This window comes from Puccinia triticina, chromosome 7A (assembly GCF_026914185.1).
Source record: "Puccinia triticina chromosome 7A, complete sequence".
Taxonomy (NCBI): domain Eukaryota; kingdom Fungi; phylum Basidiomycota; class Pucciniomycetes; order Pucciniales; family Pucciniaceae; genus Puccinia; species Puccinia triticina.
Window position 1 is genome coordinate 1153773 of NC_070564.1, and position 142164 is coordinate 1295936.

At 47.7% G+C, this 142164-nt stretch overlaps 17 protein-coding genes across 17 annotated transcripts; 7 read left to right on the forward strand and 10 right to left on the reverse strand.

Annotated features, from left to right (window-relative positions):
- Positions 1–4621: 4621 nt before the first annotated feature.
- On the forward strand, positions 4622–5639 carry PtA15_7A142 (uncharacterized protein; the record flags this gene model as incomplete). The annotated part of the gene is made up of 2 exons (XM_053170718.1): positions 4622–4810; positions 5199–5639. 2 exons carry the CDS (start codon positions 4622–4624, stop codon positions 5637–5639), a joined length of 630 nt encoding a protein of 209 aa, XP_053021971.1.
- Positions 5640–5801: 162 nt separating this feature from the next.
- On the forward strand, positions 5802–7214 carry PtA15_7A143 (uncharacterized protein; the record flags this gene model as incomplete). Its single annotated transcript, XM_053170719.1, has 3 exons — positions 5802–6464; positions 6547–6723; positions 6789–7214. The coding sequence occupies 3 exons, from the start codon at positions 5802–5804 to the stop codon at positions 7212–7214; spliced, it is 1266 nt and encodes a 421-aa protein (XP_053021972.1).
- A 2162-nt stretch (positions 7215–9376) lies between these two features.
- Positions 9377–11045, forward strand: PtA15_7A144 (uncharacterized protein; the record flags this gene model as incomplete). Its single annotated transcript, XM_053170720.1, has 3 exons — positions 9377–9701; positions 9920–10221; positions 10986–11045. 3 exons carry the CDS (start codon positions 9377–9379, stop codon positions 11043–11045), a joined length of 687 nt encoding a protein of 228 aa, XP_053021973.1.
- Positions 11046–15509: 4464 nt separating this feature from the next.
- On the forward strand, positions 15510–16377 carry PtA15_7A145 (uncharacterized protein; the record flags this gene model as incomplete). Its single annotated transcript, XM_053170721.1, has 4 exons — positions 15510–15671; positions 15752–15865; positions 15982–16188; positions 16279–16377. The coding sequence occupies 4 exons, from the start codon at positions 15510–15512 to the stop codon at positions 16375–16377; spliced, it is 582 nt and encodes a 193-aa protein (XP_053021974.1).
- Positions 16378–17363: 986 nt separating this feature from the next.
- Positions 17364–17750, reverse strand: PtA15_7A146 (uncharacterized protein; the record flags this gene model as incomplete). The annotated part of the gene is made up of 2 exons (XM_053170722.1): positions 17364–17641; positions 17723–17750. The coding sequence occupies 2 exons, from the start codon at positions 17748–17750 to the stop codon at positions 17364–17366; spliced, it is 306 nt and encodes a 101-aa protein (XP_053021975.1).
- A 1012-nt stretch (positions 17751–18762) lies between these two features.
- Positions 18763–20596, reverse strand: PtA15_7A147 (uncharacterized protein; the record flags this gene model as incomplete). Its single annotated transcript, XM_053170723.1, has 2 exons — positions 18763–19181; positions 19300–20596. 2 exons carry the CDS (start codon positions 20594–20596, stop codon positions 18763–18765), a joined length of 1716 nt encoding a protein of 571 aa, XP_053021976.1.
- Positions 20597–21741: 1145 nt separating this feature from the next.
- On the forward strand, positions 21742–23675 carry PtA15_7A148 (uncharacterized protein; the record flags this gene model as incomplete). The annotated part of the gene is made up of 5 exons (XM_053170724.1): positions 21742–21996; positions 22079–22109; positions 22190–22655; positions 22752–22934; positions 23042–23675. 5 exons carry the CDS (start codon positions 21742–21744, stop codon positions 23673–23675), a joined length of 1569 nt encoding a protein of 522 aa, XP_053021977.1.
- Positions 23676–24082: 407 nt separating this feature from the next.
- Positions 24083–26675, reverse strand: PtA15_7A149 (uncharacterized protein; the record flags this gene model as incomplete). The annotated part of the gene is made up of 6 exons (XM_053170725.1): positions 24083–24845; positions 24927–25358; positions 25433–25530; positions 25611–26018; positions 26093–26293; positions 26355–26675. 6 exons carry the CDS (start codon positions 26673–26675, stop codon positions 24083–24085), a joined length of 2223 nt encoding a protein of 740 aa, XP_053021978.1.
- Positions 26676–26918: 243 nt separating this feature from the next.
- Positions 26919–27880, reverse strand: PtA15_7A150 (uncharacterized protein; the record flags this gene model as incomplete). The annotated part of the gene is made up of 3 exons (XM_053170727.1): positions 26919–27627; positions 27711–27756; positions 27841–27880. The coding sequence occupies 3 exons, from the start codon at positions 27878–27880 to the stop codon at positions 26919–26921; spliced, it is 795 nt and encodes a 264-aa protein (XP_053021979.1).
- Positions 27881–29207: 1327 nt separating this feature from the next.
- PtA15_7A151 (uncharacterized protein) lies at positions 29208–30045 on the reverse strand (the record flags this gene model as incomplete). Its single annotated transcript, XM_053170728.1, has 3 exons — positions 29208–29790; positions 29871–29916; positions 30000–30045. The coding sequence occupies 3 exons, from the start codon at positions 30043–30045 to the stop codon at positions 29208–29210; spliced, it is 675 nt and encodes a 224-aa protein (XP_053021980.1).
- Positions 30046–33022: 2977 nt separating this feature from the next.
- PtA15_7A152 (uncharacterized protein) lies at positions 33023–34447 on the reverse strand (the record flags this gene model as incomplete). Its single annotated transcript, XM_053170729.1, has 2 exons — positions 33023–33365; positions 33483–34447. The coding sequence occupies 2 exons, from the start codon at positions 34445–34447 to the stop codon at positions 33023–33025; spliced, it is 1308 nt and encodes a 435-aa protein (XP_053021981.1).
- Positions 34448–40190: 5743 nt separating this feature from the next.
- PtA15_7A153 (uncharacterized protein) lies at positions 40191–40418 on the reverse strand (the record flags this gene model as incomplete). The annotated part of the gene is made up of 1 exon (XM_053170730.1): positions 40191–40418. One exon carries the CDS (start codon positions 40416–40418, stop codon positions 40191–40193), a length of 228 nt encoding a protein of 75 aa, XP_053021982.1.
- A 7618-nt stretch (positions 40419–48036) lies between these two features.
- PtA15_7A154 (uncharacterized protein) lies at positions 48037–48312 on the reverse strand (the record flags this gene model as incomplete). Its single annotated transcript, XM_053170731.1, has 1 exon — positions 48037–48312. One exon carries the CDS (start codon positions 48310–48312, stop codon positions 48037–48039), a length of 276 nt encoding a protein of 91 aa, XP_053021983.1.
- Positions 48313–62354: 14042 nt separating this feature from the next.
- Positions 62355–66461, forward strand: PtA15_7A155 (uncharacterized protein; the record flags this gene model as incomplete). Its single annotated transcript, XM_053170732.1, has 12 exons — positions 62355–62613; positions 62696–63387; positions 63471–63560; positions 63681–64107; positions 64198–64501; positions 64608–64868; positions 64946–64994; positions 65105–65163; positions 65237–65340; positions 65416–65603; positions 65689–65740; positions 65848–66461. The coding sequence occupies 12 exons, from the start codon at positions 62355–62357 to the stop codon at positions 66459–66461; spliced, it is 3099 nt and encodes a 1032-aa protein (XP_053021984.1).
- A 1353-nt stretch (positions 66462–67814) lies between these two features.
- PtA15_7A156 (uncharacterized protein) lies at positions 67815–68381 on the forward strand (the record flags this gene model as incomplete). Its single annotated transcript, XM_053170733.1, has 2 exons — positions 67815–67898; positions 67971–68381. The coding sequence occupies 2 exons, from the start codon at positions 67815–67817 to the stop codon at positions 68379–68381; spliced, it is 495 nt and encodes a 164-aa protein (XP_053021985.1).
- A 6161-nt stretch (positions 68382–74542) lies between these two features.
- On the reverse strand, positions 74543–75313 carry PtA15_7A157 (uncharacterized protein; the record flags this gene model as incomplete). Its single annotated transcript, XM_053170734.1, has 1 exon — positions 74543–75313. One exon carries the CDS (start codon positions 75311–75313, stop codon positions 74543–74545), a length of 771 nt encoding a protein of 256 aa, XP_053021986.1.
- Positions 75314–107599: 32286 nt separating this feature from the next.
- Positions 107600–108085, reverse strand: PtA15_7A158 (uncharacterized protein; the record flags this gene model as incomplete). Its single annotated transcript, XM_053170735.1, has 3 exons — positions 107600–107608; positions 107817–107900; positions 107987–108085. 3 exons carry the CDS (start codon positions 108083–108085, stop codon positions 107600–107602), a joined length of 192 nt encoding a protein of 63 aa, XP_053021987.1.
- Between the last annotated feature and the right edge of the window lie 34079 nt (positions 108086–142164).

Genomic DNA, 142164 nt, shown 5'->3' on the forward strand with positions numbered 1-142164 from the left:
AAAAAAAACAAAGACTCTCACCCAAAGAAGATGTATTTGTGTTGAATCCAACTGTAGAAAGAAAGGTAGTATTTGAAAAGGTAAGAAGAAAGGAAAGGTGAGAATAATCTGCAATGTGATACAAGTTCTTTGCAACGTGGAAGTGAACACGGTTGAGACTGGGATTCTGCAGAGTAGAAAAATAATGAGGGAGCTTGATAGCACAGAGAAAGGGTGATATGTAGCAGCAATGGAGTAGTATTCTGGTGATGAGGCTGATGTGAGAGGCAATGTGAGACTTGGGCACACACTTTGTCTTTTATGGTGTTGCAAGCCCGTCTGGGCACTCACCAAAGTTTGGCCGAAAAAAGGCCAAGCGCGCGTGGCCAACGCTAAAGCCCGCTTGGCCAATCCTCAAGCCCACCTGGCACACTCCCAACCCCCGCTTGGCACATTGCAAAGTGGGCGGGGTTTGGCACAAAGCCCCGCTGGGCCGATTTCAAGCAAGGGTGCCACGCACGCCAAACGGAGTGCCGGCCATCAAGGAGAGAAGTTTCCCTCCTCAATGGTCGGTCTACAAACCGGTCATCAAGAAGGGAAGACTCCCTTCTTGATGATCAATAAAAGTATCTCCCACCGCGAAGGGAGTCTTTCCTCCCCGATGACCAGCCTACAGACCAACCATCGAGAAGGCAAAGCTCCCTTGTTGATGTCAAGAAGGGAGAACATTTCCCCTCCTTGAGGGCACATCATTCTTGCCTTTCGAGGCAGAGACAAGGGCCGACGTCTGATGACCGGCGTGTTGCATGCCAGGTCACAGATCCCATTGGCCCAGAGCTTGATGTCGGCCAAGCGGGACTTGGCTGTGTGCCAAGCTCTGCCCCCCGCGCAACCTGCCCGATCAAGCCCGCTGGGCACATACCCAACCCCCGGAGGCACTCGGCCAAGCGGGAGTTGGGTAAGTGCCCAGACGCGCTTGCAACACCATATAGAAGAGCTTGTACCTGTGCCTATGGTGGTGTTCTGCCGAGGCAAGTTCTTTCTTCCTTCACTACAGGGCAGAGCAGGAAACAGTGGTCGCCCCAGCAGCACACCAGTTATACAGGCGCCATGGAGTGTACCACAATAACCCACAGTTACCATGGCACTGACACAAACTTGTCACACATACATCATGGCTTGGCGGTGACGCGGCCGGTGTGGTATGCTTTATGGTTGCCCATCTAGCCCATTTCAAAATTTCCTTTTTTCTCATATGTACATTCTCAAATCAACCCATATGGCGGCACCACTGGATTCTACGGCCAAAACTACACAGGACACCATGGACAACACACCTTACACCCCTCTGGATCAGAAGATACAACCCCTTCAAGACACCATCAGCCAGTTTCACACACACAAACACCATACTCATGTCATGTAATCCGTTACATGAACCACACTTACCCAGGACATGTAATTTGTTACATGGACCACCCTGACAGCTTGTCTAAACCTTTACATATACTTTACCTCATCAGCTGCACTCATTTCATTGTGCTATGCACATGTCATGCAGTGTCATGCAGTGTTATGCACACTTGATGCAGTGTTATGCACACTTGATGCAGGCTTATGCAGTCTTATGCAGGTGCATGCAGACTAGTGTAATAGGGGCTGCAGTCTGACAGTTGACAGATGGCATCATGCAGGTGGCAAGATAGCAAAAACCCCTCATGCAGCTTGCAGATGACATCATTTAACAGGCCGGGCCAGCTAAAACATCTCACCTCATATCTCTCACTAGCTAAATTCCCTCATATGACATCATGACCTCATGTGACCTGTCAACCACCAGCCAAAATACCTCATTGTAGTCTTCAGGGCAGCTAAAACCCCTCATTCTCTTGTTTCCCTGGAGCTAAAATCCCTCACTCTTTTCTATTTAAGGAGGCTTTCCTCCCCCCAGTTGTAATTTCTCTCAGCAAACTACTTGCACTCAGCTTACCCCATAACAGTACAACACTTGCTCACTCTACAGTATTAGCCCCCACTATATTGTGGTTTTACCCTTATTACATAACAACTACATACAAATTACAACCTCATTACAGCACTTACTCATCAGCTACATCACCATAACACTTAAAGCCACCTGCTCAAAGTAGACTATCTTTTGATACACCTCCACTATCACTACATTAAACCTTCCAATCGTAGATTGGGGGGGCTTGTTTTAGTGTCTAGTGACCCAGGAAAGGCAGAGGTAACCTCATTCATCCCTTTCCGCACTCAGCAAAAGGTTCTCAGGAACACTTTTGAGCTTTACACCGGTCAAGGAGGCGTCAACAGGGCACAAGACGGCGCAGTACTCATTTCACTCATCTGCCTGCGTCACATCTCCCCCGCCACTGCCGCCAAAGGCTCCGGCAGAGCCTGGGGTAAGGAAGGCAGCAACAAGCGGAACCTGCCCGCAACAGCCCCTCTAGCCCGTCCTGACTCCTCAACATTAACAGATTGGAAATAATTCTCATTAAAAACTGGACCAATGATTTCCCAGGCTCTCTCCTCTCTTCCTCTCAGCCAAACTGCCTCAGAAGCTTCCTCAGTGTCAGCCACTGAGACACTTGTCCATGTGTTTACAATGGTAGTTACAAGACATGTAACCCAATGGCTAAAAGCTGCCTTAAGATTGATCTTGATCTTGGGTAAGATCCTTTGTTCAATTCCACCTGTTGTCTTATATTATTACTTTTGTTGTAATCATTACTTTATATGTAATAAACTATATGATTTCACACTTATTATGTATTTTCCATAGAGAGAGAGATAAACTTATCTCTATATGTATTTACCTTGATTGAGACTAATAATTTACTAATGGAGTATATCTCTCTATGGATTTACCATAAATAGAGAGATTACATAATTATTCATGGGGACCGGCTAAATGCACACCAATTATTTACTACGTGCAGGCCAATAGTTTGGTGTGCCAGTGAGGCCACACCAACTTATTGGCGTAGCTTTGAGGCCACACCATTAGATTGGTGTCGCCTAATAAACACACCAAAGGTTTTTTGTGTACCACTTGAGCACCGTCTCTGATCTGCCATGATTGACTGGATTGCTGTTTGGCAGACTGATTGGATCAAGATCAATGGAAGCGGATGGACTATTCAGAGCTGATTGAGTTTCCTGTTCTTGTCTAGAAGGTGTACTTTGAGCCGAAGGAGGCTTGGCAGAAGGCGGCAATACAACTGCTGCGGAGGGTGGGGCTGCCTGTGGAGCTGAGAGGGCTGGGAATAAAATCAATAACTGTTGCATTTGAGTCCATATCTCCGGAGGGACTGTCACACCAGCTCCTGATGGGCTCAGATGGCCAGCGTTGGACGGCGTTTGCAACATTTGGGTTGATGGGATGGTGTTGTGAATGTGTGCTGTGCTGGGAGGCCTTTGGTCAATGGTTGTGGCGGTGACGTGGTTATTGGTTGATATGGATGGAGCAGGTTGCTTCCGCGGACTTGGTTGAAATCTGCTGATGAAAAGGGCGTGCAGGACCTGAGCACACCATCAAGATTGGTGTGCCCTGCTGCGCACTGGGCATCATGGGGCAAATCTGGTGTGGACACCATGGCCCCCACTCTTTCCTGGCGTGAACCCGTGTTCACGCCCAGGACTAGGTGTGTGTTGGTTTGTACGCCAGTTTTTTTGGCACCCCACGCCTTTTTGGTGTGCACATAGTAAATAATTGGTGTGCATTTAGCCGGTCCCTTATTCATGTAACTCCTCTTCTGAATTCTGTGGACCTCTTCTACTCCTGGAGTTAAGGATCCCTCTTGGGCCTTTACTCAAAGTAGGATCAGGTCCCTGTAATATAAAAGGGGGGGTTCTTTCCTCAGGAGGGATCTTTCCCCCCAGATTATTACACATACAAACCTGACTACCTTACTTTGAATTATAAATGAGTGGGGTTTTTATTATAATCTACTGCCCTTTTCACAGCTTCTTTACTCTTTGTGTATTTTCCCTAGGTACAGGTGGGTGTTATAACACCTGTATCCTACAAGACAAGTGCTCATTCCCTGTGTAAGCCACGGCGCTAGGCTTGAGTTATTTCCGTGTCCCCTTATTACATAAGGGTGCTAGCCCCTCCGCTTCATAGCGTCAAGGTGTGGTTTCTTCCCACTGGCCCAAAAAGCTATAGTGCGGCCCTTCCTCCACGAGCCGCTACATAAGCCGCAGCCATGTGAATCCAAAAAATCCATACACTCCGTGTCACATAAGAGACCGGCGCTGACACTCAGCTTCAACTTTGCAAGCACTCCACTTCTTGCCTAACTGTCCCCCGGTCCTTGGGGACCAGGATTTTCGCGACCACCCGCCCACCCTACATAAGAGTTTAAGAAAGAAAAGGCCAGACATACACGCTCAGGTGTGGGGTCTAGCGCCTTTGCCCTCACACCCTTGGGTGTATGACGGCTCCGGGAGGCTCCGCACCGCTGTCCTCTCCTCTCTCAAGAGCTTCTCGCAGATGGTCTTCCCTCACGGGAAACTCTGCGCTCAGTAGCTCGAAGAGAGAGAGACTCAGAGGTTAGGGGAAAAGAAAACTCCCCTGACCCACACACGAGAGACGGACTACTCAGGTGATTGCGCCTGCATGCGGCAAGGCAAGCCCTGTGCGGCATGCGCGCCGCAACCCCCTCAGGCGGCTAAGTCTGAATGGACAGGCGTCAATGTGGGTCTCGGGGGCGGTATGTGCGGTGGAGCCAAGAGACGCCGTTCACCAAGCAGTCGACTGGATTATCTGAATTATCCGGTCCGATCCCGGCTGAACCTCTCGGAGTCTGTCGGTGGAATGTGTCGGGGGATGGGCCGGGCCATGGCGATAGAAGCTCGAGACAATAGGTGCATATGTACATACATATTGGCTTTAATCTTGATGTCCAAAATGATTTTTATCAGGTGGATCATTTTTCGGATTTTTTTCTTCAAGTATTGTCTTTCCCGAAAATCTTGGACTTTGCACTCGACATTCCATCCATCCATCACATACTGTTTTTTTTTTCCTCGGTTTTTACTTGGGAGTTTTTTCCAGAGTGTCGTGAGAAATCAAATTGTGCATCTCTTTTTTTCATTTCACAGCATGTCACCCAACCTTAGCGTGTGACTTTAGCTCTGAGCATGCCGGAGCCCGTTATTGGAACCTTATTTTTTGACCTCCGTCCTGCCCACAGCCGGGCCCTGCCCGGCCCCAGCTGCTTCCCTACCGCAACGCCATTGCCTCCCGGTCCCCCCATCATACACTCCATGCCTACGATATTCAACCGCCTCCCTCAACTGGCCATTGCCCAATCTCTCCAAACCCAGCCGACCTCAGATCCATGCAAGGTTGTTGGCATCTGATCCCTCAACTGGTCGTCATCCAATCCCTCTCAACTGGTCATCATCTGATCCCTCTTGACTGCTTGCCATCTGATCCCTCTCAACTGCTCGCCATCCAATCCCGCTCAACTGCTTGCCATCCGATCCATCTCAACTGCTCGCCATCCGATCCCTGCTCCTATTTGCTTCAGCCTTTTGTTAATGCACACCATCAACAATCAACAGATCTTTCGGATCTGTTTGAACAGACAGAATCTTGGACTCACAAACTCATGCCTTCAACAAACAAGTGAGCAATTTTAATTTCTGTCTTTTATATTTAAAGAGACCTGATCCAAGGAATTTCGGACCCAGAAGCAGTTATCCATCTTCGACTCGAATCGGTCTTTATTTATCATCCAATTAGCATTCTTCATTTGTCCTCTTTCGATCGCATTATAATCCACAACAACTCAATGGCTTCCATGGAATTATATGACCCGAGCTTACCACCGTACTTCTCTCCAATGATCAACCTGGCAGCGAATGGCTCTCCTTCCCCGGTTCCTCAAAACCCGCCCATGTTCACTTCCGAAGGCTTCAGAGTGTTAGGCCTTGGTCCGCCGGTGTTATTCGAGTGTGCTGTCAATTTTACTATCTATTGTAGCGAGAAAACCAAACGCAATGCGACAAACTGGGTAGCAGTCCGACCCAAATCCGAGCTTTCTGTTACTTTCAACACTCGCAATAACGTCAGTCTATCTGGCTTCCAAAAAATGATTGCTGATAAATGCAATGAGCAATACAACTGTCTTGGTCAAATCATCCACGAGGGTACTATCGGCTCACCGTCTACGATCACGTGGAATGTCTATATCCTTAGCAACAAGAAGTTTCCAAAAAAGAATTCCCATCACCTGTTTGATGAACTTTCCTTCAACCAATGGATCACTGAGATAAACACCTCCAAACAAACAAAAGGCGGGGTTGTCATATTGATGGACAATCCTCGGAATGCGGCCGTCCACGCTCGCAAAGAAGATTTGGTTGCAAAAACGATCAAGCGGATGGAAGCTCGACAGCTTGGTCCAGTCGGTCCTTCAAGAAGATCCCAAAGGGCCTTAGGCGATAGCGATGTGGTGAGTAACTTCTTTCTCTTGCCTCATTTGATGCAGGGTGACATGGTGGCTAAACACAAATTCAACTCTTACATTTTCTCAGGGAGAGTCCAGCGATGTCGAATTCAAAGACTTGGACATCTACACCAATCAGATCTACGCAAAGTACAGCATGAACGTTGAATACGACCGATTCCATCCCGCCTATCCTGATCCCACCAACGCAGACCGTTATATCCCACTTACTTCTGGCAACATCGACATCTGGGCCAAAGCTATGGTCAGTTATATCTGTTTTTCAGCCTTCATCATCTCGATGTTGATGGTTTTGATCATACTTGACAGTGTTCTCGCGTTGCTGGAGTCAGTCTGACTTCACCCCCAAGCTCGCTCAAGTACGAGACCCGCAAGGGCAAAGCCAAGTCAAAGTTATCCAAAGAAACCTCTGCCGGTGCCAGCAACAACTCCTTTGTTGAATTTGCGAACTGGTTCGCAAACCATCAAGCCCGCAATGTCCGCGCCTCTCCTCCTTCCTCAGTCCATGGTGCTACTCCCGATCAACTTGTCAATTACTTGGTCTTTGTCAGCATTGCTCCTCACAAGCGCGAGGAGTTATTGACCACACTTCTTGAACACGATATCGACAATTATCAAATGTTCAAGTCCCTCTCAGTTGAAGAGTTGAGATCAATTGGTTTCAATGTGGGTGTTATATCCAAACTTCGCAGCAATGTTAACAAATTCCGAAACCATCTCGCTCAAAATCCCTGATTGGTCCAGCCTGTTGTGTTCATGTCTCCTCGTCTGCTGATTGATATCTTGCTTATCTCTTATTTATCTGAGTCTATCCATGTGTCTCTTCTCCTTGTATTGTCGTGCTGCCTGTTAGTCTCTGTCCTGCTGCCTGTTATTCTCCCTGGTCTGATGTTGCTTGCCTCCTTTCCCTTTCATTCTCGGCTGTGCTGAATCCAGCAGCTTGCTGCATTTATCAAGTCCCTTTTTTCCTCACATGCTTTGTGTCCTAAAATCAAAGTGTTTGCCTGCACTTATACACACCAACTGTTTGGACTCTCTAAGCGAGTCGCGAGTCGCAAGCCCAGCTGGCCATAGCCCTGATTTTGAGAAACAAGTCCGAACTAAAGTCTGCTTGAGTCGGACAATCTCTAAGCAAGTGAGACGAATCTCTCGGCTTCTCAGACAAGCCCAACTCAAATCTGACTTAGTTGGAAAGTCTCTGAGCGAGTTAGACATCCTCAGCTTCTCAGACAAGCCCAATTTTTGTGCATCTCGCATTTCAAGTTCAAGGATCATATCATTTGAGTGCAAGACACAGAGAGACAACATTGATTTTATTGTGGTTCATGCACGAACATATTTGATTCAGTAGGAGAGACACAGACAGGGCACACAGTGATAAGAAAACAAGCCAACTTAGCAAAGGGATTTGATCATGGCTTAAAAACAAGGTGAGGTTCAACAATCATGGAATAAAAACAAGGCAAGGTTTGCCAAGATAATATAAATAAATTTTTTTGTGGTTTGTTAATGGATATGCGATACAATTTTTTTGTGGTTTGAGTATAGATAGGCAATAGAATAAGAAACAGAGGCAGGGCACTCAGTTATCAATTTTGTTGGTGATTGGGCAGTGATAGCCGGAATGACGGTAGAGCTCTCGGCACAAGGCCGCAGAAACTACTTGATTTGTTGTTTGACAAATTACCCAAGTCGGATCGATCGCATTGACAAGTGCTTGAGTTTGACGGAGGTTACTCTTTACTTGGGAGAAGCAGACTTCTATTGGATTTAATTCCGGGCAGTACGGGGGGAGATAAACTAATTTGACGCCTGCGTCGCGGCAGAGTCTGGCAACCCTTGGTCGTCGATGGATTGTGCCATTGTCCATGACCAAGATGGACTTAACAGCAGGGTAACGGTTCATGCGAGGTAACTAGCAGAAAATTATGCTGTTAATTAACTCCAAGTAAGAGGAATCAAAGGAACAGACATACCACCTTCCACTTCAAAAAATGCTCGAAGTCACAAGCCTTAAACGTGTGTTCTGCAACACTCATTGCCACAACTCCGTCATAGCTAATTGCTGGAATCAAGCTGTAGCGTGGCGGATTCGAATCAAGCTGGTAACGTGAAGCCTGATAGCCTCGGGCGGACCTGGAAAAGCTTCGTAGCAAGTCGCGCGAACATATTGCTGACTCATCTGAAATCAGACCAAACGTATCAGATTAAAACTGATACATAAAAACCTTATTATTGAGCTGCACTGACCGGTGAAGACAAGAAACTCAGCCGGAATGTTCTTCATTTTGGCAATCCATCGAAATTTAGCCGCATAGTTCTTGCAGATGTTGACGGTATTCGGCCTTTTTAAGGTGATACAGAGTTTATTGACGAGATTTTGATGGACGGTATTGATCCCAAGGAGTGCACTGCCTTGATCGTACAAGCGTTCTCGGATCTCGTCAAGGAAGAGGCCCGGTTCGTTGCGAACAAGCTCCACCATGAACTGGCAATCCTCGGCTGTCAATGAAGATACTCGGCCGCGCGATCCATACTGTTCAGGATCGTGTACCACTCGCTGTGTTTCACGGTAAAGCTGGGTCCATCGACTGAAAGACTGCCTTGAGACAGTCACGCCAAGAGCATTGCGGATGAAGGATTGGTACTTAACGTAGTGTAATGGAGTGGGGTGATGTCCAAGGAGCCGGGCCTTGAATTGCGGCCCGCGGGGCCCGGACCAATCCTGGGGAGGAGTTAGGTTTGGGCCCACGGCGCGGGGCTGCGGGTACCGGTGCAATCCTGGACCGGAACTCAGTAGTAGTCCGGTTTAGCGATCTCCCTAACCGAACTGAGGCGCCAAAACCCAAAGGAGTCCGGTACAATCGAAGCAGCGAAATCAGAGTAAAAATTTCGCCATGATTAACAGACTGGACGAACTAACAGTAGGCATTTTAGGCCCTGGACCGACAGCGGACCCAATCTTGATAAATCAAGCAAATCAAGGACCAACGCGCCAAGCAGATGGTGAAGAGTTCCTATCCGAACACAAGGAGGAATCCGAGCAGGAGGTGGAAGAGCAGATGACCACAGCGGCCGGGCAGCAAGGACAAGCGAATTCGTCCAAGTCGAAGGCGAAGAAACAGCAACCAAAGAAGGTAGCGGTGAGGAAATCGACTCGGGCGACATCAAAGGCACCAACGGAGCCAACGGTGATTGAAGAGGAGATAGGAGGAGAGCGAAGTAAGGAGATACCAGGTTCGGGCCAACAATCCGGGAAAAAAAGGACGGCGATAGAGATAGCCGACTCGATGAAGGAAGCGCTGGGAGCAAGATGGATAGGGGAGGGAGAGGGAAAAGAAGCGAAGGGGAAAAGGAAAGGGACTTGTAAGTACCGTGACTAGGAAGTGGAAGGGAAGAGGAACACTGAGATCACAACGCCTTTGATGTAAATCACTTAGCGGATGATCCAGTGCGGCCGACCACCGAACCTGATAACTCCCGGAAGAGGCCGGCAGATATAATGAGGGTACTGGAGAAGGCGTGGGAAGCAGATGAAGCGGGAGATAAGGCGAAGGCAACGATGTTCTTCGAAATAGTCGCAGCGTTGGGCAAAGCACAAGGAAACGAGGAGGCTAACCCGTCTCAACACCCACTTCAGCAGAACCAGCCCGCCACTACGCCAGGATCCCAAACGGCCCCCAGGAGTGAAATTCGTGAAGGTGGTGAGAATCGGCCGATCTTCTTGATCCCCATCTCAAAGGTACCAGTCAATGAGATGTCGAGGTTTACAGAGATAGCAAGCTCTGGAAGAAACGATAGCCGACCAGAAAACGTCATGCCGGGGGGGGTGACATTCAACGAGGAAGCGAGGGCAACCACCGACGACATAGGCTTCACTAGATTCTTCGAAGATAACCTCAGGGAGCTGAGAGGTCCTCTGCCGCTCACCATCTTCAACGAGGAGTGGCAAAGCCAGGCAATCGCATACCAGGCTGAGAAGCGCCCGCGCCACAGCGAGAACTCATCGGACAAAGATTGGTATACTGGTTTCCCTTACCCGAGCGAATTCTCCCAGACCTACGCACAGTGGTCGATAAACTACCAAGGTTTCCACCGAGCACTCATCAAGGTTTGCAACTATACTCGCTTCGCTAGTTGGCTCATGGTCCACAAAGCCAATTGCGACCGGATCATCTTATCCAACCGTTTCATTGTGGGGTTGAGGTACGATATCCAAGTCCGATACAACGTTTTCTCACGCAGAGTGACCATGGAAGACGGTTCCCTCTCAGTAGCAAATATCGGAGAGTTTAGAGAAACGATCGCGCAGAAGGCCTACCTCACTGCAAGGAAGTTCAATGAACTCGAGTACACGGATAACCCGTACTCCGTAACAGGAGAACGTTGGAACTGGGATCCAGCCACGGGGCTCCAGAAAAGCTCAGGGGCCGAGAACGGAGGAAGAGGCGGCGGTAGCGGAGGAGGGGGAGGAGGTGGTGGAGGTGGAGGACGCGGTAGAGGAAGCGGTCACAACTCAGCCGGACGGCAACAATCGGTAAGCCCCCCGTCTTCCAAAACGCCTAACCAACAACCACCAACCGGACCATCAAACCCGACGAGACCGAGTGGATCGAGGGGCCCAAGGACCAACGGATACCGGGGCACCAAACATGATGGAAGGGAGGACCAAAGGGATGGGGGATATGGGAGAAAGTAGGGGCCTTTGTTTGATGTTAACTATGGTTACACCTTTGAAAGGAGTAATGAAAGAAATGAGTGTCTAATTGCTGTACGGTTCTCGTCAGCCGTATTGTATCCAGTGCCCCCCGTGAGTCCTCCAATTATCAATTGGAGACACGGAGGTCAAGCAGACGGAGTGAAGCTGAGTGGCCAACAGGCGCAAGGTGCGAGATGAACATAGGTGAATGGAGGAGAGCCCTACAGGAGAACAACCTGATGGAAGAATTTGGTGATGTGATTCATGGTCTTATCCACGGATTCGACCAGGGCATTCCAAGACACACGGTAGGGGAGAATACCAACTTCTACACCCCAGAGAATCACAGCTCGGCCCTCCAGGCAAAGACCAAGATCGAGGAATCAATTAGGAAGGAGATAGCCGCGAGGCGGATGTTCGGCCCGTTCACAAGAAAACAAGTGAACAAGGTTTTCCCATTCTTTAGGACAAGCCCGCTAGGAGCGGTGATCAACGGTGACGGATCATTGAGGCCAATCAATGATTTGTCGTACCCACATTCAAAAGCAGGAATCCCATTGGTAAATTCCTTCGTGGACTCACAGGAATTCCAGACAACTTGGGACGACTACAACGTAGTCGCAGAATTCTTCCGGCAAACAAAGGAACCAGTCCTCCTGGCACTCTTCGATTGGGAAAAAGCGTACCGGCAGATTCCAACGGCCCCAGACCAGTGGCCATTCCTGATGGTACGCGATTTCAACGATAATATAATCCTAGATACGCGAATCGCCTTCGGAGGCGTAGCGGGATGCGGCTCCTTTGGGAGGCCGGCGGATACCCGGAAACGAATCATGATAGAGGAGTTCGATGTCTTGACAATCTTTCGGTGGGTCGACGATAACCTATTTGTGAAACGGTTGACCTCCGAGCTGGAAATGGAAGAAGTTGTGAAAAGATCCGACCAGCTAGGGGTGAAGACAAACGCCGAAAAGTTCTCACCTTTCAAGGAGGAACAAAAGTATTTAGGTTTCATATGGAACGGTATCAGGAAGACGGTGCGCCTCCCGGAAAAGAAGCGGGAGAAGAGAATCACACAGATTAACGCCTTCCTAGTACCAAAAGCGACGTTCAAATACGATGTAGTTGAAATTCTAGTAGGAAGACTGAACCACATAACCTATTGCCTCCCGCAATTAAAGTGCTACCTCAATAGCATTTATCACTGGCTAAGCAAATGGATCGATAGACACGCGGCAAGAGCGGTCCCTAAAGAGGTAGAACAAGACTTAAAAGAGTGGAGGGAGACGCTCAAGACCTTTGACGCGACTAGAATTATTGCAAGACCAGAGCCGACAGATATTGGGTGGATGGGCGACGCGTCGACAAGCTTTGGAATCGGGGTGACCATTGGCCGACGATGGGCCCAATTCTGCCTGAAATCCGTGGACCAACTCAATTCCGGACTAGACACCGGAAAGGAAGAGGAGAGGATTTCTAGACTGGAGACGGTAGCGTACGGCTAGGCCTGCTGATGCTGCTGGATTTAGGGGCGGAAGAAGGGAAATCTTTCATCGTGTGGACAGATAACACAACGACCGAGAACGCTATCCTCAAGAGAAGGTCAAAGGACACGTTTGTGAACAAGGAGTGGAAAGCAATCCAACACCTGCTGATCGAACACCAGGTCGATCTAGTGGCAAAAAGGGTTCGCTCGGAGGACAACCGCGCTGACGCGCTGTCCAGAGGAAGAAGGGAGGGGAGAAGGGAAGAAGATCAGATGATGGTAAGCATACCACAAGACCTGAGGAGCCTGATATACCAGGTGGTAGAGTAGTGATGCAATGAATAGGCTCAAAAAGAGCGGAGCACCGGGATAACTAGGGTTGGACACACCCCAAGGCAAGCCAGGCTCCGGAACCCCGGAGTGTAGGGGCGGGCTCGACCTTGATTGCTAAGTGGGGCATAAGCCTGGGGCTGCTATGCCTTTTTCCCCCAAGAGGGCGCGCTCTCCGTGAGAAGCGCGCCGCGAAAAACGCCTGATGTCTGGGAGACAGCACACAAGGCAAAAAGGGGGGAAGAGAGAGCACCTCTCCAACCCATACCCGGCCAACTTGAGGAAAAGGAATTCCTGGGTTGACCTAGACAAGAACTGTGATTACTTCCCAACTGACTCCGAGTGAGTCTAACCATTGCAATGACCTAAGGTTAGACTCACCAATACCGCAAATCCCTAAGGCGGATTGGATTGGTACTTAACGTAGTGTAATGGAGTGGGGTGATGTCCAAGGAGCCGGGCCTTGAATTGCGGCCCGCGGGGCCCGGACCGATCCTGGGGAGGAGTTAGGTTTGGGCCCACGGCGCGGGGCTGCGGGTACCGGTGCAATCCTGGACCAGAACTCAGTAGTAGTCCGGTTTAGCGATCTCCCTAACCGAACTGAGGCGCCAAAACCCAAAGGAGTCCGGTACAATCGAAGCAGCGAAATCAGAGTAAAAATTTCGCCCCACCCACCCACCCAGTTTGGGGTCCCACCCGCCCGGCGGGCTCGACCTTGATTGCTAAGTGGGGCATAAGCCTGGGGCTGCTATGCCTTTTTCCCCCAAGAGGGCGCGCTCTCCGTGAGAAGCGCGCCGCAAAAAACGCCTGATGTCTGGGAGACAGCACACAAGGCAAAAAGGGGGGAAGAGAGAGCACCTCTCCAACCCATACCCGGCCAACTTGAGGAAAAGGAATTCCTGGGTTGACCTAGACAAGAACTGTGATTACTTCCCAACTGACTCCGAGTGAGTCTAACCATTGCAATGACCTAAGGTTAGACTCACCAATACCGCAAATCCCTAAGGCGGATTGGATTGCGAGTGCTTTTGAAGGGACATTCGGACCGTCGCAACCTTTATTGAAGCATCGTATTTTTGGAAAACCATGATGGGGACTGGGGATCAAATTGGATAAAGGTGGCAAGGGCTGGGGGGATGGGGGACACCGGCAAGGGGCAGGGGGCATGGGGAGGACTGGCTGGGTCCAGGAATCGGAGCGGTGCAGTGATGGTGGGAGAGGGACATACCGTGTGACCCTCTGGTAGTGTGGGAAACTACATCGGCTGGGATAGTCCGCGGGCAGAAACACCCGGTCAGGACAAAACCCCAGCCCCTGAGGCAACTTAAATGCATAAATGAGAGAGCAAGATGACCAAGATTTATGGTAAAGACAATATGTGATATGTATTTCAATCCGGAGGTCGGTATTCGATACAGATGCCACATTGGGTTTTGCAATTTGGATATTCGGATACAAATTGCGAAACCCGATGTCCAAAACAAAAGAAAAAGTGCAAAACTAGTGGCGCGATTCGTGGCCGCCCAGGGCTTCCGTAGATTTCTGACTTGAAACCTAATCCTACTCTTGAAAAGGGTATTTAGCGCCCAGCGAGGGTGAGAATTCCTCAACACCGCCCTCCTGGGGGGCTTGCCGGGGTCCTCTAGTTGTGATTCCTGTCAATTTTGACCGTGCACCATGGGTGCACTACAAGTTTTCGGATGGCGTCCGAAAATACTCTGCTGGTTGTTGGAAATACACAGTACTTAAGACTGTCAGCTGTTCAGAGACTGCCTCTGAGGCTGCACAGCCGGTCGGTGTCATTTTTTGATCTGAGAGAGACTGCCAAGGACTACCACCCGTCAGCACTCAGCAGTCGTCAATCGCTTGTTGAGAGTTCGGCAGCAGTCTCGAGGCCGTGTCCGATCACTCAAGTGTCCACAGGAGAAAATGGCCCATGTTCGTGCTTCAGGTTCGCGTTATGTAGATGAGTCGCCGCTCCGAGCTGGGCAGTTGTACCAAGTCTTGGTGCTTCACAAGCTAGGCAAGATGTCGTCCTGAGCTACTAGACAACCTGAAGATAAATACTTTCCTCTACAACTGATGAGAAAGGCCAAGACGTGATCAACAAGTGGTCCAGCGGATAACCACTCTACATGGCAGATCCAAGAGAGCAAAATGCACACTTGTTTAATGCACAGATGTGCGATACCCTCCAGTCCAACAGGAAATTACATTTTGTACACACATTACTTACATACGTATTCAAACAAAAAAGGTTGTACATACACACGCGTCAAGGGCGGTGCATACGGATGCGGCTGCCCACTATGACTGCACGGTACCGGGCAATTGTGTGTGCAAGATTACAAGGCGGGCTTTATTACGCTCCCCTGCTCGCCCCTGTTTAAACACCGCCGCATCTCCCCACGATTGATTACCAGTGCCCCCAAAGTCCACATCCATCCCATTATTCCCCAGCTCATTCCAGAAAAAAGAACCCCGAAAAATCCACTTCGCCAGCGCCCCTATCACGATGCTTTCCTACTCCAACACCTTGCGATTCACCACTTTGCTCGTCTGCAGCTTGTTGGTTTTCACTCCTGCTACCATCGGCCAAGACTTCAAGGGTCTACCCCCATGTGCCGGCAACTGCCTCGCAACAGCTCTCGCTTCGAGCGGCAAAACGTGTACTCCGGTTCGTGACTGTGAAGTCCTCACTGATTACGTTCAATCGATGGACCTGACTTTGCTCCTCTCTATTTCTTTGTTCTTTAGACCGACTTTGCCTGTCTTTGCAAGAACCAGGACTTCATTTCCACTAGTGATTCTTGCTATTCTACCTCGTGTACGGTCAACGACTTGAAAGATGCTAAAGCTTGGGGAGTCAAAGTAAGCTTCGGGGATTCACTCCTCTCTCACCATCATTCTTCTCTTTTTCTTTTTTTCTTTTTCGATTTCACTAACTGTTCCGATTGTCTCTTGTTGAATTTTGTTTCCTGCTCCAGACTTGTGCCGCAGCAGGTGTCCAGCTCGCGGCCAATGGTGTCAACGCTGCCGCAAACGGTATCACCAACGCGGCGAATAGTGCCACTAACGCTTTGACAGGTAACTCCACGGCTGCTGCTGGCCATAGCACCCCCGGCAACCCGAACAACTCCACTGGACCAGGCACTGCAACTGGCAACACTGCCCCTGTTAACACCAACAACCCGGTGAGTTTTTTCACTGTGGTTCTTCTTCCTTACAAATTACTCAAACTAACGGTGCTAACTGCTAATTTATTTTCCCCGGTCACTCAACAGCCAGCAGCTCGTCCAAACTCGGCTGTCGCTCTCTCTGCCGAGATGGTCAAATTTTTCGCCATTGGCTCCGCCATCTTTTCCTCGCTCTTGATGATCTGATCTGCCAACACCCATGCAGAAGAAGGACAGTTACTTGGACATCACGATTTCCCCAACGTGGTACCTTCTCATGGACTGATTAACTCCCTTCCATCAAAACGCTCGTTGCTCTCTTGTTCACGCATAAACTGTCTGTCGTCCTCACCAGAGTTGTGTTGAAGTAACAATCTCCAGGATCTTGTTCCGTCATCTCAATTTCCTGAGGATGATTTATTTTTATCATCGTTTTTCGTTTTGGTAATTTAAAAAACACGAATGGTCGATCTGGGTTACCAACAATTAAATTTACGCTCTGGAGAGAAAAGTGAATGAAATTCATCCGGCGCCTTAGCCTCCCCGCCCGACAGTGCTACACCTGAGCTGGACTACTGTCGACAGCCCGTTTGGTTTTCAAACATGTTGATTGGAACAGGAGAACACCTACGTTCCCCGCTCCGTGGCCCTCAACAGAACATAAGAATGATGATCGATCGGTTGTGATCACAAGTACCAGATCAGCAGCTGAGGAGACTTGTCATCTCCCGCATTTGGTGCGTTTGACGGAGAGGCTGCACACACTTCGTATCGTGGTGGCAGTTGTGAGCACGTTGCGGGTTTCGGCTCAAGTCTTGTGTTGCAATTTTATCCAGACAAATCAAATTAACCAGCCTCCTCAGCTGCTTATTTCGGCCGCATTCTCCGTCTTCTCAAAGGAGCTCTGGAAACCCCCAGTGGATGGTTTCAGGAAACATGAGCCGGCACATAGTGAAATTTGTCGGCGGTGGGCGCGACATTTCTATACTTTTACGAAAAAAGAAAATAGTCAATTATAAATAGATAGATTGGAGAATTGAAATCAGTCAACAGTCTAGTTCGGTCACAGGCAACACTCGCTTTTTAGTATATTTCATCAGAAGAGTTTCCAGAGCAATTATCGGTGAGGCCTGGTTGGTTTACCGATATTTCTTGTCCTTTTGGATGACTTGGATATACAGATGGTCTTGCGCTTATTCATAAATTTTCTTGGCTGCTTGACGATTCTCTTTCCTTGTGTGTTTTTTCGAAGTTTTGTTTTGAATTCTATCAGAGATTTCGACTCCTCTTTGAATTTTTAACTTCTGTTTATTGCTTAAGGCTTTCGGTTTTCTAGTCGTTCGGCTGTCCTTGAGGTCGGCTTTCAGATTTTTGGTTGCGGGCGCAGGAGTTGGATTTCTTATATCTTCGTGGGACGCGAGAGGCTCATGTGGAACGACATCCTGCATCGGTTGGGCTCGTCTTTCCAGACCTGGAAGAAAGTCATTTCCGGAAGTAACAAACATAACACTCAGCTTGGCTCTCCATTTAATGAGCTGCCGATTGGACTTACGAGTGAGTTTTCTCTTTTGAACAGCCATGTCCCAAGGATGATATACGACCGGGCCTGGTTGGATCGCTGTTTCAAAGAAGTTCGGCTGCTGGTGTTCAAGAATCAAAGCTGCTGTTCAAAGAAGTTCAGCTGGGCGTTGAAAGTGGAATTTGCATAGATTCTCAAGCATGCATAGTCAAAAAACAACCCCCCGAAATCTCTCCACATAAACTCCCCCGAACACACCCTTTGAGTACAACTGAGCATAAAAAATCGAAATCTCTGGGCAAGCCAATCGCCCCCGGAATCCTTGAAATTGAATTGATCTCAAAGAATGTCCTTCATCGCATGAAAATAATCTGACGAACAACCTATCCCTCTCATCAAACTGAGCAGACTCCTTCGGAGGCACCCACCCAAGCAATAGTGACGCAACCGGGTACCCATCCAACACAAGCTCAAGGTTGGAGTGGCAGCTGGCTTGGTGCATCCCAAGGCGGCTGTCGTCGTCGGTGCAGCCAAGCCTCTCAGACTTCCGGTCAAGAAACCATCATGGACATCCAATTCAAACTGGAATTTTACTTCCTCCCATGAATTTGATGAAGACAGCAACATAGACTGTAGACACATCCAAACAGCAAAACTCATGCTGCCACTCATGAGCTCACAAAGCATGAAAGAGCAGTATGTACCGGTTTTTCAGAGGGCCTGTTGTTTGATTTTCCTTTTTTTCCTGTCTTGCTTCCCTGTGAATCAAGTCAGGCACCTCATTGTAATGTCTGGGGAGTTGTATTTGTAAAATCTACAATTACAACTGAAATACCCTGTAGTTATGTGATTTTATTTGGCAAATGTTCGATATCCTAATGAAAACCTATTTACGCGTGTGGATATGATAATGGACTGCGGCAGGTGGATTCAATTACACAATCCTAATCTCGTGTAAGGAGTCGAGTAGTTTTATGAGGAAAGCTTTAGATGATGTCCTTCCGGATTGATGGAAGATTTTGTTACTTGTTCAGGCAGCGAAGTATCTTGGATTTTTATGGTAGAAAAGCCAATTATACTGAAGATGGGCGGGAGGCAGAAGTGGATTTTGAAAGCGGTTCTGCAAAAACGGTAAACTCATGGACCCCGGGCCTGCCAGGGCGTTTGTTGTGCATATTAGTGATATTCTGGACCTTGACAACGACATATCGACAGTTGAAGTCGTTGAGCACGGGAGCAGAGACGAAGCCGACGCGGGTGTTGTTCGATTGGTCGAGGAAGGGCTTGTAGGGGCCGTTGGCTTTGAGACTGCCCTCAACGATGAATTGGGCCGCCGCCTCGCTCCCCGAAGTGAGGAAAGTCGTCAGCTCGATGTGACGCAACTTGTGAACCGCCCCAAGGTCAACCGCATAGATGAATGGCACAGAGGTCGGCTGGAAAAAGGATCGCGGTCTCGTGTTTACTCCACTGTTAGCTAAAGTTTCAGGATGGTCTACATAGCAGACGAGGTCGGAAAGGTCAGTTTGTGAAGATCCAGCACGCATAGAATATGAGTTTGGGCTACGAAATCGAGGAAAACTCGAAGAAGAAGAAGAAAAACAGAACAGTACCTTTAGCAGCGCCAGTGGAGGCGACCGGTTTTCCGACTGAAACGATTCGTCCGTTTTGGACTCCATAGGCGCGAGCGTTGTCACCAGTGTCTCGGTAGAGCACTTCTGGATAGAAGGCACAAGTAGCCGCTCCTTTGTGTACACTAATAATCAGGAGGACCTGCCGTAGGGGGGTCCCTTCGGGGTCGATATCTGGGATCCTCCATTTGTTTGCACGCATGACGAAGGAGGAGCCGATCTTGACAATCTCGCCCGATTGGGCGGAGAACCCTCCAAGATTACCGATGATCTGATTCTCGCTCCAGGGTCCGGCGATATTCGAGGCGGAGATGTACTTGCCTGTGGATGGATACCATCCGGCGGCGATAGAGGTGAAGAGATAGTACATGCCTTCGTGGTGGATCATCGCCGGTGCCTCGCGCGCCTGGCCCTTCAAGACGGTGGCGACCAATTCCTTGACCTGGTGCCAGTCTGGGGTAAGGCGGTAGATGTTCATGTCCCGGTTGGTGTTGGTCGAGGAGATGACATACCCCGATTGGTCGACATCGACAAAGAACGCAAGATCACGGGAGTCATGGCCGAGCGGCCTGGAAGAACCCCCGAATTTCCACGAGCCTTGACCAGGTCGACCATAGCCGACAGCAGCTTCTCCTTTTCCATAGCCGCCGGCCTCTTCCCAATGTGCCCACATTACTACCTCCGTGGTGGTTGGGTTTTGGACAAACGACAGGGATTCTAACTTGCAAGTGCCCTTCGGACTTCCTGTGCAAACTTCCTTCCTCGTCAAAACTACTCGATGCTCTTCGAACGTATAGCCATCCAGCGAGCTAAATTCTTTGATTGCAGACATTCCCTCCTTGTCAGATACCAGGTGATACTCGTAGTAGGTATCATCTAGGTGGATTTTCGAACGTATATCGAGTTTTTCAGACTTGATGTTGTCGTATGAACTGAAGCCTTCCAAGGTTTCGGAGGGCAACGGATTTCGAGTAACGACGTTGGAGCCCTCGGCAGGGTCGACACCCAGACTGAAGACTTGATAGGAGTGTGGACCTTCAGGCACATCGTAATCGTCATAACTTCGGAAAGGTCCGGAGGCAAGTGCTTGAAACCCGGAGTCGGATGATTTGCGGTAGACACGAAACTTCTCTGCCTTCGAGTCTGATGTCCAAATCAGCTTGACGTTTCTGACTGAGTCGTCGGCAAGCTTGAAGTCTTGAGCAAGTAATTGAATTTTCGCCAAGACGGTGAGAAACAGCGATAGGAAGGCGATCAGGCCCCAGAAAAATTTCGACATCTATGGTTCAAGATAGCAGAGTAAGGGGTTAAGACGAATGTGGCTCGGTGAGGGGGTGATAGCGATGGGTGAAGTCGAATGAGTGTCTGGAAGAAGACTTTTATACAAAGGGGGGGATTATTATGATTGTCAGAAAACGGCAAGCCTTGAAGGAGTTTGAACTGTTTTGGGTTGTGTGGCAAGACCAAGACTCATGGAGAGCTATGGCAAATATGCAAAAGGCACGACACCAATAAAAGAAGCACCTTGATTGGGAATCTCTCAATAGACGGCGCAGGCTGGCACAAGCCTAGCCTAACTAGCCCTCTTGAGCGGAGGCTGCGTCCCGAAGGAATCTCCATAGTGGTCGCGGTTGTATGCACCAGGGAGGGGCTTGCGAGCTTCCCCGTGAAACCGTTGTGGGATGGTGGCGTGTACCGAATATACAGAAACTCGGCGGGCGTTTTTAGCAACAACCTGACTAGCAACAAGCTTGGCGCAAGCAGCTAAAGGAAGCGGGCCGGACTCTGTATGAAGAAGTGCTCAGAGCTTTCGAGACCGCCATGGGGGTGGAGGGATCAGGCCCTGTACGAGCCTATGGACCCGCAACCGTTGCTCGGTGGGTCCTTTATCTGCTGATTCGATCAGCCGGGGGCCGGCTCCATTGGGCCCGGTTCTGGAGTGTTTCCATGATAGCATACAACGAAGTGCGTGTCCACCTGCACAGGGGGGCGAATGTTTCCAGCGTCCGCACGGGTCCCCCAACATTGACGTCTGATAACAGCCGGTTGTGCAACCGGCACCGGATCCATCCGAAAGAAAAAAAATTTCGCTGCGCCCGGTGAGGCTTGGCAGATGGTGAAAGGAGTTACCAGCAGGGAGAAATTGGGAAGTTTACGAGCAGCGGATCGGGGTTGGTGCAGCCCTTTTTACTCTATGCCGCGTCTTTTTTTCCTTTCTTTTGGAATCGAGATGCATGTGGGGGTGGATTGTGATTGGTCTTTGTGAAGAGCGAATGGAAATGTTGAGCAAGCAAAGAAACGGACAACTTCACGAGAGGAAAGCATCGCCTTGAGAAGAGGAGGTGACCGGCAGGAGTACTATTTCTCCTTGTGGAGCCAACGAATGGTCAACAGGAAGATAACCAAACCAACACACAAGCTTCCATGTCCTCTTCCCATCGCCATCAACCAATCCCGACGACTAGCCATGGCACCCATCCCAGGAGGCCGACCACCGCACCAGGCTCAACATCCCTGAGGCCGGAGCTCGAGCGGAGGACGCCGTCGAATACAGAGGAGAATTGTGACCCATTCGAGTATCTGGGCTGTTCCAACTGCACCGATGACTTCTCTAGCCATCGGGCCTCGCAAACCTCCTACAAGCCAAGCTCGTTCTGGCTAATGGAATGTGGTCATCTGGTGGGCAGTGTGATTTATCCAACCCTCAAATCAACGCCATCCAATCCTGATGACCACTATTTCCCTCTGCCGTTTACCACAGGCTTGCGCGCCCTGCCTAGGCTACCCGGATGGTATGCTGGCTCATGGACACACTCTGTCATCATTGTTGGATTAGATTTGTGATGTTGACCATTCAAACACTTTTGAGCAGTCCAAGAACTCGACCCAACCCAACACTATCGTTGCCCGATTCCATCGTGTCGTGGGTTTCGCTCAGCAGTGTATGAGCTCAATCGACAGAAGCCAATCCCTCCGGCAATCAAGGAATTCTTCGAGAATCCCAACTCGATGACCGAACGATTGGGCTCAGTCCTATCCTTCCAAAACCGTCAGATGAAGATGAGGATCGCAAACTTGAATAAGCTCGTCCACGTCCAGCGGCAAGCGCTGCGCCAACATCAGGCTAACTCGAACCAGGAGGTGCCCATCCTCAAGCAGCAGGTCTATGACCTCAAACACCAGCTACGTGCCCTCAAACACCAGCTCCAACAGCAGCATGCTCCTAGGCCGGCCCTTCAGCTTCCAATTCATCTGGATCAATTTGGTCAGCCTTCTAAACCCGTCAAGCGTCGAACTACGCTTGATCAAAACCAAGGCCGCCAAGCTCAAGGAATCATGTATGATATCCCCGCTCTCGACCCACAAAATGAAATGCCCGAATGGTGTATGGTCAGAAGGGCTGACGTTGATACCTTACCTGCTTTGAACGACAGCCCTCGAGCATCGAGAGCTAGTTCGTTCCACCACCAACATTTTGACGAGCCTCGCAATCTGCCGCACGACCCACGGATCAGTCGCCCACATACTGCAACAAGCTTCAATTCGAACCCGACTGTCCAGGTACCCAGGACTATCAGTCGTGGAGCCAACCAAGACCTCCCACTGGCTAATATGAGGTAAGTTGATTGGTTTCGAAGAACTTGCTTCCTTTTTTCTTCCTCTTCTACTTCGAGCAGAAGGATCGATTAAACCAAGATGTTAAAAGTCATCTCTCCTAAAATAGCCACGAAGACCTGGGATTTGACCCTGACCGTCGACAAAGAACCGAGAACGATGCGCAAGAAAGGAGTTTCTTTGCGGGCGATGACCGACAGGTATACAACCACCAACTGGGGGCGATCCCGGAGGATGAAGACCAAGCAGCATTCGTCGAAGATCTGCGTGTTGCAGGGGGGCCGAGCCGACGGGCGCCGATGAAGGAAAGGATGGGGGGAGTGGGGAGATCGGCGAGTGGGATGCGGGCAGAGCAGCCCGTCCGGATGCCGCCCGACCCGCGCAGAGCGTATGGCGCCCGAGTCAGGCCGATGCCGATGCCCACGCCCTCCCGGGCAGCCCCGGTGTCGGGCCGACGGCAGGAGACCTTCGCCCAGCCGGCTCGTCCGCCCAACCAAGCCATGAACATCCCCGCGAGACGCGACTCTCGAGTCGCAAACAATTCGCCTCTCGAAGGCTTCGTCTATCACCACGACCATCCGCGACCCAAGAACGCCATCGTCACTCGCCCCGATCCTCGCCCACCCCGCCCTAACCCTATGCCCTTCCCTCAAAGGCCCCCGCCCGAACTCATCGAGCGTGCAACTCCGTCCAAACGCCCTAATCCTTTCCTCTCCCGTGGCCCCGTCCGTCCTCGATTTTAGGACCCTGGAGGTCATCCGTGGACATCTCCGTCCACGCATACTTAGTCAATCAAAAACAAAAAAAAAACCCTCTAGGGTACATATATAGCATCGTTCATGCTTTGCTTTCTTCATGAAACCTCTGTTCTGTAATGTATCAAATTGTTCGACACAATTCTGCCAAGAAGACAAGTGCGTGACAAGAAAGGGGGTTAGGTGGATGACTGTAGCAAGGCAGTCAAGCGAGTTGAGAACCAGTTCAGATTCTGTATATTATTAGTCTGGGTTGGGGTCTTGTACCTAATCTATTGCAGTGCTGTTCTTGCTTCTCTCTCTTTTTCTCTCTTCACCCATCCTGTCTTGTCTCATATTTTTCTCCTCCTATCCATTTCTCCCCGAGAGACGCAAGAGAATAGATGAAGCGGGGATTAGTAATAGATGGTTTGCATGGCGGAAGAGGGGGTGAAGGCGGCAGAGGAAGCCTGAGGGGAGAGGGTGATTTCCTCAAGGGAGAGGGTGTCGATGTATCGGAGGATCTGTTCGAGCTGGACCAAGCTGATCTTGAACTCGACACAGAGCTCGTCGAGGTGATGGTTGCCGTTGAGCATGAGGGGCAAGTCTTTAGGGACCTGTACGGCGACGGAGAGGTGGTGGTGGAGGAGGGAGGAGCTGTTCTGTCGGACTGGATGGGACTGCTGCTGCTGATGGGGATGATGAGGGTCGAAGACGAGACTTGGTTTGCGGGCCGAGAGGGTTTTCTTGCGCGGGGCTTTCTTCGCCTCGTCTGGATGGTGAGGGCCGGGATGGCTGGAGTCGAAGTATTGCTGCTCGTGGGACAGAGTGCCGGGCGGGGAGAGGAGCGGGTGGGGGTGGTTGAGCCGCTTGAGGACGGCCAGCCAGGCCGGCTGGCGGGTGTTCGAAGAGCTGAGGCGATAGGAGGGGTGCCGGTGGCGTCCTCCGCGAGTAAACGAATGGGAACGAGTCAATGGGGCTAAGCGGAGCTCGGGAGCCTGGTGCTGTTCATCATCTTGATCTGCCGTGCTCTTGGCCGCTTGTTGCGGATGACTAAGGTCGGGATGAAGCGCCCAGATCGGATAGCAATTAACCCTTTTGAGAAAGCCTTTGATGGTCCCAAAACTGATGAACCGTCTGACATCGATATTCAACTCATGCACTTGATTTTGTTCCATCCTACGTGGTGGACAGTGCATTCCCAGAAATCATAGAATTAGCAAAAAATCGTTTCGAGTTCTCATGGGTTAAGGTACTTACCAATCGTGAACAGTAATTCCCGATTTGAATTCGTTGTAAAGGTTGAGGAGGTTTGAGATTGAATGAGATGAAGAATGATGAGGATGATGGTGATGATCACGATTGAACAGGAATAATTCATCGACATCGTCATTGTGATCGACTGAATAACGTGAGCTATGAAACTGATTATCGGACCGATCTGCGCGCTCGGCGTGACCATTATCTGGGCGGCCCCCGTCGGTCCAATTACTCTCTTTGGGTGGTTCCGGTGGGGGTGGGTCGGATGGACTGGCGGCCGGGTCAGTAAGTATGTAGTCCTTCAGCTCTTCTTGAAGCTTGATCGACTCGAAATCGTTCGAATCCCCTAAGAGATCGAACATCGTGCCTCCGATCAACTTGTATGAATTCGAAAACCTGAATGGATCGGTGATCATACAACACCCAAAAAACCTTGATCACGAAAAAAGAGTGATGAGTACACCCATCTTACCATGTGGAAGAACAAGTAAACGAAGATTGCCCACACTAGATGTTGGATACACTCTCGTGTCAGATGGATATCAACATCTGCTAACCTCGAAATCTTCCGAACGGTTGCGGTGCCATCGATAAAAGGAACCAACTGCAAGCCAAAAAAAAAAAAAGATAATGATCAGATAATGTGGTTTGATGATGAAATATAAAAGATGTAAGAGCACGAACTTTGAACATGGTTAGATCCCAGGTGACTTCAGATCTCAATTTGAGGAACGAGACCAAGCTGATGGGCACGTTCCAGTCTTCGACTTTCGGAGGATTCCCGTAGAACGGGAACAGCTTCAAGTTCAGCAAGAACAATGCCGATGTAGAGGAGACCACTGGATCTGGATGAGGATGTTGCTCGTGCGAAGGCTGCAGTCGACGGTCTGCTTGTCGGCGTTTTCTCGAGGGAGACGAGGATGCGGATGAGGGTGAGGGCGATGTGCCTGAAACTGGGGCTGGTGTGGGATATTGATGGTTCAGTGAAATAGAAACCTCGGAAAACGAATTCAGCTCTTCAAATAATTCTTCCAAGATCGACTTGATCTCGAACCTCGAATTACTGGGCGCGGACAGCAGTGAGTTTTTCTCCTACAGAAGTCAATAAACGAACGTGGGTTAATCGAAAGAAAGGGATATGGAGATTGGGCTTGACTAAGACTAACCTCAAGCGATCTCAAGACTCTGCCGGTCTTTCTGACGATGGGCTCGTACCCTAGCAGTTCGGAATCCTTGTCGAAGACGAAGCACAGATTGAACATGAAGAAGTTGCGCTCGTATTTCTCTTCGTCTTCGATCAGCGTTGGGAAGCCGAGGATCTTGACGGATCCGGAGGAGACGGTGACCAGATGGCCACACAGATGTTTCTGTTGACAGAGCGATGGGTTAGCGGCTTTCTGCCTGGAGGAGGTCCTGGGGGAGACAGACCTTGGGGAGGATGAAGTCGATGACATGGGTGAATTCGAAGAGGTACTTGGGGTGGTCGTGCTGGCCTGGAGGGCAGTCGGCTGGCCCGTGCTGGAGGGTCTGCGGGTGGGGATCGAGGGTGATGCTGAGGGTGGGCTCGCGGAGGTCGCTGGTGCTGCCGGATGGGTTGGTGGGTGCGGTTGAGGCGACCCTGATGGAGTTCTCGGGCACCTGGTAGGTGATCTCGCAGCCCTTGTCTTCGTCCCACCGCCCGAAGAACACCGCCTTGAGCCGGGGAAGATAGTCCTGGGCTTGCTTGAACGGCTCCAGCCGGCCGGCCATCCCAAACAGCTTCCGAGATCGTTCCGGGCCACTTTGTCCACTCCCACACCCGACCCCCAAAGAGAAAACAGTGTCCAGCCCCGTGAAGCGAGCACACCAGTTCTCTGTGTGACTGCTCAAGATGTTAATGCAAGCATTCTGAGGTACAATATAACGTATATAAAACTTGCATGATACAATCAATGAGGTACAGAATCAACTAAAACAAAGATATCTAAAGGGTAGTCATTTGTAAGACTTTGGTTAACCCAGGCCAGGGAGGCCTTTCATCGGAAGATCGATTGGAAGACCACCACCACCTCCCCCTCCCAGCATCTTCATGGGGCTACCCGCACCTGAGAGCATGCTAGTCGGCCCGCCGCCGCCGCCGCCGCCGAGCATCTTCAATGGACCTCCAGCACCCGAGAGCATGCTGGTCGGCCCGCCCCCATCGCCGCCGCCGCTCAACATCTTCATAGGACTACCGGCACCCGAGAGCATGCTAGTTGGCCCGCCGCCGTCTTTCCCCCCGCCCAGCATCTTCAACGGACTGCCGGCACCCGAGAGCATGCTAGTCGGCCCGCCATCGTCTTTGCTCCCGCCGCCGTCTTTGCCGCCGCCTCCGAGCAGACCATCCAGGCCAGGCAAACCGGAGCCTTTCTTCGACGATGAATCGTAGTCGCCGCATTTCCGCGAGTAGCCTTTGTCCTCCGAATCGTCATCCTCTTCGGAATCATCGTCATCGTCGTCGGATTCTTTGGAGTCAGAACTAGAGGAAGCGGATGAGGAAGCTGAAGCGGAGTCTCCGCCATGTTCTCGCGTCTTCAATGACCGTCGCGAGTACTTGTGGCTATGACAGCCTCTTCTGGGCGTTCGGCGGTCTAGCCGCTGCGTCGATGCACTCTCTGGGCCGGCGAGATCCCCCCGACGTAAGAGAGCCGGCTGTCCGTCAGGATTTCCTCCTGCTCCGATGCTGTGGTCGCGTTAATGGACAATCGAGAGATGGTCAGCTTCAATATCAAAAACAAGGATCTGAAAGATGAAATTGTGCCTCACCTGCGACGGGTGGCGGTAGGAATGCATGTCGTGAGCTGGATGACCGCTAGTGAATAGTAAAGAAAAAAAGGGGTCACAAAATGTTGTTAGAGGAACGAAAAAATCGTCGCGTGAACAAGCAGTGACTTACCGGAGAGGCTGAAGACGCATAGGAAAAAACGAGTAAACATGATAGGCGTTGTTGATTGGAAAAACAAGAGCGAGATGACCAAGTAGGATGATTCTTTACACGTAAAGCGTATAGGCTGGGCGCGCTGGGCGATAGAGCTGGAAGGGGAGTTGATAGATAGCTCGACTTGAGCGAGGATGGACAGTCTCCTGAGGTCACCTTTGATATATCTCTTTGAACAGAAATTTACACAGTAAATTGAAAGGCTCGACTGAAAATGGCTGATGGGTGATGGGGACGGATGAAATTGTGGGATGAAGCTTTCTCTCTTTATATATCATGTCAATATTTGGAAGGATAGGTAGATGCTCGGTGCACGACCCTAGAGAGGCCTCGCACTGGATACACATTGATGCTTCTGGTTATTGATCATGGTTATCGGCAGTCTTGCGCGGGCTCGCTGATCCCGACGGTTTCTTGTCGGGAGATCAGCAAGCGTTCGGAAGATTTGGATAAAAACGGGTTGGTGTAGCATAATGAATGCTAGCTCCTCGAATGGATCCAATGAACAACAAAAGGTCGCAACCAATCTGAGTGAGTGTCCAAAACTACGGCGGCTCTAACTTGACAAAGCATAGTAGATGACTGCCCGTCATATCTGGGACCCACACAAATGTCCACAGATGTCGGTTCAGACTCGAAAACTCTCGATTTTTGCGGGGAAAACTAGGTTTTGGGGCTCCAGATCACTACTTCTGGGAGGCCCGCAGGTCCCGACGGGAAGTCACCCAGTCCGTCGCGGCTGTTGCGCCCGATGGCTTCGGAGTGAGTCTTCGAGGGAATTGTGCCAAGTCAAATAGACGGGACTTAAGTTAATCATCCATTTGCTAATCCTCTATTAGTTATGTACTCCTCCATCATCCGCCACAACATTGATGAACGCTTGTTGCCCTGCAAAAACACACCATACCTTGAGGAGGCAAGGATGCAAGGCAGGATGCTTTGATGGTACTTTTTTTGTGTTTTTCAGCTGTGGCATACGGATCACTGGAGCCATACCTCCAGGGCATACTTGTTTTCAAACAAATTGGGAGTGGGAGATCTGCAAAACAATCAGATGTATGAGCATGTAATTCTTAAGAATTGATCGTCGATGTCCAACATCCTAGCCGATTTGCGCTTTGCAGGCAGTAGGTACTTAGCTGTAGCACGCGATTGGCCATTTGACAGTGCACAATTTCTTTCAGTTGCAATGATGGACAATTCTGTGTAGGGGTTTATTTCACGATTGGGGCATGAGAATAAAACCACAATCTAGAGACACACAAGCAACGTTCTGGTTCAAAAGTAGTTTTAGAGTGCATGGGGAGTGTTTGTACCAAGTTCATTTAGGCCTCAAGACTGCGACTACCAAGGCCAGGGAGCCCACCACCGCCGCCGCCTAACATTTTCGTGGGGCTGGCCGCGCCAGAGAGCATGCTAGTCGGACCACCTCCGCCGCCACTAAGCATCTTTGTTGGACCGCCCTCCCCCGAGAGCATGCTGGTCGGCCCACCTCCGCCACCACTGAGCATCTTCGTCGGACTGCCTGCACCAGAGAGCATGTTGGTGGCCCCGCCGGCGCCACCTCCTTTCCCTAAGCTGTCGAGTCCGGGCAGACCAGCTGATTTCTTCGAAGAAGAGGAGTCGTCTTCGTCCTCGCTACATTTGTCATAGCTGTCTTCGTTCTTTTTCTTGTCGCCATGAGAATATTTCTCATCGTCATCTTCATCGTCTTTGGAGTCGGACGAATTGTAGCCATCCCTGTGGCGCGATTGTGGTGATCGCTTCGAGTCCTTAGAACCGTGACGACAGCCCCGCTTCATGATGACTGGGTGTGTAGTCCGAGCAAAAAACACGTAGGTCGGACGGGCCACAATTCTGCGACCAAAGAGAACTGGCGGTCCGTACAAGGAGCCAAAACTTCCTACACTGCAATGGGGGCAAGTAACAAAGAGGGAAGGGTAAGTGCTGACGGAATCTGGCAGGTGATAACAAAAGCTATCACGTACTTTCGGGGGATGATAACAGGACTTCCAGTTGCGAGTTGCATGACTGCTATTGGTAAGCAGGAAAAAAGAGACGTTAAAAGTCAGCTGAGCTGAGCGGTAAGTTTCGTGATCAGTCGAGCTTTGACTAACCTGAAAGACTCAAGGCAGATAAGATAAGACGCGTAAACATGAACATATTGGGGTTTTAAAACGGGAAAATCAAGAGCTTGAGTAATGGGGAAGCTGGCTGAGTGCGCTCCGAAAGGCCTGGGTAAAGGAAAAGTGGGTAGGTATGACGGTCCAATTGAACAAAGCGGGTGCAGGATGTCTCTTGATGATGAATATACACAGTACTTATTTACAAAGTATTTACACAGTAAAAGGAAATGGTAGGATCAGGGTGACTGATGGTGAGGATGGTGTGGTATCAGTAACCCGGGTGCCGATGGGGCTTCTTATAGTCACTACATTCAATGCCTAGAGGCATGTCGATGCTCAGCGCACGGCCGAGATGAATCACTCAAAGGTGCACTGGATTAACCGCACCAAATGGCACGATAGCCATGGAGAGTCTCCGAGTGGCAGCCTGGTCGCAGCGCTCTGCTAGTTCGAGATCAAGCTTGGGGAGCCTGAGATGAAAGCGGATCAGCAAGAGACAACCCAATTGTTGATTGGACGGAACGCAACCTCTCTCAGCTCATCCATCCGCCAAGCATGTGGAAGATGGATGTAGATGGGCCATCGCCACCCGATAAAAGCACCAAATGCAAGCTTCATGATGATAATGAATCCTATTGACATGCGAGTGAGTTTACCAGCTTTGAAGGTTTGATCAACTTCGTGGAAAGAAGAAAGGAAGTGCATCCAGGGGAACTGCCTTTGCCTTGGAGAATTCAAAGGTGATACATATTTTTTCAACCCTGTTGATGATAAGCAACTTGTTCTACAAAAAATGAAGCTGAGTTCTTGAGCTATTTTGGCCGGGATTACTGGCCCCGTCCTGGTGGCAGCGGTTGGAACCTATCGTCGGTGCTACCCCACCTTTGATCAGTGAACATATTTGTTTATATCGAAAGCAAATCAATCTTTTGATCTAGCTGTATATTGGCCACGTTTTGCAGTGTCATATATAAAAACACGCTGCCATTACATATTAGGGGGCTTCACAATTGAATTTTACAAAACTTTGGGGATAATTTTGAGGCCTTAAATTTTGGTATGATGCACAGGAGTGGGTGATTAGGGTGTTCAAAGTTGACTTGCATAAAATCATAACACCATAAAATCATAAAATTCTAAGCTGAAAAAAATATGTTGCACCCAAGCACTCAAATTAGAGCAACATTTCTAGAATGGTACATATGAAATTATCACTTGAAAGTTTTATAATTTTATGATTTTATGCATTGAAAATTTTATGATTTCGACTTTGAACACCCTTGATGCTGATCAATTATTCAAAAAGATGTTCATAAACACCTTAAAATGAATTGTAAAGTTTTGTAAATTTCAATTGTGAACCCCCCCCCTATTGTAAAACATGTTCTTTAGGGTAATGGAGGACTCCCCGTCAGCTAAACTGCTTGAGCTAGAGGGACAGGCTAAACCTTACTGGCTGGTGAAAATTGATTGATATTGATTTTTCACCAGCAAACAAGCTTTAGTGGCCTGCTCTAAATCAAGCCTTTGAACGGACAGGAAGTCCTCCAATCTTTTGGAAGTTAGCTGTCATAAAATTTGGCAGGTTACTTCCAAAATATCAGGCCAAAAAGTGTTTTAAACAATGTAAAGTCACATGCTGTGATTATTTATTGTGTAATAATGACACTGCCAAACACGGCATCTTATTTGTGCACAATATGCAATAATTGTGGAGCATCATGAACAAATTCATCAGATTTGTGCACAATATGCAATAATTGTGGAGCATCATGAACAAATTCATCAGATTTGAATTTCAAGATTGGTTTACATTTCAGAAACACCACACATCACAGTTATTAATATATGTATCTGGAATTCAGATTGATATTCCTGAATGGAAATGAATTGAGGTTTGGCTCTCACTCTCTCCTGTCTTTCAATTTTGCAAAAAATGTAGCGCACCAGCTTATCTTCCCTGTGATGACTGAAATTGGTGAAAACAGTTTATTTAAATTATACATGGAGCCTGAGGATATTGGAAATTTCAAACAGCAAGCCCTCTTACGCAGTTTCAAATCTGAGTTGCCAGTCCAAGGCAAAGGTGTTGGGATCAAAACAAATTCAAAATGAATAACTAAAAAGCTGCTTATAGCTGGTTCAACTTCCCAAAAGAATACCAGATGAAGGCAGAATTGGAACAATGTAATTTTGTATGGAAATAATTTGTTGATCACATTGGACTTAGATACCTGATCTTCAAAGTGCAAGAAATGATGATTTTGGGACAGCGCAACACACCCAGAGATTCATCCTCACCTGACCTCAGCCAAAAAAAAAAAATGAAAGAATTGTCTTGGACTGACCCTCCAATGAAGGCCTGTTTTGAGAGTTTTGATTCAGCCAATCAGGGTTTGCACTTCATTGTCAAGATGATGAAATTTGGATTGTGTATTACTAGATCAGGATTAGTCAGAATAAAGAGAAAGCCAGAAACAGAAACAAAAACAAAAACAGATAGCAATAGGAGAAAAGATGAAGAAAAGGAAAGAAAGAAAACAACAGATGCATGTAGGAGAGAAAAACAGATACAGAAACAGATAACAACTTGGTAGTGATGAAACTAAACATTGGTGAATTGATGTTGATTGAAATCAGGTTGAAAGAATGGAAGTTGTTGAAACAACCAGATAGGTAGGATGTCCAAAACAAAGATGCTGAGGATTGGAGGTAATGTGAAGAGATCTGTATTATTATGCTCCTTGCAATGTGCATTGTTTTCAATTTATCTGCGTGACATTATGCGGCGCCGGAGTACGCAAAATCCATGTATAACATTAAAGGACTACAAACATTTATTATTTTGCCCCCAAAAAAAATAAAAGTACATGGCAGGGAAAGGAGAGAGCAGTAGAGAGTATACAATCATTTTAATTTTGAATTACAGATGCTGAGGTTCCGAGCTTGAGATGTGTTAACAAATTTGGATGATAAATGACAAATGAAATGAAACGAGATTTGAAAACAGACAATCATTTTGTGAATATATCATAAAACATTTTAGAAATAGCCGGTATGGTGACCGTATTCCATTGATCTTTATCTAATAGACCTTTCACAGCCAGAGCATTAGTCGAGAATCTACCGGCTCCGAGTAAAACAAAATAGAGATAAACTAAACGGATGATTTTTTTGGTGAGAGCTTCATCCTTCTTAGGATCCCCCAAGACAATTTTCTCGACAATAACTCCGATCCCTTGACATAAGAAGAATTTGTAAATTCCCGGCTCATATACCAAAGGTAAAAAAGACATTGGCCGGCTGATGTCTGGCGTAGGATAGAGTCTTGCGAGTAGTAGGCAATGGAACATGCCGCTGTGTCGATTATTTTGTAATCCATATTTTCCCGTTTTGACACAGTTTATGATTAGACAACAGACAAATTGTCAGCAAGGGACATCTTTGAAGAAAAACAAAGATACAGATACGAACCTAATCCAGAATATGCCAAACATTTGGATCAAGCGGTTATTCGATCCAGGCATTAATCGGGCCAGTCGAACAAAGCACCTTTTCCAAATATGATGCCACCGTTTACCCCAGAGTTCGCCGAGGCCAGCCGAAGTGATCGATCTCTTTGAATGAGATACCAATGCGGTTTTTGGTAGTAGTTTGAAGCGCAGGATCAATGGGAAAAGGATTGCTTCCTCGAGCGCATAAGAGAACGTTACAGCTCCACCAAGTGCGAAAGACAATGCACATTGGACGAAGAGAGGTAGACTCCATAGCTGCTGGCCGGCCTTGATGTCGATTTGGCGAATGTAAAGATGGCAACCAAGATGGACGAGTTGCTGGATAATAGCCGGCAAGAGTGGCCATTCGGGCTCGCCGAATTTCGTCTCAGGGGATTCGAGCGTACGTTGAGACCATTCGAGGGCTCTGATTTTCCATGGGAAGAGGAAGGGTGTACCAGGTCTCATGAGGGTGAGATTGTCCAATGCCCAGAGCATACGATCAAATGAGAAGAGGGGAGGGTGTGGTACCTTGCGCCACCGTATAGATTTCTCATCTGAAGATACGAGTTTTGCGTCGCTTGTTGGAGGTCGATCGGGAACGATCCAATAAAACGCAGGCTCGGGGTCCCAGAGGTTTAAGATGGAGAAATCCATTGCCCGGTATAAAATGAGGAAGCCAAAACTGGGAAATGCAGGATCCCTGAACGCGGATCCCAAGGAGTAATTTTTATTGACGCATAAGTCGTATGCCAACATCAATTGAAACGGGAGAAGAGCTAGTCTAAAATAAATCGCCGATCGACTTTTAGACGGCAATGAAACCGCCGAAATGAAGAGTAGGAAGATAGATGTCAAGACCGGAAAAAGAGCAGGTTTTGCGTTGATGGCCCATTTCTGTTGGATCATGGGTTGATTGAACAGCGCAGAGTACTCTTGAGTCATTTTGTGTAGTTTCTTTTATTCTAAGCCAGATACTACCGCTCCGGATTTCTGCCAGCGGAAATTTAGGTCGACGAGAGCGCTTGCTTGAGGGGCATGGATTGCAACAGACTTGACGGCAGTATTAAAGCACGGCGAGGCCAGGACGGTCGAGGCGAATGGGCTCCGTGCAGTGGGATGAGTAGGGATTTCCCAAACGGTGCCGAGGACTAAGGATGAATGAGCAAGAGTCAGGAGAATGGAAGATCTGCAGGAGGAGTCCGGGTGTAAATTCAAGAGCGGTTAATCGCAGATGAACTCTTTCGAGGTGGATGCCTTGAGAGGTTTTACACAGATCACAAGCAAACGATGAGGACAGGAGCAGAGCGGCAGGATGGACCAACCTGGACCAACCTGGACCACCTGGAATTTGTACAACTGACAGGGTCTCGGATTTATGTAAACCGAGCAACTCCGCTGGAAACAGGGACTTGGTCTTGGACTGGGATAATTCAAATTGCACCGCGAAGGTGTAACTGTCGTAGAGCCGGCCGACGCATAAAGATAACTGCCGCTGAGCTACACGGGCTCGAGCGCCTTACGGTCTGCCAGTCTTCGCCCGACCCTTTGTGTTCAAACTCCGTCACGGTTGCGAGTTGTTGAAGATGCATCCCTGGGTTGATGAACATGCATCCCTGCTTGCTCGGCAAGCCTGTGGAGTGCAAAGCAAGTTTGAACTCTCCTCAATTGGGAGAATTTCCGCCACATCAGATTGCTTTTTCAATCGGATTCGGAAATAGCCATGCAGCTGTGGGCTGATACCAGTCCGTATGAACGGCTCATCGCTTGTTCGAATCAAACCTTCTGAATCTTCTATCTTTCCCTTTCTGGGTTTCCTTGGGAGAATAGAACCAAGCCTCCAAGCAAGGTCCCAAGGAGAGCAGATTTGATGACACGCAGATGAGTGGGCGAGTGATAATCAGGTTGCTGTTTATAAGGAGGTACATAGAGGCGGACGAGATGAGGGTGATTTCTTCATTCCGAGCTGAGTTGCGTGTGAAGTGTGAATTGCCAGACTAAATCTCTGAGTCTGGGATCATCCCATCATCCCATGCGCTCCAGCCGGCCCCTTTCGGGATTTATGATGTCAACATTTTTCAACCATAACTACTCCAGCTGAGTTGAAAGACTCCTGAAATCCTTCAATGTGAAATTAATGTTGTGTTGAAAATTGAGCTAATCTGGATTCTGGAGCCAGGTGGTTGCAGGGTCCCCTAATTGCCGAGCAGTCACCAGTGGCATGCTGAGCTACACCCTGCAAAGGCAGCTTATACCCTAAGAGGGGGGGAGCAAATGGAAAGTAAAGATAAGCTGATGCTGCCTTTTTTGAAATACCCTCTCTCACACATAAGAGGACTGGATGACTTCTCGTCGAGATCAGCTGCGGGCCTCCCAGAAGTGATCTAGAGCCCAAGAAGCTAGATTTCCCTGCAAAAATCTAGACTTCTTGGGTCTAAACCAACATCTGCAGGGGTCCCAGATTGCACAGGAAGAGGACTGGATGGCTCGAGCTTAAAAGCCTCTCCGAGGCGCGAAGCGTTTCCGAAGGAGAGGTGTCAGCCCTTGGCTAGTCCAGACAGCGCCAAGACTGACACTGCACGCACCACAGAAGAACTGTGCGCGCATAGTGCCGCTCCAAGCACAGAACGCGCCGAAGACAACGAGTGCGCGCGCGTGCGCAACTGAGTAGAGTGCCATTGAGTGTCATACCCGGCTGGGTAACACTCACGGGTTGTCGAGCTCGAGTGAGCACAATCCACGCAAATGTTCCACGCGTGGATTTAGTTTGTCAAGCTCGAGTGAGTACAATCCACGCGAATGTCCTACGCGTGGATTTAGTTCAACAAGAACGTCGTGGAGATGTGGAGACACAACACCTAAGTCAACAAAGGGTAGTTACGCTGCGTGTAACGCGTAGGTAACGGTAGCGTAATGAAATTTTTGTCGTTATCTACGCCAGCAGTGCAATTACATTATCGCAACACTTTGAGCCGGTTTTTCTTATGCTCGTTGCGTTATCCGGGCGCGCGGAGCCCTTGAGAACGGGCAAAAAATGAGGCTAAAAAGCCTTAAATGGTCCGTTATTGCGTTATCCGGGGGATAACGCGATAACAGGCCTCATTTTTGAGGCCCGTCCACTAACGCCTCCGTGGCGCTCAGTGGTGTAAGACACAACGGGGGGGCGGCGCTCAAAGAGCTTGTGCGCCTGCGCGGCGGCTATCTGGCCGCTCCCCCCGATGCAGGTTTCTGCACCTGACACAGTTGGGACTAGGCTATGCTTGGGGCTCTACCGTACCGGGAGCCCCTGTTTGGCGGCCTAAAGGCCTACTGTGTGTGGGACCAAGGGAGGAGGAGTTTTCCCCGACGCGCCAGAGATGAGATACTCAGTCGGACCGGGAATCTCCTCCGAGCAAGGCAGAAACCTAGACTGCCAGGGAGTGGGGTTCGAGGCGCTAAGCCCATCTGCTCCGGCTCTCCGGGAGCCTGAGCCTCGGTGGCGAGAACCCACCACTCCTGGAGTGACGGAGTAACTGTGTCCTCTTGTCCAGCCTATCTGTCCTCTGCTTGCGTGTCCTATCACACTTCTTGGTTGTATTGCACTGTTCTCGGATTGAGGAAAATTTACAGTAAAATTTTTTTGCCTTACTGATCTCCTAAAAAATTGGTTCCACCGTTGTGAACCACCTTTCTAAGTCTTCTGGCAATAAGAGCTGTACGTTATGTTTTGGTAGGTGACCTGATGTGATGCCTCTCGACAGGGCGTCTGCCCGATTGTCCTCTGACCGGACCTGATTCGCTACTATATCTACCTGAAGTTCGATGAGGAGGGACCTTATCTTCTTCCATTCCTCATTAACCCAACGGTCTTTGGATTTTTTATTGTGAACCAAGTTTTCCGATGTCGTATTATCGGTCCAAACTACTAGGGTTCTTCCTCGTTTGACTCCAAGTCTTTTAAGCATCAAAAGGCCCACTCTGATTGCTACTGTTTCTAACCATGCTATGTTTCGTGCTGGTTCTGTCGCTGTCGCCCAGCCATCCGTTACCCGCAGTTGGGACCAGTTGGAGCCGATGAGCACTCCGATCCCGAATGAGGTGGATGCGTCGCCCACCCAGTTTATCTCCGTCGGTTCCGGGTCTTGTACGAGCCTCATGTTCGTGAATGATTGCAACGTGTCTAGCCAGAAGTGGAGATCTTCTACTGCGTCCGGAGGCGTGTAACGTGGGGCGGCCAGATTTCTCCAATTCTTTAACCAGCGATAGATGGAGTTCAGGTAGCAGCTCAGCTGTGGCAGGAGGAGTGCCACATGGTTAAGTTGCCCTGCTAAGACTTCGATATGATTATAAGATGACTGGTGATCTTTCTTCAAAAAGACTTTGATCTGTTCTATTCTTTCTGTCAGTTTCGCTTCGGGGAGTCTGACTGTTTTGTCGGATCCATTCCATATGAATCCAATGAACTTCTGCTCTGTTTCGAATGGTGCGAATTTAGTCTCGTTTGTCTTCACTCCCAACTCATTCGATCGCGAAACTATCTCGTCCATTGTCGTTGTAGATTCGTGAGTTTTGATGAATAAATTGTCATCTACCCAACGAAAAACCTCCAGCACATCGAATTCGTGTTTCATTAAACATTTCCACGCGTCAGCCGGCCTCCCAAAGGAACCGCAGCCCGCCACACCACCGAAAGCTATTCTCGTATTGAGAAGTATCTTGTCGTCGAAATCCTTGATCATCAAGTATGGCCATTGATCCGGCGCTGTGGGGATTTGGCGGTATGCCTTCTCCCAATCGAATATTGCTAATTTCACTGGTTGTTTTAACCGCCTGAAGAAACTAGAGACTCGTCTGAAATCATCCCATGTTGTTTTGAAGTCGTCCGCTTTGACGAACGAGTTCACGGACGGTACTGAGGGATCGTTCCTCGGATAGGATAAGTCATTTATCGGACGGAGCGAGCCGTCTCCGTTTGTTACCGCTCCCATTGGGCTTGTTCTGAAAAAGGGAAACACTTGGTTTACCTCTTCCGGTTCGAACGGACCAAACATCCTCTTGGTGGTTAGTTCCTTCTGGATCAATGCCTCGATCTTCTCTCTTGCTTTCAACGCGGACGAGTGGTTTGGGGGCGTATAGTGTTTAAGGTCTTTTATCCTGTGGTTTGGGATGCCTTGATGGAAACCTTGTCAAAAACCGCTGACTACGTCGCTGAACTCCTCAAGTAGGCCCGCACTCTTCAGACCGGCCTCCCATTTCCCTATGTCCATCTCACACCTTACTGTGGTTGGCCAGTTGGGTGGGCGATCTCGATTCTTGCTTTGTTTGGTTGAGCCTCTCTCTAGCGACACTTCTACCCTTCCGGGGGGGGGGGGGGGGAACATAGGATAAACTAGGCATTGGGCTTGATTGCATGATACCGATGTTTTTTGGAGATCAGAAAGGAGAAAAAAAAAAAAAATGGAAACAACATGGGTCAATCTATGATCGATTGAAAAAATAACACGACCGTACAAATCTCTCATTTTGAGGGGAAACTAAGCTTGGTGGAGGATTCTCATGTGTTTTGGCTGAACTATGCTTTAAAGAACGTTTTGGAAAAATAAGAGATGGTCCCTACTTAGGCTGGCTCTGCGACGCCGTTGGACTATTTGTGACGAGAGAAAAAAGAACCGGAAAGGAGAAAACAAAAATCATATAACCATTAGCTTGTGGCTTCGCCGTCTACTATAACGAGTGTCGTACATACACGCTAGGGTCTCTCAACACCATTTGTCCGCCATTGGGGTTTGGTGGATGACTGCTGCCACCTGCGCGTTGGTCCGCGAAGTTCGGGTCGTAGTGATTTCCTCTATAGCCGTTTCTTCCTCGGCCTTTCTGGCGATCTGATCTCTGTGTTTGCCAATTGTTCATTTGGGCAAACTTCGGAAAGGTTTGCTGAGGTATTTGAACCGGGAATTGACTCGGCATGGGGAACTGTTGGTGTAACTGATTTTGGTATTGGAAAACGTGGAATGGGGTTTGGTTTGGTTGGAAAATCTTCGGTTTTGTTTTCAACTGTCCCAACACCGGGTCGTACGCCTCTCTCGGACCTCCTGGAGCGTATGGGTTGTTGCGGAAGTTCAGCTCGTCGAATCTTCTCGCGTCGGCGTATGCTTCTTCGGCAATATCTCGTCTGAACACCGAGATATCCGGTACTCTAGCGCGCCCGTTTCTACTGACTCGATGCGCAAAGGCATTCGTCCGGAGTCGTATATCGTACCTGAGCGCGGCCATGAAGCCGTCTTTCGCTTGGATCCTGTCCGCGTTGGCTTTGTGGATCAACAGCCATCCGGCAAATCTCGGGAAGTGGTAAATGTCTCTTAAGGACTCGTGGAAGCCCCTGTGATTCAAGGTCCAGTCCTCGAACGACTGCTCCCATTCGCTCGGGTATTTTAAACCTGTGTAGCGGCTAATATAACCAAGGTAAGTTGCTTTGCGTTTCCTCTTCTGGTTCGTTACGATCATCGCTCACTCTTTATCTGTGGATCCATCTTCCGACCTTGACTTCTTTTCTGCTTGGTGGATGATGGCTGCATCCTGCCAACCCTTGTTGAAGATGGTTAAAGGTAGCGGACCTAAACTCTCGGATTGAGTGTTATTAGTTACGAGAAAAATAATTGGTTTCGATTTAGAATCTTATGGATGGCTCGCCTTTAAGTTCTTTCATGTTTCAATCGAAGAACGGAGGGAGTCCTAAACCTAAAAAGGTGTTCACGCCCTGGACCATGAAAGTCACACCTCCCTCTTGGAAGTCGTCTTTGTCCTCGGTTGGGTCTTGGGCTCTTTTTGGGGTCACCGCTACCGTCGCTGCAACCTGGTCGGACTCTGACTCCTCTGCAAGGATGTTCATGATGCGTTCGACTTCTTCGGTATTGCCCGCGGTTTGGGCTACGAGCATCTCCTTTAACAGCTGTTTCTTCGACTTCTTCTCTTCTGCTCTCGCAGTACCTGTGGAGAGTTGTCGCGGTGGATGATAATAAGGACGGAGAAGTTTCACGTTGTGGTAGACGGAAAAGTGGAAAAATAAAAAGTTTTTTCTATGCCACATAATTACTCATACTAGGCCTCAAGATACCATCAAATGGACCCCAGAAATGGATTCTACGGCCAATTTCACCCCTAGTCACCACTGGAAGCACCCCTGGACCCCCTCTAGCGTGGAAGTTACATCTCATGGACACCTATCACACGGCCAGCCCCAGTAACCCAGCTGTCACCTGCCTCAACCCAAGTTTCACAGTAGTACACTTATACATATCACAGGATACAAACATACGTCTCCCTGTCAGGCTACACTCATTACATATTAACTACATACACTCCTTTATATACATAGTATGACATCATTTACACTGTTTCTGCAGCCTCAGACTTTGTGTATACACTAATTCCCCCTGTATGACAGCTCATGCAGTCTACTGTCACCTCATGCATGCGTTAGAATGTTCTGTTGTATATTCTGACACCATTCATGCGCCCCTGAGGGGCTATGACATCATTTGTATCTACTCCCACCAGCTAAAATCCCTCACCCTGTTGTCTAGATTAGCTGAAACCCTAACCCACAAGCCCCTTTGGGGCTCCCCTTTTGTCTATAAAAGGAGCTCTCTCCACCCCCAGTGGCCTGCTGCCCAGTTCCTCACCCAGAACTCACAAGTCACCCAACACTCATCCACACTCAAATCCTAAAACCCTTATAACAATAACTCAACCCTTATAACAACAATTCAAACCTTATAACAAAGCAATTAAAACACTTACACGTTGCCAGTCAAACAGATTTCATCTGGAACAGACCAGACCTATCACTTAATAAAACTTGCCAAGCTGAGCTTGGTGGGTCTTGTTGACTGATAACAGAAGGGCAGAGCTTGCAACTCCATCATACCCTTCACCATTCAGCAAAAGGGTTTCATTACCACTTTTGAGTCTTACAAGGGAGTCCCCAACGTGATCGGATAACCCTGTTTGATCAACCACGTGTAACGAACTTCAATTCAACCCAAAGTAATTGCCAAGGGATCACAATTGTGCTAGTGAAAAAGGATCAAGTCATCAACAACTCTAGTACGGACAGTGGCATATTCATTTATTCCGTTGGACAACTAGTCAACTTTTGAACCATCCCAGGAACCAATTTCAACTCAAACCAGAAGGACTTGTCAAAGGATCTGAACTTCTAGCGGCGAAAAGAATCAAATTTATCAATAAATCTAGAACAATCAACGGCATATTCAGTTATTCTGTTGGACGACTAGTCGACTATTAGGAACCATCTAAGGAACCAACTACAAACCTCTGAAAGGAACACATAACTACCAAACCTGAAAGGAGTGTTTCGAAGGAAGCAGCTAATTATATACTGGAAGACGGTGTGTAGTACCTAAGGATCTGGATAATTAGATACTGTTAGAAGAAAACTCTGGAGCCAACTCAAAGGAAACAGCCAATTATATACTGAAAGACGGTGTGTAGTACCTAAGGATTCAGATAATTAGGATACTGTTTGAAGAACCCTCCCAGCACGGTAAAGTTATTTATATCAATATTAAACCCCCCCCAATTTGCCCTGGTAAAGAGACCAGAGACCAGATATTATTGTTTCTTTTTCAGAGCACAGTAACAGTTACCAAGGATTGAACGTATAATGAAACTACGGAATCAACAAGAATCAACATGAATTTATTGTTTGGCGTACCAGATTTTGAAGATACAATTCTTCCAGAAACCACTTCAAGGAAAAGGCCTTTTACAGGAACTCCAGCTATGATTAGGAATATGGAAAATACAATGTCAACTTGGCCAAGGAAAGACAAAGGGAAAGGACGAGAGAATAAATTCAGAGATCCTGCTGAAGAACACTTACGTGACTCAGATGAAACTCAACAAAACCAGAATATTCCACTCAGAGGCACTGTGTCACATCAACAACCATCTGCTTATGGAATCAACAAGAATGAAGCCATTCAAGAACCTACATATCAACACAAATTTCAACAAAGACAACATTCAGAACATCATCAATATCAACAAACAACATATTATCAACATCAACCAATACCTTATCAACAACCAAGTCTATCATACCAAGAATCCGATTATCCACTGGGAATCATTGATGACAATGAATTATTCTACAATGGAAATCGATTCTTTGAATTCCTACGGAGATACGAAAGGGCAGCAGATTGGTTTGGTTCAACAAAATTTCAAAGAGCTCTTCAGATTGGACGATTTATACGAACAGAGGAACTGAAGTGCCAAATTGAGGATATGGACGGTTACGAAGAATGCAACTGGGATACCCTGCGTAAGGAAATGATTGACACCTGGGGAGAATTTGATTCTTCAGTTTTGTACACCAAGAAGGATCTATTCAAGGTAGCAGAACAACAGGCCCAACAAGGAATCTTAAACTACCAGGCTTACAGAAGATATCTTGGAAAATTCAACACAATACTTGATTACATGATGGAATCCTACCAGGTTTGGAAGAAAGAAGAAGCCAGTGTTTTATTCTTAAGTGCCTTTTCAAGAGAAAGTCAGGAAAACATCAATCAAACCTTATTCAACAACGGCCAGCTTCAGAGAAGTAGGAAATATGAAGTTACCAAATGGAATCACCTGGTTACCGCTGCAGAAATGGAAGTTATACAGATAGAGGAATACTTCTGGAGAAAAATCGAAACTCTGCAGCAAGAACTTGTGGAACTCCAAAAACAAGCAAAGGCACTAGACTTACCTCCGGATTACAACCAGCAACTCAAATTCACAGAAGAACCAAGTGAACATGAACCGGCCATGGAAATCACACAACCTGTTATGGATGTTTTGGAACCAATAACAGATAATTCAGAACCTATTACGGAAACGGAAACTTACTCTCAGGAATTGGTTTTTGAGCAAGCGGCCTCAACAATTCACCTACAGGATATGGTGGTAAACCAGAAAACAGTGTCAAACTTAATGGATACACCAATGGAGCTTAAACACTTTGTTATTGACATACCAGAATTTGTCTCCAATGATGTGGATATGGCAATCAGCATGGATCAGGAAGGAATTTTGGATCAATCTATTCAACAAAACCAAACTGTGGATCATCAGACACCTCAAATCAACAATCATGACTCACAAATTGAAGATTCTATCCTTACAGAAACAACAGTTCAGGAGTCTCAATTTTCTCACATCCCGGCTATAGTTTTGATTGAAGATATCAACAAACCGGGAAGCAAGATTTTCAACAAGCACCTCTTTAAACCTCACTTGGATCAACAAGAAGAAATTTTCAACAAATTTAACCTTCAAGCCCCAGGACCCACAGATACAGACCCTGGAGAAAATGAAGGCAAGACTATCAGTATATGCAACCCAAGTATTAGTACTACTACAGATCTCAGCCCAACAGACTCACAAATTCCAATCGGTCCAAATCCAATCTGTACACCCTCTGAAGACATGTTTATCTTGCTGCCTGCACCGGTTCCACCAGATATTAACTCAACAACAACAAATTCAAGTGGCAAACTCAATGAAGGCCATGCAGAACCTAAACAAGAGCTGGAAAGATCATTCAACAATCTATATCAACTTGGACAACAAAAGAATCAAATTATTTACTTATTTTACTCAATTAGAAAGCTCCTTTTTCAAGCATCACTAAAGATTCCGCCCGACCGCTTTGGACAACTTCAGACACACTTCAAACTGCCAAGGCTCCTTGTTGGAATTGGTTAAACATTTACCATTTTTCTATTTTCTGAATCATCAAAACAGATATCAGCTCTAAATTCTGAAACTCTTGGGGCTTAAATCTTTCAAGTTGGGGGAGGAACTCACATTCTTTCAAAAAGTCACTCTTTTATCACCCTCCTCCCACCATCAATCTCACAGTACACAATTCAGAATATCTCAAAATTCTATGGAAACCTCCAACTAAATCTACCTCCTCAGCAAGAGTTTAAACTGCTTATCAACACTCGTTTTTAAAAAACCACACTCTTTTTACTTTTTTTCTTTCTTACAAATAACTCACTTTCTTTGAGGTTTAGGACAACCTCTATAAGTTGAGGGAGGGGGTCTGGGGGGATTAATTTCACGAAGAAGAAAGAAAACATTTTTTTTTTTTTTTTTTTGGTTTTTCTACTATATGTATCAATTTTTTTTTTTTTTTTATGCTAAGTTTACCCTGGTTCAAACTCGGACGGAGCCAGGGAAGCGTTCCCAGTATCCATTAGCTCTACTGGACCGGATATCCACACAGCCGGGGGCCCGACATAAACGGATAAGAAGAGCGAATGACTTACCGGAAGTCACTCGCTCGACAAGCGGATCGGATCATCCACGAAGGGACGGTCAGTATCCGGGCCCTGGCGTTGGACACAACAAGCAGGGACAGGGAATCCTCCCGGGGCAATAATCTACCGGCCAGAGTCTATTGTTAGTGCTGGATACACAATGTGATATCCGATACCGATAAGCAGTACCGGTACCGTTGAAACATCACGACTTACTGCTGCCACTTCAGCGACTGCGGCTCTGTCAACAGTGAATGGGCGCTTGGTTGGAGCAGCCCCATCTCCAGCAGCTCGATCCTCTCAAGTTCGTTCGGCACAGAACCAAGGGGCAATAGTCCCTCCTTGATATATTGATCCATCCATGATGAGGATGGGATTGTGGATGGAGAATCCCGGCTAGCAAACAGTAAGAACGAACAAACGGGTCAGCGACGCCGTGGCTAAGAAAGATACATGTAGCTACACAGACAACAAAGGCTCACACGAGCCAACGCTTTGGCGGAGGTCCTCGGTTCCTCAGAGGATAAGGTGTAGAAGTCTAAAGGAACTCAGGTATACTTGACAAGTGGATGAGAGTGAGATGGTGGTTGAGGGTAAGATTTCCAGGAGAGATGAGAGGTCTTTTTATACTCGAGCGGGTTCTGCGGGCACCTACCGGTCCATATGTAGGGCACTTGGACCCACTTCCAGACTCGCCAAAAAAAAAAAAAAAAAAAAAAAAAAAGAAACAAACGGTCTGCTCATTTAGAAGGCGAGCATGTCGTTTGACCCGGCCCGTAACAATCTGAGATGGAACCAAGCCAAAGGAAATAAAGACTAAGAGACGTTCGTCAGTCTCGCCGCCTCATCACCGGTCTATATGTACAGTCCTCTTAACCCACTCCCAGACTCGCCAAAAAAAAAAAAAGTAAAATGGACGGCCTACCCAGTAGAAGGCAAGTGCGTCGTTCGACTCGGCAGAAACATTTCAGATCGAACCAAGCCAAATGTCGCCTGGGACCACCTTCTGGCTTGAGGAATACATATACATACATATCCAGTTATGGCTGGTCAGTACATAGTCAAAAAGAGAAAGAAAGACGGCCGTCAGTCTTCTCCGTCTTAGCACCGGTAAAAAGAAGGTAAATATGTACTCACTGTTGAGGGTATGGGCTATCGAGTCCGGCAAGCGAAGCTGTCCGCGGTGATGGTACGAGTCGGGCTGTTAAAAACAAGATCTGACTGTCAGCTGTCAGAATTTGGATACACAAATGAAGCTGTCGTTTTCTTTCCTTCTTCTTGACGGAAACCAAGAAGAACGGTCAGAATAAGGAAAGAGAAACCACCCACCCAAAAAGGACAAAGACGGTCCGAGGCTCGAACGAGTCGACTTGAGAATCGAAGCCCTCATTGAGCACCGATGACGTAGTCGAAGAGGTCGGAAGATCGGCGAAGTCGAAGGGCTGGGTGCTGGCAGAGGACGAGATGTAAGGATATATCGATACCCCCTATGGGGTAAGGTCGATATACATACACATACCCCCCAGGCGGGGTAGGGAGTAAACACTCGAGACCGAACGGGAGCTTGGACGGGCGGACACAATGAGCACTGTGTACCCGGGCCCCAAGCCCGACCAACCAATCATCAGAGGCGGGGTCGAGTCCCCGATCACTACTCGTACACCGAGGCCCGCGGCTTCAACAGCGCGCACCCTAAGGCGCTAGAGCAACAGCTGCGGCCGCCACCACAGCACAAGCGCCACCACAGCACAAACTGCGCAACTGCGAACTGCGGACTGCGCGCAGCACTTCGACTCCCAGAACTGACAAAAAGTTATTGTCAAGAAAAAACCCCAAAAATGACATAAATCAATTTTTTGGCCAATTTTCACCCTGTGCAGCCTCTCAAGCCACATGGCCCAGAAGATGTCAAAATGGCCAATTCTCCAAGGATTCTGCAAATCACCACGTAAATTCACCATGTCACAGGTTCAAAAGTTGACAAATAGCACTTTTCACGTCAAAATTGTCTGGGGACAGACAATAAGTTGGGGGAGGATGTGGTAGACGGAAAAGTGGAAAAATAAAAAGTTTTTTCTATGCCACATAATTACTCATACTAGGCCTCAAGATACCATCAAATGGACCCCAGAAATGGATTCTACGGCCAATTTCACCCCTAGTCACCACTGGAAGCACCCCTGGACCCCCTCTAGCGTGGAAGTTACATCTCATGGACACCTATCACACGGCCAGCCCCAGTAACCCAGCTGTCACCTGCCTCAACCCAAGTTTCACAGTAGTACACTTATACATATCACAGGATACAAACATACATCTCCCTGTCAGGCTACACTCATTACATATTAACTACATACACTCCTTTATATACATAGTATGACATCATTTACACTGTTTCTGCAGCCTCAGACTTTGTGTATACACTAATTCCCCCTGTATGACAGCTCATGCAGTCTACTGTCACCTCATGCATGCGTTAGAATGTTCTGTTGTATATTCTGACACCATTCATGCGCCCCTGAGGGGCTATGACATCATTTGTATCTACTCCCACCAGCTAAAATCCCTCACCCTGTTGTCTAGATTAGCTGAAACCCTAACCCACAAGCCCCTTTGGGGCTCCCCTTTTGTCTATAAAAGGAGCTCTCTCCACCCCCAGTGGCCTGCTGCCCAGTTCCTCACCCAGAACTCACAAGTCACCCAACACTCATCCACACTCAAATCCTAAAACCCTTATAACAATAACTCAACCCTTATAACAACAATTCAAACCTTATAACAAAGCAATTAAAACACTTACACGTTGCCAGTCAAACAGATTTCATCTGGAACAGACCAGACCTATCACTTAATAAAACTTGCCAAGCTGAGCTTGGTGGGTCTTGTTGACTGATAACAGAAGGGCAGAGCTTGCAACTCCATCATACCCTTCACCATTCAGCAAAAGGGTTTCATTACCACTTTTGAGTCTTACAACGTGAGTCTACTACTTCTATCTATCTATCAATCTGCAAGGGAAAGGATGGTCTACGGGATTGGGAGTGGGAGTTGTTTGGGTCAGGGGAAGCGGATTGATGTTGTTCTTGTTCGTCGATATGTCGACTAAGGGGCTATGAGTTTAAGGTCTGGTTATCTTAGGGAGGGGGGGGGGTTGGAATCGATGGTGATTGTAGTAGTACGGACGGGTATGGAGTGGGGTTTGGAGTGGTAGGATGATTATTTTGAGTTTGTTTGAGCGGTCATACCTGCCTCGGTTTCTCTTAGGAGATCGGTGATCACGTCACCTTCCTGACCTTCGTCATCATCTTCGGACGATTCAGGGTTTGCGTTCTTCCCTCTAGCTTGTGCTTTACTGGCTACGGTAGATAAGCGAGGAGTCTTCTTGTTTGCAATCGTCCTGCTCTGGGCAGCGCCCGGCGGATTTGATGACTGGGTACCTGGCCCTGCGCCTAGGCTCGCAACTATGGCGGTCAAACTATCATCTGCAGACATTCTGAGTTGTTATCGGTATAGCTTCTAACAGAACTTTGTGTACGGTGAAATGATAGCTTGTTTCTAGCAAAAAAGAAATTCAGGATACGTAGTCTCCTGAAGATGAGTAGCGAAACCAAAGTGGGAGCTAGGAGAAACAATCTCTAGCTTCACTTCTTTCGCGGTCTTGGTCTTCTTAAAGGAAGCCAAGACGCACAGACTCCTCTCTAGCCTGGGAAACTCTCGGCCGGAGCTGCTCTCTTCACGCGCTAATGTCTAGCCTTCGGCTAGTCCGGTCGGCACAGCATGACGTCGCCTACAGCTCCAATGCAGTAGAGTCTTGCCCGAGGTGCGAGACTCTCGTGCCGAAGTCACTGGCTCACCTCCGGCTGCGTGGACACCGGGGACCTCTGAGCTACGCTCTACCTGTCACCTAACATTACGTTACGCGCGGGGCCTGAAATGACCCCGTTACTAGTAAAGTAACGGAGGGCCCCGGATAACGGGGGTAGTTACGTTACCAAAATTGCGCGGATAACGCAATGTAACGTAACTACCCTTCATTGCCTAAGTGCGGCCTTCATATTTGGCTATAAGAGACCTGGGGCATCCACCCCACAAAAGGTCCACTAGATTATATTTCAGATTACAACACCCATCTACCTTGTTTGATACAAACAACTGAGGCTTTCATCTATAGTTATTTCATCTTCCTTCATACCTGTAAGACTTCTTCTCCTCGCCTCCCTCAACTCTGCCACCGCCTCCAACTCCCTTTTCCACCTTCACCTCCGCCGTTCCCAACTACCCTTTCTCCCTGGTTCATTCCGCTTGCTACCTTACTAGGTAAGCTATAGCTTTTCTTCTACAAACCTTCTTAGGTTCAGGTACGACTTAGCTCTACCAGCCCCTCCACCGGAGGCGCGGCTTTCTCCTCCCGCATCGCGGTCAAGTCAAGCGTGTTTTCCTCTTTAGGAACTCACATCTCTGTTCTTGTCTATTCAGGGCGTCGCCACTTTAGAGACGCGCCCTGACAAGAGGCTTAGGACTAAAGTCCCATTGCCTTAGGCTGATGGGTTTTTATGCAGAAAATCAAGTTTTTTGTTGTTACATCTTACTCCTCTCTCTCAGTGTAAACGTCAAAGCCTCATGTATGTACCATGTTGTAGCCCACAATCTCAGCTGTCTTGTACATATTTTTTCCAATGAATCCATCAAAAACTGGCTGCCCAGCAGCCATTCTTGTGAGGGCTGTTCCTGAGCAATGTGATGGACCCATGGGGCCAACTGCCGCCAATTGCAGGCCAGGTTCTCACGGTTTTGGCCCCACAAGACCTTTCCAGCCAGTTTTTTACATCCAAATTACTTCCAAGGGATGGGGATCTCAGTTTTATGGAATAAATAGAAACATGTAGAAAGAGAAGGTGACTCTAATGGTACTGGAGGCTGTGAGGAAATCAGAGGTGTACCAGGTGATACATGGGTTCAAAGGGAAATTTGGACAATTGGCTGGGCAGCCTCAAGCCAAATATGGGACATTGGGCACAAGTCCCTCCTTGGGGGAGCGCATAAGTTTGTGGATGGCTTCCCGTTGAGATCCGCGGGCCTCTCAGAAGGAATGCTTATGGTGTTCAAAATTGATTTTCAAACTACTTTCTACATAAAATCATAAGAGCTACATGTCCAAAGTTTTGATGGGGTGAAAGTTGAGGGTTCTCTTCATTTCAAACACCTCTGAAAACTTTGATAAATCTTATGATATTCAAAAATCAATTCTGAACACCCTAGCTGAAACTGTTCTAATACTGGGAACAGTATTGGGTGGTATTGGGCCAAAATCCAGTCCAGTATTTTGGATTGGTACTGGCCTGCCAGGTTGGTACAATCCAAGGTTTGATCCCTGGTGGATTGGCTGCCTTGGTCCAATACATGTTTTTGGGTTCTGGTGGATTGGGATTTCATTCCAATCCAGATAAATGCAGGGAGGGGGGGGGGGGGTATTCAATAATCTCCCTTTTATTGCTTTAGTTTTATGTTTAACCAAGGAGAGAATCATTTCTCCTGAGTCCTTGGTCCACATCTATGGATTGGATTGTACCAGTCCCTTGATCCAATCCACAATTAAAGTTCAGAATGTATTGGTCTGACCAATCCAATCCATGGTATTGGACTGGTAGGCCAGTCCATCACACAATCCTGAGGAATCTGTGGATCACCAACTGGTGGAAACCGCTTCAGCTGCCCTACCCATTTGTTGACAAACTTCTTAGCGCCCGGCCAATTGAAACAGCGCTGGACTAGCACCAACATCTTGGCTCTCCCCGGATGTCCCACCAGCCGGCAGTCGTGCCGGCTGCGCAGGATTTCAAACTTGATTGCATCATTTTCCGGTACCCGGACGGCTCCCCTCTTGTACAGCACCCCATTGTGTACCAACATTCCCGTTGACTTCCCGCCGCGGGGGCTCTTGTCAGTCTGGCAACCTTTAATCAGCTCAGTTAGCTTTGAGTCCTTCCCGGTAGCCTTGCGGATCAGACTTATCAATTTGGTGTCCGACAATACAGGTCTCCGCCCTTCCTCATCCTCCAGCTGCTTGAGGTCCCCAAACACCCCAAGAATGTCAACTTCAAACCAGTGACTGGCGTCGTCAAGATCCACTGACTCGTCCACGAACCATGAATTGACCCCCGCTACCTCACTGAAAGTCTCAGGAGTGATATTCTCGGGACGTAGGAGCTGGCCAAACGTCAGCCGGTCCTCTTTTGATGGGGCCAGATCCGGCCGTCTAGATAGGGCATCAGGTTTTGCCGCCTGCCGGCCCGGTCGGAATACAATGTCAAAGCCAAAACACCCTAGCGTCTCCGCCCACCGGGCCTGACGGCGTGTCAGTTGCTTTGTTGTCCTGAAGCTCTCTAGATTTTGATGATTGGTGTACACAATAGCTTTCAGGCGGTTCGGGTTCCCTTCGAGGTAGTGCCACCATTCTTTAAAGGAAGCCACTATTGCCAACAGCTCCTTATTGAAGATCTTGTAGTTGCGCTTGGCTTGGATAAGGGACCGCAAAAGGTAGGCCACCCGGTGGAGTTTGCCATCCTTCTTGCAGATTTGAGAGAGTACTGCACCTAATACGTAGTCGGAGCAGTCACACTCCAGCATGAAGGGGCAATAAGGGTCTGCTATCTTCAGCACCGGGGCCGTAGTGAACACTGTCTTAAGCGTCTCAAAAGCGTGCTGACACTCGGCGTTCCACACAAATTTGGTCTCCACCTTTGTCAGGTCGTGCAGGGGACAAGTGGTTCCAAAAAAGTGATTGATAAAGCGCCTATAGAAATTGGTGAAGCCAATAAAACACTGGAGGTCTGTCAAATTTGTTGGTGCTGGCCACTCCGTCACAGCTTTGACTTTTGTGGGGTCCATCCTCACCCTGTTGCAAGCAATCAGCAACCCCAAATACTCCACCTCCTGCCTAGAAAACTCGCACTTTTCAGGTTTCAGCCACAAGGTGTGCTTGCTGAGGATATCAAGGATACTGTTGACTGCGTCTTCATGGTCTGACCCTTTCTGAGTGTAAACCATAATGTCATCTAGGTAAGCTGCTGTGTCCTTCCCAATCCGACCCAGGAGTAGGTCCTGGATGAAATACTGAAAGAGTCCAGGGCCCCCCATGGGTCTGAACGGCATGGTTAATGGAGCAAATTGTCCAGCCTTGCACACAAATGCAAGCTTATCTTTGTCTTCTTTGGCCACTCTTAAGTTCCCGTAGGCGTTCCGCAGGTTGAGTTTCGTGAACATGTCCGCGTTGAGAAGGCTATCCAGGAGGTCCATTGTAAGTGGCAGCGGGTACTTGTTCTTGATAGTGATGGCATTCAGTTTCCTATAGTCAAAGCATGGGTGTAAGTTCCCGTCTTTCTTCCTGGTAAATAGCACCAGGGCCGCCCATGGCGAAGTTGTACGCCGTATTTTCCCGTGCTCCAACCTCTCTGATATCAGCTTTTCTAACGCCTTGTTCTCCACGGGGGACAACGGGATGATCCTACTGCTCTGTGGCATAGCTCTGGGTATCAAGTCCACCCAAAAGTCATACTTCCGCCTTGGCGGTAACCGCTGCGCTTCGTATTTCCAGAACATGTCAAGGTGCCTGTGGTATCTGGGCGTAACTAGCTCTTCCACCGGTTTGACCTCCGTGGCCTGCTGTGTCTTTGCGGCTAACTGGGCCGACGTAGACCAGGACGCCTTGGCAGCGTCAAGCATCGGGCCAGTTCCTAAGCTTCATAGAAGAGGTGCCCGCTTGCCAGTTGCTCCAACAATGTCATGGTGGGGAAGGGACGGCCTGGACTCACATCGCGGGGGTGTTCTCGCGCACAAAGCACACACACCCTCGTCAATTTGCCTGGCTTGCCTCACGGGCTCCTCCCTGTCTGTCGAGGCTGTTGTCGGCAAAGACGAAACCGCCTGTGCGGTTGCAAAGAAGTCCTCCGTAGCTCCCTGTGCCTGCTTCGCGTGCTGTTTTAGAAGAGGAGTCCGCTTGCCAGATCTATTGCTGAAGACGGATAAGGGTAAACACCGGACTCACATCGCGGGGGTGTTATCGCACTGGATGTGCGCACCCCCTCGTCACTTTGCCTGGCTTGCCTCACGGGCTCCTCCCCGTCTTTTGAGGCTGTTGTCAGCAAGGATGAAGCCGCCGGCGCGGCCGCTAACACGTCCATTGGTGATTCCTGCATTGAGTACTGTTGGGTAAAGAGTTCTAAGGGGCATGCCCGCTTGCCAGTTGTTGCTAAATAATCATGGTGAGAGTGGGAAGTAGCGGACTCACATCGCGGGGGTGTTCTCGCGCACGAAGCGCGCACCCCCTCGTCAATTTGCCTGGCTTGCCTCACGGGCTCCTCCCCGTCTTTCGAGGCTTTCGGCGGCATAGACGAAACCGCTTCCGCGGTCGCGATGTGTCCCAGCGCTAGTTCCGGCCGCCGTGTCCGTAGTCGGCGGTCCTTCCAATCTATGAGTTGTCCAAATTGACGGATCCAGGGCATCCCTAGGATCCCATCATACAAGTCCTTGAGTTTGGTGACGATAAAGGAGGTTGGGTTGAGGTCGGTGTCGATGATTAAATCAATCTCACGGGAATTCCGGCTAGTCAAGCCGTCAAACCCAGAGACATTTCTCTCATTTGCTGTGGGTCTGCAATGCAGCCCATACTCATTGATAAATTGGTCACTCATGACATTGTGGGTGGCTCCTGAGTCAATGAGGAATGTGGCGCGAGGGGTGGTTGTGGCTAGTAGAGAATGTAGGATTTGATTGCTAAAATAAGGAACATCCGGGTGTTGGTAGTATTAAAGGGGGTGATACTACTTGTTCCAAGTTCAGCTACTACAAGATCTTGACCGCTCGGGGGAGGCACAACCTTCACACCCGAGTGTCGCCATTTTTTGACTCCGCCGCTCGCCCACCAGATCCACTCGCCTCTGATCCCGCCTTCAACTGTTGCACTTGCTCCTCTAATTTGGCAATCCTGAATGCGGTCTTGCCCTTCCTCTTGACCTTCTTCGGGCAGTCCTTTGCTATTTGTCCTTTTTTGCCGCAATAGAAGCATTGACCCGCTTTCATCATGTTGCTCTTCTCCTTGTCCAAAAGCGCGCCTCGCATTGCCGAGAGGTCCATGGCGTTGGGGTTGGCCGCTGGGGTGGGGTCCGCAACGGTCAAGTTGGCACCATTGACTTCATTGTCAATCTTCAACACCAAGTTGCAGAGATCACTGAGTTCCGTGAAATGCGCCCTTGCAAGGACTAGGGATAGGTGAATGTCCTTCTTTAACCCCTGCTGATATTGACTCATGAGCGTTGCCATCTCCCACCCGGTGTCGGTAGCATATTGATTGAACTGGAACGTGTAGTGCGCCACGGTCTTTGTCTGCTTCAGCTGGAAAAGGGCCTTCTTGGTTTCGTAATACATCATTTGGAAGGCTGTAGAGAACTTGACGTATGGGACTTGCTGGCCGGCAAATAGCTTTGTAGTGTAGGGTTGGGCCCAAGTGCTTGCCTGTCCTGTCAAATATGAAATTGAAAAAATGACCTTTGTGCGGTTGTTGGGGAACATTCCGGGGTTTGATAGCACGTAGAGACCAATCTGGGTGACGTACGCCACGGCCTTTGCGCCACGGGTCCCGTCGTATTTGTCCGGAACACCAATCTTTGGGCCCTTCGGGACTGCCTCCGCCAGTACTTGCTGCTGGTCCGGGATCACGGGTACAATGGCGGGGGCGACCATCCCGGCCTGAGAGGCCGCAAGGTCAGCCTTTGCCCGTTTTCGTAGTCCACGCCCTTCCTGGACTGTGGCTGTGAGTTCATCCAATCGCTGGTGTAGTGCTGCCATATCGTTGGCCATTTGAGTTCAATTATAGGGTACGGTTGCGTTCTGAGTTCAGGGCTTCTTGATTCTGTTTGTTTCTGTTCTGGTCGGTGTTCAATTCGGTTCTGGTTCTGGCCTAGTCCCGCGATCCAGAAATATGTAAGGGTCATTCTGGGGGGGGGGGGGGGGGGAAGTAGGCACGGTCTGGTCTGGGTTCTGAGAAGTATGTAGATTGCTGGATGGGGAAAGTGTGATGATCTTCCCCCGGCTCCTCTATGACTGTAGGAGCTGTAACATGTCCGTGGGGTAGCCCGTGGCACGTCTACTGTGCTCATAATACAGAGGAAAGCACCTCTGGTCAACAAGGACCGTTACAAGGTATACATACCCTGTTGACCAGAGATGTTTTGTGTCAGTTGAAGAAGTATAAATACCTCTTCAACGGGATTTTTTTCCTTCAATTCAACAATCTATACATGCAACACCAATCAACTGGAGTGTTCTCCCCCCATTTGACAAGGTACAATACCCCGTGGTGGTAGTCAATCTGGTACACGTGGCAGAATGAGGTTTTGGCTGGCGGACCACACTCAACACGTTTCAGGATTGTAATCTCATACTCCGCCTCCTCCAGGATAGGGATATTCAAGGTTCAGAATCTGCCTCCGCCAATTCAGGATTCCTCTTTGTTACATTCTTTTGTTTCTTTGTCTCCAGTTACGTTTCCCTTTCCTCTTTCTTTTATTCCGATCTTGTTTTCTCATGCCTTTGTCATACAGAATACCTCTGCTTTGGGAGTTCCATTCTTTAGCTGTTGTTCGGTTGTGGAGTGTTGCATGGTTGTTGTTTTGGTTGTTCTGTTTGTTTTCCAAAGGTTGTTGTTGTCTTAGCAGTGGATATGCGTCAGACACACACCACTCATCCTATACTATAGTTACAGCTCCACCAGAGCTTGGAAAAGTTCTGCATGCAAATTCCATCCTGATCCAAGGAGGATACCATCACTTTTTGATCATTCTTGATCCTGATCCTTTCCAAGTTCCACCGGAGTTTTTGAGCCTATTCCCTGAGTCTTTTCTGCATCCTTGACCTCCAACTCCACAATTTTCATACTTTTGAACCTTGCACATCCCTCCTCCACTTTTTCAAAACTGTTTTTTGGACATATTCCTCTGAATCACATTCCTACACCTCTGCCAAGGGTATCTATTCCCTCCTTCTCTAAAACAATTCAGCCCCAACTCTGCGACCACAGTTTTTTATCCTGTTCTGCTCAATAATTTACGGACTGCCATGAGGGCAGCTTCATAACACTTTCCCCTCACCATTCTGCCTACGGTCTGACACTGTAGAAGATCTATACCGTCAACCAGGGGTATTTCCATCTGGTTGATGAATTATGTATGCCTCTTCAACCAGATGGTTTTTGCTCTCATCAAAGGGGTATACCCTGTTGACTGGAGGGAAACACCTCCAGGTGAAGGCATAATTTAATGGAGGGGTTCCCCTACGGTTTGGTGTGCCCAGGCTGTGCAGACCAGAACCAATATTGGTGTGCCCAACCCTGAACACAATCTTTTGTCAAACAAAAAAGCCTGCTATCATCCTACAGTAGATGCACACAAAAAATTTGCTGGCAGGCAGTGTCCATGCATGCAACTTGTTTGGCTTGCACAAAATTTAGATGCTACATAAGTGGCAGAGTTTCTTGAATATTGGAGTGCAGCTGCACCAGGCAAAATTTCTTGGGTTGCCTGGGGCCACACAAAAAGTACAGATCATTTTTACATGCATGCAGTTGTTTTTGTTGTTACTTTATCATGGCACTTATTTTCTCCTTGAGGCATTTTTATATGTAGTTGATGTAAATAGATTAAGATAACCGCCCCATGTGATACCTTTAAACAAGGGGAATAAGTGAAAGCCACATCTATAATCACTCTCTCAGCTCACATAATCCCTTTTGAATTCTCATGTGGGCCCTGAAAATGATATAAAACAATGTTTTGGAGCAACCTAAAGTGTATGGGCTTACAGAGTGATAAAAAATCATGACAAAATATTCTTATCTTTGGTCAGAATGATGGATCAAGTACACATGATCATTGAGTTGGGCTTAGTTTCAACATATTTATGGGAGACATTCTACACATACCTTCCACAATTCATCTGGCATGTTCCCAAGTAACATCAGAATAGATTGGGCCTGACATTACCATGGTCTTTGAACCAATATCAGACCAACATCAAACCAACTTTGAATCAGTATCTAACAAGGATCTGACCAAACCTTGGCATGAGTTGGAAGAAGGCACTTGTAAACAGGTGCTGATAAAACTCCTGTGGTGCTATTTAGTCCGGGCAACAAGATCAGGAGAAGTTCTGGTGATTGTGCTTGGTCAAGAACCTGGCCATGTTCTTGCATACCTCTAGGTTATGTCCGGATTGTTTGCAGAACAAACAGTAAAAGGAGAGGTTGAGGGGGCCAAGAGGCATTGGATTGGGAGGGAGGCCTTAGCCACGGACTCTAAAATACTGTTATCCTCACTCCTTGTCTTTCAACTTAGGTGTCCTGAGCACGTTCAGGAGCTTTATTGGTGCAACTCTTGGCTCTTTCATCATTGACAAGACACAGGAGAGCCAATCCAACTGAAGGAATGTGCAGATGGAAGTTGAGTACATGTCATCAACAGTGAGAGGAGCCTTCCGAGTGACAAGTGTGGCAAGATGTTCAAAATCCTTTGCCATGTCCTCCAGATGGGCAAGAATATCATCATCATGCATCCCAGCAGTTGTGAGTCTTCTGAGGCAATAGGTTATACCCTTGGCTGAAGAGTCCTGATGAGTGGCCTTGAGGGAATTCCAGAGGGCACAAGCAATGTCTGTGATGTGGCAAACTTGGTGGAAATGTGAGGGATGGATAGTACAAGATATGGCTCCAAAGGCCTCTTTGTATTTGCAGGCCCAGTGAGGCCTTGCTTTGGCCTTGCTCTTGTCTTCATCAATGACATACATGACATTGGTCGTGTTGAGATGAGCCAGGTACATTCAAGGTGGTTGGAACCTGGTCTGGGTGCTTTAAGCTGTTTGATGGTAATGTTTTGGAGAGCTGGATGTGTCTAAGTCTCCCGCTCTGGTTGAGAGGAAATTGTTGGGAAAAGTGGCTTGGAAGAAGAGTTGGTCATAGTTTTAGATTTTGGTTTTCAAAGTGGCAATGGGGGTGATGTCATGGAATCAAAGCTTTATTAGTGGTATTCAAAATTGGCATCATAAATTCATAGATGCATAAATCATAAAATATGATGACAAAAAATTTATGGACCCCCCAAACCCCTAACCTCCCCCCCACATAAATCATAAATACGTACGTCCGCTCCACCCTCCAGCACCACAACTTGTCCGCTCCACCCTCCAGCCCAGGTCTTTGCCTCTTTTAGTCAACAAACAAATCCAAATGGCAATGTCTGAATCAATCCAATCGCCTCTATCAACTCAATCTCAATCACAGTCCGTGGACTCTATGTCAACCAGCTCAGCGCACCGCCGTCGCCAACAAGCTCGTTCAGCAGAGCGCAGAAACACGAGGGAATCAAACGGTCCCACCTCAGGCGGGCGGAGACCCATGGTCTCATGGACTCAAGACCGCAACGCGGATGTAAAGTCCAGCCTTGATCTCATTGTTGATTGGCTGACTGTACAAGGCAACAACAACCTCTGGCGCAGCGGACGAGTAAGCAAGCAAGACGTTTCTGAAAGGATTGTGACTTACCTTGTCGACAATGGTGCAGCACAACGTGAATGGCGCGGAGTCAAGCAGCAAGTGTGTACCCCTAGTTCAGCTTATGTGATGCTTGCAATGGATTATCTGAGTTTTTTTGGGCTGCCGGGTTTTTAGATCTCAACCCTTGAGAGAAATTTCCGTAAGGCTCTGGCATTTCAAAATCAAACTGGCCAGGGCATCATGGACGAGGCAGAAGAGCGGGCGCGGCAAGACGAGGCGGATGTAAATATTTCAGAAATTGAGGACCACGTGGAAAATGCGCGGAATGAAATCGAGGTGAAAATTTGAAAGAAATGCAAGTATTTCTATGAATTAGAACCAATCATGAAAGACCGGCCATCTTCTAGGCCTCTGGACTTGCATGAGCTTAGGCGAGTGGAAAATACGGGTCTGGAAGAGGCACTCAATGTTGGGGGCACACAAAATCGCCAGTCCACTCCCTCAGATTGGAGCAACAGCGGTTGGGAGGGCAATGATTGCCCAAACGATGATATGCATATTGATGAGAATGATGAGGGAATCAGACCCAATCAATCTCAGAACACTGCTCCTGCTGGCTCGACTGGCACAATTCCTCAAGGTTTGGAATCCTCCTCAAGCAGAGTTCAGTCAGCAACAGGCAATCTTGCAAGCCCGACCCCTCAACCTTTGCAATTGGAGAGTCGCACTCAGCCTCAGTCTCAGTCTCAGTCTCAGCGAAGCCCGAATTATGCCGAGCGGATTACCAATTGGATCTTCCCCACCCGCAAGGAGATGATGGCTCAGTCCAATGCTCAGTTATCCTTGAATCGAGAGCGCTTACACTCGGACATGCGAATGGTTCAGGCCAACATTGAGCTGGCCGCAGCGTTTGGCCAAGGGATGCAAGCCGATGCGGATAACCAAGAACGGATGGCACTTCAACTCCAACAGCTCCACTTGGATATTGAAAATCGACAGCTTCAAATCACCCGAGAGCAAGCAACCCTCTGTCAGATGGAGGAACAGTCGACTGGGCCGTTTGCACGAGCAAGGATGGTTCAAGAATTTCTTCAATCTGGCCTCTCTCGGTCTGAGGCCATGGACACTACCGCGCACTTCCTAGGACCAGAATCACAATGAACGGATTCTTTTGGTGAGCTTGCAGTGATCATTTGTCCTTCACAATTATCCATCCTGTGAAGGGCTTATTCTGATTCATTTTTATCAATTATGTTCTATCTGCAAGTCAGCTCAGTCTTGGCCAATTTATTCTTGAGACACAGCTTAGCCAAACACGTTGAAACAAGATAGCTTTCTCAATTTTTTTTTTTTTACAAGTCATCTCGGTATCGGTCCCTTTGTTTGGGAGACCAAGGTAATTAAAAAATATTGAAATGTCATGGTCATAGAGTACTGTGTTGTGTCTTATCAATTATCAAACAATTTAAGCCAAACTCAACCCATTTCAAAGACAGAATTCACAAAAAAGGGCATCACGACGTCTGGTGTCTTCGCCGGACACAGTTTCATCCTCCGCATCATCATTCTGTTCAGAGTCTAGTGGCTGCCAAAGGTCGTCCCAGGTCGTATTGTTCTTTCGGATGAGAAAATTATGTAGGGTCACACATGCTCTGATCCAACAATTCAGACGCCGTGTATCTGCAGAGAAACTATCTTAAGGGACTGCCAACAATTTTTTAGCATCCCAATTGTATGCTCTACAGTAACTTGTTGTCAACTTAAGGCCTTGTTGAATTGCTGCTTTGGCTCGGGCAGAGATTGGCCACCCAACCGTTTGAACGCTGGTACAACCGTCGCCAATGCTGTGTAAGCTGAATCAGCCAAAATGTATTCTCCTTGAGAAAAGAAGTTTGCGGGTTGGATGCAGAGCTTGTTTAAATAAGAGCAAATAACATTCTCAGCCGCATACACCGTTATTGAGATAAGATCAAGCTCTCTTACCTGAGAGTTTTTAAAAACCCTTTGATTGTGTGCACTTCCACACCACCCGTGAATGGCATAGATAATTCTCTTGCTTGAGTCACAAACAAACATAGAATTTACGGTGTATACCATTTTTTGCATCCAATAGTCTTCCTTGTGCTTTGTCGGAGCACTTGCAAGAGGAAAAATTGTTCCATCCACGAAGCCGACACATTGATTGAAGACAGTCCTTCCTTGACGTTCTGAGCAAGATATTGCGCAAGCTTCCGGACTCGGCCAATACACCTGCTGCTCTTTGAGTTTATCGATGATCGCCAAAATACAGCGGTTTGTGTAATTTTCAACTGACCCCTCTGGGGAAACAACCATATGAGCTTTGGAAAAAGTACTTGGGCAAAGCCCATGTTATATCACTCACCACAGATATTGAAAAGCTGGCCAATAACAAGTGGCAAGCCACCATTTCCGGAGAGGCCAAGATGAGATAATGCAACTAAGAGCTGCCATTTGACTGGGGCTTGGGCATGGTTAGAATTATTGTAAAAGACGTGATGGTCTTTTATTGCGGATACAAGGCTTAAGAAGCTTTCTAGGGACATCCGAGCCTATTAAAATCTTATGAGATTGTATCAACAATGACCCAATGCATTGCCTCAGAAAAAAGACTGACCCATTTCATGAACATTGTTCCACCGGTCGCTATTAACACATCAAATGTCCGTGGGAGTGAAGCGATTCAAGGTCAAGGAACTCAAGAAACCAGATATTGAGTTCTTGAGAGGTCATCAAGAAAACTGAGCAGCATGAGTAACCGGTTATTGCAGAGAAGATCATTATATTGAGCCCAGTTCTGTTCAAAAGCCAAACTCAATTGGCAATACTGAAAATTAGCCAGCATCAGGTAAACATGCTGCCTGATGACGTTGTTGGGGAATTTCATCTTTTTGAGAATAGCGAGCTTTGTGAATGAAAACAAGAGTTTGTTCAGCGGATTGGACCAAAAGGGTTTGATAGAGAGGCAATCGGCCATTTGCATCTTCCATAGGCTTGTGACAAGCATGAATTCAACTTCCTTGTGGAGGTGTTGACAATCTGTCTTGCAAGGCATAATCGAGGAGAAAGGTAACAACTGGCCAGGGTTGAAGGTGAGAGGTGTGCCTGGAGTCGTTGTCCTTGAGCTACGACCGGGGGTGCTGCAAAGATGGGGTTGTCAAAATTCATAAAATCATAAATCAAGCCCCCCTGCCATTTTTTTTTATGATTTTATGAATTTATGCATCTATGAATTTATGATGCCAATGTTGAATACCACTACTGAGAAGTGTACAGATTCTCCACGTTCCTAGAAGTGCTGTGGTGTAGCAGCAACTGGCGCTCATGACCTGTTGCAATGATAAATCTGGAATAGCAGAATGGCAATGCTGATGGTCATGGAAGGATTAATCATTTCATCAGAGAGGAAGAACAAAGAGAGAAAAGAGAAAAAGAAAGACACTCACCTGGAACAGTAGAATGGTGGTGATGATGGTTATGGAAGGATGAGGAAAGAGCCTTCTACATCTGCTGCTCCAGGTGACTACAAAGGTGAAATGTCACAAGCTGTGATACGTACATGACAGGTTTGAAGCAGAAACATATGAGGAAAGAAACACAGAACCACACAACCTCAACACTCATATGAACTTGTGTGGGTGTCTCAACATATGGTAAGTGCACAGCATTCCACTCCAAATCAAGGACTTCCCATCAATCTGGAAACCCAGATACTCTCAGATTTTGCAGGGAAATCTAGGCAGATCTAGGATTTGGGACAATCAAGCCCAGATTTCCCTGTAAAATCTGGAAAAATCTGAGTTCCCAATTGACAGGAAGTCCTCCAATCTAGGCAGATCTAGGCTTTGGGACAATTGAGCCTAGATTTCGTGTTGTGTGGGTTTTCAGTGTCAGTGGTTCATGTAATTGTGTATGTGGTGTGACAGCCCGTGTTAAGATCACAATCAGTCGGGGTTGTTGAAAAAAATATAACAAAATGTGCCCAGAACCAACACCAACCCACCCATTCTCACTAGCCACTCGGATTGCGATCTACATCTCTCAGCGAGCACTGTTCATCAGACCATACCCCCACAAACAACCAGCCAACGGCGAACTGATCAGGATAGAATGGTCTCAACAACCCACTCTGGCACTCATCCAGGACCAGAAGACCATAGAGGATGAACTCAGTCTACCCGGTACTCTCAAGATTCAAGTAGACGGACTCGTCGGCCTCATTCAACTCTTTCAGGGTCAGTCACATATAATTTACCAAATCCTTATGTTCACATCAAAGATAACTTTGCTGACCACGGATCTATGTAACCCAACCAGACACCTATCTTATCTCCATATCCTCGCATTCCGTGGTAGCCAGGCTTGAAGGGAAAGAGCTCAACAGGATCGAACGAGTCCTGGCGATCCCATTGGTCTATCAAAAAGCGCACGAAATCGTCAAGAATGAGCTCGGCAGAAGAAGACCAAGTATCGGCCAAACACTGTCTTCTATCTCAACCTCAACCTCGAATAATAGCATCATTACTACTGCTACCACCAGCACTGATGATCTGTCAAGTGAAACAGATCAACAAGAAATCATGCCACCTGAAGCCGACGAAGACCCTCCTCCAGACAGTCTACCATCACAATCACAATCTTCATCGCCATCGTTATCATCATCAGTTGAAGAAGGTTTTCAGAAGATAGTCGAGCCCAACAAGATCAACTTTACTCGTTTATTATGGAAGCCCAAGTCACTTGACCATCAAGAGCCAAATCTATCAACTACTGGTCCACCCGAGAATATTCACCCTGCTCAGCCGACGAGGAGTACTGAGTCTGTGACCAACAACCAGGCCGCTGAAGAGCCCCCGCCAACCAATCTGGAAGGCTGCCTCTCGCTCGATAAGAAATTCATCACTGTCCTGTCCGACGAGCTCACTCGTGGGGGGATGTTCTATGCACTGGACTGGGACATCACCCATTCCTTCCAATCGAAGGCCGATCACTGCTCGTCAGGCGAACGAGTAAGCTCTCTAGCCTCACCTTACAATTAAGACCTATCATCCGCCCCGTCCATCTCAACTTCATCCAATCCTTCTTTCCCCAGGAGCCCAGAATATCAGAACCGCTCCACAAACGCGCCCAACTACGCTTTTGGTGGAACCAGCGATTGATTGAACCTTTCGTTAAAAGTGGGGTTTGTGCCCCTTTGTCTCTTTCATACACTAAGGCATTCACATGCGAACTACCATAGCTCACATGTAGGACTTCGCTGACCTCATAACATGGGGCAAACTTACACGTGGTGTGCGGATAGTTTGATAATTTAGGATATGTGATCATGCAAGGATTTGCCGAATCGACCCAAGTGAAGATCTTAAAACTCAAGGGGGACGAACCGGTGGGCGAAAGAACAAAAGCAGAAGATGAGGACAAGGAAGAAGGAGAAGAAGATAGAGGAACACATAAAGAGGTAGATTTAGTAGAGATTGAGATTGGCCTGATTTCCCGCAGGTCTGTCCTAAGGCCAGGGTTGCGGTACCAGCGGCGAGGGATTGATGGGGCGGGCTCGGTGGCCAATGCGGTGGAGAGCGAATGTGTGATCACCACGCCTGCTGACCCGGGAAAAGGTTTTTGGAGTTTCGTGCAGGTCAGAGGATCGGTCCCGCTCATCTGGTCCCAGAGCTCCTCCACCGGGCTGAGGCCGCCGATCGTCCTCGAAGGCGATCCAAATGAAAACTTAGGTCGGCTCGTGTTCCAGCTAACAACTCCACGCTGGCCATTCATTCGCCCTTAGATCTAAATTGATGTTCCAAACATATACATGCCCGTAGATGCTATGAAGAAACATTTTGCAGATTTGGTCGATTCTTACGGTCGTATCCTCGTCATCTGCTTGGCCGAAAGGAGCGGCAACGAGGGCCGGCTGGTGGCCGAGTTCGAGCGCCAGGTCAGCCTGCTGGGAAACACTTTCCTTGCTGATCGGTCCGAAAAAGATGCAGGGCCCGAGCGGGCAGAAGAATTGAAGGCATGGGTCAAGTTCATCAGCTGGGACTTCCATCAGCAATGTAAAGGGATGCATTACGAAAACGTGTTGGATCTGGTCAAGCAAATGGATAACGATATCACCAACTTCGGGTGCGTCTTTTCTACTTCTCCTAAAGAATTGACCGCCCCAGACAAGAATCTCAACACCAACTCGTTTTCTGTTCGATAAAAATTATACCTGGTGATGTGAGTGCAGATACTTTTCGAGGACGGGCCACCGACAGAAGGGAGTGATACGCTCGAACTGCATCGACTGTCTGGACCGCACGAACGTCATTCAATCGGCAATAGCAAAGGAAATTCTTAACCGCTTCCTGCGACACCTCAACCTGCCCATCAATCCTGACCTGGCTCACGACCAACTTGACGTCGCCTTCAACTCTCTCTGGGCGAACAATGGCGACCAAATTTCGAAACAGTACGCCGGTACTTCCGCACTCAAGGGCGATTTCGTCAGGTCTGCCTTTCTTCCTGGATATTTCTTCTTCTGCTTCACCCCACCAATCAAAGCTGATCGCTTGAAATTCTCTGCAGAACTGGGAGGAGAAATTGGAGAGGCGTAGTAAACGACGCCACCAATTCAGTAGGTTTAAGTACCCACTGCATCTATACATAAGGCTATATATTATATTTTCGAACTAGAAGAACTAGACAGAGCCTCCAAGCATTCATACTCATTGTTTCTTTTAACAGGTGGCTAGGATGTGGCACAATTCAGTGTCTGATTTCTTCAAACAAAGAGTTTTAGATTAGTAAGCTGGACATTATGATCTTCAATCAAGCAAGGTCGTTTGGCTGATCATTTCTACCTACCCAATACAAAAGCACACTGGGGATCAGTGTGACTACCTTTTCTCAATTCCAACAAACGTGTTCGTCCATTGATCCTAACGATTTGAATCGATTTGTGAAATTTCGGTCACTTGCAAGTCAGTTTGACGATCATCCAAGAGCACTATCATTATAGGAGGGAGGGGGTGTTTCTGACGATCGATATTTCTTAGTTGATGATGCAGCTAAGCAAGTCTTATCGGAAGGGGAGAGCAAACTCGACGGCTGGAATCTCTTGACCCCGAGTGAAGAAACTTCATCCCAATCGATCAAAGCCGTCCCACTGGGTCTCGAAGAAAGGATTATCATCTTGAGCGCGGCAGCTCTTTACATTGTTAGCTATGAATACGTCTTGTCAAAGGTGAATTGACTTCTCCTTAGGATTCATCCAACAAATGATTTATTATCTTTGGTTCTGGCGTCTTCTGCTTTCTGGTTCTATCTAGGTGCAAGGATTTTTGCGGATTGGTCTGGAGGATATTGTCAGCCTGCAATTGGGTCAGTCTAATCTCATCCCGCTCTTGTCTATCACAAACTAGTTTCTTTCTAGTGTTTAACCATGAGATCCCTAAACTTTTTTTTTCGTATTCTTGCGAAATACATAGGAGTTTATATAACTTCTGTGGCAGATGAGCGAGAGCGAGAGGAGGAAGGAAATTACGGCTTCGTGATCTCGTACGATACGGTCGGTGCGACGGAAAAGAAGAACACGTATTCAATGCGACCTGAGGGAAGAAGGTCGAGTACGACGACGCTTGAGGGTGGGATGAGCGACAGCGTGTCAGTACTGGTCGAGCCAGAAAACACTCCTGCGCGGACGATTCAGCAGGTGGCATTCAAGGCGCCCAAGGACCTCTCCGGCGACTCTGTCTCTCACGCTCTTGATCAAAGCCAGGACGATCGGCAGAAGGGCCGGTTTTCGGCCGAAAGCTTCATTGGACAGCTGATCAAGCGGCTCGAACTGGCGTGCAGCCGCCACCAAATCATCTTCATCGACGACGCCCGTGCGCCTCGTGCCGACGGCCTTACTGGCCAGGATGACGATGCGGAGCAGCAGCTCGAGGACGACGACACCGAGAGGCTGAGACGGCTCGTCGTCGTCGACCGTAGCCCCATCATCAGCATGGACGACTTTCACGCGGCCACGGGCTCCCATTCCGCCATGCCCTTCAACTTGTTCGCCCGGATGTCCAGAGGCGTCAAGCAGATCATCGGCTAATTGCTTCCTCTCTTTCCCTCTCTCCTTCGACCTTCACCTCTTATCTTCGGCTTTCTTTGTCCATTTTGATCTCCGGCCCCTCTCACCTCCCTGTAGCAGTGCTTCTACTGTCTTATTTACCTATCCAAAATCAAAATCATCCTTCTCAATTGGTTGCTTGGTTGGAGTCTCACCCTCCTCCCCTTTTATCCTTAGACATGTACAATTAAGCTAAATTGTATTTATTCAGATAGATGATATGCATACGTTTTTAGTATCGACTTAGCATTATCCGGACTTGGTGTTTTTTAGCGTAGAGGATGCTGAATGACACCTCATGATCAATGGATGACTGGAGTGGAGCTGATGTGCATACATCGAGCCACACAAATACATCACTCAAAACTGTTTTGAGACTGAGTTGAGGCGCAAGACACTAGTGGTCAGAAGTGTCTGGAGACAATCTGAGTTGGGCAGAACAATCCAAAGATTTGAGACTCTGCAGAAGCCTTAGAAGGTATGGTTACCTTACACAGACAAGTCAAATCAATGAGGATTCTGGCCATGTTCAGCTACACCTGCTCATGTGTGATGAACTGTTGTCCACAATAGCCCAAGATAACAGTTCAAGACTACTCCATGTCTAACTTAACACAAGTCCCCCCTTCAGAGGGCCCTGGTACAGCCTGGGCTGGCGCGAAGCGCGACCTCCGAAGGAGGGACTTGGGACTAATGTCCCCAAACTGGGCTGAGAGATTCCCATCTTCCAAATTTTTTTGGTGGGGATTTTGTGCCTTTTCAATTTAGACCGTGTTCCCAAAGGGCCCCACGCATGCCCTTTGGACCAGGAGACTCGTCTCACCCTTCCCCATCTTTTCCCGCTACACACACCCATAGAAGTCAAACCATTCACGCTCCATGACCCTTCAAACTTATGGATTTTCAGGGCTCCTTGAGCTGTACAAATGCATATATTGAACTAGTGTGACACATCTTCCAGTAGCTTGCATACCGGGAAAATTCCATTCCTGTATGAAACATGTTATAACATATCCGCTTATCTGCGTGCACAGGTGCACATAACCAGTCATAACAGTATAAAGTAGTTACCCAAACCGTTGGCGCAACAGTCCGCATCCAATCATCCCGAGTGCAGTTGTTAGATACTTACCTTCTACCCCGATCACATTTAGTAAAACAATGGAACCACAAATCACCCCAGACCAAAAGGTAATTGATGTCTGTGAGGTACTCCGCAACCTACCCCACAAAATGACCCCGAAGCAGTTTATGCTTCACTACCTCACTTCACCAAATCCTCAATTGGCTTATCTGCGCCGATATTGGGCTCAACCAACAGGAATTGAGTCCACAATGGGATTTCTTCAGGAGCTGGGAGTGTTCATGAAAAGATCTCCTACAGGCAGGGAGGCTTGGAAGGAATTCATCCAAGGCGAGGTATGCTCATGTTTATCGCTGGTTATTAATCAAGTTTGGCTGCATTTATGAATATTATATCCTTGAATCCAGGCAATTGAAATTCTTCGTCACGAGGAGCCTCCCAGAGGAGCCTATCCTCAAGGGTCGTTCCAAAGCTTGACAACAGTTGAAGCAGATTTCTTCTCTTCTGAAGCCCGCGACCGTCAAGATGCAACACTCATGACCAACATGCTGTTCCTGACAAATGTTTTGATGGGGATGCATCCTGCACCGAACCAACAAAATCACCGGGGTAATGAGGAAGAAGAGGTGGCTCCGCCTGATGGCACAGGTCCCAACGCCGCCAGTGTCAACCCCGACGATTCCTCAGATGCCACTCATGTTCCTGATATTGTTGGATACGAGCCAAACCCCAACAGACATGATGCTGCCACTATGCGCTTCCGTAGGGTGAGCAATTTTGGATTTGGTCACCCTCAGCTACATCCTTCCTCAAGCTGACATCTCCCATTTAGATTGTCCTGACAGTATGCTTGATGATGGCATTTGCTGTCAACCGCCGGTGCAACTCATTGCAGCTCAACAATGCGGTGAGGCTCATGGCTTGTGGGATTTCGGAACGAGTGCAGGAGTACCTCAATCACGTGGGATTGAGTGCTTCCCGACGGTCAGCCTTGTCGGCTATGAGTTCCCTTGCAAGACAGGCCGCAGCTGACCTCAAAGTCGCCATGAGCCTCAACGAATCTGTACCAATTGCGCCGACTATATGCATCGACAACATTGACATGGAACAACGGGTCCATGAACCGTTGGTCGGCCACAGGTCTCACACATTTAGAGGGACCTGGGGTTATGTGCATGTGCCACATCGCGAATTTCTCTTGTCGCTTGATCAGTCAGACTTGACCTTGCAGAGCTTCCAAGCTTCAATTGACATGGTCAAGTCCATGCCCATTGAACCTTGCATTTTCTTGCCGACGCCCGTGGAGGATCAAGCCGACGCCATGGTTTGGAAATCGCAGATTGCAAAGGTTTTATTTGAGTACCTTGCAGTCCCTAAAGGTCGAGCGACTGCGATCCCAATGTCCCCGCCGGTACTCGAGCAGATTGAACCCAAAAAACCAACACTCCACATGCTCAAGCTGATGAATGCATCAGACAACTCAGCCGAGGGCGTGGGGCAAGTCTTTAAGTTGATCATTGGCCAGTCCGGCCTTTCTGTTGAAGATTTCTTTAGCCGCCTTCAGCCAATGGATGGCGACCTCGGAACCGTCCAGAACTTCAACTGTCTGAAATCTCAAAGGTCACCTAGTGCGTATCCTCAGGACCAACTGAACAATGTTTACTTCCAGTTAGGGGCATCACATACCCTATGGAACATTGCCACTGGAATATTTGCGCATCACTTTGGGAATGTGAGTGACTCAAAGGACTGTGGGGCCTGGCAATATTTGCAGGCCTTGGGTTTCCCCGCCGAGAAAGCCATTCAAAAGAAAGACTTCACCTTGATGATTAATCAGATGGAAAAAGTCTTTGAGTCCATGCTGTATTATTGCTTACGGTTTGTACCACATGACTGCTCCTGATTGTTTGTCTGATGTAGTTTCTAACATTCAAAATTGTATGTACTTACATTTGGACACATAGTGTGATCATGAAGACCAAACGCAAACAATTAGGTTCAGATCGACCGGTCATCCCAACCAACCAATGGAATGCAGTTGTCAATCAGTGCTACGATCGATATTGCTCAGCCCAAGCACGCAAAGATGCTGATGCCCGTGAGTGTCCCAAACTCCACAACATGCTGATCCAGCTACATGATTTCTTGTCTGTGGTGGAGGCCAAGAGATCTATGAAGGCAGGCGATGTTGGGAGGTTAATGATTGTTTGGAAGAAATGGTGTGTGATGTCTCAGTCCATCAGCAAAATAAGAAACTACTCGACGCACCTACCGCGAGCAGTAATGCTTCTCACTGGGGGCCTGAACCGGTCTCTAAGCAAGTATCTTCGCCACAACCTCCTCGTCACTCCCACCGGTCGCCCCAATCATTTTGTGCCCAAGGATTTCTGGTTAGAAATCCAGAACTACAGGCTGAAATATTTCCACAACAAGAGTGGGATTGGCACTCAGATAGAACACCTGCAGGAAATCTTCTCGCCCAATATCCTCATTGTACGCTGGCAAACTATTTATCAAAACTATTATAATAGATAATCTAACTGATCTTGCATTTCTACCAGCTTCAAGAGATGTTGCACTCCCTGAATATTGAATGCGGCTCAAAGGTCATTTATCAGTCTCGGGAAAATCACCTCACCGAGAGATCCGTTGAGATGTTAATATTGATGGCCAACAATCGAGACATTTTGGATCGATTTCCAAAGAAAAAAGGGAAAAAAATAGACAAGAACCGTAACACATATCTAGATGGAATGTCTAAATTTAAATCTATTATCCGGAGCAAAGATCCTCAGCTCAACCGCTTCAAGAAACACTTGAGCACAAGAATTGAGATGAATAATCATGATGGGGATCTTGATTCGGAAGACGACGGGGAAATATCGGATAACATGTAACTTCCTAAGGTATTGCTTGCTGCTCGCCCCTCCGCCATGATTGCCGCGATCTGAAGTTTTCTTTTCTCTTTCATATCCATCTCTAGCTTCCTTGCCGCCGTTCTTTCCGAAGAAATACGCCGCCGCTCTAGGGTTTCCGCTTGTTTTTTAGTTAGCTTCTTTGGTGCTGAAATAGATGTTGATTCTTGTCTTGTTACCGACGGTTGGCCAAGATCTTGCTCTTGAACACTAGCTTTTACTCCTTGCAGCCTTGGCTTCTTAGCCCTGGTAGCCTGGCCCGTCTGAATTTCATCCCAAATCACTGCGTTGTAGATATTGATTCGCTCCATCAACCAATCCAACTGCCCGTCAAAGAATTCCCCGCCAATTATAATACGTAGTTCTTCTTTTGAATTGATTTGATGTAAGTAAGCCCCAATTGCCTCGGCGTCAATCTTGCCAAAGCGGTCGCTTGCCTGGACCGTTGCTGAAGTGGGGAACCGCGAGTAGTAAAGTGCGGCAAATTCATCAACCAGTTCCCTCTGGAAAGCCTCCAGTGCGCCATTCTCAGCGTCAGGAACCTTCCTCTTTCTGAATATTGATTTCTTGACTGGGAGCTTTGACGTTGGATCTACTTCTCGAGAACTGTTGTACTGATTGCTCCAGAGATCATCAAAGTTGTGTATGTTTGCAAAGGGTAAGTTTCCCATGAGTCGAACTGCTGCTGGGCCATCACAGTTTGAACAGCAGCAGGGTTCAAACTGTTCTTTTTCCTCCCGTGCCTTTTCAAGCAGACAATTCGGGTCATCGACTCGGAGGGGAATATATCCTAGCCTATAAACAATCAGATATGAGCCGATGAACACGGTATACTGCGGTAAGCTTTTTTGAAGATGTGTACATACAAGTTGTCAATCGAGAAAGCAATTCTCAAGCAAACAGGCGTTATTGCCAGGGCATCCATCCGGTCATCGTCCGACTGGGTGGTACCCTCTTTGAAATCGGCCACAGAGTTCTTCCCATTCCGACGGAACTTCTCAACAAACAGAATGGCCAGACCAGGCCTCCCATCACGACCACACCGTCCAACCATTTGAACTATCGAAGCTGGATCACCCCTCCCCATGTGGACCACCATCTGTACCCGCTTCCAGTTCTGCCCCAACCCCAGGGCCATTGTGCAAGAGACAATTGGGAACTTGCCAGTCGAGAAATCCTCCACACAATCAAGCTTATCTTGATCTCTGGTGCACGAGTGATATCGTCGAGCGCAACCACTTTTCGGATTTGATGATTCACTAGGAGTCTCACGGGCCATGCTAATAACATCCAACGCTGTTAAGGTCCGGTTGCGTGAGCCGCTGTAGACAAGAGAGGGCACCAGCTCTTCGTTTGTGACATCATTAGCTGAAGGGAAAACCTTGACAAGATCATGACAAGAAATCATAGAGTGTTCCATCGGAACACGGATAATTCGGATTTCTGGTCGTGTTAGCTCGCCACGTATAATATCAACGTTTGAGTCTTCCAGTTTGAGGCTCTTTTTGATGGCTTCGACAGCGATAGGGCGGCATGTAGCCGACAGCAGTAAAATCGGCTTGTCATTTCGAGACAGGAGATGGCCGCCAAGGAGCCCATACGACGGTCGAAAGATCCCAAAGTCCTCGAGGCGACTTAAAATTGTAGCTAGATGTCTTCCAGGTCGACTCTCAACAAGGCCCCATATGTATATCATGTGGGCTTCATCCACAACCACTAATCCAAGTCTGTTTTGAAATTCCGAGCTGAAGTATACTTCCTCCCACAGCTTACTATTCAGGAAGATTTCCGGGCTGAGATAGACAAATTGGTAGACACCTTTAGATATATCCTCGGCAGTTTGTTTGTTGAAGTTTAACTTGTTCAAGTTTATTGCCGTAAATCCAGCCTGCTGTTTTTTGTAGACCTGATTGTCACCTAGCGAATCCAAAGGGTTCAAGGTGAGGATGACTGATTTCTTCTTCAGAGGTATCATGCCGAAATAAATTTCGGCTATCCGTGATTTTCCGAATCCTGTGCCAGCAAGCACAAATGTGTTTCGGCCCGAGACTAAGTTGGCCACTGCATCGATCTGCAAGGGTTTTGCCGGTTGACCGTACTTTTTGAGAGCTAAATTGCCGATGTGGGCCTTCATATTTTGATCGTTCATTCCGAAAACCTTCTTATACACATTGATACCTGTTGGGGACCAAACTCGATCTGTAATGGAAGAGACTTGCTTTGGTTTTGCCTTGGGTAACATTTTCTATTCCAGTCGAGGCTCCGTTTCAGTATGGACCAGCCGATTTTTGAGATGTGGAAGAGGCGGAGTGAAGCCTTAAATTCTCAATCTTGGCTGTTACTTCACAACATAACACCCTTACGGGTCCACAGACATTATGTGGTCTAGTTATATTGACAAATACATAAGGCCTGAAAATCCATACTGATTTCCGCCACGCATAAGCGTGGCAGAAAGCAGTATGGCAAGTATGGAGTCCCCCAGGGACCAAGCTCCAGCTAAGATGCCTTGGCCACTTGAGCTCAGTCATCCAAATTAGAATGTAAGGAGAGGGGATTGTAGCCAGGATGTTCAGCTAACATGTCCCCTCAGGGCTGCAGCAGAGGTTGGATAATATCCTCTGTGTGGAGCGCTAAAGGCAATGATGGCATAAAAAGCCACAAAATCCCAGAACTCTCAGGCAAAAGGTACGACATAACTCATAAGCCTCTCCTACGGAGAGCCCTCCGGGCGGGGTCCCCCGGACCCTCCGTTCGAGAGGCTTAGTTAGGCTAGACTCCATGTTGTCTGTTATGGTGTTGCAAGCGCGTCTGGGCACTTACCCAACTCCCGCTTGGCCGAGTGCCTCCGGGGGTTGGGTATGTGCCCAGCGGGCTTGATCGGGCAGGTTGCGCGGGGGGCAGAGCTTGGCACACAGCCAAGTCCCGCTTGGCCGAGATCAAGCTCTGGGCCGATGGGATCTGTGACTTGGCATGCAACACGCCGGTCATCAGACGCCGGCCCTCGTCTCTGCCTCAAAAGGCAAGAACGATGTGCCCTCGAGGAGGGGAAACGTTCTCCCTTCTCGACATCGCACATCGGACATCAACAAGGGAGCTTTTCCTTCTCGATGGCCGGTCTGTAAGCTGGTCATCGGGGAGGAAAGACTCCCTTCGCGGTGGTCAATACTTGTATCGATCATCAGGAAGGGAGTCTTCCCTTCTCGATGACCAGTTTGTAGACCGACCATCGAGGAGGGAAACTTCTCTCCTTGATGGCCGGCACAGCGTTTGGCGTGCGTGGCACCCTCGCTTGAACTCGGCCCAGCGGGGCTTTGTCCCGAACCACCCCAGCTTTGGACTGTGCCAAGCGGGGGTTGGACGTGTGCCACCCACGCTTTGGGATCGGCCAAGCTGGCTTTAGGGTCGGCCACGCGCGCTTGGCCTTTTTTCGGCCGAACTTTGGTGAGTGCCCAGACGCACTTGCAACACCATATGAGCCGTAGTGCGGGCTCCGAAGTGCAGACTCACATGTACATAGACTACATGTACATGTCACAGACCATACTCAAGGTTTGAGAGGCTGGAGATCCAAGCCTCTTCCCCATCCTGCAATCTACCATCTTGGATCCAGAACCCCCAGAACCCCAGACCCCAGGCTCCATCTTCCTCTCCCTAGAACAGACCAAAACATTGTCCTGGTGGTGAATCATTCAAGCAAGCAAACCAAGTGGTCAGACTTGAAAATGAATTTTGTAGCTCATTCTGAATCTAACTTGACAGAGTCCCTCTTAGCAATTGAGAGAGTGCTGTTGCACACAAAATGGGTCACAGCATCCATTTTCAAGTCTGTCCATTTGGCTTGCTTGCTTGAATGATTCACCACCCATGGGGTGTCTTGGACTGTTATCTTTGTCTGTTTCTGGGTAACAATTCATCCTGTGTGCGAGTATGTTGGTGAACATGTCTAGCATGTTGCTGCAAGCTTTGTTATCAGCTTGGGGTTCAGCATGAAAGATGAGTATTATTATATCTACTAGAACCAATGCAATAGGTGAAATGAAAGCTTTTATAGACTAGAGAGATCATTGGTATCTCCTTGCCATCCATAAGGGGATTGGTTCGCGCGCGAGCTTCCGGATGCCTAAGCCGACGGTGCCGACGATGCCTACCCAGCCGAGACAGACGTAGAGTGAGGATTGCGACTCGGAGATCGACTTGCGCTTGGACAGATTAGATGGGGCGAGTCTAGAAAAGACTTGATCGAGCCCGACCAAACTATGGTAGAGAGATGTGGAGAGGAGAGCGGCATACTTGATCGAGGCGATGAGGGGAGATTGTTGCAGATTGAAGCCGACGAATTGGAAGGATCGAAGGGAGGGGCTCGCGTTGAGACGATGGGAGAGGATGTGGTCGAGCAGGAGAGGGATGGCGATATATCCGGCGATGGCGTGTGCGGTGGTTGGTAAATAGCTCTTGAGCCATTGGAAGTTTGACTGTTTGGGGATCGCCCGAGCTCGTCTGCCGGGGGGAGGCAGGCCCTCGGCGAGCTGTGCACGAAGTTCGAGCTGGGCGCGGATCCGTCGCTGGCGGTTGAGCCGAGTGACACGCCGGACGAGGCCGACGACCAAGTGGGTGCCCAAGGGGATCCAGACCAGGAGCGCCTCCCGCAGCCGTCCATCCCGATAGACCACCCGTCCGGCCAGCTGGATACTCGAGGCCACCGACTCGCTGCTCCCTCCGCGGCCAACTATCGCCGCTCCTATCGGTGAGGCCAGATGGACGAACAAGAAGGACGAAAACGCCAGCCCGCTGAGATCTTGCGTCAATTCTAGAGCCCGGTCGAGCGTCATCATTCTTTTGCGTCTGTCTTATTTCAGGTGCGCCCTGTCGAGATATGTAGTCGGGTGGGATATTTATTCTTCTTATTGGTGGATAACGTCGAGTGGAGAGGGAAATGCCACGTGGTCACAGACAGGGTGCGACCGTGGGGGCTTCGGGGTCGCGCCGTAGCATGTCGTCCGCGCACCGACAATTCAACTTCCGTTGCGCTACTGTTCCAGGTTGTGCTGACCTACACGCCGGGGGTACTTCTTACCGCGCGGCCGTGTGGATACGACGGGTCGCACCAGATTGGTGAAACCAACGTGGATTTCGCCGTGCCCCCCGTGATTGTGGGCACCCCGTCAAAAATGCACAGGGGTGTCAAATCCTCGTCACTCTGATGAGAAAACATCGATGGGCTCCACGCGGGTAGATTTGATCCCGGTGGAGTCTGTGGGAGCCAATATTGTGTGCTGTCGAAACCACACACTGAAATATTTTCTATGAGGTTTCCACGGCTCTGTGCCTCCGGTCAGTCAGAGAGCCTCTTAAAGTTTTGCCTTCTTGGAAGAGCAGACCTTCAAGACCTTCACCACCACTGAAACTCTCACATCACGCCCGTGATGACCGACCAACGCTCCGCTCCCACAGACCTGCAAACACAATCGCCATGCGTCGAGTTTGACCACCCCTCCTCTTTACAAACGGTCGGATTGGCCCGAGGTTCCGATGAGACCCCAGATTCCAATGATGCGGGGAGGGAGACCGTCTCCCGAGGTCCTAACTCCTCCATCCCCATTCGAATCCATTACAGCCTCTACGCAATGGTACAGAAGGGCGGTCAAGGTCCCGTGAGACGCCGGCGGATCTCCTCGTTGGAAGGTGGCGTCCCACCATTGGAACTGCACCTGACAGACATGATGTTCTCCACATTCAAGTCACATGTCAAGGAGCACCTGCGGACCAAGTCAGAGAATGTCTACCCCATCGACCTTGTGGTGGGACAAGCAGAGCGATACAATGGGGTGTATTGGTCTTGGATTATACTCGAGTCGGCGGACTATAATCACCTCACCCCTGGTTCAATCATCCAACCCGAGTTTTCTTTCAATGAACCCAACGGCGTGTTTGACAAGTTCGTCAGCACCGCGGAGAACTCATCCCCTGATGCAAGGGTTTCAATTTTCATTGAGATGCCAGAGGACATCTGCACCTTTGAGCCCACCGCTTTATTAACCATGGTTGTAAGTTGATTTCCTTAGTTATGTTTGTCTCTCCTGTCCGCTGACCGCATGATTTGTGTGCACAGGATTATTCCAACGCAAATGCTTCTCCCTCCTTCCCAGAAGCCTATCAAGCCGGGCAAAGAGTATGTCGAGATGTTATGTCTTCTTTCTGCTTATTCATGCTTCTTGCAGCGCCCAAAGCTGTACTGATCCTGGAATCTGTCTGCACAGGATTATCCCGACCCGCATCCCCATCAAGCCCATTTGACCCAAAAACGATTACTTGCCGCAGATCTTCTCCCCCCTCCAAAACGTCGAGAAGTCGTGGGAAGCCTAGCTAGTATGTTGGCATTGCCATCATCAATGGAACATTTTCTTTCACTTTGTCACATTCCTCCTGATTATATACCTGTCCAAGATTTCATTTCCAAGCATGATATCTTCCACTGGACTGCTTTTGAGGGCACCAGTGGTGAGAAGTTGGAATCACTGGGCCTGAAGTGGGGTCCAGCTCAGTTGATATTGAGAGGTGTGATGAAGGCCACTGCCCTTTGCAAAAATAATGTCTAGTTTTTTTCTTATACATTGCCTCACCAAAGCCAATCAACCTTTTTCTCTGATTGCCTCACCAAAGCCAATCAATCTTTTTCTCTGATTGCACCAAAGCCAATCAATCTTTTTCTCTGTATGATTGGACTGCTCTTATTTCTTGTTTGACTTTATCAAGCATTCATGATATAAAATTTACATTTCACAACTGCAATGATTCAACACACTAAATAAGAATAAAATGGACTGGTGCACTGATTTGCAGTGCTTTCACCTATTTAAAAACTGTATAATACAGGCTAAATCTGGAAGAATTCCCATTTTTAGAGCAGTGGCGGCTGCAATGTGGTTGCATGCATTGAATTCAGTGGTAAAAACCAACTTGTACAGATTTATTTTATCTTGTAATTCATTGGGGCCTGTTTCCCATATCCTATGATGGCATATGGATTTCAGGTATCATTGAATATCTTTTTAATTCATACATTTTTATTCCTGGCAGCCCTTTTTTCATCCATTTTTTTTTTGGAAGAGCCAAATGTTTTTTCCAATTCTGGAAGTTGGAGTATTGCTCTGTCATACATTTTGAAGCAGCTTTGAAACTTCTCCCGCCAGGCACAATGTGCATCTGAATATTTCTCATCAATCATGCCAATGGGTTTGGGAGCTGGGAATTCGCTCATGTCTGGAAATGTGAGAGCAACAAAATGGCGTATGGTTTCAATTTCAATGAATGCCAATATAATGGGGCGATTGGTATTGGGTCCAACAAAGTCGGGGAAGAATGATTGGCTTTCACGTTTTGAATAAAAAATGACTGGTCTCTGGAATGCATTGGCAATTGGCCTTCCCATTCCAGGCATTCCCATCCAATATTTAACCGCACATGGTTCAGGTGATGGAACATCCAAACTCATTAAATGTTCATCAACTGTATAGAAAGGGTTTGCTTTGGTGTAGAATTCTCTCCTCTTTTTCAATTCCGTCTTTAGAGATGACCGTATATGCATGTATTGACCTTCTCCTATTCCCAAACAGAATGACACAGCCCTAAATCCACAGTGTCCATCTCCCTGAACATCAAAAACATGTTCCACCCATGGTTGAATTTGCAATGGTAGCTCCCATATGTAATCAATTCTCCTTGGTGGATGAGGCAGGGGTCCATAAATATTGGTGTCTAATGGGGCTCTCTGACTTGTGGAAGTCTTGGGTGTTGATGATGAGGACCCACACAGTCTTGGGTCAATAAAGTTTGGATTCCTTCCAGTTGGACTGGAAGCAGCTACAGATGATTGTGATATCCTTGGTATTAATGGTGTCTGTGATATGTCTGGCTCAGTTTTAAATGGATGGTGAACATTGGCTGAATAGTACTGCCCCTCATTTGTTATGTTATCCAAGGATTTGTACAATGAAACAGGAGTGTTTGTTGTGGGATTGGATCCTGATTGAGTTATACTTTTTCGTCTCTTAGAAGGGCCTGATGGACTGTACTGCATGGGAAAATTGTGTGGATTGGTTATGCTGGGGCTTTGAGGCATGGGATAAGTGGGAGGATTTGATATGCTCATGCTCATTCTTCTTTGGACTGGACTCATGCTCATTCTTCTTTGGGCAGGATTGGCAGGGTAATTTGATCCACTAAAGCCAGGTTGTGGGCTATAATACATTTGACTCCCAGGTAATTTGATCCGTGTTGAATTGGCCCAGTCAATGATGGGGGAACTTGTAAAAATGTATCATTTTCTGGTTTTTTAATATGAGGGCTACTAGTATTTGGAATAAATTGTCTGGGTTGAGTGGCCAGCAAATTGTTTGGTTTGGGAATATGAGACACCTGATGAGTGGGGATATGGCATGGTTGTTCTTTGGCGGATATTGTTGGTTTGGCCTGAGATTTGTTCAGCCATTTCTCCATTCCTGTTTTGGTGGCATCTTCCCAATTTTGGTTTGTGATAGAGGGGAAAACCAACCTGGATTCAGTCCTGTGATGGATTATTGATCTTAATGAGCAAGCATTAAGTATATATCCATAATTTTTTGTGTGATCATGCTGAACAACATAGTGGGAGCTGAGACCCTCTTGTCTACCTACTCTGCTTGGAGCTTCAATTGCTACCTGACACTGGGAGTCATGGCAATTATGCTGGAAGTTCAGACAACATATTACATCCTATTTGTGGAAAATTTGCCTGGTCAGCTGCAGATGTTATAATTTTATGTGCCACATCCACATGTTTATAAATCATGCATGTTGTTTGACTCACCTCAGCTCTGCCATAGAAAAGTTTTTTGGTATCATTATATTCCCGCATTTGATAAAATTGGTTGATTCCTGCAGGCTGATGTGCTTTGAATTCTATGAAAAATGAACTTGACAAATGTGAAGGTTGCCATATTGATACCACACATCCCCCATGGGGTGCGTTTTGGGCCTAGATATCTACATATGGCTTTGTATTCATAAGTTTATGCTGAAATTCATCTCAATAATATTTGCCAACTCACCAACACAAATATTCCTTTGCGGACTATATCATATTCACCTGTTTTGATGCTTGAAATCAATCTCCACCTTACTGTGGGATATTGTTGAACAATGTAATTGGGAGGAGCCACACCCTCTTCTGCTGAATACTCCCCATCATATATAACTGGATATGCAATAGGTTGAGAAAGGTCTATTCCCATGAGCTTTTGGACCTCTTTGTTGTGTTTGAATACATCTGTGACATTTTTTGAAGGTCGGAAAAAAGTGTTCAATTTATGATTAAATAGAATAACACCAGATAATATGAGCCTCATTGCTTGATAATTGGAGAAAGTTAGGGCTATGTCCCTCCCTGGCGCTTGGTGGTTGGAATGAATTGATGCATTCCTCATTATACCATTGTAAGCTTCAAATTTTTCTGATGCAAACAAGCATGGTGGCCCAAACCTCCTGACAGATTCAGGGAGATGTATGAGCATGTGGAATTTGGGTTTATTGACCCATTGTGCATTCATGCTCAGCACATGATAAAGGAATAGATCTATGTGATGTTTGAGGTCTTCAATATATCTGTCCATGTTCTCAATTCTTGTCTGGTAAACAAAAGTACACAGGTAACACAGGGACATCCATAAATCCCTCTGCTTTCTGTTCATGAATGGAAAGAACACAAATGGGGCAGCTTGAATGACTATCTTCATGTGTTTTCCAATGAAACTCTTGTAGTGGTTTACCATAAATATTGACCTCAAAGATGGAATATTGAGTGAATCCCTGTTGAATGATTGCCAATGGGCCTCCAGTCTCCTTTTATCTCCATCTTTGAGGCCCTCCATGAAATCACGCAGGAGGTATCGAATAACCCCAAGTTGCAAGACATGCAATATTTCTACAGGGGTGTCTTTGCACCCATCAAATCCTATTCAGGTAGGAGATTTTTTCAGCAACGCCAACCATTAGACAATGGAATACATGGTTTAGGAGGGCTGACCTTTCAGAGTGTAGAAACGGTTGAATAGGCGATGTGACCCAGTCATTTCTGTGGCTTCTATGGATTCCCTTTGTCCTGGATTGTTCCGCTGATGATACCGCTCAACAAATTCCACATTTATGTTGTCTTTCAGCCCATTTTCTTTGGTTTTGTTATCATACTCAGTCTTTGCTTCAGTTTTAGATTCTGTCCAAAATTTATGCATTTTTGATATGGTGTCTTCCCACACTCTTGGAGGAGGGGGCTTGATGGTGCATAATAGGTAGGTAGGTCAGATGTAGTAACCATACACATGCATGCATACATTTGCTCACAATGTTTCCCCCTGTGGTAAATCCAAAATAATCCTTCACATAGCCCACCAATGATTTGTCAGCCTTCTTGGTGACAGAGAGTTGACACATGCGGCATGGACTGTTGGCATTTGCAGGCATGGGTGTGCTTGTCATCTCCGCATGCATGGGTGAGTCCCCCAGGGCCACCAATACCATACTCATAATGAGTACTTTCTGATTGAGTAGGCTGTCATAAGCAAAGTGGCCTTTGGTACTCATTTCACTAATTGCAATGTGACAGAAGGAAACCCGTTGTATGAGTGGAACTATCATAAGGGACTGATTAACAATTTCTAGGTGATACCAACTTACTTAATTTCCTCTATGATGGGATCTGCCAACTCTAAGCAACTGGCCACATTGGAGGTTGACACAAAATGACAGTTGTATTCTTGATTAGACCAGTGTGGATGAAGACCAGATAATGTAAAATAATATGAGATATGCTTGTTCCATTTTTTGGAACAATTGCCAGATGTGTCATCTGCATAGAGTGTAATTGGTACATGTCGGATGATGCAACCGTCAGCCGTTTTTCTCCAAGGGTTTGGTAGCTCAATTTCATTGATTATTATATGGCTATCATCTTCTTCTATGAACATACCAAAACCAGGTCAATTTAAAAATGAATGTGTGTGTGTGTGAGTGATTGATAATTATATATATACTTACCATAAATCAATCCGCCACATTCCTTTTGTAGAGATAATTGATTTTCCATGAGAATTTCTGAGTACATCTTGTCAAATTCACATATATCAACCACTCTTTGGGCTGAAGTATTACTGAATTTAATATCTGCAGGCATAATAATTTGAAATCCTATTCCTGAATCATTGGGCCGGAATTCAGGATCACAGCATTTGGCATAGAGCTTGCCTTTGCATTTGTAAAAGAAAGTTGGGATCACCACTTCCCCAGAAATAAGCCGTGTGGGCTCGTATATGTAGTAATGCTTGTCTTGATTGTACACCATCTGAACCCTCACATCCCGCGGTAGATCTTCTCGCCACTTGAAGCTCTGGCACAGGCTGTCAATTGGATCTCCACTTGGATCATGTGGATAGTACTCCAGGTGGTTGGTTACATATGGATTTAGCAATTCCTAATCAAAGTATTAGAAGATTTCAGCTCAAAATCCATTGAATACAATAAGATGAATGACCAACATTAGCCAATATTCCTTTTACACTGATGTGGAATATCTTATTATCCCATACACTGATTGTTTCCTGATTAATAATGTTGAGATAATTTCTTAGTCTTTCTCTGGTCCGCCTAGCAGCATCCCAATATGGCAAAACCAATTTCTTTGTTTTAAGTACAGCCCTGATATGGATGTACGCCACACGTGATAGAAGATGGTGCAAGAATCCCAGAATAAGACATGCCATGAACTCCTGGAAATTCAATAGGTTTCAAACACCAAACACCAAATGAGAATCACTATGCACATTGATACAGTGGGTCATCTAATGTTTTTGGCACTGCATTGTTCATTGCAGAAAAATTTAGTGCCAAAAACATTAGATGACCCACTGTACATTATATATAGGCAGAAATTTACCTCTTGTTTCCAGAATGGCTGCCAATCATCTTGAGCATTGATACCTGCTTGACTGGTATTTTGAGGTTGTACATTAATTGCTTCCATTGGATCACCTAATATCTCCCATGCGTCAAATTCATCTGAATGGTCTGAAGGTGGCGGATGAACACCTGTCGAATCTGAAGCAAATCCAACATCATCATCATCTTGGATAACATAAGGCTGGTTTACCACTGGGTTCTGCATATCAGTGTCTAAGGTATCTTGATGAGTGTTTTCCCAATCCATATGTGATGGCCCATGAGCTGGCTGCCGCTGTTCTAATTGAACCGTATACACTGAATGATGCCTGACTGCATTCAAGTGTGAAGCTGACCTCAGGTGCTCTGTGACATGAGTCATTGTGCGGCCTTGGCAGTAAACACATTGGTAACGAGAGTTGCCAAAAGCATCTACACTCCTTGTGAAACCTGCCAATTCAAAGTATTAAATCAGCACCAACATACTCCAAAATGACCATCAAGACTGACCAGGTAATTCCGCCATTTGATGACAGTCACAGACACAGGTTAAAATAATTAATATGGCCCAGTTATTTAGTCAAGATAAACCAATAATTTTTTGTCTAAATTTGTTATGAATTGGTTATGGAGTGAATGTATTTTGCTTGGGCTCAAAGTGAAAACAATTGACAAAATCCAATCAAATATTGTATGGGGTATTGGGCCCATACAATAATTGGGTTTGTTATTTTATATGAATCTATGGGTGTGGGAAACAAATAAATGCTATATTTAATTGTATTAATAAAAAAAAATCCAATCAGTGAGGAGCCTGTTGACAATTGGTGCCATGAAGTGAGTGCTGGGTGAGTGCGTTGAAGGGCCGGGTGGAATTTACTGAACCAAAGATCAGTTGAGTCCACGGGGAAAGAGCAACGGTGTGTGATCCGTGGATATGATTGGGATCCGTCCAGCGTCGCATCCACGGATCAATGAACTACATATCGTGAGACACAAGCAGAGATTTTCACCCGGCCACTCCCCCCAGCACGATCAGTTGTCTCCACCCTGGCCCGATCAAACATCTCGAGATTCAGAAATCACGACCGCTCCAACCAAACATGCACCACGATATAAACGGCTCGTTCCGGCATCTTCTTGCTCAGCTATCCCCTCAGCTCCATCACATCCATCATCCTAACGTCAGTACTCTCCTGAATCCCTCCGAACCATTCCGATATCGCAAAATCATGTCTGCCAGCCCCGCCAAACGATTTCTGCCCCGGTTTGCACCTCGATCAACCGCAGGTAGGCTATACTCCTCATTTCCTCATCACCTGTAACATCGGACATGGCCCCTTATACTAATCCTATTATATGACTTCCTGCCAGGTCCTGTCCGCCGATCTCAAACAATTACTTCAGCCCGAGGGGCTGCAGCCCCGTACCCAGCCAGCCAACCCAATCAACCCGCGGAACCATCTGTCCCAGATGCAGCCTCCGCTGAATTGAACCGCGGCAATGGCTCTGCAGAGGTGGCCAACGGACCAGATCGAGCCACTGTGGCTTCTGAAGCAGCCAATCGGGCTGGAGACCCAGCTCCCGAACCAACTCGCCCGGAGATGTCAATCCATCCTGACTTGGAAGGAGTGGCAGCGGCCCAACTTGCCCAAGCATCCAGCTCGCCTCAAATCGAGGATTGATCCAGCAACTCCGGTAGTATTAATCCTGCTCTTACTGACGAAGAGCAAGAAGAGCCTGCAACCCCCTTGCAAGTGTTACCTCCGCCGCCACCTCCCGCACATGCGGGAGAGGATGCTGCCACCATTCAACAACTTGGCCAGTACCTCCGACTCCCAGAAATCCAGATCGAAAATATTCAACGCACGGCGACGGTGAGTACTAATTATCAGGAAATCAAGATCTGCCAGCGAACTAACAGCCTACTTTCCAGCTTGTTGGGAAAGATCATTGGCTCGCTACTGGAGGACTTCCCGTCGAGTCTGGGAGCCTCCCAGATCTCAATTTACACAACCCAACTCTTAATTTTCAGGATCAAGGAAAATGTTTTCTTAAGCCTGTAGTTTGTTGCTCTCATGTGTGCTGTTCGTGGTTTTGGTAGGTGTCTTAATTTAGGAATTAGAGAGGCATTTAGAACTCTCTAAATGCCGACGGGAAGTCCTCCACTCTGATGTATCTTGAATGGATACAATACCGCCTTGAGCAGACCGGATCCATTGGCTCCACCGAGGTAGGACCAATACCTCAAGTTTCCAGGCGCTTTGCATTTCACCCAGATGTCCGAGTAAGTGTCTGTTTCCTCAATAATTTCTGGACACTTGTATTACTGAAACAATCAATACAGGATTTCATTTGCATCAAGATTCGAGAAAACCTCATTATGTCAGATCTCCAGGCCTACGGTCAAACGGTCACCGTGGCCAACCGCGCACTGATCCCAAGAACTCCGCTGGTGCTGGTCAAGGTAAGAAGTTTCTATCTGACTACATACAAACGGAAATTGGTAATCTAACGGCCCTTACTCCAGGCCAGTATTGATGCAATGACCGCCAAATGGAAGGCACAGTACATGCCCCCTGGTTACCTTGTTCCGGAAAATGAAGCAATCACACAAGTCCGCAACCTAATCCGAGAGCTTCTGAAGTATGAAAAGAGCGCGCTGGCCAAGTTGGTGAGTCAAAAAGAAACTGATCTTCCGCGAGAACTGGAGATTGATGACTCACAATTTAATCATTAGATTTTGACTGGAGCTAGGCCAGGTCGTCGGGCAAATCCAGGGCCAATCCCCAGAATTGATGATCTGACAGTCAAGGTAAGTCAAATCATGAATGAGTAGTATTTCAAGTCACTGATGCATGTATCAACAGGTTTTACGCTCATTGTCACCGCAGCACAAACTGATGACTCGGGCCAACATACTTAACGCTCTCCAACCGAGCATGAGAATCCGGATGGCATACCTTCGCCTCCACATGTATGTTCAGCGCCAGGCCGATCGAACCACCACCCAGCCTCACTCACCTTGGGAGGCGATTGATCAACACATGGAAGCCATGCGATCCAAGCCGGCCGACTACAAAGTAGAGTAAGTTACCGGCCTTTTTTTTTATATCTTTGAATGAGGTCTGCTGACCCTTTAATATCAGTTTTGCCCGTCTATTGATCAGTTACGATTCCCACTTATTTGATGGTACAGCTACTGCGGCTGACATCTCCGGCATTGCGGTCACGCTCCTGTCTGACGACGAGGTGCATGAGATGATGCTCAGGAGACGCCAAGCGCCGCCGACCGCCAATGAGGAAGATGTTGCTCCAGGTTCAATCTTCTGAAGATTACTCCCTTAAATTAGGAATCTATCTCTCATATTTTTACTACTTGTATTCCCTGTCTGTTCCTCCTCCTCTTCCTCCATTTATCTTCCGCGATTCCTCTGTCCCCTTTTCTGTCATGATAGTCTCCTGTCTCCCCTCCCAAGAGTGTGCAATGTATGGCTACCCCGGCGGCGCCACTAGTCTCTATATCTGATCCGACGGTTAAAACCCGGTCTGAGGCAACCTGACCTCCACGGGAGGATACGACGGAAGCAACCATCTGTTGTGGGTTGCACCAAGGGCCCACGTGGATCCGATCTCCAGTCAGAAGACGGGGCATCCACGGCCCCTATAGTGTTGTTTGTAAGACGAGGGGACCTCGCCGCCTCCACGGAATGCCCGGGGCTTGTGTGGGATCCACGAGATGATGCCGTGGATACCCCCCCGGATCAACTTAGTGGTGAGCACGTGGGCGTGTGGACTGACAGCCGCTGGTCCGCCCCCCGCGAGGGTCAGCCGTGGATTCCTCATCATTTCCGAGTCAGTCCCGCGTGGAGGTACTCCCCGGGTGTATGAACACCCTATCCACCCAGTAAAAGACTGCGCACGCAGATGCACGCGAGGCCTGTCGGTCACTGAGTTTCCGCGGCATTTTCTTCAAATCCCGCTCAAATCAATCCCGCTCAAATCCCCTCGAACTCCCAGCCAACTTTTGACTTTCACAGACTACAACACAACTCCACACCGGGTGCACTCCAAACCAAGCAGCCATACAACTATGTACATAGCACAAACTCACAGTCGGAAAAGTCCCCACAACATCACACACCCTTAAAAAATTCTTGCCCTCAGATTCCTTCTCTTTGGTGTTACACCGAAAAAGTCACAACTCTTGGCATTGTCATATTGAGCGCCTTTGAACACAATCAATCAAGTAGGTTGGGCAATAACTTATCTTTTTTGTTTTTTGCTTTGTGGCTTGGTTTTGTATTAAGAAATATTGCACTGAAGAATACAAAATTGATATGGATACTTAGTGATGTAAATAAATGAAATGAACAAAAGACACAAGAGACAACAACAAAAACAAAAGGCAAAGGAAGCATAAGGCAAAACTAGCTGGGGTTGCCATGATCGTCATCTGGTAAGGCATGCTCGACCGCATTGAGCAATGTGTTATTTTCAACAGATTCACCATCTGAGTCCTGTTCATTGAGCACCGTCTCCTCCAAGAGCAGATCAATGTCAGCTTCTGGGCATCGGTTGTAGGAATTCTGTCTCAAGAATACAACTAATGCAAACCACTCAGCTGGCAATTTGTCCCGCTGCACAAAGCCCAAAGCAAGGAATTCTTTGACTGCCGGTACCCACGCAAGCATTAACATTTCGTGCTTCTGTTGGACCAATTCCAACTTGTTGCTCACGATTCTCCTGGTGGGATATGTAACCTGACCAAACGAAGCTTCCAAGATAGTTTTGAGTTTGCTATCAACAGTGTCTAAAGAAGAAGTCAGTTTGAGACTCAAAAGCAATGGAGTATTGGCTGGGGAAATAACAACCTAATACACATTGATCAATGTTCCATTTCAGCTCGTTTCGGAAATGAATTGCCCATGACAAGCATCTTCGCAACTCAATCGCCAACTGCACCAGTTCCTCGTTTGCTCGGTCCAACCAAAGTGTGGCATGCATGCCAGTTCGCACAGTGGGGTCCACGGCCCAAGGGTCCTTTGATAAGCACAGATGACCATCGTTCCAGAATGGATCGTCCAGTTGAAGCTTGACAAACTCTTCATACCCGATTACTTGGTTTTCTGGTAGACTAAGCTGATCAGGGGCATGATTTTTCAGGTAATCTGTCCTGCGTTCGCAAAACGTCTTGAGGACTCGAGTGACTACCTTCTTCCGACGCGCAAGTGCTTCAAATATTTTCTCTTTCAGAACCGTTCCTAGCCGCTCCCCGCGTGCCTTGGAATCGCGCAGAGGTTGGGTCTCCCCTTGTATCTGAACGGCATACTTGTAGAGTGCACTTTTGGCGCTCCAGAGCAAGCCAAGTCGCCTTTCTTGTTCACCTGTACCCCAATCAGAAATGATTCAGATGGCTCATCTTTAATAAATAAGCAGAAGTTACTCACGGTTTCGTTCTGCCCCTTTGGTAGCGGAAAAGTATGATCCAAGTTTTTCCGCTTCTTTGTCTTGCTTTTTCCGCAAGTCACATATTTCCTGCACCATTGCGAGTGTATGTGCTGAATTTGAGTAGGAAGTGGGATTCGCTAGCCCTTCAACGAATGATTCACTTGTCGATTGCGGTAAACAAAGTTGTTAGATTGAATCAAAGGGTCACACTGATGGCATTGACGTACGCTAGTTCTTTCAAGGCTTCTCCCCTTTCAAAAAACTGCGCTTGCTCTTCCTTTTGAACGTGATCAGTCTGATTGCGTTCCATCTCAAATTCACACTGTTTCTGCCATTGAGACCGGAAAAAATCCTGTGTAAAGAATTGACCCAACTTGTGTGGGTTTGGATTGCAAAGAAGGTTTCTGATAGTTGCTTGTGATTGGATCCTTGTTGCAAGTGCATGTATCGCCTTCCTCTTCAATGTCAATACTATAATGAACAATTAAAATGGAGTAAAACAAAGAACATTGAGTTGGGAAATTTAACAAATGAAGAGAGAAACCACGTACTTAGATTTTCTATTCCAAGCATGTTATGGAAAAGACTTCGATGGTTAATAGAACCCAAGCGACGATTTCTAGTTACGTGCCGGAGGGGCCCCACAAGGGGGGAATAATTAGACCAAAGGCGCTCTAATCCTTCTCCATCAGTTAATCCCCAGCCTTTGTTGTATCGTGGATTATACTGAAGTTGACACGGCTAATCGTGGACATAGGAGTGAAAGACGGCGGTTGCAAATTTGGTTCTTGGGAGGTGATCGGGTAAAAGAGAACGGGCTTCAAAGAATTTCTTTAGAGTACAACCAATGTCATATAAAACCCCTACCTTGACATCAGGATTGATGTCCTCAAACAACCTCTTGAGAATCGACATCGGAAGACCCCGCCCTTCGCCAGTCTTGTGGATATTGCAAAACAATATCACCGAGTCATGCCGGCAGCAGCACCCAAACAGTCCAGTGTCATCGCAGCCTTTCCAAGAGCTTGCGTTTTGGCGGTCATCGGCAGCTTTATGCTGCTCGGTGCAGCGGTCTTTCTGATTTTCAGAACCAGAAGCACATCAGCCACTGACAGCCACTGATGACAAAGATGATGTAAGTGTTAAAGATCTTACCGCTGTTTGTGATACCTTCTTGGCTCTCTCAGCTTCAAGGATCTCAGCATTCAAATTGGTGATCTCTTCAGGCCGAATAAAAAAGGAATGATTTTCAACTGGCAAATAGTTTTTGGAAGCTCGCTCGTGGTGCCGGTGCTGGAAATTGCTGTCCATGCATATAAATATTTGGTGGTTATCAATTGGGAGCGAGGGAGTTTTGAATTGATTGGAGGACGGCTGCGGAGGATTATTTACTTCTTGGTTATTTGACTCGTGCAGCGGTGTGGAACTACTCTTGGGATGAATAGAGCTGGAGAGGGAATGGTGCTTTAATGGGCTGCCTCTCTGGGAACAAGAAAAAGAATATAAGAGTGTGGACTCTTATGGAAAGGTGTGGCTATAGAGGATTCTTGAGGTTTGTCTAAGGGTTTACTTTCTACTAATCTAATAGCAAGTTAAAGGTAATGTAAAGTCTGTCCAACCTGATATATTTGGCATAGACTTATCAAGCTTGTCCACTCTGATTTAATGGCATAAGCTAGGCTAGTGAATGGTGACCAGTGATCTGAATTACTTTGACAGGATCTGATGGGGAATAAATGAAGAGGAAAACAACCCAGTTTATATACACAAGAAAGAGGAGCCATGAGGAAACAAGGATAACCTGCAGGGAAGCATAGAACATTCTACTTCTATAGGATGAAACAGCCATGTGGTCAGAGTAGTGGTTCAAGGAGTCACATGATGGTGTAATAGTGGGTGGGGATGATGCCATCTTCTGGGGGCTATGGTGCAATCTTCCTAGTTGGAGGAGGGGATATGTGAGACATAAAAGGGGTAGAATATTCTATGATCTAAGATAGGAGGAGTTATGAGTTTCAGGAAGTGTTTCAGGAAGAAGTAATCTAAGGATCTAAGATAGGAGGAGTCAGGTGTTTCATGAAGTGTTTCAGGAAGTAATAATCTAGGCGGGGTTTGGGGCTATGTCTAGCATAATGTGTATCATGTTGGGTTTGGAGGGTGAAGGGTTTCAAGGGTGCTTATACATCTTTGAGCACATGGTTCTAAGGAAACACTAGAAGAAGGGGGTAAAATGTGATCTGGGTAGATGTTTGAGACTAGGAAGAGGGTTTATCCAAGAGAGGGAGAGTGTGGGAAGAGGGAATACTATTATCCAGGGTATTTCCATTGAGTGGGGATGTTGAGGGGCTTGGGCTTTGCTGACAAGGGGGCCAGAGGTATGGGATTTATTCTTGAGGTGTGACAGCATTGTGATTGATGGTTGCTGGTTTTCTGGGTAGATCAGGATTGGCTTACCACAGCGGTATATTGACATGCGGCGGATTGTTGGTGTGCGGCGGATCATGTTGAGTTGTCTGTTAGTCTGCTACCATGATGTATCACCACAGTATGGAGGGCTGTTGGATCGACCCATGAGCACTACCAACCAACCACCCAGCTGGCAGCCACAAGCGTCTGTAGCCTAGTTGGTAAAGGCAGCACTCTAGTATGTGTCTCAGCATAGCTGAGGTCGTGAGTTTGACTCTCACCAGACACATCTTCATTTTACAGTCTCTACAGATCATTGAACAAGGTGTTATCACAGTTCTGCGGTAGATTATTAACTGGGCTATTGCTTGATTGCGAAGGCGAGATATCGCGTGGCAAGGAGACACCAAAACACGCCGGGCAGGATTGCTGTGCCAATGTATCTTGTTTTGTAATTGACGTGATAGCTTGGACTAGACTTTCTTGCATGCTCTTCAACGTACAATAAGCATTGATAGCGCCTGATATATTGCGACGGAGCTCGCGGGGCTAAACATGGTTAATTGAGACAGTTGCTCAGTAGTTCAACCAAATTAATCGTTCGTACCTTGTTAGAGTTCTTAGCATGAAGCCTTGTGGAGATAGACTCGTTCCAGCGTTGCAATACCTTTGAAAAAGGTGTGGCGTGACAATTGCAAATGTTCCATAGCAGGTCGTAGAAGTTCAGTAATTGGACAGAGAAAGCAGTCTGCGGAAGAACAGGAGTGCTTGAAAGATAACCATTGGCAAGTAGGCGAACCGGATCCGGAGAGCATTCACAGAAAGTGAATTTCACTCGCTTTTGTCCTACAAATGGGATAAATTGTTTCTGAGTGGTTAAGCAGGCAAGCGAGATGAACACAAGCTTTACGACATACCCATTAGATCGATCAAGTCCACCTCCCTGACCTTGTGTTGATCAGGTAGACAGTTGCATACAACTCCTGAGAAATCGTCAAAAGCACACGGAAGCGTCCAGTCGTTCGTTTTTTTTTTTCAAGTGGAGATATACTGGGAATAGAACAGACATGACCTCCTTCCAATTGCGATGCTTTTGCTGTTGAATCTGTTGCTTGTGCAGAGACCGTAGGCGAGCCAGTGATGCTGCATTTTCTTCATTCATTATGTCATCTTGATCTTCCCAAAGAAAGTTTTCCGAGAAGCCTAAGGGATCCGTGTCTTGATTGGGAAAGATTGGAGCCAAGGAGTCCTCCGGTAAATCATTTGGATGATTGCGAGTGGTGCATCTTCTTGTACGGCGTCCAATTTCTGCATTCGTCCTTTTCTGAAAAGCGAGTCGGAATTGTTTCTGAGAGCGTGTTTCGGTGATAGGAAGTCGCAAGCCGTAATGGAATTGATAAAGATTTTTGCAAGGCGGCATTGATTCCTTTACTAGATGATGATTGGTTTGGACAAGGTATGTATGACAAGGAATGAGCTGAGGTTTGTTAAGCTGATAAGGTTTGTCGTGGATAAGGTTTGTCGTGGATAAGGTTTGTTGTGGATAAAGTCGCCTTGAAAATTTGCCAGCCCCCGCCGGAGTTGACAAAACATGGCAGCTTGAACACTTGATTTTTGTTAAAACTAACAATGCATTTTGCAGACGCTTAGCAGAAAATGATTGACTTGGGCAGGATTTGAACCAGCGACCTTAGCTTGAAGCTAAGACACTATACTAGAAGTGCTGCCTTTACCAACTAGGCTACCAAGTCCATGCCTGATGTGTTGATTTTGACCACTGAGGATTACAACATTTCAACACACCTCCTTAATCCACAGTGGGAGAATAGGAGACCCTGAAGTCAATCATTCCTGAGCTAGTCTATACAGTGAGAATGCATATTGCATAAGTGGATTTTGCATATTCCAAAGTAGGGTTATACCCCAAAGCTGCATATGGCAGAAGTGGATTTTGCATATTCCAAAGTAGGGTTATACCCCAAAGCTGCATATTGCATAAGTACAATATTGCATAATCTCATGTAAATGCATATCATGCGCATAGCACATTTCGACTGTTAATCGTGTTAAAACTAACAATGCATTTTGCAGACGCTTAGCAGAAAATGATTGACTTGGGCAGGATTTGAACCAGCGACCTTAGCTTGAAGCTAAGACACTATACTAGAAGTGCTGCCTTTACCAACTAGGCTACCAAGTCCATGCCTGATGTGTTGATTTTGACCACTGAGGATTACAACATTTCAACAATTTTCCCCATGTCCAAGTATCCCAATGTCAAAGTATACATCAAGAAATATAAAATAAAATGTGACATTTCTTCACAAGATGACCATTGTCTTTTTTTTCAAAGAATGCTCCTGAAGTTTTGAGCAAAAATAATTGCCAAGTCTTCTTGGTTATGAGTCTTCTTGGACTCAAGTTCTCAAGACACATGGACTAGTTGGGGAATATAGAAGCTATCTGGATAGTTCAAAAGCTTGGATTAAATGTTCATGAAGCTTATGAATAAATAATCCAAGTTTTTTAATGAAAAAAAAAGATCAAATATAAGAGAAACTGTGAGTGCACACTGGAAATGTGTGCTTTTGTTAAACATCCATAAATTTTAAGTGGCACATGTTATTTGGGGTATATGGATTCTATCTGGATAGTTCAAAAAACTTGTATTCTTTATTCATAAGATTCATGAACAATCAATCCAAGCTTTTGAACCATCCAGATAGCTTCCATATATCCCAAACAACATGTGCCACTTGAAATTATGGATGTTTAACAAAACCACACATTTCCAGTGTGCACTCCCAGTTTCTCTTATAGTTAACCTTTCTTCTTCAATAAAAAAACTTGTATTATTTATTCATAAGCTTCATGAAAATTTAATCCAAGCTTTGAACTATCCAGATAGCTTCTGTATACCCCAAACAACATGTGCCACTTTAAATTAGCAATGTTTAATAAAACCACACATTTCCAGTGTGCACTCACAGTTTATCTTAAGTATATTTAATAATTTTTTCTTCATTACAAAACTTGGATTATTTATTCATACATAAGCTTCATGAAAATTTAATCCAAGCTTTTGAACTATCCAGATAGCTTCTTTAATCCCCAACTAGTCCATGTGTCTTGAGAACTTTGGTCCAAGAAGACTTATAACCAACAAGACTACGCAACACTTGTTTCGTCAAAATTAAAACCATAGAACATTTAAAAGATGATAATCAATTTTGAATTATTCAAAGAAATATATGCACAGAAACTGGACGCCGATAGGCTCCGGAAGCTGACCAAACAGATCGGCAAAAACCAACTGGTCATCGACTTGAGGTACCAAGACATCCAAACTGAAAAAAACACTCTGCATTTTACATACATTGCTAATCCGCGTGCTTCTTTATTTGTGGACCAGCTGGAAACGCGTAGGCCTGTCCTGGATGGTGGCCATGAACCAATGGACTCTCACGGACACCCAAGTCAATTAAGGTATTGCCACCATCCTTTCTCTTTTCTTTCCGGTTGATAATAACGATTGGGTTTGGGATTGGTTGAAAAAATTAGAGACACTAGACGAGCTGAGCGAGTCGTGTTCGGAATTCCTGGTCCATGCGACAGATTAGGAAGGCTTGTGTCAAGGCATCAACAATGCTGCGACGGCGGATTGCTCTTGAAGTATCAACATATTTGTACTGTCGGATTACGCGGAATCCGACAGTACAAATGTGTTGATACTGTGCCCAAAACCTGCTTACAGGGCGAGTACCTGTTGAGTACCTGAACCAACATATTCGTACTGTCGGATTCCGCGTAATCCGACAGTACAAATATGTTGATAATGTAAAGACCCGCCGTCGCAGCATCCCAAAGATCTCCGCAAGTTTTTAAACCAGCTTGGCGAAAGACATTCCTTTTTGAAGCTGGGTTGGGAGGAGTTCATTAGTAGGTGTGCCTCCAAGTTCTGGCGGGCGTTAGTTCACACAGCTTGCTGGCCAGAAGACCAATGAAGCGATGTATAGAGCCGTCACATAGAGCACTTTTAAAAACAACAGGCACTCGCAAGCAGCACGTGCGCCTTAGACACTTCAGCTTTCAACGTTGTGCCATTCGAGGCGGTGGGGCCATAAGACTGTTTCTCACAGCGTTCTCCGCATCTATGAGGGAGGTTTGGTGATAGAGCCTAACTTGGGCTTCATTGTAACATATTTATGTCTTGCGGACTACCACTGCCAGCATTTAAGCCTCGGATGCGCGCATCCCCGTCAATCTGGGATGCACGCAACCGATTTAACATTGGTTGCGCATATCCGATGCAATCCGCATCCGAGTTGACATCGGGGGACAGTAACCCAAGGGTTTTGCCACCTGATTCAAACTCGGCTGGTCCGCGGCCAAGCCAAAATCAGCAGGCTGTCTGACCGACGAAGTAAATTCCTCGATCAGTGGCCAGCCGAGTTAACCTCGGCCGCCACCAACCGAGCAATGGAAGCTCGGTTGACAGCTCAAGCGAGCTTTCATCTGATATGAAAGCTCGGTTACGGACCCACCGAGTAAAATGAACATTGGTGGGTCAATCACCGAGGATTTCAAATGATCGGTGGGTAAATCACCGATGATTTCGAATCATCGGTGGGTAAATCACCGATGATTTCGAATCATCGGTGGGTAAATCACCGATGATTTCGAATCATCGGTGGGTAAATCACCAATGATTTCGAATCATCGGTGAGTCAACAGCTGATGATTTTGAATCATCGGCTGTTCCACCCTCCTCGGAGAACTTTCCCGGGGAGGAGCCCTCCGGCAGTTAGCACGTCGAGCCACAGTGGCCGGAGCAGTCTGCTCGCTGGTCCAAGTACTCGACTCGCCGGTCCAAGCAGACTGCTCAGACTAGCGAGCAGTGCTGCCCGATCACGTACAGGTACTATACCCGCTTCGCCAGCAGGTTAACCTGTCGAGCTGCTGGCCGAGCAGGTCAACCTGCAGGCCAAGCAGGTTCAGGTACCTGGCCAGCGAGCAGGTCAACCTGCTGGCCAAGCAGGTAACAGTACCTGGTCGGCGAGCAGGCTGACCTACTCGCCGAGCAGGTAAAAGCTTGTCGAGCAGGTACTTTTACCTGCTCGGCCATTAGCATAACCTGCTTGTCGAGCATGTACGGTTACAGGTACTTGCTCCGACTCGGCCAGCAGGTCAACCTGCTGGCCAGGAAACAGTACCTGCTCGGCGAGCAGGTTGACCTACTCGCCGAGCAGGTAAAAGCTCGCCGAGCAGGTAAAAGCTCGCCGAGCAGGTAAAAGCTCGCCGAGCAGGTATTTCTACCTGCTCGGCCATCAACCTGGTCGCCCGGCAGGTACAGTTACAGGTACCTGCTCCGGCTCGGCCAGCGGGTCATCCTGCTGGCCAAGTAGGTAACAGTACCTGCTTGGCGAGCAGGTTGACCTACTTGCCGAGCAGGTAAAAGCTTGCCGAGCAGGTACTTTTACCTGCTCGGCCATCGGGATGACCTGCTCGCTGAGCAGGTACAGTTACAGGTACCTGCTCCGGCTCGGCCAGCGGGTCATCCTACTGGCCAAGCAGGTAACAGCTCGCCGAGCAGGTATTTTCACCTGCTCGGCTATCAACCTGGTCGCCGGGCAGGTACAGTTACACGTACCTTCTCCGGCTCGGCCAGCGGGTCATCCTGCTGGCCAAGCAGGTAACAGTACCTGCTTGGTGAGCTTTTCCCTGCTCGCCGAGTAGGTCAACCTGCTCGCCGAGCAGGTATTTTTACCTGCTCGGCCATCAGGATGACCTGCCCGCCGAGCAGGTGCTTTTACCTGCTTGGTAAGCAGGTTGACCTGATCTTCAAGCAGATACCTGTAGCCGCTTCGAAGCGGGAACAAGTACCTGCTCGCCCAGCAGGTACTGTTACCTGCTTGGCCAGTTGACCTGCTGGCCGCGCCGGAGCAGGTACCTGTAACTGTACCTGCTCAGCGAGCAGGTCATCCCGATGGCCGAGCAGGTAAAAGTACCTGCTTGGCGAGCTTTTACCTGCTCGGCAACCATGTAGGTCATAACCTGCCAGTGCTAGCCAATTCCTGAGGGCAAATCTCCGCAGGCAAACTGCTAAAACTGCTAAAGCAATTTTTCCTGGGAGCAAAACTCCACAGGCAAACTGCTAAAGCAGTTTTCCTGGGAGCAAAACTCCACAGGCAAACTGCTAAAGCAGTTTTCCTGGGAGCAAAACTCCACAGGCAAACTGCTAAAGCAGTTTTCCTGGGAGCAAAACTCCACAGGCAAACTGCTAAAGCAGTTTTCCTGGGAGCAAAACTCCACAGGCAAACTGCTAAAGCAGTTTTCCTGGGAGCAAAACTCCACAGGCAAACTGCTAAAGCAGTCTTCCTGGGAGCAAAACTCCACAGGCAAACTGCTAAAGCAGTCTTCCTGGGAGCAAAACTCCACAGGCAAACTGAAAAAATAGGAGCAACTGAAAATAATAATTCTAATTAAAGACTCCGCTAGCTAATGAAAACCTTTGATGATGAAGAGAAACTTCTGAATAGTGAATAGAAATCACCTGAAAGCAGGAACGCGCTAGCTTTGTCTTTTGCCTAACGGCTGCATAGAGAGAAGAAAGAAAGCTTTGATCTGAGAATTGAGAGAAGAGAAGAATCTGCACAATCGGGGTCAGTCGTGCTTCTATCTGTCTCACAGGACTAGCTCTCCCTTACTTTGCTTTTGCGCTGAGAATTGATTAAGCGTTTGGCGCTATAGTCAATGTGACTAATTTGAGAACTATGACACAAGGTGTTTGTTAGTTCTGTCTGATCTGGCTCTGTTGCTTTGAATGTCTGGGACTTGCAAAAATATAAAAATGCTATTTGAATAGCTTTGTTTTATCTTGCCTGAATAAATCAGCAAGGTCTGGTTCTGAATGACAAATGAGAATCAAATATCTGTTAGCTTGTTGTTTTGGTCTGTGGTTTCTAGGACCTGAAGACCCACAAATGTCAAAGTCTTCAGTGATCCTGCTTAGCAGTTTGCTAGTTGTCTTGGGGCCAAGGCGCTCTGTGAGGATTCTGTTAAGAATTGCAAATCAGTCAGCTTTGTTGAAGGCAGACTTTATCATCACTTGGTACGCACAAGGTTCTGTCTGAGTCTGTTGATTCCGATTCCCGCGCGTTGACCACTAAGGTTTGATCTTCTGCATTTGCTTCTGTAAACAGCATGCGATACATCAGCAACGACTTGGGTTAGGTTTCTGGTCTGGACTGCGGCAAATGGACATACCTATTTGCGCAGCTTGGCTTAACCTCGCACGCTTTCTAGTTGAATGCTGCGGGTGGTCTGGGGGGTCTGGAGCTGTATTCTTACAGCCTGGCATGCTTCTAGTTGTAAGATTAGAAGCAGCTTCTGAGACTTGGATGACTCCTAGTTGGCTGAGGGAGCGCCAAATGATTGATCTTCCAATCGCCTTGGTGAGGAAGTTGGCCGTGTTTGATTTGGTCTTGACATAATGAAGCTTGATGAGGCGGAGTGTGATTAGCTCGCGCACAAAGTGAAGACAAATGTTCATATGCTTTGTTCTGAAGCTGTTCTGTGTCATTTCTCTGTTTGCTAGATTGATTGCGCCCTGATTGTCGACCAATACTGCTATGTTGCTGACAGATTTCTGCAGCTGAACTTTGGTGATGAGGCTTGCGAACCAGGCAAGATCCCGCCCCAAGTCCAACATTGCCTTGTATTTGGCCTCCGCCGTCGATAGCAAGACAGTTGGCTGTCTGCATGACTTCCAGTTTATTAGGTCGCCACTAGGAAGCCAGAGGTGGAACATCTAGTGTCCAGACAATTGCCCCAGTCGGCATTGGAGAATGCATGAAGTTGAGCCTTCTCTGACCTGTTGAAGGTCAATCTGACGTGCCTAGTACCCAACAAGTATTGAAAGACTTGAACTGCTGCTTGATAATGTTTGATTCTGGGGCTTTCAAGATACTGTGATAGGGAGCTGACTGCAAAGAATATGTCCGGATGTGTCAGGATACTGAGGTAGTTTTGGGATCCCACTAGCGCTCAATAATTAATGTCAATTTTGCTGAACAGGTTGATTTTGGGAGCAGTGGCTTTCTTGAGTGGCTCTCTGGGGTTAAGTCTTACATTCAATGCATTGCGTCTGATTGATTTGAAGGCCATTGGTGTAGTCGTTATTCCTGTGTTTGCAGGTGAAAAATTCAAACTTTTATTTGTACTCTCTAAATGCCTCAAGATATCACCACATGGACTGCAGAAATGGAATCTACGGCCAAAACAACCCTTAGTCACCAACTCAGACCACCACCATATCTCTACTGGATCAGAAGATACACGGATCACACCTTTCACGCACCAATCTGGGACAGTTCACATAGTATTTCACACATGGTTTCACACACAACTCAGCTCTAGGATACATTGCATAGGATATTGAATACCTCATATTGAATTCCTTTGTTTCTTTTATTTCCTTCCTTTTATTTCACTCAACCACAAGTTGGCCATTGTTTTGACCATGCATACATATGAAACTAATGTAACCCCCTAGAAGTTAGACCCCTTTTCAGTTTACTATATAAGGAGGCCTCTGCCTGCCAGTTGTTTCCTCCCTCATGCCATCTGGCACCCACATATTTTTTATCCACCTGTCACAGTTATTTATTACACATACATATCACAGGTATTTACTTGCAATTCACAGTCATACTTAGTTTCACGAACCTTTCACAAGTTCTAAAGCCCTCTGTTCCAATCCTAGCCAAAGCACAGCTCTCAAACCTTGGCTTCATCTTTTCAGCCTTATATACCCTCAGCCCAAGGACCTGGGTTCAAGCCCCACCTAAGTCATCAAGTCTTTTCTGACCAGTCAACATATCATATATCATCCAACTATACCTTTCATCTTCGAACACATCCTTATCACTAAATAAAATTGCCAAGCTTACCTTGGTGGTCTTGTTTTCTGATACATAGAAAGGCAGAGTTTGCACCACATCCATACCTTCCTCCATTCAGCAAAAGGGTTCCACAACCACTTTTGAGTCTTACATCGGAGAAGCGCCGGATATTCATTCCAAGCAGGAATTCTGTCAGCCGTGGTGATACTAAGAGCCGCGCTCTTCTAGCTACACTGGCTGATGGGGAAGGAACAGTGGCGCGGTTTCTGGATTAGAACACTGGCAAAGATAAAAGGTATATTTATTTTATTCACGGAGGGGCTTAACTCTAGGAGCCAAGGGTGTTTAATTGCCCTCCGGTAAGTTTCCAGGGCCTGCGGAGCAGGGGTGTTTACTTTAGGGTGCCTGAAGCAGCGGGGGACTGTTTCCAGGTTTGGTTTGCTAAAAAACCCAGAGGAGATCTAATATTCTCCTAAATGTTTGTGCTTCTTTTCTGACTGCTAAAATGGAGTTGATAGAGTTATCAAACTCAAAGGTCTTCCCCTTCATGTAGAATTTTCTGCCTACATTTTTGAGAAGTGATGTATTATAATGTGATAAGTAGTCATTGCCTAGAATAAAATACCTAACAGGCATATTATCCATCACCACAAATCTGATGGTAAACTCAAATGAATCAAAGCATAGATTTACCTTAACTATTCCTAGCAGTTTCAGCGCCCCGGTGCAGCTATGAAATTTGCCCGGTTTTGCCGGGAGAATATATTTCCTCCAGTCTGCAAAACTGCTCTACTCTAGGTACTTTTTGCTAACCACTGATTTGACTGCTCCACTGTTGAGCAAAACAGTACAGGTACTCCCCGCGCAAGACATAATAACTAGATTATTTTTCCCTTTGGGTGCTATGACTGCACAGGAAGGTTTAGAACCAATAACCAAATTATTATCATCATACACTTTGCTTTCTTGTGACTCTTCTTCTAAAGGCTCATCTATTTCCCCTACATTATTAATTTTCTTAGGGAAGCTCCTCGAGGTGTGCCCTGTTTTTTGACAAGTATAGCATTTAATTTCCCCTACTCCCGACTGGCCCTTATCCTTCCCATCTGTTGCTTTAGTGACCAAATTTTTGGATAGCAGTGGTTTAGACGTGAATTTTCTACGGCCTAGACAGGTCTTGTCTGCAATGTCCTCGAGTACATTGATTAAAGAGCTCATATCATTTCTCGTCAAATTCATTGCCTTCTTGGCTGTGTACTCAACTTCCCTGTTCATTAAACCCAATAGTCCAAAGTTAATGGACTGTTGGGACAGTTGCTGTTCAAACGCACGAAGTCTCTTATATTGCCCCATAACCCATGCTGAAACCTGAGTTTCTCCCGCTGAGAAGCAGTCTTTATCAAAGGCCTCTTGCTTTTTACACATCCAATTAGATGTTCCGTACTGAGCTGTAATGGCTTCTTTCCAGAAGTCCCACTTCTTATCTTGGTGATTTTTTCTAATGGATTTGTACCACAATCCAGCTACTCCCGTAAGGCATGATAGGAGTTTAACCTGTATGTATTCGTCAGGTACTGATGTTTCTGCACGGCAAGTATCAATCCACTTGACAAATTCAGAGTGGTCGTATTCTCCTTGCCCAGAGAGTTTGGGCCAGTCCATCTTGTTAATTGCTCCCCACAGCTGTTTCTGCATCTCAGACATCCCGCCTGTATGGTGTGTGATATGATGTTCCGGCTGTCTTCTTTCTTGTGGCAAGTCTATTACCTCCGGACTTGGCGGTTGAGGCCTTCCTCTCCTAGGGGAGTGTTGTCTTGACAAGGTCTCTGATCCAACCAATGCCTCATCAAGGTGTTGGTTAATCTCCTGCACTTTTTCTTGCACTTCCGCTCCATCCTCTCTGAATTGGCTGAGGAGTCTGTCCAGTTTAGGGCTTATTGCACTTATGTCCCGGAGATGGGCTTCATCTAATTCTCTTAAAATTCCTTTAACTTCCTTTGCTGCGGTTGTGTCTTTGTTTTTAGACTGGATTGCCGCAGTGAGGTTCTTGATCTCTTGAGCATGACATTGCTATCTTTAGGTTCCCTTTTGCTTGCTAATACATTCTGATCCTTCTGATCTGGTTGCAGTTTATCCTCCGGTCTGTCTTACAAAAATGGATATCTCCGCCGCCAAACTCTCAATTTTGGCGTCCAGGGTTTGTACTACATGGACCAGCTTATGATCTTTACTCTCAACCACAGAGTTAAGTTGCTTAATTGCTATTTGAAGTTGTTTACTTTGCTCACATCCTTGGTAAAGGATTTTTTATTTATCTCACACTGGCAACTGCCAGTCTTCCTTTGATCTGCTACCTTTGGTAGAAATAACCACTGTGCGTTCTTGGATAAATCTTGCAACATGTCATTATGACATTTGTTAGGCATTTGCCAGGCATTTGCCAGGCATTTTCCAGGCATTGCCAGGCATTTGCCAGGCATTGCCAGGCATTTTCCAGGCATTGCCAGGCATTTGCCAGGCATTTGCCAGGCATTGCCAGGCATTTTCCAGGCATTGCCAGGCATTTGCCAGGCATTTGCCAGGCATTGCCAGGCATTTGCCAGACATTGCCAGGCATTTGCCAGGCATTGCCAGGCATTTGCCAGGCGTTTACCAGGCATTGCTAGGCAAATCCTCAACCGAAGGAATGCCTCCGGTCGAAGAGGTATGTATACCTCCTCAACTGGAGGCATTCCTCCGGTTGAGGAGTACATACCTCCTCAACCGGAGGCATTCCTCCGGTTGAGGAGTACATACCTCCTCAACCGGAGGCATTCCTCCGGTTGAGGAGTACATACCTCCTCAACCGGAGGCATTCCTCCGGTTGAGGAGTACATACCTCCTCAACCGGAGGCATTCCTCCGGTTGAGGAGTACATACCTCCTCCATTCCTCCGGTTGAAGAGGTATGTATGGGAACTCGATGACGTAAGAGTTTTGTGATTTGCAAAACTCTTACGTACAACTTGTAATATATCCCATGTATCTACATAGCCCATGTACAGCTATGTAGATACATGGGGCTTAGGTAAGAGTTTTGTGAATTGCAAAAATCTTAAAGCAACATATGTACCCGCGAGTTCTTGGCCGGAGATTGAATCACAACCACTACAAATTTTTCAAAATACACTCAACTCGACAAACTCAGCACTTCTCATGTCTCCTCCACCTCTCCCGGATCCCCCTCCTCTATCAACAAGACAAAAACCGGAGACACCCCTTCCAATTCTAGATAGCATCACAAGATTCCTGACGGATGCAATTTCAGACAAAAACCCAACTCAATCCCTCGATCAAGGCCAAATCATCAATCTCATCATCTCCCTTGCCAAACTGAGATCAGCTATCATTGGCAACAGCAACTCAGCAACAACAGACACAAACACCCTGTCAGGCTCGGTGATGCCAAGAGCAATATAGCTCCTCTAGCTACACCGGCGACAGAGCACGGTGCGGTGGTAAGCGCGATAAGAGCGCGGTGAGAAGGGTAAAAAATAACTCAAAGTTATTTTTAAGAGAAAACCCAAAAGGGTTGTAACGGAGGGGCCAGGAGCGCCTGGGGTATTTAAGTGCCCTCCGGTGGTCTTACAGGGCCTGCGCACAATATGCGCAGGGGTGGTTATGGAACCTGTGACTTCTGGGGCCCAATTAAGGGTGTTTTTTGAACGTACTAACGTTCCCAGGGCAAGGGATATGATCCCGATAAAGAAAGAGGGAAACAGCGGACTTACTCTTAAAGAGGGTCCGCGAAAGAAGACGGCAGACGACTCAAAGAACCGAAATTGTAACTATACTGGCAAGCGACCGGTCGGGTAGACGGGGCGGGGCAGGTATGGCGACGAGGTGGTTGGTATGAATCTGGGGAGGCTTCTTCTCGCTCAGAAGCCTCCCTTTATATATTCTTGCGGCGACCGGTAGGGTTGCCGTTCCTATTGCAAATTACTCGCGGCTTCTCGGCCGGGGACATAGCTAGTTCAGACAGGAGTGATCTCGAGTTCTATTACTCTGACCACTCCTGTTCACTGTTCTCATTATTGAGTGTAGCTCTTCCTCGGTCCAAGGAAGAGTTTTTCATTCAGGACGTCTATTCTCGGTTGAGAACTTTGGGCTGGGGGAGAGTAGACTGTTCACTTTATTGCTATTCTCCTCCGGCCGGCTCCACTCAATCAGTTCTATTGTCACTTCTTAGAACAATAGGACAGGAGAATGTCTAGCACTCGTTCTCTTGGCTTGAGAACACTTTTGTATCCCGTTCTCTTGTTATAAGAACGGGTTTCACTCATAACTACATTCTTTCTCCGGACAATACCTGCGGCCGGAGTTTGTATACTCTCTCCTTGATTCTATCAATCATTCAAGGGGAGGGTTTTTGCATATTCATATTCTTATTTGCGGCGCTCTGCGCCGCACTCAGTGCTCAAAAAGTCGTAGTCGCTAAAGCTGTGTAGGTTTTGCGACTACTTGGCGCTCTGCGCCGCAAATAGTATGCACAGTTAGCAACACATGTAGAATTGTTAGCTGGGCTCTAACTTATTCTAGTAGCCCGGCTGACACACCCTGCAGAAAATCCTAGACCGTTTAGATTGTATCAAAAGACAACCCATCCCAGCTCCTATCCCGTTTCGTCCGACTTGAGATTTGGTCGCTGCTGACAAACAGAAAGGTCCAAACACTAACAAGAACAGAAAGGTCCAAACACTAACAAGGGAACTTGGCCAACGGAACGCGTCACGGTGTAGTCGTTATTCCTGTGTTTGTAGGAGAAAAAATTAAAACTTTTATTTTTACTCTCTAAACGCCTCAAGATAGCAACAAATTGACTGCAGAAATGGAATCTACGGCCAAAATAACCCCTAGTCACCAACTGGAACCACTTTCATATCTCTACTGGATCAGAAGATACACGGATCACACCTTTCACATGCTAGTCCGGGACAGTTCACAGAGTATTTCACATATGATTTCACACACAACTCAGCTCTAGGATACTTTGCATAGGATATTGAATACCTCATATTGAATTCCTTTGTTTTTTTTATTTCCTTCCTTTGATTCCACTCAACCACAAGTTGGCCACTGTTTTGATATTGCATACATATGAAACTCATGTAACCCCCTAGAAGTTAGACCCCTTCTCAGTTTACTATAGAAGGAGGCCTCTGCCTGCCAGTTGTTTCCTCCCTCATGCCATCTGGCTCCCATCATCCATCTACTTACCTGTCACAGTTATTTATTACACATACATATCACAGTTACTTGCAATTCACACTCATAGTTGATTTCACAAACCTTTCACAAGCCTCTCAAGGTACTGGATTCCAATCCTGGTGGAAGCATAGCTTTCAAACCTTGACCTTCTCTTTTTCACTTTATATACCCTCTGCTCACAGACCTGGGTTCAAGCCCCATCCAAGTCATCAGTATTTTCTGCCCATTTCAGACACCTCATCTGTTTCTTAGACACTCAGAACTTTCCACAATACAATCCAACTATACTCTTCATCTCTGAAAATATCCTCATCACTGAATAAAACTGCCAAGCTTAGCTTGGTGGTCTTGTTTTCTGATATCCAGAAAGGCAGAGTTTGCACCTCATCCATACCTTTCGCCATTCAGCAAAAGGGTCTCACGACACCTTTTGAGTCTTACAATGGCACCGATACCATCCAATGTGGAGCTTAACGAATTCAAACCCTCCAGTTGTGTTATTCACACACCGCCTGGATTCAACGCACTCAACACAGCCTCAGCTACCAACATTACAACCAGCATAAATAAGACTCTGGCATCCATCAATGCCAACATTGACTCTGTCCCAATTGAAGCGACTGGTATTGTGGTTCTCCCATCCAAGGATCTCAAGATATACACCTCATCTAGAATCAAGGCCTGTTTGATCCTTGATAACAAACATCACTGGACAGGCCTTTTTTGCCCTAGCCTTGCCACATTTCCAAACAGATATCCGGTACTCTTACACGCCATACCGGCACATTTTGACCCCAACAACAGAAGCCATTTGGAAGCCCTTGGTACCCAAAATCAAATCGATCCAGCTCTAATCCAATCAGCATGTTGGTTGAACAACCCGGCAGAAAACGGGAAAAAGAATGGTTCAATTGTTCTACAAATCATTGACAAGAAAATTGCACTCAAAATCGAAAAATACGGACTTTTTCTTCAGCACGAACTTTATCAAGGGGCTCACTACACCCAATCAATCCCGCAATGCTTTCAATGTTGGAGGATCGGCCATACCGCTAAGTGGTGTAAAAACAATCCACTCTGTAGTAAATGCCACGGTAGCCACAACTCTAAGACATGCAATACTGCTTCACCATCCGCACAATCCTGCTGTGTTTGCCTTCTACATGAACAGTCTTCATCCAACAAGACAATCAATAAACTTGATATGAAGTTTGCTCATTCACCTTGGTCAACAGATTGCCCATCAATGGAACAAGAAATTCTGAATTGCCGGAGGCGCCGATGGAACCCTTGATTTCCTTACTAGTCCCCTCTTTCTCCATGTTCCTCTCTCAAAACTATTTTACTCTAAAGATGAAAACGTTATAGGCACTTGTCAAATGTAGAGTTGTCATTTTTTTAGCCTTGTAGTCCTCTTTTTGATATACTTCAACTTGTAGGTATACACTACAGTGCGCAATGCTAAAAGCCAAACTGCACTTAAAAAAAAAAAAAAAAACATATGTACCTGGGTCCCGTCCGACAAGGTCGGACGGGACAGGCCAGCCAATCCAGCCCACTTGGCGGGCTGTATTGGCTGGTGCTCGCCCTAGTCCTCGTCGGGAGGGACATGCCCTCCATCCAGCTCGTCGTCTCCCTTCGCGGCGAGCTGGATGGGTGTATACAGGCCATGTCCGCTGGGACTTGGCCTGTATACACATAGCCTATGTACATCCCTTGCTTGCCTTTTGGCGTGCGGCTTACACACGCCAATTATTTTGGCGCGTGCGAGCCGCACGCAAATTATTTTGGCGTGTGGGAGGCACACGCCAAAGGCAAGCAAGGGCTCGCTTGCCGTTTGGCGTGCGGCCAAACACACCAATAAACCCTGGCGTGCGGCTCCCACACGCCAAAAAAACGGGGCGTGTTGGCGGGCGTGTGTTTGTCAACACCCGGCATTGCCAGGCATTTGCCAGGCATTGCCAGGAATTTGCCATGCATTAGCCAGGCATTGCCAGGCATTGCCAGGCATTTGCCATGCATTAGCCAGGCATTGCCAGGCATTGCCAGGAATTTGCCTGGCAATGCCTGGCAATGCCTGGCAATGCCTGGCAATGCCTGGCAATGCCTGGCAATGCCTGGCAATGCCTGGCAATGCCTGGCAATGCCTGGCAATGCCTGGCAATGCCTGGCAATGCCTGGCAATGCCTGGCAATGCCTGGCAATGCCTGGCAATGCCTGGCAATGCCTGGCAATGCCTGGCAATGCCAAGATAAACTGGTGCCTGAAGGGCTGCCTTCCTTGAATAAGCTCTGGGAGTTTTACACTAAGAATATTTAGTGTGGCACAATCTTTTAGAATTATTCTTAGGCATGGCCAGGCATTGCCAGGCATTGCCAGGCATTGCCAGGCATTGCCAGGCATTGCCAGGCATTGCCAGGCATTGCCAGGCATTGCCAGGCATTGCCAGGCATTGCCAGGCATTGCCAGGCATTGCCAGGCATTGCCAGGCATTGCCAGGCATTGCCAGGCATTGCCAGGCATTGCCAGGCATTGCCAGGCATTGCCAGGCATTGCCAGGCATTGCCAGGCATTGCCAGGCATTGCCAGGCATTGCCAGGCATTGCCAGGCATTGCCAGGCATTGCCAGGCATTGCCAGGCATTGCCAGGCATTGCCAGGCATTGCCAGGCATTGCCAGGCATTGCCAGGCATTGCCAGGCATTGCCAGGCATTGCCAGGCATTTGTCAGGCATCACAGGCATTTGCCAGGCATTGCCAGGCATTGCCAGGCATTTGTCAGGCATTTGTCAGGCATTTACAGGCATTTGCCAGGCATTGCCAGGCAATGCCTGGCAATGCCTAAGAATAATTCTAAAAGATTGCGCCACACTAAATATTCTTAGTGTAAAACTCCCAGAGCTTATTCAAGGAAGGCAGCCCCTCAGGCACCAGTTTATCTTGTCAATATCCGTGACAACTTACATTTCCCTTCCAAGCTCCTAAATCCCCGTAGAGTGAAGTTCCACAGCGTTTATCAACGCCCAAGCGCAAGCACCAGCGGCCTAGTGCTTTAAATTTGTGCAGCAAAGCCATGTAGCATTGAATCCGGCGCGGGGCGTCAAGTTTTCCAATGGGGGGTTCTGGGTTTGCAGTGCCGCGAAGCAGTCTCATTGGAGCTACAGGAGTTCATGGAATGCAATAAAATGTTGTGCAACTGCAAACAGTTGTCATGCACAAACTCTGTGGAATCTTGGGGTAGAGATGGCATTTGGGACCCGGATACCCGCCGTGGGTCCAGGTACCAGGTTGTTTTTCTGCCTCAAATCAGACACTGGTTACTGCACCGGTAGCCACCTGAGTAACGGCGGTATTTGGGTGGTGTACCCGCTCCCATTGGGAGAGCCAGATCTGCTGGTGGCGGAGGAGATGTTCCAGGAGGGCAAGGAGCTCAACCAGGGTGCTGCAAACCTTGATATTTCAGGTACTGACAATTGAGAGACACAAACACTCTCTCACTGGTGAGTACTGCCAATTGAGAGAGCAAATACACCCACCCAGGGCCTCTCCTTTGGGCCAGAACCAGGTAGATTCCATTTTCTCTCTCTACTGCCGGCCTGGCCGCCCAAGTTTGGGGTGGGCACCCACCAGGTCATTTTTTCATCAAAAACTGACAACCGGTAACACACCCAGTTTAGCTGTTATTCCTGTGTTTGCAGGTGGAAAAATTCACAATTTTATTTGTACTCACTATAAGTCTCAATATTCCACCAAACGGGTGTCAGAAATTATGGAATCTACAGCCAAAATAAACATTAGTCACCCGCTGTTACCATCCTCATATCTCTACTGGATCAGAAGATACACAAATTACACCTTTCACATGCCAGTCTGTGACAGTTCACAAAGGATTTCACACACAGCTTCATACACAACTCAGCTCTAGGATACTTTGCATAGGATATTGAATATGGCATATGAATTTCTTTGTTTCTTTTATTGAATTCCTTTTATTATACTCAACCACAAGTTGGCCACTGTTTTCATATTGCATATATATGATACTTGTCAGCCTGTAGGTAACTAACCGTGTAAAATGAGGTTGTTACTACCAGTTTGATGGTGTAAAGTACCAAGGATGGGCCAAGGTGACGTGATAATATCTGTAAAAGATAACACTCAATCAGTACACTTGGTACTGAGAGTCTTGCTCAATGAAGGCGCATCCAGATCAACACAAGGTGCTAATAGGCATCCAAGGAATAACTCACTTGGGTTTGTGGGTTTTACCTACAAAAGGTAAAGGGTAATCAAGAATCTATGGAGTTTCCTGAATTAAATGATGGTTGAGAATGAAGCCACTGCTTAACTGTTAGTATGTTAAAACTTGCTATAAAATATTCTAAGCAATAAACAGTCCATGAGGGGCTGTTTATATATTGAAGAGTGTCCAGGGAGAAAAGAATGGAAGCTCCCAATGACCAGTGGGGAACTGGGAGCGCTTCACAGGACAGATCCTCTGAAGGATCAGTAATACAAATGATCTGTGCAGTGTAATGATCAGTAAGTGAGCTACTGGTCTCCCACTAGATCAGTAGTATCTGTATTGTTGTATAATAACCGATCTTTGTTGATTACTTTCATTCCATTCAGTCTCCACTGAATAGAAAAACTTCATACACATTACCTCACTGCTTTGGCCAGCCTGTGGTACGTGTATGAATCAGAATTTTCACATGTAAAGGGAAATAAGGGCGTTACAAGGTTCTAATGAGTGATACCTTGTCTGGTACACATTACACGTGTACTGTACGACCTAACTGGGGCGGGGTGAAAAAAGGTTTCCTGATCGGCGGGGTTGATAGGTAAGCTGAGATCGGCTAAATCCGGTGGAGTCGTGGTTCTGGGTTGGCTGCTGCAGGCCAGTACCGGTTGCTCCTTGACCAACTAGGTTTCAGCGCTTGACCGCTGCGAACTCATTTGCGGGGTGCCGCGCCTCCCCCGGGGGAGGCGCTGCTGATCAACCTCCGCCTGCGCTCTTTGGTGCGCCTTTGCGCAGGGTGCCACCTCTCCCGTTAGCGCTCCGGGACTTGACCCACCTACTGCTGCGCTGCCAGTAAGCGCACATCCAGTCTGCTGACACTCCCTAGGTGTCTACGTGGGCCAGGGATAAACCCATGGCCTCTGTTGGTACTGTTTATTTTGCTCAGCGTGTGCTGAATTCATGTGGGATTCCACTGTTATTCAGGTGACCCGGAAGTTTCTATCCTTCCTCCCCAAGCCACCTGGGTATGGGATAAGGGAAGAGCCTATTTTCTCCCTCCCCCTCCCCCTTTTTCCCTTCTCAGCCCTATAGGGCCTCTTGGGATTTGGGAGGGGTTGTAGGGAGTGGTAGAGTGTCCTCACGCCTCCCTCAATTGGTAGTGTGATACAGCTCCCCCTTAGGAGCTCTTTAGCGGAAAGGTCTGAGCCTGTCCCACAACTCCAGGGGCCTGGAGCCAGCTCAGACCTAACCAACCCCTATCCCCTCTAACTGCCTTGTCTGAGGCTAGCCCTAACTCCAGGCTCTTATCTAACTGACATCTAGTTCTGCTTGTTATGGTATTAATGTGCAATGCACTCAATTCCTAACCTAATCCGTCTCGGTGACCTGTGTGATTAGCTCTTCCAGGTCCCTTGGGACTTCAATCCGCAATTGGTCCCTGTTTTGGTGGCCTTGCCGCACTCCCCTAAATAACGTGTCCGCCTGATTCTTGGCGGAGACCACCCGCTTTGCTACCAGGTTGATCTGATGTTCAATCAAGATCTTCTGGATCTTCTTCCACTCGTTGTTGACGAGGTGATCCTTTGATTTCCGTTTGAGGATTGCGCCCTCCGTCGTGGTGTTGTCTGTCCACACAATGAAGGTTTTGTTAATCAACAAACTAAAGCATGTATTTCTGGTAAGCAATTCTGACAAGGGAATACATGTGATGAAATAAAAATATAAAAATAGAAAATGTACCTAAAGGCAAAGGGGACAATTTAAAGAGACACAATAAGAACAAGGACACAGGACACAGGAGGACAAACAACTGGGAAAAAAAAGAAAGAGTCAATGATGTTGACCGGGATGAGTCCAATGAGCCGTTAAGAACCTACAAGTTGTATGAGTGCAAATGGAGATTGGCAAAGAAGATCGGCGGATTTGTTGGAAAGAAGGGAAAACCAAGAACTGAGAGTAATCAATGATCCGGATGCAAGTCTGAGGGTCTTGACGAAGGAATTGAGCAAAGAGGACTTGAGCGCACAGGAGATAGTATGATATGATAACGTAGAAAGTAGGTTGATGATGATGGTGTTGACCGATGATGATGTCGAGAGTGGAGGAACAGCTTAGATAAGAAAAGATAAGCTTTTATAATGATAGGCAGAATGTGATACTGCAGGTTCCCCGAGGGAAGGAAACAAAGACAATGGAAGGAAGAGTTTATATATGGATGGAGAGGTTCCAGCGGAGAATCTTGGTGGGAGAGATTTGAGGGATCTGAGCGTTGAAAATGATGTCATTGAGGTGCGAGCGTCTTGATGAGGTCATCAGGAGAAGTGAGACCGCTAGAGTCCTAGAGGGATGTCACACGAATGTCAACAGGTTTTCCCTCCTCTTGCGCCAAGTTTCAGGAGCATCAGGAGGCCTAATCTAACCGCGACTGTCTCTAGTCGGGCAATTTTTTCCTCTTCTTTGTCCCCTTCAATCCCCTGGTCAAGAGCGTCCATTGATCTCAACCGGAATTGTGCCCAGCGTTTCCCTACTATTACCCCAATTCCGTAGCTAGTCGAGGTGTTGTCTATCCATCCTATTTCGGTGGGTTCTTGGCGCAGGATCAGTCTGGTGGGAGCGAATTTCTTGAGAGTTGTCAGCCACTCATGGAGGTCCTCCTTGGAGCCTTTCAAAATTGGCCGCCTCTTATGGACCCACTCCATTAGCCATTGATAGATTCCACACAGGAAGCACCTGAGTTGTGGTAGAATGTACGACACGTGGTTGAGGCGTCCTGCAATGACTTCTACCTTGTTGTATGAGAAACTTGCGCCAATCTCCAGGAAGTGTTGGACTTGCCTGATGTTTTTTGCTAGTTTTTCTTCAGGGAGTCGGACAGTTTTGTTGGAGCCACACTGCATGAATTATCCCCTCGGACATGCTTGTCCGGCAAGAGCTCGGACGGGCATGTCCGACCAGTTGTCGGACATGGCCGTCCGAAGGGTGGTCGAGCCCACCCGTCGGATCAACCCATTCGAGCAGAAGTCGGACATTTCTGCTCAACGGGACCTCGAGCAGCTTGGCCCGACCACCCATCGGGCTTGTTTGACCGCTCTGCAGTCGGACAGCGCAGCCCGAGCTTCCCTCGGACTGGCTGGTCGGACCACATCGTCCGAGGAGATTTTGGACATGTCTGTCCGACCAGCTCCCACTGGTCGGACCTGTATGTCCGACAAGTTACCCAGTCGGACAGACCTGTCCGACAGGTTCACCGGTCGGACTAGCTTGTCCGACGGGTGTGAGTCCGACAAGTTTGACTCGTCGGACATCTCAACTCGACAGGTTCAACTCGTCGGACCAGAGATGTCCGACGAGTTAATCAACCCCGCGTTGCCCAAGCCGCCAAGCTGGCAGCTGGTGGAAGCCCTCTCGGCGAGCTTGTTACGGGTATCCAGCTCGCCGAAAGGGCTTCCTCCCGGATAGCTGCCAGCTCGCCGAGAGGGCTTCCTCCCGGATAGCTGCCAGCTCGCCAAGAGGGCTTCCTCACGGATAGCTGCCAGCTCAGAGAGGGCTTCCTCCCGGATAGCTGCCAGCTCGCCGAGAGGGCTTCCTCCCGGATAGCTGCCAGCTCCCCGAGAGGGCTTCCTCCCGGATAGCTGCCAGCTCGCCGAGAGGGCTTCCTCCCAGATAGCTGCCAGTTTGCCAAGAGGAAACTCTCCCGGCTAGCTGGAGTGAGCTGGTTACAGCGAGATGATTTCCTCGCGGCGAGCCGGATACCTGTATCCAGCTCGCCGGGATAATTTCCTCGCGTTGAGCTGGTTCCGGGTATCCAGCTCGCCAAGAGGTTTTCCCCCCGGCTAGCTGATTCCTTTGTCCCCTGCATTGATTGGGTGATTTTATCCCGACCATCTTAGTTTGATGCTCTTCTGTCTGGTCTTTGCCGGATTGGCAGCCAGTTGCGTCTTCCTTGGAAGGAATCCTTTGCTCTGAACTATTTCCATGTACACCCTCTTTGTCGCTTCTTTTTTCCTTGCCTTGGCTTTCGCTATTCGTGTGGGGATATCAAACTCTTCAAATCCTAGAAAATCTAGCTACATTCCTGAATCTCTTTTTCTCATTTTTGGACAGTTTTCTATTGTAAGTTATTTTCCTTTCTGCACTGCCCTCTTTTGTTAATGTGGTTGATCTAATCCCCTCTCAACCATGATTAGTTGGATGTTTGGGCGATGCTGATGCAAGACAAGCTAATAGACTTTTACGACAATGTGAGTCATGCCTAACAACTCTGACCCTTGTTCCTATAGTATGCAGGACCCCTTCCCCAAGACAAGATGAGGCAAGCCGTTCTAATACATTTATATTTTGTAATCAGTGGTTTACACTTTGTAAACTGTGGTTTACACCTTGTAAACTGTGGTTTACACCTTGTAAACTGTGGTTTACACCTTGTAAACTGTGGTTTACACATTGTAAACTGTGGTTTACACCTTGTAAACTGTGGTTTACACCTTTTAAACTATGATTGACACCTTGCAAACTGTGGTTTACATCTTTTAAACCTGTGGTTTACATCTTGTAAACCTGTGGTTTACATCTTATAAACCTGTGGTTTACATCTTATAAACCTGTGGTTTACATCTTGTAAACCTGTGGTTTACATCTTTATAAACCTGTGGTTTACATCTTGTAAACCTGTGGTTTACATCTTTATAAACCTGTGGTTTACATCTTGTAAACCTGTGGTTTACATCTTGTAAACCTGTGGTTTACATCTTGTAAACCTGTGGTTTACATCTTATAAAGCTGTGGTTTACATCTTGTAAACCTGTGGTTTAAATCTTGTAAACCAGTGGTTTACATCTTATAAACCTGTGGTTTACATCTTATAAACCTGTGGTTTATATCTTGTAAACTTGTGGTTTATCTAAGTTTCAATAAAACAGTGATTTACGGAAATTTTTATCATGGGTTCACCCGGTTCTTTTCCCTTTCTAACAGTTTGGTGTAATAAAGGTTTTCAAGCCACCTGTTATTTTGGAATTATCCGTAAGACTGGAGCGAGTCCCGCTAACCAGTCAGAAGCCCCCATTGTAACAGGCGGCTCCGGCAGCATAATAAAGCCAAGATCCGGAGCCACAAGGGAAACATGTGACCTGCATGGCAAACAGCCTTATATATTCTTTTGTAATTTGTTTTTTTCATCCTCAGCGTACCCTCCGAACAACTTTACACACTCATACTCAACTCCCTACAGAACTGGAACATTCCCAAGTCACGCGGCCCCCTCGTTGGGCACGGATTACAATGATTTGAGACGTTTTGCCCTTGACCCGGGCACATCCCTTGCACGCCATTCCCTGTTTGTTCATAATTACCAAACCGGAAACTTCCCGACACGCGCCCCCTCCTTGGGCACGGATGACAATTACTGAGACGTTTTCCCCTTGAACCCGGCACACCCCTTCCACGCCACTCCCTCTTTGGTTACAACTCACAATCATCAAGATGTTTTGCCCTCAACCCAGGCACAGCCTCCTTCCAACTCAATGGATTATTCAGCGCGAAATTTTTTGGTGTTTCATTGTCTTTTCCTTGGAATTGTCAGTACTTACCTTGTGATGTTTCTTTTTCCGGTTTAAATTCATACAAACCCGCATTCGAAATCAAATTTCCCTACAAGGGCGACCCTTACTCGTCTAAGGTCTTCCTTGTGGAACACTTTCCTATCCCTTGCGCCTCGTTGTGGTGGCCGTTTGGTGCGGGGCGCCAAAGTGTCTGGTAAGGTTCGGGCGCGCGGCTGCGGCGGGGCATGAGGGCTCCGCAGGCGGTTTGGGCGGCGCAGGATCTTCAAGCGGCGGAGGCGCAGCGCATAGGCTGGGCGCGGAGCGTGCGGTCAGAGGCGGCGGAGCTGCGGCGTGCGGAGCGGAGCGGACTTGCTGAGTCCAGGCATTCCAGCGCGGACTATCTAGAACGACGCAGCGATTGGGGGAAGCCGTGGCAGCTGAAGCGAGTTACGTCAGCGGACGTAGCTGGGGTGGAGGCGGCGTGTGGGATCCCAACACCGGAGGCTAGACAGGGGCGTGGATGATGGATGATCGGAGGTTGGGCGGCTGTCTACGGCGATCAGTGGAGGCGCAAATGACGACGTGGGAGCGGAGGCATGCGGCGTGCGTGAGATGGGAGGAGGATTTCTATTTGTTATTTCCTTTTCTATTGGTTTATGACATGTGGCGGAGTTTTCTCATGGTTTATTTTTCTATGGTGGAGCGATGGAGAGTTGTTGATATGGGAGGGGGAGGGGGAATCTTTCCCTCACGGACCTTGGAGGGGATTTTTATTATTATGGGATGGCGGATTCTTACTTTACTTTACTGGGCGGATTTTTGATTGCGGAGGAGTTTTTTTATTACGGTTATCTTATTTTTTACGGAACGTTGAGCGGAGTTGTTCAGGAGCGTTACTTTACCGTTTTAGATGGACCTTTATTATTATGATTACTTTATGGTTACTTTAAGCCTGCGGAGCTATCTTGATGCTTTTATTACGCGGAGTTCGGAGTTTCCCTTGACTACTTGGGATTATCTTGCGTAGAAGAAGGCTGTCAGCCTACGTGATGCCAAGGATATTATCCTTCTAGCTACACGTGGTGCAAAGCAAAAGATTAGAGTTATAAAACTCTAAGACAAGGCTATCAGGGTTAATTCCAACGTAATTGTTGGGAATTATGGCGTAAGAATAAGGCAATTTGGGCCAATTTGGGCCAAATTGACGTAATAAAATGAATATAATTAATTTTAAGAGGGGCCTGATAAATCAGGGGTATTTAATCCCTCTAGAATGAAGAACTGGGGCCTGTAAACAGGGGTGTTTCAAATCCCAGAAAGAAAAAGCGGAGAATCTCAAGAGAAGGGGCTTAAACTTACTAGTATAAGACCCTAGGGGCACTTGAGGTTCTTCAGGCGTGAAGTTGGGCAGTTGGAGGCGCTCAGAAGAGGTAATATTGAGGGCAGGGTGGTTACTGGACAGCTTCAGGGCGGAAATTGGGGCTAAAAATCACAAAAGTAGGTATTTTACCTGGCAAATCACAGGCTAAGGAGGCTGTTGAAGGCGGGTAAAATTCTAGTAGGTAATGTAAAGCTGGGGAATCTACTTTTGGGCGGAGAAAGGGCCCTTTTTATAGCCTAGGCAGGCCTCCAGGGGCGCCCAGGGGACAGGGGGACACTTGTGGGCGCATTCTGAGGCAATTTGGTTGCGCTAGAAGGCGCTGTAGGTCGTGGAACATTGGGGCTTGGATACAAGGGTTGCCAAGAGCCTTTTACAGAGGTTCTGCGTGTTTTTACACATGCCTTACACGTCATGGGGGCTGGTTTGGGGGTTCTGTGACGCTCATTTCCGTGGAAATGTGCCACAGAAGGTACTAAAACTGGCTTCTGTGTACTTGTAGACGTGCAAGCAGTGCTTCATACATGTTCTGGAGGCGCTTATTAAGTGCTCCAGTTCATTTGACCCCTTCTACATATTTACTACAGTTGTAATTTACACGTAGTGAGGCTTGGGAGAAGCTGGGGCGCTTTCTAGTGTCACCTGTGCATGTTGCAAGAGCCTTTTTCCATCTAGAATGTTTTGATATTGAATGACGTGGTAATTACATCTTGTTTGGTGATTAATTACATGTGTACAAGACATATAACACATGTAATATTGCTATTGGGGCGTATTCTAGCCCATTCTTACTTACTGGTAAGCTGAGCACTTTGGTTGCGTGCTAGTTTATGCATTATGCATATATGTACACTAGGAGCGCGGGCTTGAGCTCTAGGCAACAGAGCACGCGGGCTTGGGTGCGCCACGCAACAAACAAAGCCATCTTTTAAACTATACACAACACCTCAGTTACGTCACTGAAAATGGGGGTAAGTATATGTACTTATATGTATATGTGCATACAAGTGCATCCACGCGGGGCGTGATGAACTTGCGCAAACTTTGAAATTAGTTTACACAAGGAAGGGATAATAATTTGGACTTACTTCGCGCACTGCAAAAAACACTTCGCGCACTGCACAGTGCGCGGATTCCCAAACACTTCGCGCACTGCGGGTAAACTACGCAACTTTTTGGAGGTTTTTCTTGACAAATCAATAGAAAGGCTTCTAATGGGCCTCTCTGAATTTTTTGGAAGTTTTTCAAAGCACTCTTCTATGTTTAAAAAAATCATTAAAAACCAGAAGAAATGTAGGATTTGGGCGCCTAAGAAACAAGGTTCCCATAGCCCAAAAAATTCAAATAATTTTTTGAGTAATGAAACATGTAAGAGCAGCTACTTCAAAGCTTTTCAGCCACTTCGTGCAAGCATACAGGTCTGAAAAATGAGGATAATTTGGATGCAATGTGCTAATATGTGGTCAAGTTTCTTATTTTTAAGACCTGTATGCTTGCACACAGTGGCTGAAATTTTTTGAAGTAGCTGTTCTTACATGTTACATTACTCAAAAAATGATTCAGAATTTTTGGTCTATGGGAACCTTGTTTTTTAGGCGCCCAAATCCTACATTTCTTCTGGTTTTTAATGATTCTTTTAAACATAGAAGAATGCTTTGAAAAACTTCCAAAAAATTCAGAGAGTCCAATGAGAAGCCTGTCTATTGATTTGTCAAGAAAAATCTCCAAAAATTTGCGTAGTTTACCCGCAGTGCGCGAAGTGTTTGGGAATCCGCGCACTGTGCAGTGCGCAAAGTGTTTTTCGCAGTGCGCAAAGTAAGTCCGTTAATTATTTATATATGTATTTAATGTTTTTGCATAGTTTTACATATGTAAGAGTAATAATGTCTCTTTCATATGTAAAACTACTTTTTATATTTTTATTTGTCACGGTGGCTCTGCCATAGTAGCCAGCTGAAAAAGGCTCCACCGGACATTTTGTCATGGTAGGACCAGTTCTGACTACCACATCGTGTATCCACGTTCACTCGACCATTCCTATTTTCCGCCTCATTTGATTAACAGAATCACAGGAGAATTTGGAAGATGATACTGTCATTCAGGATTCAGGGACAAGGGTTTGGAATCTCACCCCTCGTCTTTTACCGCGCCCTTTTGTAAAAGGGGTTTCTTCTCAGCTCAACCCTTCGGAAGAGTGGCTTCAATTTTTGCGGTTCCTTGGCTCAATGGGTGGTCTCTTGTCACAACATTTTGACAAAGGGTCTTCTTCTCAACGCACCCTTGAGAAAAAAAGTGGACAGTTTCATGAGTGATTCATTGAATGGGTTATTTGCCTGCGCTGCTTACCGCGCCCTTTCGCCAAAGGTTTTTATTCTCAGCTTGACCCTTCAGAAGAGTGGCTTCAACCTTCGCGGTTGTTAGGTTCAATGGGTGGTCTGAAGTCCCACCATATGGAAAAAATAAGGTTTCCAGGTTCTTGAGTGATCTGATGAATGGGTTTTTTGCCTGCACTGTACACTATCAATTTTTTTTCCACATTTTCCATAAATAAGAACTTTCCGCGCTTGACTTTTCTCTCACACCGAGTTGATCCTGTTGACCCACAAATAAATTTAAACATCTTCATAAAACCTCCATGTAAGAATCAGTACCACTTTTCCAAATTCCTTCTTGAATTTTCAACAATGTCAACTCCAAGACCATCAAACCATCCAAACATTGTCTCTGGACACTTTGAAGCCACAGCTGATGTATACATATTTCTCAAAACTGTTGGTCTATTGTGATGCTTACGCCTTTTTGTTAGTCCGAACTTGATGTATTCCGCGGCAACCAATACGGCTTGGTGACTACTGGCACTTTCTTCCAATTTTCCGGAGTCGCAGGCAAGAAGGAAATAGATTTCAAAGTCAAACTCATGGCAAATACGGCAATCAAAAACGCCCTTGAGGAGGGCATTCTGTATTCTCTGACTGGAGGGCAAATGATTTTCCTTAACAATGGCAGTACTCCAACTATCACATATACACAGGACTCAATAATGTGCATTGGTAAGGAATCTGACCTCACCCTTGATTTTACCAATCAAACTGGGATTGTCAAACTTGGTGTAATTGTTGAAAAGTCCAAGATACCAAGCCCACACGTGGGAGAGGATAACCAACTCAAGTTTAATTCCTCAAACTATACCTTGTTTTGAGTTTGAACTCAACAACGACACAACCGTAATCTCAGGCTTTACTCATCCGCAAATTTTATGTTACATACATAATCAAAAATTGTGAGATGCGCCCTCATGTACCAGATAATTTATATGCAGGAGTGAGGGTGCAACTCAAAGGGTTGTTGGAGGGGTTTGACTCAAACACAGCTAGATTGATAATGAAGGTGTGCATTTCTTGCTCCTAAGCCAAGGCAATGGCTCCTAAGCCAAGGCAATGGCTCCTAAGCCAAGGCAATGGCTCCTAAGCCAAGGCAATGGCTCCTAAGCCAAGGCAATGGCTCCTAAGCCAAGGCAATGGCTCCTAATCCAAGGCAATGGCTCCTAAGCCAAGGCAATGGCTCCTAATCCAAGGCAATGGCTCCTAAGCCAAGGCAATGGCTTCTAAGCCAAGGCAATGATAGCTAATTCAGCAGTTTTTCAGGTGACATCTGGTGTTTTTGTCCCAAATGGGTACCCTTCTGCTTGTCCATCCATCTCACATATCCCTCTATGAAAAAAAGAATCCCATTTTGTTTTCTTCTCACTCCCTTAGTTGACAGATGGAACAATTTATCATTTTCTTGACGTCTTCCTATATTCTTAAACTTTTACCTTTTCTTATTTTTCCAAAGTGTGATATATATTACTCCTTGCGGACTATTTTTAAGTAGCTATGAGGGAACTTGGAAGAAAAGTTTCAATTCAACTTGCAATTCACCATGGTCTGTGACGAGCGGCGGCGCAGCCGCCTTGAAAGTCTAGTATCTTGTAAAAATGTGGTTTACACCTTGTAAACTGTGGTCTAAACCTTGTAAACTGTGGTTTAAAATTTGTAAACTGTGGCTTACACCTTGTAAATTTACAAGATTACAAGATGTAAACCACAAGTTTGCGAGATGTCAACCACAAGCTCACAAGATGCAAACCGTGAGTTTACAATATTTAAACCACAGGTTTACAAGATGTAAACCACAGGTTTACAAGATGTAAACCACAGGTTTACAAGATGTAAACCACAGGTTTACAAGATGTAAACCACAGGTTTACAAGATGTAAACCACAGGTTTACAAGATGTAAACCACAGGTTTACAAGATGTAAACCACAGGTTTACAAGATGTAAACCACAGGTTTACAAGATGTAAACCACAGGTTTACAAGATGTAAACCACAGGTTTACAAGATGTAAACCACAGGTTTACAAGATGTAAACCACAGGTTTACAAGATGTAAACCACAGGTTTACAAGATGTAAACCACAGGTTTACAAGATGTAAACCACAGGTTTACAAGATGTAAACCACAGGTTTACAAGATGTAAACCACAGGTTTACAAGATGTAAACCACAGGTTTACAAGATGTAAACCACAGGTTTACAAGATGTAAACCACAGGTTTACAAGATGTAAACCACAGGTTTACAAGATGTAAACCACAGGTTTACAAGATGTAAACCACAGGTTTACAAGATGTAAACCACAGGTTTACAAGATGTAAACCACAGGTTTACAAGATGTAAACCACAGGTTTACAAGATGTAAACCACAGGTTTACAAGATGTAAACCACAGGTTTACAAGATGTAAACCACAGGTTTACAAGATGTAAACCACAGGTTTACAAGATGTAAACCACAGGTTTACAAGATGTAAACCACAGGTTTACAAGATGTAAACCACAGGTTTACAAGATGTAAACCACAGGTTTACAAGATGTAAACCACAGGTTTACAAGATGTAAACCACAGGTTTACAAGATGTAAACCACAGGTTTACAAGATGTAAACCACAGGTTTACAAGATGTAAACCACAGGTTTACAAGATGTAAACCACAGGTTTACAAGATGTAAACCATAGGTTTACAGGTTTACAAGATGTAAACCACATCCACAGACTTCAGACCACCCAGAACCACGCCGTAGATAACCCAGGATCACCCCACAAGAGGATACCACGCTCCCAGCACACCTACCGTCACAGGCGCCTAGGTTATTGACAGTAAGTATACTCTTCATTTGAACCTTGATTATCCAGAGTGATTTCTCTGTGTCTCTTGATTGCTTCTCTTTATTGCTTTTACATCAACCCTGCTCAAGATCAAAGGTTACTCTGTTAATCCTAGACTCAGTCTAAAAATCAGAGCAGATTAGTATTACTATTCTGTGTCCCCCCACCGTCTCCTTGGTGCGCGCAGAGGCTGTAGCCCCTGTTGGTCTTGCACAGCTGTCCTTACCACTTTTCCAGGTGGTTCAAGTAGACTTTTGAGGATCCTCCTATAAGGAGTAGATAGACCCCCTCCAGATCATACATTTCTCTTTCTTTTTACTCTTTCTTTCTCTTTCTCTCTTACTCACTGTTTGTAGTTCTTTATCCCAAGAAATACAACCAGTGTCCACCATTTTTCTTGTGTCCTGTAGCCACTATAGAGGCTCAGGCTCACACTTGATGCCCGGTTTGATCGGTCATCAGGAGGTTTGAATCCTCTTGATGACCTCTGACTGGTCATCAAGAGGTTTGATTCCTCTTGATGACCAATCTGACCGGTTATTGAGAGGTTTGATGCCTCCCAATGACCTCTGACTGGTCATTGAGAGGGTTGATTCTCTCGATGACCAGTCACATTTCCTCCCCCAGACTAAGTGCTCCTCCCCCAGGGCAGATAGGCTGTTTCCCTGTTGGTCCCCCAGTTGCCCCATTGACCAATGGCAACACCAAATGTTGTCTGTGCGTTGAAACCCCGTCTGCACAATGGATTATCTACATCCATTGGTGAAGAGGTCAGACCTCCGCATGCTCAATGGGTCGCTTGACATAGACAATGTAGCCCCATTGGGAACATGTCTCCTGTACCAGACCGTCTCACCAATGGTATCCAATGCCAGAAGCAGGTGTGGTGGTGCACATTCTGTAAAGTGTGGTTTACATCTTCTAAACTTGTGGGTTACATCTTGCAAACTTGGGTTTACATCTTTTAAAATTGTGGTTTACATCTTGTAAACTTGTGGTTTTCTTGTAAACTTGTGGTTTATATCTTGTAAACTGTAGTTTACATGCTGTAAAGTGTGGTTTACATCTTGTAAACTGTAGTTTACATCTTGTAAGCTGTAGTTTACATGCTGTAAAGTGTGGTTTACATCTTGTAAACTGTAGTTTACATCTTGTAAACTGTAGTTTACATGCTGTAAAGTGTGGTTTACATCTTGGAAATTGTAGTTTACATGCTGTAAAGTGTGGTTTACATCTTGTAAAATTGTGGTTTACATCTTGTAAACCGTAGTTTACATGCTGTAAAGTGTGGCTTACATCTTGGAAACTGTAGTTTACATGCTGTAAAGTGTGTTTTACATCTTGTAAGCTGTATTTTACATGCTTTAAAGTGTGGTTTGCATCTTGTAAACTGTAGTTTACATGCTGTAAAGTGTGGTTCACATCTTTTAAATTTGTGGTTTACGTCTTGTAAACTTGTGGTTTACATCTTGTAAACTTGTGGTTTACATCTTGTAAACTTGTGGTTTACATCTTGTAAACTGTAGTTTACATGCTGTAAAGTGTGGTTTACATCTTGTAAACTGTAGTTTACATGCTGTAAAGTGTGGTTTACATCTTGTAAACTGTAGTTTACATGCTGTAAAGTGTGGTTTACATCTTGTAAACTGTAGTTTACATGCTGTAAAGTGTGGTTTACATCTTGGAAATTGTAGTTTACATGCTGTAAAGTGTGGTTTACATCTTGTAAACCTGTGGTTTACATCTTGTAAACCTGTGGTTTACATCTTGTAAACCTGTGGTTTACATCTTGTAAACCTGTGGTTTACATCTTGTAAACCTGTGGTTTACATCTTGTAAACCTGTGGTTTACATCTTGTAAACCTGTGGTTTACATCTTGTTAACCCTTGTGGTTTACAACTTGTAAACTTGTGGTTTACATGCTCTAAACTTGTGGTTTATATCTTGTCAACTTGTGGTTTATTTACATCTTGTTAACTTATAGTTTAAATCTTGTCCATGTAAGTTTTGTTTGCCTTTTTTTAGCTGTACATTTTTCAAAGGGAGCGCGCCATAGGATTCTTCCTTGCCCGTCCCCTTCTAGGGAGGCCCGAACCGTCTAATCTCATCAAGGGTTCCAGGTCTCCCAATGTGTAAGTCGACTGCATGAAGAGCCCCTCCTTTTGGCTGATGAAGGCCGTAAGGCTTGTTCAGCGTGCCCGTGTGCGCTGGGCGCTTAGGGCGCCAAGAGGGGTCTCCTCCGCAAGACAGCTCTTTAGTGTTATTAGGAGGAGGTTTCTTAGGAGAGCCAAATGTGAGCCCCTAGAACTTGGCTTCTGAGAGCCTGAGACATTAGGTAGACCCAAACCTCTAAGAAGCAAGCATTGTTGTTGCACACGCGTCAAGTAACTGAATAAGACCCACATCACAATACAAGGTTCTTATTGTGTTTTTCAAGAAGCTTGGACGATTTCAGTAATTTTTTATTTCATGTTATGGATTTATTTTCAGCTTCCAGATAGACTTTGCGCTTAAATATCCCACAGCCATCCTTTGATTGTAGTGTGTGTAACAGTCCTGAGCTTGGTCGGTCCCTCCGTTCAGGCAGAGGGCAGCAGCCTAGCTACATGATGAGGGGCAGCTGGGAGGGGAAAAAAGCCTCTCTGGTTCCAAATATGAGCTTTTTTTTTCCAAAAGTCTACTCCCTGACCATCATCTGGAGAATGATGGCTCAGGGATTAGATTTAGGCTTGGGCCTCATCTGACACCTGTCAAGACTAAGCGTGGAGTAAACATGAAAGATATGGGATCTGCCAGGATCTACCCCAAATAAAACTTTGTGAATGTGTCCAAGCTTCTTGAAAAACACAATATGTAATATTCCTAATGCCGCAGCTTTCTCTGATGGGGAGTAGTGTCTGATGTACAGATTGTAGCAATCTGATTTTCAGCATCCTAAGTGACAGGTCTGATCTACCGGTACCCCTAAAGCGTTCCGCAGGGAAGCGCCTCCGACCCGGAAGGAATGGCCTGATATGCCAGTGTACCCACCATTGGACAGGAGCTGCTGGATGAGTTGGACCGCGTCGGCGCGGGTCAAGTTGAATTGGTCGGGGCCGTGTTGGTAACTGAAGAGTACCCCGTCTGAACCTGGAGCGGCTTGTCGCAACGCAGGATGGCTGCTACTGGGCAGAGGAGCCCGCCCAGCCGTTTTAAATGGAGTAGTTGGGGCTCTCCGGGCTTGGCGGTCTTTGCTCCTCGGAGAGGCAATGAGACCAGGTTAGAATCAAGGGTTATGCAATGTCCCTCAACAATGGTGTCCTTGACTAAAACGGTTGAAGATGGCTCAGGTTGTCCTGTCGCGTTTGAGCAGGTCAGCTCAGCTAGTCGGGCCATCCCCCAGAACGCCACCACCGCCATATCGAATATCGCCCTGGATTTGGGGGGGCCGTCCTTCATGCACTTGGCCAGATAGAGGAGGTGGTGAAGCTGTATTGCTTTCTTGGGTGGACGCGGCGGTTCGGTCGCATCTAACCATGCGGAGGACCGAAGGAGCACCGCCACCTTCCCAAAGGACTCTGTCATCATCCCGGCGAGCTGGATACAGGTATCCGGCTCGCCGCGAGGAAATCATCTCGCTGTAACCAGCTCACTCCAGCTAGCCGGGAGGATTTCCTCTCGACGAGCTGGCAGCTATCTGGGAGGAAGCCCTCTCGGAGAGCTGGCAGCTAGCCGGGAAGAAGCCCTCTCGACGAGCTGGCAGCTATCCGGGAGGAAGCCCTCTCGGCGAGCTGGATACCCGTAACAAACTCTCTGGAAGGGCTTCCACCTGTAGCTGCCAGCTTGGTGGCTTGGGCAACGCGGGGTTGATTAACTTGTCGGACATCTCTGGTCCGACGAGTTGAACCTGTCGAGTTGAGATGTCCGACGAGTCGAACTTGTCGGACCCACACCCGTTGGACAAGCTAGTCCGACAGGTGAACCTGTCGGACAGGTCTGTCCGACTGGGGAACTCGTCGGACATACAGGTCCGACCAGTGGAAGCCGGTCGGACAGACATGTCCGAAAGCTCCTCGGACGATGTGGTCCGACCAGCCAGTCCGAGGGAAGCTCGGGCTGCGCTGTCCGACTGCAGAGCGGTCAAACAAGTCCGACGGGTGGTCGGCCAAGCTGCTCGAGGACCCGTCGAGCAGAAATGTCCGCCTTCTGCTCAAACGGGGGGATCCGACGGGTGGGCTCCACCACCCGTCGGACGGCCATGTCCGGCAACTGGTCAGACATGCCTGTCCGAGCTCTTGTCGGACAAGCATGTCCGAGGGGATAATCCATGCAGTGCCATTCCAAATGAAACCAATGTACTTCTGTTCAAGCAGGAACGGGGAGTATTTTGTTGTACTAGTTTTCACCCCAAGTTTGTCCAACCTTTTCACAACATCCGTCATCAGGGTCTGGGAATTGACCCTCTTCACGAAGAGGTTGTCATCTACCCAACGGAAAATGTTCATCACATCAAATTCTGCTAGCATCAATTTTTTCCAGGCGTCCGGGGGTCTGCCAAAGGAGCCGCAGCCTGCGACACCGCCAAACGTTATTCTTGTATCCAATAGCAGTTTATTGTCAAAGTCCCTTACCATGAGGTAAGGCCATTGATCAGGGGCCGTGGGGATTTGGCAGTATGCCTTTTCCCAATCAAAAAGTGCCAAGAGCACTGGCTCCTTTAAGTCTTTGAGGAAGTTCGCCACAGTGTTGAAGTCATCCCACGTTGTCTTGAAGTCACAGGTGTCCATGAAAAAGTTGACCGACGGGATCTCCTCCCTACCGTGCGGAAAAGATAGGTCATTTATTGGCCTCAGCAACCCGTTGCCGTTTATTACGGCCCCTAGAGGGTTTGTACGGAAGAATGGGAACCGTTTGGCTACTTGGTCATAGGTAAACGGTCCAAACATCCTTCTGGCTTTTAGTTCTTTGTGGATTTACTCTTTGATCTTTGCTTTTGCTAGCAAGGCGAAGGTGTGCAGTAGGTTATGTTTCCTGCCAACCTGTGTACCGGGATGCCCTGGTCAAAACCAGACCGGAATCCTTCTAGCACGTCCTGAAACTCTGGTAACAAGCGTGCTGTTTCCAAGGCTGTTTCCCACACTCCGATGTTCATCTTGCGTGATATGGACACGGGCCAGTCACCTAATTGGTCTTCTGCGTTTTCTTCTTGTACGTGCTCCCAATTTCTCTCACATGTGGGGCGCTCTTACTGTATGGGACACATTTGAGATTAGTCAGAAATTGCTTAACATGTTCATTGCTACTAAGACTTAATCTTAAATCGCCGAGTTAAATGTACCACTGGGTGGTGAGGTGTCTATTGACAACCCCCCTGAAGCCATGAGTTTTAATTGAATAAAAAATCAAAATGAACCCGCTAACTAATAAGATTTCCCCTTATTGTAAACCCTTCCTGCATTACCTCCCCCATTCCCAATCCCACCACGATTCCCGCTTCCCCCCCATGTCCGCCATTGCCTTGCGCCCCTCCTTTGTCTCAATCGTTGATGCTAGGCCCCAAACAATTGCTTTTGAAACCGCCTTGTTTAGAGTGTTGCTCTTTGGACCCGCTTGGTCCCTTTGGGATATCTAATCCTGGTCGCGTAGAAAGAGCTCCCCCTTTTGGTGTAATTTGTTGAAGGTGGAGAGGAATCTTGCTTGACTGGTTGTCTTTCTTGGCCGTTGGTTGGCCTGTGATTGGGTCCCAACCAAACCTGCAACCCCCTACGGCGTAAGGGTTATCTTTGAACTCATCCTCTTCAAATTGGAGCACTTTTGAGTGTACTGTGGATACAATCTCCTTCTGGTAAATTGAAATGTTTGCCACCAACAAGGACCCATCCGGCATTATCACCCGGTGCGTAAGCACGTTAGTCCGTACGTGGATATCATAGGGTAGCGTTGTCATAAATCCTTCTCTTTTGATGATTTGATCACAATTTTTCTTGTGGAGTGGTAGCCAGACTGCAAGGTTGGCTTGGCTGGGTATTTTAACTACTGCTTCAAAAAAAACCTGATGGTTCACTGACCATTCTTGGTAGGTCTGGAGGTATTTGCATGGGTATGGGTACCCGTTGTAGCGGTCTTTGTCCCCGTTGTCTGACTTCATCCTCTTTTTGGCTTGATAAGCTAGCGCCCGATCCTGCCAGACCTTGTTGAAAATGGTCAGCGGGAGTGGCGCCCTGAAAGCGAGGAGGTTCCTCTCAAAAAACGGCGTAAATCCTAGATTGTCATTGGTTGGGATTGCGGCGTCGTTGAAGAGGACCGGTGTTCCGGTCAGGTAGGGCCAAAGAGCGCAGGCAGAGGTTGATCAGCAGCGCCTCCCCCGGGGGAGGCGCGGCACCCCGCAACTGAGTTCGCAGTGGTCAAGCGCTGAAACCTAGTTGGTTGAGGAGCAACCGGTACCGGCCTGCAGCAGCCGACCCGGAACCACGACTCCATTGGATTCAGCCGATCTCAGCTTACCTATCAACCCCGCTGATCAGGAAAACTTTTTTCGCCGACTAAGGAAAACTTAGGACCCTCGCCGATCAGGAAACATTTCAAATGTTAGGTGGATCAGGACACTAACAGTATGTCAAATTTGATAGCAGCAGCGACGGCGACTGTGAAACAGATCGCCGGCATCAGCAACACTCAGGCGGATACACAAGAACAGAGGGATACAACGTAGCCAAGGCTGACTCGAGAGTCGTCCACGCAGGTGCAAGACCAGCAGGACAAAATAGAAGTGGAAGGACTACCCACCCAAAAATTCCAGCCCCGCCTTCCAAAAGACCAAAGAAGGTCACCATCAAAGCCTCAAAGAGGAGAATCCGGACCAGATTGATATCGCGGGCTCCAGAAGGCAAGGAAGGAGAGATAGAGGAGGGGCTTGATGGGTTAGGGAAAGAAGGATCAAAGGGGGTAGAGGAGATATGGGAAGAAATATGAGGTGAAGGAGAGCAAGGTACAAAAGGAACCAAACCCTCGTCAGGTAACCTCAGCGAACTCAAAACAGATCCATAAACGGAAAAGGGGTCATGATGCTGAGATTTTCTGCAACACTTGCACTTTCCAACAGAGAATCCAGTAGGAGTAGCGGGGAGAGTGGAGGCAGGTTTGGCAGGACAGTGGCTTGGGAAGATGGACATCAAAGTGGCAATGCTAGAAGCATTCAAGAAAGGGATGGCGGCAGAAGCAGAGGGAAAGTTGGGTCAGGCAGAAGTTTTCTACCAAATCAGCGCCGGTCTTGGCGGGAAACCAAGAGGGGAGAACACCGAGCGATCAAGCCCAACTACCACCCAGACAGCCACTACCGCCAAATCACTGGCAACCCCATCCACAAGGGTACAGACATCCCTCACCAACCCCCCTCACACCATCCAACCTCCCATCCATTTCAGGTTTTAAAGTACCGGTCCCAGTCCCTGCAATCACCTGTCGAACTCAAGACTTTGACGAAATGTCAATCGGTTTTGCGCAGGGTGCCACCTCTCCCATTAGCACTCCTGGACTCAACCCACCTCCCGCTGCGCTCCCGGTAAGTGCACAGAAAATGCCTGTCCATTCACGCCAGGACGCCTTGGGGAGGTCACCAGGGAAAGCTAAGAGGTGGCCATGAGGCGGTAACCCCAGGCCTCTCTGTGCCGCAGCCACCCAGCGGCGGCTGCGGCGCGTTTCTTTGGCGCTCACTTTGTCTAGTAGCGCTGGCACTACTAACTGCTCACATGTTGAGAGTCCCGGAAGTCAGGGAGTGACTCCCCAAGACTCTCGTGTGCGGGTCGGGGGGAGGATGGTCCCCGATCCTTTGTGCTGCGCTCTCGTGGAGCTTCTCCCCGCGGAACAGGGAGAAGTCCCAGAGGGAGGAGAGGCAACGGACCGGATCCTCCCGGAGCAGAAAGCCCCCGGAGGGAGTGTGGGCGAAGGCGCTAGACCCATTACTCTGGCTTGGGGAAGCACAGAGCCGGGCGCCTGACTGCCTTCTGCTCTTATCACACACTTGGAGGAGTAGAGTTTGGGATTTCATCGAAGGGGGTAAAGTTTTTATTGAGACCAGCATCTTTGTAGTTCTCGTAGGATTTCGCTGGTATCGTCGCTTTCCTCTTTGGTGTATTCCCTGATGTAAAGCTTGTAACAATCGGAGGTCCAGCGGCCGAGCCAGCGGAGGCCGTCTTTGTGGACGCCAGCCTCGCGCAGGAAGGAGGTCCCTCCAACTCTGAAGGAGTGGCCAGAGATCCCCGTGCACCCGTGTTCGTTCCAGAACTGAGACAGTGCGCGGCACGCTGCCGGTTTGGTAAGGTGAACTCGACTACCGGACTCCCAATATCCGAACAGGGAGGTGTTTTGCCCCGCGGCATTCTTGATCCTTCTTTCGAGGGCTAGGAGCGGGCAGATCATCATCTTCCTCGCAGCCAGGTGGATCTCTTGGATTTCGCCGGGACTGGCTGTCTTGGCGCCGCGGATTGTTAGTGTAGCTTTCCTTTTGAGGTTCACCGTCTGGAAGCAAACATCTCCGACAAGCACCGAAGCCGATTCCCGGAGGGGACCTATTCGGTCATTGTAGGTGAGCTCCCCTAGCCGGGCTAGGCCCCAAAAGGCGACTATCACTAGGTCTAGGAGGGCTTTCTGGAACTCGGTCCCCTCGATCCACGCCGACGTGAGCATTACCAGGTGTCTAATCAAAACTGCTCTTTTCTTGGGTTTGGCGGACTGTTCCGCGTCGATATACGCTGAGGACTTCAAGAGGACATTGACTTTGTTTTTGGTTTCATAAGGGTACGGAGCGTCGTGCATCGTATGCCACATTTGGAGGCCGGCCAAGTATTTGGCGAGGGTTACCGATGACACTTTGTGAGGGGCTTGGCACTCGAAGGTCCTACCCGCCCAATAACAGAAATCATAGACATCTTTGGCGGAAAGCGGGATCTGGAAAGGGATTCGTCCTGTGCTCTCTGCGAACTTGAGATATTTCTTGACAGCGGAGTTGTAGCAGTTCAATGTATTCCAGCGGTACCCAAGAAGGAAGTGTTTGTCTTGGGTTGAGAGGTCTCGGGGAGAAGACCCCTTCTTGGCTAAGGTCGTTAGACTCTCTAGTTTCTCGGCAGAGGCCATATGGGATGGGGCGCGTTCCAATAAGTCACACGGAAAGGGGAAGAAGTAGGTTTTTATTTCTGGGGCATAGGAGGTGTAGGAGGCACAAAGGGGGGACAGCCTTATCGGAGAGGGACGGGAAGAAGATTACACCTGAAACAGTCTATATTCTAAATCCCATGGTACCACTACTGCTACTTGAAACTGCATGTCATGTTTCGACTTATCCCCTCGCGACAGAGCGTCCGCCGCATTCTCCGCCGAGGTGACACGTCGAGAGACAATGTCTATCTCCATATCGACTAGCGTTTTCTGGATAATCTTCCATTCTTCGTTAACCGCCGGGTGCCGAGATTTCCGTTGGCGGATTACAGTTTCTGTGGTAGTGTTATCCGTCCATACAATCAGGGTCTTCCTGGGTCGGATTCCGAGTTCTTTGAGGACAAGGAGGCCGAGTCTTATTGCAACGGTTTCAACCCATGCGATATCCCTTTTGGGGTCTCGTCCTTTGTCCCAGTTCTGGGCTATTTGAAATTGGGCCCACCTCTTACCTATGAGGACGCCGATTCCGAAGCTGGTAGAGGCATCACCCACCCACCCAATTTCTATGGGGTCTGGGTTTTGAATCATTTGTGTCTCTTTGTATTGCAGGAGCATTGACAGCCAATATTCGAGGTCGACCTGAGCATCTTTTGGGAGGGTGCGGTCCGTCCGCCTGTGGATCCACTCATTCATCCATCTATATAGGCTATTGAGGTAGCAACGCAGCTGCGGGAGGATATACGACACGTGATTCAGTCGTCCTGCTAGCTGTTCGACTTGCGCAAAGGTGAACTCGGTGCCAGGAACTAGGAACGCCTTTACTTGTTGTATCCTTTGGTATTTCTTATCGTCCGGGAGGCGCACGGTTTTCTTTGTGGCGTTCCAGACGAATCCGATGTACTTCTGTTCTTCTTTGAATGGTGAGAACTTTGTCGCATTGGTCTTTACGCCTAGCTGCTCTGAGCGCGCCACGATGTGGTCCATTTCCACCGCTGAGTGGGTAGTTTTGACAAAAAGATTATCGTCAATCCATCGGAAGATGTTGACTAGGTTGAACTCCTTCTGCATTAGTTCTTTCCAGGCGTCTGCTGGTCTGCCAAACAAACCGCATCCCGCTACTCCGCCGAAAGCGATTCGTGTATCAATGAGAATTCCTCCGTTAAAGTCTTTAACCATCAGATATCGCCACTGGTCTTCGGAGGTAGGGATTTGGCGGTAAGCCTTCTCCCAGTCAAAGATTGCTAGGAGTAGCGGCTGAGTTTGACTGCGGAAGAATCGCGATGTTGCTTCGAAATCATCCCATGTCGTCATGTAGTCTAGTTTGTCCACGAAGGAATTCACTGAGGGGATCCTGGGGTCGTTCCGAGGGAATGATAGATCATTTATTGGGCGGACCGATCCGTCGCCGTTGATCACGGCGCCCAGGGGGTTTGTTCTGAAGAACCCGTATCGTTCCATCAGCTGTTCGTGGGAGAACGGGCCGAACATTCTGCCTGCCGCTATCTCTTTTGCAATGGTGGCCTCTATTTTTTCCCTCGCCAGCATGGCTCCTTGGTGGTTTGGCGGGGTGAAGTAAGGGATGCCAGGACCCAGGTCGTGCTCTGGGATTCCTTGGTGGAAGCCTACTTTGAAACCGCAGATGACGTCGCTGTACTTCTCTCTCAGACCGGCTCGGCTTAAGGCTTTTTCCCACTCCTTGATGTCCATCTCACAGGATACACGTGTAGGCCACTTTGGGGGGTCTAGACAGCTCACAGGTTCGGGCGTTGCTCTCTGCTCGCGGAGGCTCGGGTACTCATGGCTTCTGTCCCTGATGAGGTGCACAGATTCACATATGTTAGGGGGGGGGCTCTCATGTTTCTTATTGCATGGGGGGGGCATGGGATGACAGACACGCCGAAGGGTGGGGAACAGATTGTGGGATGATAAGGGGGGGAATGAGGAAAAGAGGGCGATATCATCGGGGGATCTAGAAGGGGGCCGTTCTACGAGGAGGTTACAGACGGGTTAGGGAGTCTGAAACAGAGAAAAAGGAAAGAGGGAGTGCTAGGGTGGGGGGGATCTTGTTGACACTTACTGGTCGCGGTTTTGGTTTCGCACACTTCCTCCCGTGTGGTTTGGGTTGAAGTGGTTGCCCTTATACCCGCTTCCAGGGGGGCCGCGGCCTTGATCCGGCTTGGGGGGTAGAGATGAGTGGCCTTGGGTCGTGGATGAGGACTCTTCTGTGGGTCCTTTCTGATTGGGTTTGGTTTTTGGTGGGTTGGGATTGGCTGGAGCATTGGACTTGTTTGACTTCGCTGGCCTGATTCCTTTCAGTGGGTCGCCTCCGACCTTACCGTCTCCGATCGCGTAGGGATTCTCTTGGAGGCCAATCTCATTGAAGTCCCGGCAGGTGGCAATGGCTTCATCGGCTGTCTCCTGTTTGAACTGGGAGATATCAGAGAATGATTCTTCGCCGTTTTCTTCAACCCTGAAAGCGAAAGCGTTATTTCGAATCCGGATGTCGTATCTCAAGGCTACCATGAAGCCTCGCTTCCGGTGGAGACGGTCGCAGTGATCCTTATGAGCCAAGATCCAATCTGCAAGGAACGGGTAGTGATACCTGTCCTTCATGGTTAAGTGAAAACATCGGTGGTTGAGGGTCCAGTCGGAGAAGTTCTGGGAGAACTCGTCGGGGACTGGGAAGCCGTGGTAGCGTAGTCCTTTTTCCGAGGCTGTTTCTTCGATTTTCGGCCGGTTTTTTGAGTGCTCGGCCAGGGCTTTCTCTTGCCATTCTCTGTTGAAGATGGTAAGAGGGAGTGGGCCTTTACATTCGAGAAGGAGCTTATGGAAGTAGGGGGGGAAACCACCATCGTCGTGGGAGTTTGACCGACCCGTGATGAATTTGACGTTTTGCACCTGTGTTGTTTTGCCTGGATGCGCTGGTCTCTTCTGTGGGACGATTTGCGGCTGGGTGATCACGGGCTCGAGGCATTTCACTGCTGTCTTCTGGGCGGCTGGTGTTTGGTCTGCTAGGACGGCTTCATACATTTTCATGTAGCGTTCGACCTTCGCGTCGTCTCCGGCTTTTTCCGCTTGCACCATCTTGGCCATGAGTATTGCGCGTGCCTCACGATCGGCTGTCGCCTTTGACTCTCCTTTGACTTCCACTGGTCCTGTCTCTTTCTCAGTCCCGACTGGTTCTGTTGGGAGGTTTCACGTGGGGGTTCTGGTCAGTTATGGCTCTTTCTCCTTTTAGTCCGGTCTCTTTGGAGCTTACCGCATACCGGGCTGAGTATCTCAGCAATCTCCGGATCGTGGAGTGGTCCTTTTGGGGGTTCTCCCGAAGTAGGTTCAACGCGCGGAGTCGTGGCGTTGCTCTTAGCTGCTGCACGTGTCGTGGGTTTCGTGGTTTTCACCGCTTTTGTTGCCTTGGGCGGCTTGGGGTTCGGAACTGGGGCTTGCGACGATGTGGCCTGTTGGCTTTCATCTGTGTAGTTCTCTTGGGCTTGGGTGGTGGGGAGTTGAGCCATTTGGCTTCCCTCACCCGCCTCGGGGGCGGTTTGTTGGGATGCGGCTTTCACGGAGTTTGTTGCGTCGGAGATGTTTAATCCTGACATTTGGCAACTAAGGTTTGGGTGTGAAATGAGATTAAGGTGGGGAAAGCGTGGGAGTCGATTACGTGGTAAAGATAGAATGTGGATATGCGGGTGGATTTTAGGTTGGATTGTAGGAAATGTTGTCTGTTTTGTTGTGTAAGATAGTTTGATAATTGCGAAAATAATATGATGCAGGAGGGGAAGAAGGGGGGTGCGAGCTGAAGGTCGCTGGGAGGAATTTCGGATCCGGGATGAGGAGGAAGGAGGGATCAAGACGTTTGGGCGTGGAGAGCTCTAGGTCTCTCCTGTCCTTCGACTTGGCCGAGGGGCCGGAGACCTCCCCCTAGTCCCTGTACGCCGCTATCTCCGCCGAGGGGTAGGCGTGAGATAAATAGGGCAGCCGTTTCAGCCACCTTGTACATGGCTTAGGCTGACGGGTACAGGGAGTGGCTGGGTGGCTCCATGGACTCCACCCACCTCCCGCTACGCTCCGGGTAACCTAACAGCAATGCCTGGCAAATGCCTGGCAAATGCCTGGCAATGCCTGGCAAATGCCTGGCAATGCCTGGCAAATGCCTGGCAAATGCCTGGCAATGCCTGGCAAATGCCTGGCAATGCCTGGCAATGCCTGGCAAATGCCTGGCAATGCCTGGCAATGCCCGGCAATGCCTGGCAAATGCCTGGCAATGCCTGGCAATGCCCGGCAATGCCTGGCAAATGCCTGGCAATGCCTGGCAATGCCTGGCAAATGCCTGGCAATGCCTGGCAATGCCTGGCAAATGCCTGGCAATGCCTGGCAATGCCTGGCAATGCCTGGCAAATGCCTGGCAATGCCTGGCAATGCCTGGCAATGCCTGGCAAATGCCTGGCAATGCCTGGCAATGCCTGGCAATGCCTGGCAAATGCCTGGCAATGCCTGGCAATGCCTGGCAAATGCCTGGCAATGCCTGGCAATGCCTGGCAATGCCTGGCAAATGCCTGGCAATGCCTGGCAATGCCTGGCAATGCCTGGCAATGCATCCACATTGGGTCCGATTTAGTCGGACTAAACTCCTCCTTGGAGTACGATTTGGAGTAAGCAGGAGTAACTTTACTCCTCGCTACTCCTGGCAACGGTGGGTAGTTACGATAACCATAAATCCTCTTCTTTGGTCTTCAACTCAAAATTAGGAACCAAATAATAATATTTTCTGTCAGCTAGATCAAGAAGTCAGAGCTCTCCTCTAAAAATTGGTGAAAGATTTTTCCATCTTTGTAGAAAGAATGAATTGATATCCCTTATTCCGTGTCAAATTTTGCATTTACTAGTAACTAAAACCAGCAAATAAAAACTGGAAGTGTAATCAAGTATATACAGTCAGTCTATTTACAAAAATGGGAAATTATTTCACCAGTTATTAGAGTAGAGCTATGACTTCTTGATCTAGCTGAAAGAAATCATTATGTGGATCTGAATTTTAAATTAAAGACCAAAGGAGAAAAAAAACTGATAGTAACTCTTATTGTAACTACCCACTGTTGCTTCTGGGATTAAGAGCAACTTGAATATGCAAAACACCTGGATTAAGCCAGAGTAGCTCTATGTAGCCATCTCAACCGTGGTACACCCACCTATTGCCCCATCTCCACATCAACAGCCGCCCCAGACTGCCATCCCATGCCTGCCGCAACGGCCCAGAATGCTTCAGCCCCATCACCAGCCCCTGCCACAAACTCCCCCGCTGCGGCAACAAATACAACCAAACGCCGAGGACCCAATTTCACCACGGAGGAAGACGAGCAGCTGTCAAAAAGCTGGGTTAGGATTTCGGAAGATGCTATCCGGTCTAATAACCAAAAGATAGATGATTTTTGGTCTTGGATACTTCAAGATTTCAATCAGTTCAGCCCGGGACCTTCACGTGGTGCTGATGGTTTATTAACCATGACAGCGGACCGCCAAGGATGGTTGATAATATTGGATGGGTCAACATCACCATTGAATCGAGTCAGGTGAGGACCAAGGCGGAGGATGAGGCGTTGAGCAGGCCGGGGAGGCCCCTGTTGGTCAAGGTCGCTACCCACTGACATGTCCGACGAGGAGGAAACATCAGAGTCCAAGTGATCTTCAGGATCGAGGTCCTGTCAAGGATCCTCCTCTTCATTGCTGTCAAAATTGATGAGTGGGAGAGGTGGTTGTCCGGAGAAGTCAGGTAGTGGATCAAGAGGGGATAGATCAAGACTAGGATTAAGCGCGGAGAATGAAGGAAATTGTGACTCATCGAAGTATGCATTTCTCGTCTCGATGATTTTCTTGTCTGAGGTCCTGATGACCCTATAGGAAGAATAGTCATTGGTGTACCCAATGAGAATGCCATCCCACGAGATGGCGTCAAATTTGGATGTGCGGAGTTGGTTGGGCTTGATCACCCACATTTTGCAGCCAAAGGGTCAGAAGAACTTCATGTTGGGAACCTTGCCAAAGAGTTGTTGGATTGGGCTGATCTTGCTTTTTCTGAGAGAAGGGAGGCAGTTAGTGGTTGCCATCGCAGTGAGAACGGCTTTGCCCCACCATTCCTTGGCAAGCTCAGACTGCACCATCATACATCTGTCCATGTTGATGATGGTTTTGTTGGCTTGCTCAGCTATGTACGCCATTGTGCTGCGGGGTGTAGGGAGGCAAGGTGTTGTGTTGAATTCCGCTTTGGTGAAGGATACCCAAAAGAGAGTGATTACCAAATTTCCCGCCCCCGTTGGTGATCATCTTCTTGATGATGACTTGGCCAGTCTGGCGCTCAAAGAATTTTTGAAAGTCCAGAATTGCAGTGGTGGCATCAGATTTCTTCTTGGGAAGAGTGATGCTGATAAACCCCGTGTGTTGATTGATCAAAGTGAGGAAGTAGCGTGATCCTGCGTTTGTAGCCTTCTCTTCTCTCAATTCTCAGATCAAAGCTTTCTTTCTTCTCTCTATCCAGCAGTTAGGCAAAAGAAAAAGCTAGTGCGTTCCTGCTTTCAGGTGATTTCTATTCACTATTCAGACATTTCTCTTAATCCTCAAAGATTGTCATTAGCTAGCGGAGTTTTTAATTAGAAATATTATTTTCAGTTGCTCCTATTTTTTCAGTTTGCCTGTGGAGTTTTGCTCCCAGGAAGACTGCTTTAGCAGTTTGCCTGTGGAGTTTTGCTCCCAGGAAGACTGCTTTAGCAGTTTGCCTGTGGAGTTTTGCTCCCAGGAAGACTGCTTTAGCAGTTTGCCTGTGGAGTTTTGCTCCCAGGAAGACTGCTTTAGCAGTTTGCCTGTGGAGTTTTGCTCCCAGGAAGACTGCTTTAGCAGTTTGCCTGTGGAGTTTTGCTCCCAGGAAGACTGCTTTAGCAGTTTGCCTGTGGAGTTTTGCTCCCAGGAAGACTGCTTTAGCAGTTTGCCTGTGGAGTTTTGCTCCCAGGAAGACTGCTTTAGCAGTTTGCCTGTGGAGTTTTGCTCCCAGGAAGACTGCTTTAGCAGTTTGCCTGTGGAGTTTTGCTCCCAGGAAGACTGCTTTAGCAGTTTGCCTGTGGAGTTTTGCTCCCAGGAAAACTGCTTTAGCAGTTTGCCTGTGGAGTTTTGCTCCCAGGAAAACTGCTTTAGCAGTTTGCCTGTGGAGTTTTGCTCCCAGGAAAACTGCTTTAGCAGTTTGCCTGTGGAGTTTTGCTCCCAGGAAAACTGCTTTAGCAGTTTGCCTGTGGAGTTTTGCTCCCAGGAAAACTGCTTTAGCAGTTTGCCTGTGGAGTTTTGCTCCCAGGAAAACTGCTTTAGCAGTTTGCCTGTGGAGTTTTGCTCCCAGGAAAACTGCTTTAGCAGTTTGCCTGTGGAGTTTTGCTCCCAGGAAAACTGCTTTAGCAGTTTGCCTGTGGAGTTTTGCTCCCAGGAAAACTGCTTTAGCAGTTTGCCTGTGGAGTTTTGCTCCAGGAAAACTGCTTTAGCAGTTTGCCTGTGGAGTTTTGCTCCCAGGAAAACTGCTTTAGCAGTTTGCCTGTGGAGTTTTGCTCCCAGGAAAACTGCTTTAGCAGTTTGCCTGTGGAGTTTTGCTCCCAGGAAAACTGCTTTAGCAGTTTGCCTGTGGAGTTTTGCTCCCAGGAAAACTGCTTTAGCAGTTTGCCTGTGGAGTTTTGCTCCCAGGAAAACTGCTTTAGCAGTTTGCCTGTGGAGTTTTGCTCCCAGGAAAACTGCTTTAGCAGTTTGCCTGTGGAGTTTTGCTCCCAGGAAAACTGCTTTAGCAGTTTGCCTGTGGAGTTTTGCTCCCAGGAAAACTGCTTTAGCAGTTTGCCTGTGGAGTTTTGCTCCCAGGAAAACTGCTTTAGCAGTTTGCCTGTGGAGTTTTGCTCCCAGGAAAACTGCTTTAGCAGTTTGCCTGTGGAGTTTTGCTCCCAGGAAAACTGCTTTAGCAGTTTGCCTGTGGAGTTTTGCTCCCAGGAAAACTGCTTTAGCAGTTTGCCTGTGGAGTTTTGCTCCCAGGAAAACTGCTTTAGCAGTTTGCCTGTGGAGTTTTGCTCCCAGGAAAACTGCTTTAGCAGTTTGCCTGTGGAGTTTTGCTCCCAGGAAAACTGCTTTAGCAGTTTGCCTGTGGAGTTTTGCTCCCAGGAAAACTGCTTTAGCAGTTTGCCTGTGGAGTTTTGCTCCCAGGAAAACTGCTTTAGCAGTTTGCCTGTGGAGTTTTGCTCCCAGGAAAACTGCTTTAGCAGTTTGCCTGTGGAGTTTTGCTCCCAGGAAAACTGCTTTAGCAGTTTGCCTGTGGAGTTTTGCTCCCAGGAAAACTGCTTTAGCAGTTTGCCTGTGGAGTTTTGCTCCCAGGAAAACTGCTTTAGCAGTTTGCCTGTGGAGTTTTGCTCCCAGGAAAACTGCTTTAGCAGTTTGCCTGTGGAGTTTTGCTCCCAGGAAAAATTGCTTTAGCAGTTTTAGCAGTTTGCCTGCGGAGATTTGCCCTCAGGAATTGGCTAGCACTGGCAGGTTATGACCTACATGGTTGCCGAGCAGGTAAAAGCTCGCCAAGCAGGTACTTTTACCTGCTCGGCCATCGGGATGACCTGCTCGCTGAGCAGGTACAGTTACAGGTACCTGCTCCGGCGCGGCCAGCAGGTCAACTGGCCAAGCAGGTAACAGTACCTGCTGGGCGAGCAGGTACTTGTTCCCGCTTCGAAGCGGCTACAGGTATCTGCTTGAAGATCAGGTCAACCTGCTTACCAAGCAGGTAAAAGCACCTGCTCGGCGGGCAGGTCATCCTGATGGCCGAGCAGGTAAAAATACCTGCTCGGCGAGCAGGTTGACCTACTCGGCGAGCAGGGAAAAGCTCACCAAGCAGGTACTGTTACCTGCTTGGCCAGCAGGATGACCCGCTGGCCAAGCCGGAGAAGGTACGTGTAACTGTACCTGCCCGGCGACCAGGTTGATGGCCGAGCAGGTAGAAATACCTGCTCGGCGAGCTTTTACCTGCTCGGCGAGCTTTTACCTGCTCGGCGAGCTTTTACCTGCTCGGCGAGCTTTTACCTGCTTGGCGAGCTTTTACCTGCTCGGCGAGCTTTTACCTGCTCGGCGAGCTTTTACCTGCTTGGCGAGCTTTTACCTGCTCGGCGAGCTTTTACCTGCTCGGCGAGTAGGTCAACCTGCTCCCCGAGCAGGTACTATTTCCTGGCCAGCAGGTTGAACTGCTGGCCGAGTCGGAGCAAGTACCTGTAACCGTACATGCTCGACAAGCAGGTTATGCTAACGGCCGAGCAGGTAAAAGTACCTGCTCGACAAGCTTTTACCTGCTCGGCGAGTAGGTCAGCCTGCTCCCCAACCAGGTACTGTTATCTGCTTGGCCAGCAGGTTGACCCGCTCGCTGGCCAGGTACCTGAACCTGCTTGGCCTGCAGGTTGACCTGCTCGGCCAGCAGCTTGACAGGTTAACCTGCTGGCGAAGCGGGTATAGTACCTGTACGTGATCGGGCAGCACTGCTCGCTAGTCTGAGCAGTCTGCTTGGACCGGCGAGTCGAGTTCTTGGACCAGCGAGCAGACTGCTCCGGCCACTGTGGCTCGACGTGCTAACTGCCGGAGGGCTCCTCCCCGGGAAAGTTCTCCGAGGAGGGTGGAACAGCCGATGATTCAAAATCATCGGCTGTTGACTCACCGATGATTCGAAATCATCGGTGATTTACCCACTGATGATTCGAAATCATCGGTGATTTACCCACCGATGATTCGAAATCATCGGTGATTTACCCACTGATCATTTGAAATCCTCGGTGATTGACCCACCAATGTTCATTTTACTCGGTGGGTCCGTAACCGAGCTTTCATATCAGATGAAAGCTCGCTTGAGCTGTCAACCGAGCTTCCATTGCTCGGTTGGTGGCGGCCGAGGTTAACTCGGCTGGCCACTGATCAAGGAATTTACTTCGTCGGTCAGACAGCCTGCCGATTTTGGCTCGGCCGCGGACCAGCCCAGTTTGAATCGGGTGGCAAAACCCTCGGGTTACTGTCCCCCGATGTCAGCTCGGATGCGGATTGCATCGGATACGCGCAACCAATGTTAAATCGGTTGCGTGCATCCCAGATTAACGGGGATGCGCGCATCCGAGGCTTAAATGCTGGCAGTGTAAGCAGTCCGCCAAAACTGTGAAATCTGCTCCTTTGGCACGGAGCAGGGCTTAGACGCGACCTTGACATTCCAAAAGTCTACTCCCTCTCTCAAACCTCTTCCAAAGAACTCAGACAATCAAGTGAGTAGCCACGGGTAGCTTGTTTGCTTTGGTTGATTCTTTTGTTTTTCCTCCCGATCCCCTCAGTTTATGTCAAACAACGACCAACAAGATATCCCTTCTGGTTCTAATCGCCGCACATCAGCATTGTCCGCCTGGTCAGGAAGATCAATCGCCGAACTCAGCGGTCAAGAACTTTTCGACGCCGTTACAGCTTCAATCCGAGACACCCCTAATCGCTTGGAGCAAATCTTTGGCCAGACTCCTGATCTCGACATACGACCAAATTTGCAGGCACAACAATCAACAGGAGACGCCACGGTCATTGATCAGCGGATTCCTGGAGCCTGGCAGCAAGCTCGACCAGCAACACCCCGGAACCGGTACTATCCGCAGCTTCCACCGGCCCCGATTTCCACCTCTTCAGACGCGGACGCTTTTCTGACAGAGCGGCACTACGTCCCTCTTCCTCGATCGACTTTCCGACAACCGATTTTTCCCCCTCCCCCCTCACCTCCTCCACCACCTCCACCGTCTTTCGCCTCACCAATAGCATTGGCAGAAGGAGGAGAATCCTCATTCAACATCTACGTTCCGCCCTCTCCACCTTCCCCCAATCATCCACCACCGACGTCTTTCGTAATGGATCCACCACCCCATCTCTCAACGGCGCAATGAGCAGCAGATTTGGCTGAGGCAAAGCTTCAGCTTGAAGAGTCTAACATCGTTGGGAAGGCAGTACACGCGGCCACATCGGGCATCCCAGTTGATTTCATACTAGCCGCCGATGGATCAAATTTCGAAGTGTGGACCCGCGAGCTGTCTGATAAGGCGACGATTCATCTGTCCGACAAAGACTACTACACCACGACGAAGACGAACTTGGTGCTCGAAAAAATAGGCAGAGCAATTTTTCTAGCCATGATTCACGAGTCCCTCAAGTCTGACGTACACGGTGCTTCGTCTTGTAATGTGATGTACGATCTGATGTTCAAGAAATTCAAATCGGTCAGTCGCGCGGCACAACTCGACGTTTTCTACCGATTCATCGAATTCAAGAACTCGGCAAACCCGACTTCAGCTGGGGTGGCATCGAAGCTGAAGGACCTGGCGACGGAGTGGAGAAATCTGAAATTTACACTCACCAATGATGTGTTCATGGGTTTCGTGCTCCAGGCCAGCATCGGAAGAGACACTTCACTTGGTCAAGATTTCAATTGACGGATCGAGTTGGAACTTCAGAAGTCAGCAGATTGTACGACGCCGACTTTTGACAAACTGATTCAGCTCCTGTCGGCCTGCAAACTCCAGGATGACCACACGCGACCCATAGGAAGACCTTCTTCGTCCCCATCTCATTCCCCAGCAATGCATCAATCGACAGCCGACCTCCCACCGTTCAACCAAGCGGCTTTTCTCACTGATGTCCCGGAGGTTGACTGGCCGGCCGCTCTGGAATTCTATCACGTCACAGCGAACCGATGCTGGAGCTGCGGAGACGCTTCGCACTACTTGAGAGACTGCCCCACCAGGTCCAGATCGACACCGGTAAACCGTCAACAGCGTGGCCCCGGAGGATTCTCCTACTGACCCACTCAGGCACCTCGCCCGCAAGCTCACCAGCCACCTTTCATGCCAATGATCGGCGCGGTCTACCCCCCTCTCAACTTCCCGTTTGGTCAACCTCAGTTCGGTGTGCCTCCCGGTCTACAGTCCCGACAGCAACTCAACCCGACTCAGTATCTTCAACATTTTCAGATGCCCTATCCCCCTGCCCAACAGTTCTCGGCCCCACCGCAACATCAACAGCAGTTTCATTGACCAGCTGACAGCTACAGGCCTAACCCTGCCCAATCTCAACGCCAACAAACCAACCATTCCCGACCTCGACAAGACAATCAACGAGGGGGTGGGGCATCTGCGAGGGAGGTTGAGGTTTCAG